General features: G+C 38.5%; 6 protein-coding genes and 1 long non-coding RNA gene across 14 annotated transcripts; 6 read left to right on the top strand and 1 right to left on the bottom strand.

Annotated features, from left to right (window-relative positions):
* Positions 1-35,075: 35,075 nt before the first annotated feature.
* Positions 35,076-120,968, top strand: LOC125245721 (gastrula zinc finger protein XlCGF57.1-like). 5 transcript variants are annotated; one of them, XM_048156437.1, is made up of 3 exons: positions 35,076-35,178; positions 35,870-36,062; positions 116,796-120,967. In XM_048156437.1, the coding sequence occupies exons 2-3, from the start codon at positions 35,942-35,944 to the stop codon at positions 118,400-118,402; spliced, it is 1,728 nt and encodes a 575-aa protein (XP_048012394.1). In that variant the 5' UTR covers positions 35,076-35,178; positions 35,870-35,941; the 3' UTR covers positions 118,403-120,967. The 5 variants fall into 5 exon arrangements, with proteins under 5 accessions (XP_048012394.1, XP_048012396.1, XP_048012398.1 ...); XM_048156439.1 differs by lacking the exon at positions 35,076-35,178 and adding an exon at positions 35,186-35,365; XM_048156441.1 differs by lacking the exons at positions 35,076-35,178; positions 35,870-36,062 and adding exons at positions 106,634-106,689; positions 107,405-107,537.
* Positions 44,757-50,050, top strand: LOC125245731 (gastrula zinc finger protein XlCGF8.2DB-like). 2 transcript variants are annotated; one of them, XM_048156454.1, is made up of 3 exons: positions 44,757-44,808; positions 45,480-45,611; positions 48,387-50,050. In XM_048156454.1, exons 2-3 carry the CDS (start codon positions 45,527-45,529, stop codon positions 49,292-49,294), a joined length of 993 nt encoding a protein of 330 aa, XP_048012411.1. In that variant the 5' UTR covers positions 44,757-44,808; positions 45,480-45,526; the 3' UTR covers positions 49,295-50,050. The 2 variants fall into 2 exon arrangements, with proteins under 2 accessions (XP_048012411.1, XP_048012410.1); XM_048156453.1 differs by lacking the exon at positions 44,757-44,808 and having other exon boundaries at positions 44,815-45,611.
* Positions 56,803-63,648, top strand: LOC125245728 (gastrula zinc finger protein XlCGF8.2DB). Its single transcript, XM_048156449.1, has 3 exons — positions 56,803-56,895; positions 57,469-57,586; positions 62,535-63,648. The coding sequence occupies exons 2-3, from the start codon at positions 57,508-57,510 to the stop codon at positions 63,533-63,535; spliced, it is 1,080 nt and encodes a 359-aa protein (XP_048012406.1). The 5' UTR covers positions 56,803-56,895; positions 57,469-57,507; the 3' UTR covers positions 63,536-63,648.
* On the top strand, positions 71,427-79,190 carry si:cabz01032454.3 (gastrula zinc finger protein XlCGF57.1). Of its 2 annotated transcripts, XM_048156435.1 has the most exons (3): positions 71,427-71,519; positions 72,133-72,285; positions 75,116-79,190. In XM_048156435.1, the coding sequence occupies exons 2-3, from the start codon at positions 72,165-72,167 to the stop codon at positions 76,732-76,734; spliced, it is 1,740 nt and encodes a 579-aa protein (XP_048012392.1). In that variant the 5' UTR covers positions 71,427-71,519; positions 72,133-72,164; the 3' UTR covers positions 76,735-79,190. The 2 variants fall into 2 exon arrangements, with proteins under 2 accessions (XP_048012392.1, XP_048012393.1); XM_048156436.1 differs by lacking the exon at positions 71,427-71,519 and having other exon boundaries at positions 71,526-72,285.
* Positions 80,709-92,408, top strand: LOC125245730 (gastrula zinc finger protein XlCGF8.2DB-like). Its single transcript, XM_048156452.1, has 3 exons — positions 80,709-80,817; positions 82,997-83,145; positions 89,506-92,408. Exons 2-3 carry the CDS (start codon positions 83,061-83,063, stop codon positions 90,432-90,434), a joined length of 1,014 nt encoding a protein of 337 aa, XP_048012409.1. The 5' UTR covers positions 80,709-80,817; positions 82,997-83,060; the 3' UTR covers positions 90,435-92,408.
* Positions 101,507-104,669, top strand: LOC125245737. 2 transcript variants are annotated; one of them, XM_048156459.1, is made up of 3 exons: positions 103,031-103,775; positions 103,952-104,152; positions 104,401-104,669. In XM_048156459.1, the coding sequence occupies exons 1-3, from the start codon at positions 103,707-103,709 to the stop codon at positions 104,404-104,406; spliced, it is 276 nt and encodes a 91-aa protein (XP_048012416.1). In that variant the 5' UTR covers positions 103,031-103,706; the 3' UTR covers positions 104,407-104,669. The 2 variants fall into 2 exon arrangements, 1 of the variants encoding a protein (XP_048012416.1); XR_007179593.1 differs by lacking the exon at positions 104,401-104,669 and having other exon boundaries at positions 101,507-103,775; positions 103,952-104,031.
* Positions 120,969-122,423: 1,455 nt separating the features above from the next.
* LOC125245746 lies at positions 122,424-123,514 on the bottom strand. The gene is made up of 3 exons (XR_007179606.1): positions 123,222-123,514; positions 123,049-123,132; positions 122,424-122,878 (listed from the first exon to the last, which is right to left on the bottom strand). It is a non-coding gene; the product is annotated as an uncharacterized LOC125245746 (long non-coding RNA).
* Between the last annotated feature and the right edge of the window lie 20,665 nt (positions 123,515-144,179).

The raw sequence follows: 144,179 nt of genomic DNA, 5'->3' as shown, positions 1-144,179 counted from the left end.
TTTTTTGTTTGTCTTGCCATCGTGATAATGCGTTGTCACCCATCGTTACTACACTTACCATAGTAAAACAATGCACTTCCTGTGTTTATCAGTCAAATTCATTTAAATGTAAATTTAACAGGTATGAAATATGATGAGTAAGAGAAAAACACTGCTAATGAGAAGACGAACACTTGACGGCGGAAGGTTAGTGGGGAAATATATTTATTTGTTATTCAGAATGCGCATTTGGAAGGGAAATATATTAATAAACATTTCAGCAGGTTGAAGATAATTAATGTTAATGCAGAGAATATGATTAATTGTTTAAAAAACATTTCGCAGCCCTAAAATGTAGTAATAATCTGCGTTTTCACAAGAAGCTCTCTGTATATAAGTGCGCTGAACGCTGACCGGAAACGCTCGAGCCGTAATAAGTAGAAAGCGGAAGTAGCTGTGCAAGTAGTCCATTAAAAGCAAATCTGCAAATGCATCCAATTGTTTGCCAGCGATGAAGACCTTTATTAGTTGAGCTGCGTATGCTGTCTGTGAACAATTCCACAGGTAGGCCTATCGATTTCATTTGATTTTACTTCATGATACAGCCAATAGCCGACATTTTACAACCAAACAGATTATTACGTCACTATAACAAAAGTATGTAGTATTTCTTTACTGTTTTTATGGGCATATATCTTAATTTATACATATAGGCTACTATTGCGCAATGGCGGCGCCAGCGACCTGTTCGTCTTGAAAATGAACGCTTTGCGTTGACACAGTTAAGCAGTTTACATGCGCCTGCTGAATATACATTTGATTACATTTTGGAGAACAGACCGAAGAAGATCCGTCAATGTGTATTTGATCATTGTTTGTGTCAAGTTCAGATATGAGCGCGAGCACATGTAAAGAGTTTTCTCTCTTCTTTAAAATGTAACGTTAGCTGTATACGTTATTAATATAGTAACGATACATTCGGGTTACAGATGCTAGAAATAATGCTTGTCTCTTCTATGTTTGTTTGTTGCAAAGATATCTAATTATGATAATAAATTAAATATCTATTTAAATAATAACATGCTATTGTGTGTGTATATATATATATATATATATATATATATATATATATATATATATATATATATATATAATAAAAGTAACTAGTAACGAGCTACTTGAGTAAGATTTTTATTGGATACTTTTTTACTCTTACTCAAGTAACTATTAGGATTATTACTTTCACTTTTACTTTGAGTAAATATTTCTATAAGTACTTGTACTTTTACTTGAGTACAGTTTTTGGAAACTCTACCCACCTCTGGTTAACAGATAAACAAATGCATGGATGATGATTTAACCATTTCATATCGTGTTTGGTGTCTATCTGTTCCCTACGATGCCTTTAATAATTTTGAAAGAGGTTTGGTAAAGAATATAATGCATGGGTAAAATGTTAAAGACACTATTTTAACACTGTACTTTATGCTATGCAAATGAGTTCCACACTAGGGTGGGCAACACCGGGGCTGCTTCAAGATAACAGTAGCCAATCACACTCCAGGATCGGCAAGGCGCCACATTTCAATCTCCTCCTCATCAGAAAGGGATAAATATGTCCCCCGGGTAGACACACCCTTGTTCTGCGTTTCCAGCTCGACGGGGAAGGAGACATTAACAGACACTCCACGTCCTGAGTTTCTGACCTGACGAGGAAAGAGACTACAAGACGGTTAAGGTGAAGCTTTTCGCGAGCAAAACCTTTTACATTGCTTTCAGCTGCACTCTAGCTGCAAAAAGGGCCCAGCATTGAGGGACTTCATCTGACCCTTACGGCTCCTACAGCAGCGCAGCCCAGTCCGCAAAGGACCTCTGCATCGGACAAACATTGCCTGTACCACACGGCTCCTCAGCGACGCAGCCAGCCTGCAAAGGAACCTGTGAAGATTCATCTGACCCAGCTGCCCAGTCCATCCTAAAGGACCCTTCTTGGCGCAACTGAAAGTTCAGCATCCTCCAGCCCAGGATCGCAACTCCGCGCCCTCCCACTGCACGCAGCCTGCATCATCAGTGGAAGACGTCTCTGCTACCGGATTGATCACCCGACTGTGTGGAATGTAAATATAAACTTACCAATCCTCTTTTCTAGAGACCTTGGCATTAGTTTATACATGCAGCATATGTTTTTCTAACCTGTTTAGATGACAGTTATTTGACGTCAGTTTGTTACAAATAATAGGGATATTATTTGTTGAATGATAAATAAGCAATTATTTATCACCATTTTACCAGAGCCATTAGGTGGCTCCCATAAGCATTCCCATACGATTCTCTTCCATCCTACATTCAGTTCAACAGCATTGCATTTATCCATTCTGTGTTCACTTCATTTATTTGTTTCTTTGATTTAATTCAGTATTCTCCTTTGATTATTATTTTACTATCTCTTAGAAGTGCATATTCATTATTTCATTATTAATCGTTGTGGTATTTACTCTTGCATGTTTATTGTTAATAAATTTCATTGATTTTATTATAACTGTGTCTTCCTTGTGTTGATGATCAAAGATTCTACTAGTTGACCAGACTCACAAATCCTTCAGATAAATCAGTTGACCGACTCCCTCCATTTTATATTAATTCTGAATTATTGAACAGCTCCTTTGGAGTGTTCTTAAATTGTTAAGATAGTATTCTTAACTGGTGCCCCGTATTACAAAAGGGGGAGGGGTCATCTGATACACTCATAACCACACCTTAAGTGACACATGATCAAAAATCACTACGTCACAGGTGAATGGAGTAAAAATCACTACACCTTGGAATTTTTATATATTTCTGCGTATTTGGCCTTTTAGGCGTTTTTCATGTTCCACTGCCCTTCCTGTCTGTAATGGATTCAGTTTCGCTTTCACGGCTTGAAATGTTTTGGGATAGTTGGCGAATTATGCTTTTGGGAAACACACCCCAGATGTACAGTATTTAATGAGAATGGTCAGTAAAATAATTCTGATAACTGATGTCTGTAGAATGTAAGCTGCCTGAATACGTTGTGTAAAAATGCGTGGGAGCGACAGCCTGACAGGAAGGTCACAGTACATTGTTCCCTGGAATGTGAACTGTAAAAACTGTCTGTGAACGAGGATACTTCATTATTTCACCACCAATAAATACCCAACAGATTATCCCCAGTATTTCGTCTTCTTTTTTGTCATAACAATAGTGTCTTAAGTCAAAATCAAAGGTCAAGAGCCCAACTAAAGCAAACTCTGAACACCATAATGGTGTAACAGTCTCATTATGTTTTGGTTTGGTTTTCATTCTGTTCCCTGTGTTTCTCTGCCATATTTTCATTGTCATTAGTTCCTATCGTTCTTAATTAGTTACACCTGCTTCAGTTTTAGTTAATAAGTTCCCTATTGTTAGGACTGGTGTTGCAGTATTCAAACACATGACGAAGGAGATATCTTCAAGGACATTTAATGGAGTACAATGAACAATGAACAAGGAACAAGGAAGTAACTCACAACCCCATATAGGATAATAAAAAAAAAAAAACGATACAAGGAACAGACTGAAATTAAGGGCATATATACACAGAAAACAGAGGACTAAACAAGACTAATTAACTAGACACACCTGAACTGAAGACACTAATTAATCAGTAACCAGGTACAAACAGACTGGCAAATGAGGAGAACTGAAACAATAAACAAACTCATACATGGACAGAAGAGGGAAAGAGATCAAAACCAACTCAAAACATACACAACCCTGACACTATGTGTATTTATATAGTTTCATCAGTTCATTGTTCTGTGTCATTTGCTTTATACGTAGTCCTGTGAGTTCCTGTTCCATTTGGATTTATTCATTAAGACTATTATTGATTGTCTGATTTAATTATTCATTAACTAATGATTTGAAAATGCATCATTATGTTATGACTTTACTTGTTGAGGCACATGACTAATAACTAATAATTGTTAAGTTATATGTCATTAATGGGTTTGGACAGTTGCACATGCAGTGAGTGTAATGACAGAGAATGTGTTTGAAGGATGGGTCAGTTGGGCTGCACACAAATAACAGCACACCAGAATCTGAACTATTGACCACTGTTACACTGTGTTTTAATTAGACGCGACCATTATCGAGTCATGTGACAGACCATTGCCAGTCCATTTGTCTTTCATAACAGAAGTGACGTTTTGTTGTGTTGTTGTGTCGTGCTGCATCCAGTGTAGCATCACTATCACTGATTATAATGGGCTCTATTCCCTTTGTCTGGTCTTGACAGTGTTACGAAATAGCAGTGCCCGGCGGTGTCTTCTCTGCTCCAGTCAGTCACCAGCCAACTACCTCTGCAAAGGAAAAGGACAGTATCACTCAGTTATCCATATTCACTCACCTGCACTCCTGTTTATCTCTGTTTGTTTACAATTTCCCAAGGCTAAGGGAGGCCTCGCAATTCCCAGCAATATTACTGGGCCTGCATTATTAAAGAATTAGTTCATTTTCAAATGAAAATTACCCCAAACTTTACTCACTCTCAAACCATCCTAGGTGTATATGACTTTCTTCTTTCTGATGAACACAGAGTTATATTAAAAATGTCCTGATTGCTCCAAGCTTTATAATGGCAGTGAACAGGACCAACAAGAATGAAGCTCAAGAAAGTGTCTCCATCCACATCTATCCATCATAAACATGTATACTACACACAGTTCCGGGGGGTTAATAAAGGCCTTCTGAAGCAAAGCGATGCATTTGTGTAAGAAAAATATCCATATTTAACAAGTAATGAAGAATATCTAGCTTCCCTCAGGCTTCCGTATTCAAATTACAAAGAAAGTGTAACACCTCTCGCAGTTCAAAAAGCTTACGCTATGTCCAATGCCTTCCCTATTCAACTTACGAAAAAAAGCTTAACTGACGTAGCATGTTCCACCACTTTAAAACGAATGGATTTGTTGTTTGTTGTGTTTTCATATTCAAAACATTATAAGCAAGATGCAGTTTTTTTGGGTTCGCATCAAATGCTCGACTTTTATACATAATTTTTTTTTTTATGAATAAAGATTGATCTGTTGAAAGCAGTTATTTTGAGTTAGATTTTCTCCTCCTATTTAAATTTGACATTGAGGGGGTACATACAACACATTTGCCCACCAGCAACTATAGTTGCCGCACATTCAAATACAATTTTCATGAAAAAAAAAAAAAAAAAAAAAAAAAAAACCTGGGGAAAATAAATGCAGAACATGTTCACATAGGACATTATTAACACAACTATATGCATGAAACAATTCAGAAAAAAAATGGGCACAAATGGGTTAAATAATTAAATAAATAATAGATCTGCCCCTGCCCAAGGGTTAAATGTTTCGAAATAGTTGGCTAACAATGCTTTTGGGAAACATACCCCAGGTGTACAGCATTTCATGAGAATGGGCAATAGCATATTTCTATTGAATTTCTGTCACAGTTCCAGTCATTCCCGGACTTCATTTCCCATCATCCTCCCTGGCAATCACCTGCACTCACTCCACCAATCACTAATCACCACACCCAGCTGCAGGACATTACCTGGACTATTTAAGCCACTTCCTCACACTCATTGCAAGGTCTTGTATACTCTGGTTGCAATTCTGAGCATTTGTCATTGTGTTAGTCTGCCTGTTACTGATCCTGTCTGTTTCCCAAGTACGATTCTCTGCTGCCTGTCCTTTGGATTATCTGCTCTGTCTTGGACTTATGATTGTCATCTGCCCGCCCTGACCTATTGCCTGTTCTCCGACTACGATTCTGCCTGCTCTCTGTAGTGATGGGCAAATGAAGCCTCATGAAGCACTGAGGCTTCGCAACCCATTGCTTCACCAAAAGGTTCATTACCCGAAGCTTCATTCAGCATTGCTCACTAGTGACACCTAGCTACTGTGCAAAGAAATAGCAGGCAAAATGAATCCTGAGCCTATGACCTGAACAGACATTTGTGCATTGCCTGGGTATAAAATAAAATATGTATCTTCTCTGTCTGACTTTACTTGTGCAGAGACAACTGGCTCAGACACACACACACACACACACACACACACACACAGATACATACACAGAGAGATAATTAATTATTCATAAATTATACAAACCTAATATAACCTAATATAATGTAATAATATAGCTCTAATAATACAATAACAACAATGACACAACCCTTTAACTCTGACTCTCCGACACTCTACTACTACTTCTGGTTCTACTACTCCTGAAACACCCACAAGGTGGCATGTGTTTCGAACCCCCTTTATCTGGAAGCGACACTCAAACCGAACCGATGACGTATTCCACACAAACCGAGGCCTCGTTTGTCATCGGTCACGTTATTTCTACATTCCCAACACAAGCCTCGAATCGACGCTTCATCTGGCATGCCCATTTATGCTCGACACAAGCTCCGAAGCCTTGGTTCAAATGTCCCATCACTAGCTCTCTGCCATACCTGTTTGCTGTTTCTTCTACCATTGCCTGTCTGACTAAGAACTCTGTTTAATAAAAGCTTGCACATGGATCCTACCCTGAGTCCCGCTTCTTTACAATTTTTGTGTGTCAAAGTCACTGTCTTGTCCCATTTGTTTTGGTTGTCATGTGCTGCTTTGTTCCTAGATCCTGCCACTCATCATTCACCATAGACACTAATCACTCTCACAGCTGTTTGTCATTTAGATTGTGTATTTAAGTTACTTCCTGTCTTCATTTAGTTGTCCGGTATTGATTATGTCAAGGTGTGTGTTTTGGATTACCTTCTTCTTTGTCTATTTGCCTGCAGCTACATGTGACACTGTGGAATATTTTCCCTTGGTTAAACATTACATAAATAATGGGAGTATAAATATAACCACAGAAACCCTGTGGGCTTCAGAAGAAAACATCTCTTTACATACCGAAGACGCACAGAAACTCCAGGTGAGTCAAGACTTTATCAACATGCAAATAGTCACCAAAAGATTGAGCTGTTTAGACCTCAACAACAATATTTCTGTGCAGATTCAAAAATCATTAGAATCAAATGCAAATACAGCATGGGCAGAGAAAAATAGACTCCTGTAAAAAAATAAATAAATAAGATAAAAAGAGAGAAATATCACTGAATTCGTTAAAGGAAAGATTTACTTTCTAATTACTAATTACTAATTTGGATCACTTTAAAGTAAAAAAAGCATGGTAACTCTAATGACCGAAGTCATTGCAAATTTTGAGGTTTTTGCAGGGTTTTGGATAGTATTGACTCATGTGTTCCTACATCCTTCTAAAGGAATTAGTAATTATTTGCACGCTAAGGTGTGAAATCTTACTCCAGCATTGCAAGTGTGGCGTTAATATTATATTGAGAATTGTGACATCCCTAGAAGGAACAGTAGGCTATTTTAGTGTGTTACCTTGGATATAAAAAAAAAAAAAAAAAAAAAATCATGTATACATAAGGGATTTAAAAAAAAAAAAAGTGAGAATAAAATGAATACAATTAAATGGTATCTTTAAAAAAAGAAAGTAAATTCATAGAAGTTCAAATTTTATGTGTACCTGCTAACCTGTTACCAGTTACCTGACTTTAAATTAAAAACTTGCCTTAAGAATTTTAAAATAATAAAGTTGACAATTTATAAATATAATTATTATTATTATTTTTTTTTTTACTCATTTCTTTATTTATTAGAGTCATGGAATCAGAGCCAATTGAAGTGGCAGCCCTAGGAAGACCTCTGTTTCCTGGTATGCTGTATGACTGCCGCAAGGATTCCTTCATTCCAGGTGCTGTATACTTTTATATTTAATGTTTTGTTCCCTTTTTTCACCCAATTGCTGTAACGGTTCTGGTGTGTTCTAGTTACCACATGAGGAATTGCAGATACAAAGTCTTTAATTAAACTCAGGAGATAACAGGAGAACCAAAGAAACATGAACACTCTAAATTAAGACAATACAGGACAAGGAACTCAAACTGAAGGCTTATATACACAGCAGACAAAGGGAGAAACTAACTAGACACACCTGATCTGAAGACACTAATTAATCAGTCACCAAGGAGACAAACAGGCAGGCACACAAGGAGAAATGAAACAATTAACAAACTAGAAAATTAACAAATGTAACAGAAATCTGAATGAAAACAGAACATACAATTGCTAAATTACAGTACTTAAGTGGCAGGATTAGAGGTGCACATTGCCAGAGCAATAGCCTGTGTTGATCCTGTTCCTCTCTCTTTCTGCCCTGTTGTTTCCGGTCTCACCAATATAAAGGCATAAAAATGTCAAAAATTCAGTTTTCTTTCTCGAGCAAATGCATCGAGTGCATCAAGTGCCATTATGAGGCTTGTTTTAAATATTACACATGGGTGCATCTTGCACAGATCTTCAAATAGTCCTCAAAGAGTAACGTGAGGGGTTAAAGGGATTGTTCACCCAAAAATGAAAACTCTGTCATTATTTGCTCACCCTCAAGTTAATCTAATCCTGTAAATAATACTACCAAAATAAAATAATAATACCAAAAACTCCTCAGAGTGATGTGACATGCTAACTTACCTAAAAACACGTTATTTTTGAGGGTTTTTTCTTTCCCAGAATTTGTAAGTAATAGCACTAAATAAGGTAGATCATTAGCTAATCAGTAATTACTATTTTTTTCCATACCTCCCAGAAAGCTACTAAGAACAACTACTTTATATACAGCCTCATAATTAATGTGAATAATGCATAATTTATAATTAATGTTTACGTGAAGATCATGGTTACCCACTTGAAATGACTGAAGTTATTCACACTGTAAAATCAAATTATTTTTTTCCTACCAAAATTAAAATGAAAAAACAAATAATAAATCAAATAATAAATCAAACTCTCAAAATGGTTGCTCAAATGAGAAATCAAATGCTCATATGCAATTTAATTTTCTTTCATTCAGGGAAGCATGAACTGTACAAAAAATAAAATTAAAAATAATTTATTTAATTTTCTTTATCAATTCAGTATAAACCTGTCATAATTAAAGCTATAATTAAATAGTCAAATGATAAATCAAATGCTCAAACCGACATTGCAAATGATAAATCAAATTCAAATGAGGCGTGTCAATCAAGTGGCATGTGGGTGGAATTTTGAGGCAGAAGAGGAGACATCTGTGCAGTTTTTGTACCTGCCACACTTCAGTAAAAAATATGATTCTGTACATCATAATTAGGTAGAGCATCGCTGGCTTTAGCCAATGTTGTCCAGACCAGAAGAAGTCCACCAGCATCTTTTGAATCTCTCTGATTAAAACCATCGGTGGGTCGAGGACCATGAACTTATGCCAGAGTGTTGAGGCGATCAAATTGTTGGCGATCAGAACTCTTCCCCTATACGAAAGCTGGGGTAGCAACCATTTCCATTTAGACAACTTAGCGCGGACCCTATCTACTAATCCCTCCCAATTTTTCTTTTCAAAGTCATCATTACCTAAAAATACCCCTAAATATTTAAAACCTATTTTATTCCATTTAACATTTTTTGGAAGTTTAGGTAAGTTAAAAATATCATTACTTTTGGATCCAAACCATAAGGCTTCTGTTTTTTCCCAGTTAAGTTTGGCAGAAGAAAGTTTGCCATACATTTCTAAGCTTTCTTCTAAACATTGCACATCTTCTGTATTTTTAATTACAACAGCAACATCATCAGCATAAGCAGAGAGAACAAAAGCTTCTTTTCTTAAACCTCCTGATATAACTATGCCCTTTAATTTTTTCCTTATCATGCAAAGTAAAGGTTCTATTGCTAAACTGTAAAGCTGTCCTGACATCGGACATCCCTGTCTAATGCCTTTCTCCATTTTTACAGGAACGCTTAACCCTCCTCCAACTTTTATCAAACATGAAGCGTCATGGTATAACACCTTTATCCAAGATAAAAACTTTTCACCAAAACCATAGCATTTTAGAACATAAAAGAGATAGTGGTGATCTACACGATCAAAAGCTTTCTCTTGATCAAGAGAAACAATCCCAAAGTCCACATTGTACAGTTTTGTATACCTTAAAATATCTCTCATTAAAAACAGGTTATCATAAATAGATTTCTTGGGAATACAATAAGCTTGGTCTTCAAAAATTAACTTGTCTAACACTTTTTTAAGTCTGTTAACAAAAGCACTTAGACAGTATTTTGTAATCTGTAGTGAGTACAGACACAGGCCTCCAATTTTTTAACATAAGCAAATCTCCTTTTTTGGGGATTAGAGAGAGAACGGCCCGCTGACAACTTTTAGGGAGCATATTCAGATTAAAACTTTCCTTTAAAACACAAACCAAATCTTGCCCAATAACTTCCCAAAAGGACTTATAAAACTCTGCCGGCAGACCATCAATGCCTGGAGCTTTCCCTTTATTAAGCTGATGAACTGCTTCCGTCACTTCTCCGAAACACAGGTCACTTTCAAGAGTTTGTGCAGTTTGTTCATCCAATACTGGCAGACCATTAAAAAAGTCACTTGATGGATAGAAGTCAGTCTCTTCTTTTGCATATAAATTAGTGTAAAAGTCCACAGCAAGCCTTCTCATCTCCTGAGGATCTGAGGTAACTGTCCCGTTTGCTTTTCGAATGCCATGCATAACATTGGATTGGGAGTATTTTTTCTCCAAGTTAAAGAAGAAGGTTGTTGGAGCATCCATATCCTGCACTGATATAAACCGTGCTCTGACCAAAGCTGCTTTAACCCTCTCCTGAAATATATCTCTTAATTCCTGTTTTTTTGTCTTTAAGCGTTCTTGTAAACAAGGATCATTTTGGTTCATCAGGCTATTTTGAATTTCACATATCTCTTTTTCTAAAACATATACAGTATATTTAAGCTTGTTTCTTGTATGTGATAAAAATTGCTGACTAAAAAGTTTAATCTGAGCTTTCCCCACTTCCCACCACTGCAGGAGATTGTTAAAATCACTTTTTTGAGTTACCCAATAACTCCAAAATTGTTTAAAATTTTCGCAGAAGTCGTGATCTAAAAGAAGTTTGGTGTCAAACCTCCAAAAATAAAAACGAGGGGTTGTATGTGACAATAACACATGTAAAGTGATCATATGGTGGTCTGAGATAACGTTTGGGATTATTTGTGTGTCCATTGCTCTATTATACATAGTTTTCTTCATATAAAATCTATCGAGACGAGCAGCACTAATTCTATTGTTAGTAACTCTAATCCAGGTGTACTGTTTCACTCCTTCATTCTTTCCTCTCCAAATATCAAAGAGTTCTGATTGTTTTATAACATTTTTTAGGGATAGAGCAGATGATGGATGAGGTTCTTCACCATTCCTGTCAGTGATAAAATCTACAGTACAGTTCCAATCCCCACCCATAATTAAAAAATCATCTTGATCTAAATCATAAAGAACTTTCTTAAGTTTCTGAAACAGTTGAATTCGATCACTTCCTACTGTGGGAGCATAAATATTAATAAAAACAAAAACCTTACTGTTTATTTCTACTTTTAAAACAAGGAGCCTTCCTTTTTCTACTTCCCGTTTTGATAAAATATTGATCTTTGTTTTCACTGAGAAAAGTATTGCCACCCCTGCACTTACATTAGTGCCATGGCTTAAAACACACTTACCATCCCACCTCAAACCCCAATCTGTTTCATTTGCTTCATCACTGTGTGTTTCTTGAAGAAACATCACATTAATCTCTTTAGGTCCAATACACTCTTTTAACAAAGCTAATTTATTTCCATCCCTGGCCCCATTTATGTTTCAAAGATCCTACTCTCAGGATATCCATAGAAATAAAAGAGGGAAGGAGATCAAATAAAATCAGAAAAGTAAAGAGAAACCCGAAAGAGTTGTAGACACCCATGTGATCCTTATTTTAATTTACTTCTCTTATTTCGAACTTTCTTTGAACTTTGCCTAATTGCCGTTATGTGTTTCTTTAACCTAAATCTCTTTTGTTGGGACAGAACTTCATTGCTGCACTCACTGCGAATTTTTATCACTGAATCAACAAACTTGCTTAAATCAGGGAAAAACTCTACAAGTTCAACACTTTTGCCTTTGGTTTCATCCAAGAAGTTGTTAATCTGTTCAATAGTATACAACTCTCCTTCATAAGCCTTATCCATATCCACATCAAAACAGGATTCATCATCTCTAATGCTTCCTTCAGTGACTGCAGACTGTCCATCCACCTCATCATCACTACTCTCCACACACCTCTTACTCAAAGCCTCTTCAGCTTTAGCACCATCAGAACTCTGCTGAACACTTACAGCACTGACACTAGGCATTTGACTATCATTAACAACATTAACCGCTTCACTTACCTCAGTGTTAATCACTTTGGCCGTCTCTGCCTGTACACTGCCTTCCGTCGTTACAATTTGTTGCTCATCTGTCCGCGGGCCCTGGTTCTCCTCGGCGCGTTGTTTATGTGGACAGACGAAGCGTTTGTGGCCGATATCTCCGCACTCAAAACAGCGTAAACTGTCTGTGCTCGCGTACAGCATGTATGAACTGTCTCCGTGAGACACACGGAAAGAGACATTGAGTGTTTTGTCCGGCGAAGTTAGAAACATATACAGTTGTCTCCTAAAAGACAACACGTGTTTTAGCTATGCGTTCTTGCATCCGAGCGGAATCATTTTCACCCATCCAGCAATTTTCCCGAATCTAGACAACTCCGTTACAATTGAATCACTAGAAATAAAAGGCGGTACATTTGAAACCGTGACTTTTGTAGCCGGGGCAGATAAGGGTGTGACGGGCACGTACGTTTCCTTAACCCAAATTCCGTTTTCAATCATAGTTTTTACTAAGTGTTCATTTTTTAGAAACACTACAACAGCTTTATTCATCCTAGAGGCCGAGTTTATGTTTTCGTGGCCGATTTGGTCCGCGACGGCGAGGAGAACATCTTCTATGGTTGCGCCTGATTCCAGCGCACACCTGAACCCATTCCTGAGAGAGAGAGGCGACGCTCCCCGCTCCGGGGCAGACGTCATTACAGCCTCACGCTCCCCACTCACTCAATCACACTGACTAACACAAAAACAAAAGGGAAAAAAAGGAAAAAAGAAAAATAATGCCCAAAGAATTGGGAGAAAAAAGGAAAAGAAAAAGACAAACAACGGTTAAATCAGAAAAAATCTTGAAAAACCGTGCGCTCCCCCACATGCAACCCAAACGCCACACTCTCGCTACCCAGCATGCAACACACCAGAGAGAGAGAGAGAGAGAGAGAGAGTCAGCGCTTGAACATTTGAACATCCAATGAATTCCTCTTTCGCATCCTCATGCGCTTAAACGGACACGTACACACAAAATTATGTCAAAATACCTGTCTCGGCAAGTATTCTCTCGGTTATGCCAAGTGAACAGTTGAGAAAGAAACAGGATGTGTGTCAGTTATTCAGTCTATGCTTTCCTTCTTAAAGTGACAGCAGCCTTTGTTGTTGTCTGTTTCCTTAATGTTAGTATAAAAATAAAAAATCATCATCTACCATGTTCGAGAGAAAAGAAGATAGTACCAAGCAACATCTCCAGGTGCTCCCTTGAGAACCAGATCATGAACGTTATGTGCATCCCTGCTCATAAACCATGTATACAAGAGCAAACACACCTAAATTGTTGTTTTGTGTTATAAATGTTGTAATCTTGTTTTCTTTTGTGCAGATGCACGTAATCTCACTCTGGATTTAAACACGGCACACGCTCGTCTCACACTATCTGAGGACAACAGAAAGGTGACACTTGTGACAGAAAATCATCCGTATCCTGATCATCCAGAGAGATTTGATGATATTCCTCAGATTCTGTGTAGAGAGAGTCTGTCTGGACGCTGTTACTGGGAGGCTGAATTGAGCGGGTTTGCAGCTAATATATCAGTTACATATAAAGGAATTAATAGGAAAGAGAAGAGTAAAGACTGTATGTTTGGATACAATGAAAAGTCCTGGAGTCTGAACTGTTTTGATAACAGTGTCAATGTTTGTCATGGTAATAAGATCAGAGTCATATCTGCCCAATTAAATCGCTCTAAGAGAGTAGGAGTGTATCTGGACTGGTCGGCTGGCACTCTGTCATTCTACAATGTCTCTGACATGCACAAACTCACACACTTACACACATTCAAAACCACATTTACTGACCCAGTCTATGCTGGATTTGGGGTTGATTGGGGTTCAACAGTGTCTCTGTGTGAGATTAACTGTTCATGACCGATGGGAGCACCGGTGCTCCTGTTTGCGTTGTCTCCGTTTAACCCTTTGACGCGTATGATCACACCGATGTGATCAGTCTTGGCTGGCCCCAGGAGCGTACGATCACACCGGTGTGATTAGAATGTTCAGCGCATCACGTGATCAACTGCCAAATTCATATGTGTGTGCGCGCTTTGGCTGGCGCTAAACCAGAGACGGATGTGCGCAGCGCTTTTCATATATCACGTATATGCCGTGTTTTCAACCAAATAATGTTTATTTTAGGTTTCAGACATTTAAATACACACGAGTACTAACAAATCAATATATTTAGGGTTTGTAAAATACACGGTCTATAGAAGCAGAAATAACAACCCTTTCCATTATAATTAGACGACACGATTTATTCATATCAGATACACATTGTGAAAGTAACTTTAAAGTTTACTCTATTCTTCCCCAGTTCACCGACTCACTTTAATGTATTTCGGGAGAAGGGGATGAATTCACGTGTTGTAAATCCAACAGATCCGATTCTCTGTGCGGCGCAAACGGCTCAACTAACGCGATTGACAATCGGAATATCAGATATTTCATGCTATAGTTAACAAATTTGTGAATATTTTGAATAAAAAAGGAAAAGGAAAAACAAAATAAAAGCAGATCATCAGTCATACAGCGCTGCGGTGTGTTACGTGACAAGCAATGACGTGTCACCATGGAAACAATAAAGTGATATGTTCTAAATCAGTGTTTCTCAACCAGGGGTCCATGGACCCCTAGTGGTCCTTGACATAATGCCAGGGGGTCCTTATAAAATATCTGAATATAAATTTTTGTATATTTTGACATTGACATGTTCCCACAAAAGAGGAAGATAATATATGTATAATCTACCTGACAATATGACTAAATATAGGACAAGTCAACAAACGTAGTAGTAGTAAATTATACTTGATTGCATTTGGTTGTCACAAAGACATTAATGATACCAACGAGACAATTTTATTCTGGGGTCCTTGAGGATGGTTCCAAATATGATGGGGGTCCATGACTCAAAAAAGGTTGAGATTCACTGTTCTAAATAATGGTCACCTTGAAAAACTCAAGCTGAGGGCTCAGTCAGAGTATTTTAAACTTGCGTGCAAAAGGGTTAAGAGTCAATAGAAACTGAAATCAAGTAGGTAGTACAATAGTTATTTTTGTATACAAAACCAGAGATTTTACACATTTAGATCATGCCTCCATCATGCTCCTGTTGCATTGTTTTCACCCTCTAATGAATGCACAAATTGAGTTTACAGCAAAACAGCAAACAGGCGCTAATTGAAAACAGGGTTTCTACAGGTTTCATCAAATCTAATTTAATGCTTTTTAATGCCAAGTTTTACATTTTTTAATGCCATATATATGCCGCTAAATGTTGATAGATGACGACATAGGGCAATTGGAAAATTCAACGTCATTGTTGTATTTGCATTCTGCCAAGTGTCAGCCCTTTACATTTGTTTGCTTCTCTGCTGCTACCCTTTTGCTCACATAATATATTTTAATACAGCCAAATTCCCAATAAAATTGTTTCATCTATATATTTTTTCTGTTTTTGTTGTCATTCAATATGAAATGGTGACTGAAACGTGGCCCATTAAGATTACATACAGGGCACAACATTAAGCCTTGTCATGTGTACATGCGTAAATCGGTCATTCACTTGTACGAGTAAAACAGTTGCTTGTCTGGAAACAAAGTTTTTTTTTTGTGGTGGTGGAAATATTAATTTGTTCTGAAGCAATATTCTTTCAGAATATTGCAGCTTATGTAAATTTGCACATTTTTTTTTTTGATTACAACTGCATTAAATAATGTTATGGGATTGTTTTAAATATTTTTTGAAAATACAAATATGAAATGTTGGGGGGGAAATGATACCTAAACTAAACCACCAGTAGGTGGCGGCAAGTAACCGTCTTGGTGAGTGGATCATTGATTGATTCATTCAAGTGATTAATTCAAATGGCCGATTCGTTTAAAACGCTGAATCATTCAGTAACGAAAACAAGGCTGAGTGTTGCTCCTTGGTTCTGCTGTGATCTTTGTTTGAAACTATTTTCGCTGATAAAATAGAACAAAAACAGTCAATGTTCCTTCTAAAATGTAAGTGGCTTAATATTAACTATTTGTTAATTGAATTGTATGAAATCAGTGTCACGTTTTTAATCGTGATGGTAGCCTGTTTAGGAAAACAGCATTCTTGGTCATGTAGTTTTGCTTACCAGTATGAAGTTATAAAAACTCCACATTTTGAATTTTTACCGCAGTATGTTTAACCAAGCTTCTTTTTGTGTGCGCTTCGCTCATGTTTCCATTTCTCCTCCAGATGCTGCGCGAGCCTCAACAGCGCAACCTTGTTATCGTCAGTAGCCTACATACAGCCTATTATTATCCACTATCGATCGCCACTAACACTAGATGTAATAAAATCAATCATACTCGTGTTTTGGTGATTCCCAAGTTGCTGTGTTTTTTTGTTGTTGTTGTTTTTTTGGTATTGACGTTTTATCAGGTCCTTGTCCGGTCAAGTAAAATTCAAGCCCTGACATGTTAAACCAGCACTAAAATCCTGATTAATAATAGAGATGTTGTCTGACAAAATCACTATACACATAAGATAGACATTTGCAGTGATTTTGGCTATATGCAGCAGGAAAGCAAGATCTCGCACTCGTGCGGCAGTACCGGTTGGTCTCGGAAGATAGATCAGGTTAACAAGTCAGTATATTTGCCACAACGCGGTTTCTTGGAAAAAAGTCGCAAAAGGGGTCTGAAAAGTCGCTAAGTTGGCAACACTGATGCAGCCTTCCATCTCCAGGTCCCAGCCCGCCGCTGTCCAAACCGGCGTTACGACAATTTTGCACCGGCCGGAGGCAATTACCAAACTGGTTCCGTGTGCGTATCACACCAATGTACATATTTTGCGACAGCAAATCAAAGTTATTAATTATTTAGGCTTTATTCAAAATAAACTTGGTAGTATTATTTTTCTTCAAAACTATCTAAAAAATGTAATGCCTATAGGAATAAAATTTAATGCTTTTTAATGCCATTCAAGGCCTTAATTATCGCAAAATCCATTTCATGACTTAATGCTCCGCGGATACCCTGGATATGTAGTTTTCACGTGGCACTTTTTGCTCACAATTTAATGAAAAATGTATAGATCATAGATCATCACATCATCATTTAAAGCAGATTTTTATGATTAGCCTAAAATGAGCCCAAAAACAACATAATCCATTGTGTCGATCATGATAAATTTCTCACGGAATCTCTTTTAAAATCATTTTAAAAATGCCCATTAGAGAGCGTCAAGGGCTAAACAAAAAGGCTTCCTTGGTTCCAAATGCTGTAACTTTTGATTACTTTATGCTATCCCCACAAAATGTGATCTAGATGCAGCTCACATGTAGGGGAGAATAGTTTTCCTCCTATCTTATTTCCTTCCTGAATTTTTGCATGTCAAATAAGAAAGATATATAAAATTATAATAAAAATTAGATGTACTTTTGTCTTTTATCAGCATGAGAATGTCCAAATGTAATGTAGTTTATATTTTGTAAAAAAATTAAAAAGTGTTCTATCAAATGATACCTAACTTTTGACTTGCTATAGATTTGTGTATGTTGTTGTGGAAAATATGCAATTGTCCTGTTACAAGTATACCTCTTCTATGTGTGAAAATTGTTTATTAAGAAAACAATATAACTGTTATTTACTGTTATTATTATTATTATTATTATTAACTTATGTGGTTTATAAGATATATTAATGAAATAATTGTTTATTAAGAAAAACTGTTTTTTTTGTAAAAGCATTTAATAAAATGTGGTTTATAAGATATGTGTTAAAATAATTGTTTAAAAAATATGACCGATGGACTGATGACAAGGTTCAGGCTTTATTAGGCTTATATATATGGAGGACAAAATCCAGCAGAAACTGGAAAGTCACGCACAGTCCTACATCACCGGACTTATCTGCACAGTACTTTAGACTGCTATGGAAATGCAAACAGCAACAGGTCTGGAGGAAAAAAAAAAGTTCTTGGGACAAATTGTTCCGGGTAATTTCGGTGGAAACGAGGCTATTGTTGAAAAATCTCTCGGCTTCCATAACCCGAATGAAGCGCATTGACGCTCGTCACCCAGAGCGAGAGCAAGAGCATCAACCCCCCCTCCCCCTTAAACTTTTTGATATTTATACTTTATTTAATACCTATTTAGAGTGTTTGTAGAATACATGTACTGCTTTCCAGCGCTGGAGAGAGCTAAGTGCGAAGGCATGAAAACAGATGTGGAGGCTGCTTTGATCCCGCTAATGTGAGTAACACTGGGTTTAGATTGTCTGGAGCTGCTGTGCTGTTGGCGACTAACAACGAACACTTTGTATTTACTCTTGTGTACTGTACGTTAATTTTTTTGTGCTTCCTTGTCGTTCGTTCATCAACTGTGCTTTATTTTTCGTAAAGCATTTTGCTGTGTGTCAGCTGTGATAGACAGTGGCCAGATAGTAAGAGTTTTGCAGTTAAACTACTGCACACTGACACCCTTTAGAGAATACTGTTTCACTGCACTTGTCTCGCCTGGCAGCAGCGATCAGGCTGGGGTTCGAGACCTACATGGAGCAGGGTGGTTAAGAATAGGATTGGAGAGTGAGTTTGAGGCGGAGCAATGAAGAGGGAGATGGGTTTGTTTGGGTTGATTTCAAATAACAATGTCCAACAGTGTTTTTGAAAATCTTTATCCCACCTTTAAAGCAGAGCTGCAAGATTAACTATTAAAAGACCACAATCTCAATTCAGCTACCCACACGATCTTAATCCTCCACTTCTACAATTCTACCAATGATATTTAATGAGATAACGCATCATCCCCTCACTCATGTTGGGCACAAATCTGTGAAAACCTTTAATAACGCTGTATTCTGCTGACTGAATATGTAATGTCCATGTGAATGATGTCGTTTTCACAGATTTGTGTTTTTATTGTTTACACGGAAACCGCTTTTAAAACCTTGCACTTTGAAACCGGTTTCAAAAGTTTGCGTTTTCAAGCACACAAAACTCTGTTGTCATGTAAATGAATGGCCAAAACGCATAAAAAGTTTTGTGTTTTAATTGAAAATGGTGCTGAGACACACAGACTCAGGTAAGTAGTTCACATATGATTATTCCAAGTCACAATGTTCTGCTGCTGCCATCTTGTGCTGTCTTTCAGATATGTACAATTTCAGGCTCTTCAAAAGCTGTCATAGTGAATCATTTTCGGTTGCTTTCCCGGGAAGATCTGAGGACAAAAAAAGAGGAGTCTTTGTTTCAGTATGACTTCAGGGACAGTATCAATGTAGTTCTTAGTGATATTAATTGCTATTATCAATTATATAAAATCCATATCCCCTACCTTTTCAAGTTTGAAGAAAGAGGCACCAGTGACATTTACTGCAAGAGAAAGCTGGAGGATCTCTGGCAGGTCACATGATGCACTTTGGCCAGTTCTTCAGATGTGATGCCTAAACAAACAGCAATAATTATGCTTTCTTTTCAAGTGTTACAAAAGGCAAAATGCTCCATTGTTTCAGAAAATTCATAATTCCCACTTCTGTAGTCGTGATTATGAGTTATTATCTTATTAACTTCAGTGTTACTTTAAAACTGATTATAAAGTTATAATCACTTATAATAATGTTAATTTAACACAACTTATTTGTAATTTTTTTCTTGCATATATATTTTTTTTCTTACTTTATGCTTACATTTTCAGAGGAAGCCAGAGGAGCTAGAAGTGCCACATTCTGTCAAGTTCCTTGTACATTTGAAGGACTCGGCTGTCTGCTCTGTGGGCCAGGATGTTGCAGTCCAGTCCCATATGTGTGACACGAGCAGCCTCTTGACGTTCTCTTTGAGCGCTCCTCTTCATGTCCTCGATGGTTTGTTGCTGCCAGAGGGGGACGAGAGTCGACACTTGATCAATGCCTTCTCTGTTGAACCTCTTCTTGGATGAATCCTCCAGAGAAGGAGTGAATCCATAGTGTCCCATCACAGGATGATTCACTGTCTTGATGGGCTCATCTCGTCTGAAGGGGGTGACCGTTGACACCTGAAAGATTGTATATTATTAATTGTGTTTAGTCAGATGTAACTTTATATCAGATACAATCAACTTTGATTATAAAGATGAAGGGTCCAAACAAATTGAACACAAAGACGGTGTTCCTGTATTTTATGTATTAGAAGAAATTCAATACATTGACAAACAATCCAGTGACTGCTCATACCCTAGTGTTGTGAGATGAGGAAGTCACCGGAGGAATCTGCGGGCCGCTCTGGTGTCCACCACAGTACTGAGGCTTGATTAATGTTGACCCAAAGTCATGTTTAAACTTATTCCTGGATGGACCCTCAGAAGCAGAATCGTCCACAGAGCATTCAGGTTTCTTCCTTACAGGACTTTTCTTGATTCTGTGCTCTTTTCCCTCCAGCAGTGCCTGACACTCATTTACAGCAGAACGAAGAGAAAAGTTCTGCTTCTCTGTCTTGAGGTCAGCTGCTTTCTGGTGTCCACCACTAGGGCTTCTGGGACGCTTCCTCTTGAGTCTCCTCTCACTGTCCAGGTCCCGTGGTCTTACAGGGACACTCGGTCCAGGGGCGTTCGCCCCAAGCTTGAAGCAGTCTTGGGTGGCGGCTGAGAGCCTCTGGCGCAGTAAAGCTCTTTGAGAGTTCTCATACGACTCGACGTGAGACTCTGCTCTTGATAGAGCATCGTTCTTCACAGTACTGAGAGCCATATTTTGAAACATCAGAGAGCCACTGAAAACAGCAGACACACTCAGGACTTTCTTCACAGCTCTGATTTATCCGGTACAGCAGTTGTTGATCTCTGTGATGTCATAGAGCTGCTGCTGCTCAGTGTTTGATGGACAGACGACCTCAACGCAAGAAATAACTAATACACTAATGAACTCCTCAAACCAGTGTCAAACCAAATCAGTGTGTTGTTGTCAACAATAATGTAGGAAGTCTTTGTCTAATCTTACATTGATTCAGTGATATTGACACTGTGTATAAATACTGAATCCTGTGAAGTCTGAAATAAAATCCCTCTTAAATAATTACATTTTGCAAATTCATAATATCATAAAAGATTATAATATCATGATCATTGATGGTTACAAATTACAATCCCCCCCAACAGCAGAAGTCGCCATGCTGTGTGCAGAACATCAAATTCATTCAGACCCTCAGTATCTCCAGCCCAAAAGAGCAATATTCAGACCAGCTACACTCACAGATTTTTCCGTTTGAGTGATCATTTGTCTGAAATGGTCCCAACAAAGCAGCAAAAGTGTGAGCTTTCATTAGCTGGTCTTGGTGAGCAGAGAATCACATTTCAAGGTAAATAAAACCTTAAAAATACACATACAAACATTTGTGTAAAGCTAAATGTAGACAGACTTTAGGCCTTGATATACTTTTAAAATTAAAGTAATAATAGTATACTGTTCACAGACGTTCAAACTTGCTGTCCTCTTAATAACTCAACAAATGACAGTAATGATAATGGAGTATTGAGATATGGATATGCACCAGATCTGCAATTTTGCAGTCCATTCAAGTCTTTATTGTTTCAAAGCAGCTACTGTGGAAAACAGCACAGGTGTACCCGAGTTCCCCAAATCTCAAGAATCTCTTTCTTTTTAAGTGTTACAAAAGGCAAAATGCTCCATTGTTTCAGAAAATTCATAATTCCCACTTATGCAGTGGTGATGATGAGTTATTATCTCATTAACGTCAAAACTGCATCACTGTTAATTTAACATTTGGCTTTTGCGGTGTATGTATTTTTTTCTTGCATTTTTTTTTTTTTTTTTTCATTTTTTTATTCTTCTTCTTAGGACAACTTTTTTGATGCACTTGACCACTGTATGGTGTGGTACATGTATTTGTCCCAAACCGTACGGTACGGACGTCATGGTTCAGTTCAGTTTAGATGACCATACAATCAGTCACAGGCAATCCACACTCCAGTCCAGAAGGGGGCGCTCGTGGTATTGCAACGCTGTTTGCTAACCGCAACAATGGGGAAAAGTGCAAAGAAATATCAATAAAACAGTTTGAGAATATCTCATTTATTCACAGCAGGGCTGGTTCTAGACATGTGAAGGCCCTAGGCAAAATTTATTTTGGAGGCCTTATCGCGCTTATGATTTTAGTTTGTTTTACTGCAGTGGCGCAAACACGACATTAAAGACTTTTTATATTCTGTTATATAGGAAAGGAACTACTTCTACAAATTAGTTCTGTAGTTTATTTGTGCATATGTTAAGGGAGTTAAGGCTCATACTGGTTATTCATCATGTGATAAATGTGTACAGTCTGGTGTCTACATACAAAAGCACATGACTTTCCCCAAGACCAATGCAGCCCTGAGAACGAAGGAAATGTTCAGAAGTATTTGTGATGAAGAACACCACAGAACTAGATCTCTACTTACTGAAATTGATATAAACAGTATCATGTTTCCCTCATGATTATATGCATTTAGTCTGTCTTGGTGAGATGCAGTTTATTAGATCTATGGACTCGTTTGCCATCACAGAAAGTTGGCAAATTATCTCAGAATCAAGAATTCGGCCCATCAGAATTTGCTTGTAAACCAAGGTCAATTGAAGAAGAAGAAGAAAACTATAGAAGAACAAAAAACAGGTGGAAGGCAACAGAACTTAGACTGATTTTTACTCTACACAGGATTACTTGTTCTTCATGATGTTGTAAACACTCCTGTATACGATAACTTCAATTATTACCCACTTTATGTTCTGTAATGTGTGAATATGCAAACACATTACTAGTGGCTTTTGTGGAACACTTTGTGAAGCTCTAAGGCAAGGAATATGTGGTCTATAATGTGCATGGTATGGTCCACTTATTTGATGATGTGAAATGCCATGGTCCACTTGACAACATTTCTGGATTTCCATTTGAGAATTATTTAGGACAGTTAAAAAGATTGGTCAGACGAACATGTCATCCTGTTACACAGATTATACGGAGGATTTCTGAAATATCTAGAGGTGGTTCTAAGATTGACATTTCCAAAAGTTATGTGTGAAAAGAGCATTGTGATGGTCCTATTTTGTCGTTTGTTAAAGGAGCAGTGAGACAGTATAAAGAAATATCAATCCCTGATTTTTGTCTAAAGGTTTCAAAAGGAGGTAGCTGTGTCAGAATCAGTAACAACATTGGGTCGGTACAAAACATCTATATTCAGAATAATGATGCACACATAATATGAGTTTGAGTCATCAATAGATTTTATGATTACCAAATTAAATCTTGTAGGCTTGTAAAGCTTTTTTTGTATCACATCTTTCTCAAGAATTTAATATAGTGAACACAAACCCTACAGCAGTATTAAAGGTGACCCATTATGCCCCATTTCACAAGATGTAATACAAGTCTCTGGCGTCCCCAGAATGTGCCTGTGATGTTTCAGCTCAAAATACCCCACAGAATCATTTATTAAAGCTTTTCAAATTTGCCCTGATTTGGGTGTGAGCAAAATCAAGCTGTTTTTGTGGGTGGGTTGATTTAAATGCAAATGAGCTGCTGCTCCGTGAATACAGTAAGAAACAATGGTAAACTTTAGCCACATTTAACTAAACACATTCAGGAAGACAATTTGCAAACATCACAAAATAAATATATATGAAATTGGATCAGATGGTATTGATCCATCTTTGAGAATCAACTTCTTTGCAAATCCTGTGTTTTACTGATGATTGTGTGAAGCATTCTAGTGTTAATGACTTACACAAACTACTATATGAATTTATCTGGACACATTTCCTTCATAAATAAAATTACACCACTGGGTCCTTAGTGTCTCAGATGCCAGGAGTTTATGGAGACTCATATGTTTGCTATTATAGACATTTGCAGATCAGTGATAATGTTTACATAGCTGAGACATATCACAAGCTCAAGGACGGTCGTTCCTGAGTGCTGCTGTCCTGCAGAGTTTTTCTCTGACACAACTCACCTTCCTTCACATAGCTTTAGTAATACTGAAGACATTCAAGTGTGTTTGATCAGAGTTGTAGCTAAACTGCGGGACAGCTGCTGGAACAGTGTTACTCGTCGCGTGAGAAAACAATGGGGGCGGTAATATTATAATAAAATCCCCTTCCTACATCACAAGGGGAGTGATATCAGAACAGCTCGATTTGTCTCACGCTTGCAGAGAAAGGTTCACCAATACAAAGTTACTGGGTTACTGTGTTGTCCTTTGTCCTTTTTTTTGTGCTGGTAGATGCACCAGAGATCCGGTTATAGCACTTAAACATGGGAAAAATCAGATTTTCATGATAAGACCCCTTTAATCAAATAGCAAGATTGAGATTAGCAAACGTAATTAATATAGCTTGCACTGTTTTATTTATATAACAATTGTGTTATATAAAACAGTTGTGTTTGTACTGGGAATATTGAAAATATGTTTATTTTCTTTTAAGGTTTTCCTCATTTATTTGTAATTTTTAAAGCTTGCTGGAGAGCAAGTTGGCCTTGCAGGCCCTTATCCTTAATAATCTCCCTGACAGGTAGAAAATAAGGTAACGCTTCAGTATGGGGAACAATTATCACTTGTAACTAGTTGCTTATTATCCTGCATAACCCAGGTGAAAAAAAAAAAAAAAAAAGTGCACTAAAATACACTTTTATTTCAGCACACTTCTATAATGTACTTAAAGTGCTCAATTTTCACACACTACTTTTGTACTTAATATACTAAAAGCTCTTCTTCAGTACTTCTTAAGACAATCTTAAGGACATCTAAGTGTACTCAACTGTGCTATTTTGAGACAGCATGAATTTGAACTAAAATGTCCTTTTAATATACTATCTCTGTATTTAAAAAAATAATAATTTACTTACCACTTGTATATTTGAACCCATTTTCCACATACTTTTAAATATACTCTGTAACGCCTGGATGGATCCGTTCAGAGTCAATAAACTTTGGAGTTTTCAGAACGCTTTTAACCTGGTGAACTTTGTTTATAAATCACTAAATCGGTGCCGGACGGCTGTGACTTTCGGCAGGTTTGTGGGCCTGCGATGCTAAACAGAAAAGTCCAACTTCCTGACTTTCGTGACTTCAAAGGAGCACCCCCCCCAGAGACTGACCAGATCCACATTCCAACACCCACACACACAGGGACACACAAAAACACACACACAGACACATACAGAAACTCACAAACATACATTTTTGACTGTATATGTGAACTACAAATTATGCCAACATATACCCATCCTGTATTTTGAAGCATATGCATGTTTCCTAGTGTTTAAAGGAGTGTATTTGTGCTAGTGTGCATGGTAATAGTGGAATTCTGTCTGTAAACCATAACTTCTTCCCTATGCCTTTCCGACCTATCGAGTTTGATCTCGTTTTAAAGCTCCGGACTTGAGCTATTCATTGAGACATGTCACAAAACGGACAAATGCATTTTTCTATGTGTTTAATGATCCTGTGAAGAACGTACTCCATCCCGAAATCCGATCGGATAATCATCAAGTATGCAAATTCAGCTAGGAGACCAAACAAAGCAACTTTGCCCGCCAAACAGTGCTGCGCATCTATTGGTCGCTACAATTCAGAAGGTGTGTTAGCTTGGGTTTCCATAAAGACAACGACACACACCTTCACTCGCGCTCTTCTTCTTCTCCTTGTCTCCCGACTGACTCACGAGCACCTCGTGCACGGACGCCTCAGGTGACCGCGCTTCCCAACCACGCGCGCAGTTCGGGAGGACCACTTCCTTAGACTCTCTCTCTCTTCGGCTAAGTTACTTAAGCTTAAACCTCTTTTGAAAACCCCGCCGGAGAAACCCTCTCTGAAAGGACCAACCCAGCCAGGCGCATTGAAACTGCTACACACGGACTTGAACCAATAAGCAAGTATTATCATTTATCTGAATTTGTCTAAACTGATTTCTGTGCTGGCTCTCTCTCAAAAAGGTTTAACAAAGAATTTGCCATCCTTTGATCATCTTTCTTTCCATGTCTTTTCTTCATTTTCACTCTTGTGTATATATATGTGTATACTTCTGTATATATTTTAGACGTATAATCTCTGTAGCCGTAGCTGCATATATTAAACACTTTAATTCATGCTCGATTGTTCTGTTCGTTCTTTCAACTGAAGACCAAGTCACTTTAACGTTTTTCGATCGCTTTATGCTTTAGTTATTTTCATGGCCAGAGAATAACTCTGTTTATAATATTCTGTGAGGGACTTAGTTTGCTGGACAAACGAACAGTTTCTCTAAATAATTATTAAACCAGAACTAATCATATATGTAATTGATTATAATTTGTTGTAATTGATTCACAATATATGTTTAATTCCCCGTTGGGTCGATATATGAATCATAATTTATTCATAACCTTATGAATTATTATATTCATATTTCATCCATAAATTTAGTAATAACCGCTACATTCGTTACAACTCAGACATAGAAAATAGACATGAATTAAAATATAATATATACAAAATATATTGTAACTATGTTAAAATTGTAACTATGTTAATATTCCCTAACTATAACATAGTTAAGTATATGTTAATAGTGTTTTACTTGTAATTAATACATTTCTACTGTATTTTTCATGAAAATCCATTAAAATAGAACTTAATGATAGTATATATAAAAATCCACTAAATTAAGTGTTTAAAGCACACTTTTAGGTAATTTATGAAACTTATGAAACACTTTTGTATTTGGTTTACCTTATCAGACTACACTTAAAATCAATTTAAGCAATAGTGGTATTTTGTATACTTTATGCACACTAAAGTACTACTGAATATACCTTTAATTAGAGTAATTATAGTGTACAAGTTATCACAAGTAGCTTTTCCACAAGCTGAAGTATATACTAAATGTAAAGAATGTGCAAAGAGTCATTCACGCAAACGCAAAACACCATCATGGTTACCCAATACTTAATGCAATAAACATTCATTAAACAACAGAAGATAAAACCCTAATGTACATAACTGGTAACAAAAACTATTAAGAAACATGATTTTTTTAAAAACAATATACTTTCAAATGTGGAGTGTCTCACAGGGAATTGTAGGAACATCAGCTTACAGATTTTGACTGTAAAGTATACATTGATTTTGTCTTTTTTACTTATAAAAATTGTAAAATTTACAGCATTTTACTGTAAAAATTGGTTAGAGTTTTTACAATTTTTCCCTGTATATAATACGGGACCTTGCCGTTAACCTTTTTTTACAATATTTTACCGTTAAAATCACATTCATTTTTTACAGTGTAACATTATATTATATTTAGCATCAAGAACAGGATTTCTTTTCTTTTCATACAACTCATCTCTACCTTCAACAGCAAACACACCTACTGCTATCAACCTGCTTTTATACTTCTGTATTTTATGGTGTTTATGCCACCTGGGCATTAGGCAATACATACGTTGAGATGGATTTCTTCCCTTTTTTCCACCTTCCACATTGTTATTTGCCTCCTCCTAAAGCCAAGGGCCCATACCTTGGCTTTAGTTGAACAAACTCAGGGTTACAGGATTAGTTTCAAGTTGACAAAACCAAACCAATTCAATCAGACTTTGTTGGTACCATAACACTGATCATCAAGCTTTGATCCTGAGTTCATGGAGCGCATGGACATGAAAGTGTGATATAGAGAACAGCCAATCATATGCCTTGAAACATAGAGAAACTGCAATTCAGTTCTTGCGAGAGAATCAGAGAGATCTTTTCCATTTGCCAAAGATTAAAAGATTGTGATTAAGTGTCCAATAATTATTACATATAATAATTTAGCAGATGCTTTTATCCAAATGAGATTAACAATAGAAGCAATTGCAACATAACTGCATTCATGAGACCAGCTACATGTAAAATACAATAATCTTTATTAGGTTCCTAATATAAATAAATCTCCTGTGAATGGATAATTGATAAACTTCAATGAGAGAAAAAATGACTGAGCACACCTTTAAAAATCTCTGCATGTGAGTGCATTAAATAACCACGTTTTGATATTTTTGTTATCAAATGCAATGACTTTCGGACCTTTTTAAGTGTGACTTTAATATCTAAATATTTAAGGCTGCTGTATAATTGATATATGAATGATGGAGCAGGACTCTCAGTGGGTTAATGTACCTGTACAGTGACTATGATGATCTTCAGCAGCTGAAGTAAGAGTTTGTGGCCTTTATCCAGGTATTTATCATAGGGGTTCATGAAGTACTGCTTTCTGATTATTATCAATAGTGAAAACAGCTGGGCTGCTTCATATTTTTGTAGAAACTGATTCATATTTTATATATTTATATTAATAGAAAGTTCAAAAGAACAACTATATTCGAAATAAAAATATTTGGAACAATATTTACTGTCACTTTTGATTAAAAGCATTCATTCATTCATACAAACATTCATTCATCTTGTTATACAATATAGAAAAATAACATGAACTCAATCATTCTATTCATTAGATTTTTTTTCATTTATTGAAATTTCTGTGTGTGAGCGCTCAAAATTCTTCAGATCGCATAATTTACTGGAAAAATAACAGAAATCATAATTTTCTGTACAGAAATGACGTACAGAATAAAATGCTGTCCTCACTTAAATGGCGATATTTTGGCTAAGATAACCGACACCGAGCAGAGAGAGGTACAAAATAAAATTTGCTACATCATGTGGCAACACAACAAATTTATATCATCACCTGAAACAGCACAGAGAAAAGTATGATGAATGTATAACAGCGAAAGCCAATACTAGTAAACAAAAGCACAATCTGTACATCGTTACAGATGTGTTTGTGAGTGTCATGCCACATGACAAGTCTTCACAGAGATATAAAGAAATCATCAACTCCATAACGCACTGCTTGGCAAGAGACATGATGCCCATATACACTGTTAGCAAAGTGAACAAGAGGTACCAGCTGCCCTCACGAAACTATTTCTCATCACGACTGGGGTTCAAACCCAGAGTGTGTTGTTGGTAGCCCAGAGCACTAACCACTACACTATGAACCCAAACTGCAGAGTATCACAAGAGGCAGAACTTGAGTAAAACAAACACTTTACTTAATGTCATTCTTGAACAAACACAAACATCAAAAGCAGGGCTGGAGAAGGTACAGATCCACAATGACTTGACGCAAGAAAAAATGTCCAATAACATAAAGCAAAGTTCTCAAACAAAGCAGGTCAAAAGATCTGGGTAAAAAGTCTCTCAAGGTAATTCAGTGCATACACAAAAGGTCTGCCTAAACAAAAGAACTTAAAGACTGCTCAAAAGGTCTTATATATACACACACACCCACAAACACCGTAACAAGCCAGGCACAGGTGAACTCACTGGGCTGATAATGAACAGGAAATCAGGAGGAAGCTGTGGACAGTGTTGCCAATTTAGGGATTTTGTCACTAGATTTAGTAACTTCCCCACCTCTTTTGAGACTTATTTCAAAAGTTTAGGTCCAAATCTAGCAACCTCTTGGACAAACCTTATCTAGATTCTTATTTTGCCCATTGAACTCTATTCATATTTATATAGATCAATGAATTTAACATCACGATTTCATCTAGTGACATTTAGTAGGGCTGGGTATAGACACAGTTTTCACAATTTGATTCGATTTCTATTCACACGCTTGCGATTCGGTTCGATTACGATTTCGACTCTATTAGATTCAATATGGATTATTTTAGATGTAGAATTTCAGTTACAGTACATGGCAAATTTTTCTAGAGGAAAAAAAATCAACTAATGCTGTAAACTATACATGGGAGTCAGTTGGTACTACTATAATAATATTGAAGGTTAAATTAACTTAATTATATACAAACACTTAAATTACACTCAATGGTGTTTTTTAAATAATAAATAAAGTTTAGAATTACATAATCATATTTCTATTTGTTTTTCTGAAATATAAACATTTAAATCACAGCTGTCATAACTGATTTATTCAAACGCATTAAATATTGAAGAAAATTATAATGAATACGTAATGGTGCATAGCTATATTAATCAGAATGCTGCTTTCTAGAGTTCACTTTTTCTAGCTGACTAATGAGTTTATGGTCACTGAATGTGTTTTTCTGAGGTAAATGTGACGCTACGTGACATTGTTTACAAGCTGTTTTATTTACGTTTTTCTGAGGTTGAAACACTGAGTTTTTACACAAGACATTATATGGATTTCGGTAAGTTGTAGTGTATATTTTAACATACCTTCAGATGTTTATTTTCTGTAACTGGTATTAAAGCAGAGGACAGGATGATCACATGCGCTTCTCTTTAACTGAGGCGCTAAAGCGTAAATCTGTCACGTCACATTAAACAGCGCCAAAACTGTATTTATTTTTTGAATCTCATAATAAGATGGACGTAATTTGAAATCTGAGACTTTGCTTCATATCCAAAGTAACAAAGCACAAAGATTATTGTGATTTATTGGATGGGATGCGCTACATATTCTGCTCATTCATCAACTGAAAACAGACTAGTCTAGACTAATCGATTCTTGGGATTTAAGAATCAATATCGGATTGTAAAAATGGGAACCGATTAAAATTGAGAAATCGATATTGTTTCCACAACCCTAACATTTAGCTACTAGTTTTAGCTACTTTCAATTGAAAGCAGTTGGAAGTACTAAATATAAACTGCGTAGGAGAATGACAGGAGAGAGAATAATTTGTTAAATAAAGTCGCTGTTGTTGCGCTCAAAAGGTATTCTCGTTGCTTCATAAAATTAAGGTTGAACCACTGTAGTCATGTTGACTATTTTAACAATGTCTTTACTACTTCTCTGGACCATGAATGATAGTAATTATGTTGCTTTCTATGGGAGATAAAAGAAAAACACTTCAAAAATATCTTAATTTGTGTTCTGAAGATGAACGAAGGACTTACGGGTGTGGAACAACATGAGTAATAAATGACAGAGATGCAAGATAAATATTTGTTTTTTATTGTTTTAAACAAAGGAGGTCAGGACAAAAAAAAAAAAAAAACGAAAACAGGAGAACTCCAAATTATACAGAGAAATTGAAAAAATTAAGATTTTGCTGAAAAAGAAAACAACCACTGTCTGAAAATACAATGTCTGAATCCCCTTCCCAGATAGGAAGAAAAAAAAACACAACAACTCTTGTTTCATAATAAATAATATGAGAGAATGTGAATGAAAAAAAATGAGAGAATACATCAGATTATAATCACAAATTATGTGAAGAAAGATTATAAAAACAACAGACCTCACTTGGTGTTTCAAGAAAGCAGTTCGGCAAGAGGAACCAAAGTGTACTGACTTTTCAAAGTAGAAAATATCAATCAACACAAAACAAGCTTCAAAAGAAGGTACAGGAATTATTTTTAAGAGACGACGTCAGCCACTTGACTGCAGGAGAAAACAAACCATCACAACAGAAAAAGTAAAAAAAGCAATCTCTAAATGAAACCATAAAAAGCTTCATTGCAAATTCCTTCTAGAGAATCCATCAAGTCAGCTGTCATATGCACTTTTCTGTTGTATGCACGATCCATATCTGACAGAGAAACCTGTCTCTGTAAAGTTCATAACAACTTTTCCTACCTTGTGTTGGTGCCAACAGCCTAGTGGTTAGTGCGTCGACATATGGCGCAAATGCGTTCACGGTGACCAGAGTTCGATTCCTGTCTCAAGGTCCTCTCTGCCCAATGCTTTCCTGTCTGCTCTCTACTGTCCTCTCCAAATAAAGGCACAAAAAGCCCATAAATATAACTTTTCCTACCTTATGCAGAAGCTTCATACACTCAAACTTCTTGGGACGACTGACTTGCAAATCATTGCAAGGGCTTCAAAAAAGGCACATGGAGCTTCTTTGAAGCAAGCCATGGAAAAGGTGCACCAGATGGATGATTTACATGCCCAGGGTGTGAAGGAGCAGCTATGGCATTTTATTTTCCATATCAGTAATGAATGAGACATATGCAGTTAATATATTTGATAGGATTTAATAGTTGATTTTACATTTAACATGGCTTCAACTGTTAGAGAGTCTGGCTGTCACATGTGGTTTTGGGTTTTGTTTCATGTTCATGTTCCCGTTCCTGTTCTATGTCTTTTGTTTTGACGTTAGTCATCAGGGTTCCCACTCTAAGCCAAATGTCAAATTCCCTGATTTTTCCCTGACTTTCACCAACTAAAAAGCTGAATTTCCATGACCTATAATGAACGGAAAAACAGGCCGCTGTTGTTGTTTCTCATCAAGTTCTTCATTCAGTCTTTTGATTTCTTCACATTTAGTTTTTGCAGACCGTCTTAGACTGTTTGACACTAGGCTATTTCTGTACAATGGTTATGATTATCAAGTCTGAACTAAATAAATAATAATTATTAAATAATTAAGTCCCATAATATTTTTCCTTCAGAAGTAATGTTGGTAGTTTATCCAATGTGCATTTATTAATTTATTCTACCATGGTGAATAAACAAATGGTAACGGCTATGCACAACCACTTTGAAAATTCTGTGCGACTTCCACTAGGGGGCGAAATGTGACAATCGTGCAGTGAAAAGGCGACTTACCGTGTCCTTTTTTATGTTTTATTTTTTATTTTTTTAAAAGCTTACCGTGTCCTAATCAGACTTGACAAAGCTACAATACGACAAAATAAATCATACATCACAGCCAATCATAACCGCGTGTGGGCGGGCTCTGTTCGCAGCTAAACATGAAAACAAACAAAATTTAACTAAACAAAATTAAACCATAAAACGTAATTCAAAATACATACTCAGTGACTCATACAGTCTTTATGAAATACACTTGTTTGAGCTTTGCTTAATATTAACAAGGTTTGAGCTTGAATATCATTTTGCATGACTTTAATAGCCACTATGACAGCAATAATGGATCATTTACCTCAGAGTTTGAAAATAAATAAAAGAAAACAACAACGTTCAAACTGTAAGTAATAAATACTTTTTTTGTGCATTTATGTCCTTGTTCCCCCTCTATGTCCTGAACTATTAGCTGCAAAATCCCAGAAATATAGAAACCTTTGTCGTGTCGCGGCTGGTTAAGATTGTCTTAAAGGGATAGTTCACCCAAAAATGAAATTTTGATGTTTATCTGCTTACCCCCAGCGCATCCAAGATGTAGGTGACTTTTTCTTCAGTAAAACACAAATGAGGATTTTTAAATCAAACCGCTGCTGTCTGTCAGCCAAATAATGGGAGTAGATGGGGACTTAGGCTATAAGAGTAAATAAAGCTTGTTTAGACAAATCCAAATTAAACCCTGCGGCTCGTGACGACACATTGATGCCCTAAGACACGAAACGATCGGTTTGTGAGAGAAACCGAACAGTATTTATATCATTTTTTACCTCTAATACACGACTATGTCCAATTTTGTCCAATTAAATTGACTTAAAAATGGACAAAAAATCTATAGAATTCCCTGTCTTTCAATGTCTGGAATAGACCTTTTAAAATTTCTTGATATTCCAGAAATTCCATGACCCGTGGGAACCCTGAGTCATAGCCATGGTTCCTGTTTGTCTTGAGATTCCCTTAACCCGTCATTTAATCTTGTCATGTGCTTCCCTTGATTCACGTTATATTAGGTGTGTTGGACTTGAAGCTGTGCTGTGCAGACCGATCGGTGTTTGACATCAAAATACCGCGAGAGCGTAGCCCTCATGTTACCATTGTATCTTGTCAAGCTTTGTTCCCCAAGTGTTATTTTTTCTGTTCATGTTTAAGTCAAGTCGCAAAGTCCTTGTTTATTTTAATCACATTTATTTGAATAAAGTTGCACATGGGTTCTCACTGCAACTCGCCTCAGTGGACTTTATTACAATGACAGAAAATATTGTAGTTTTTGTCTTTTAACTACGGGTGATCAACTCCGTTATTGATATTAATATCAACACAATCAAGGTCAGCTCTGTTGGTTTAAGGTTTTACTTTAAAAATGATCATTGTTTTAAGCATAACTAGTAAATTTTACTCAAAAAAGTCCATCTTATTAGGCTTGAAGTTGAATTAATGAATGAAGACACAAAAGTTCTCTTAGGGAACACAGGTTTTTAAATTGTTATATTTGTTAACTATATATTTGACTCAATTCTCCCAATATACTCCAAAATATTTGACCCAATTCTCATCTTCCACCAACAGCAAACAACAAATTAAAATCAATTCCTCATAGACAAAATCAAGCCCAAAATTGAAAATCTAAATCAATTAAAATTTGTTCTTGTTTCACTTGGACATACGTCACAATAGGGAAAAAACGCTTTGATGTTTGCTATTTAAACAACATGGCATAGGAAGTGAAAATGATAACTGCGTCAGGCTGAATCAAGCAAAAAACACTTGCGTCATGCTCCACTGCGCCGGGCCCAAAGAGTTAAAGTTTATATTCACAGATCTGAAATACTATTTCTGCAGTGTACATGTATGTTGAGCCAGTCTGTGGCCTTAATAAAGATTTATTTTTTATTTGACAACCCTTTATTATAAAATAATAATTTTTAAATTTGATAAAGCTCTTTCAAAAACATTGCATTAAACAAAAATTGGTTTGTTATTGAAAAGTTTATTTTTTTTAGCTATTTAGACAAATTCTCACATTAGATGTGGTTCAAACTCATTTTATTTTCAGCACATCATTGACCAACATGCATTTAAACATGTATTTCGACTCAGAATGGCGCTAACATATGTTAAATTTCTTGTATGTGAATTTCTGATTTAATCGTGTGAGTCGACTTTTATTTTGGAGTGACGATTTGACGTCATAAGGCTGCGCTCCTGCGTCTGTGATTCGGCTGGAGAAAGGTCTGTGTTAAAGTATTCAAAGTGTTTAATCACTGCAAACAGTTTAGGTAATTTTATAGTTTTAACAAGAACTGTTAAATGAATATTTTACTATTGGATGTAACATTGTAATGCTTTATAAAACATTCACGAACGTTATCAATCCTTGAGTCACACATCAGTTGGTCACACATGAGATAAAGAAAAGGTGCGTCTCATTTCTCTCCATACATAGTGAATCAGTGTATCGTTAAAACGAATTCGGTTCTGAGATTTTGAAAAGTCAACTGAATCAATTGCTACGTAAAATGATTCACTGATTCAGATCGTTCGAATCACCTGCTGGTCAAAACAGTGTAAATACAACAACCAAAAACAAACGTGTGTAATAACGTTTATTAATAATCAATAGTAACTGTTTTGATGAAAGTGTAATCTATTAAAACTAATCAAAAAATAATTTAGTATATATATAAATCACAACAATATGAAGTGTCTGTAATTTGTTCTTTTAATAATTTGAAGTGCTTGTTTTGATTTTTTTTTTTTTTTTTTTTTTTTGGCTTAATCAGTTACTTTAAGTCCATTAACTCTCACTTTGACTGACTCCCTTACCAGTGCACAGACTACTGTATTGGAGCTGATTGAGACACACCCAGAGATTTAGTTGTGATTTATTTTTCTTTCTGTTTATTATTCTCATCTTAAACAGGACAGATTATCTGAACACACAGAAAAGCTCTTGGTGAAACAACTGAGATCCATGTGACACACTGTTATAAAGATGGCGTTTATTAAAGAGGAAAGTGAAGACATAAAGATGGTGTTTATTAAAGATGAGAGTGAAGAAATGAAGATTGAAGAAACATTCATAGTGAAACAAGAAGATACTGAGACACAAACAGGTTAGTTTCATTCTCAAAGCTGAACTCAGTCATTTGATCCTTATTAAAATGTCCACTTCTATAGAAATGAACAATAATTTTGTAACATATTACTACTTTTTGGACCTACTAATACAATGTTATTGTTATTTATAATACTCCAGGAGGGTGTTTCCTGATCATGTACACATACACCTGTACTGTACCTTCAACTGCATGAAGAAAAAACTTTTCACAAGCAACATATTTTAGGTGTTCTAATGCTGCGTTCACACCAAACGCGAATAGAGCGTCAAATTCGCGTCTACCGCGTCTAGTTTGCCGCTTGAACATTTTGAATGCATTCGCGCGTCTAGAGCGAAATAGACGCGCGTAAAAAACAAGCGTTTGAAGCGAAATTGACGCGCGTCCGAGGCGAAATCCGCTTCTTGTGGGAGGGGCAAGTGCTAGGCGGTTGTCTGTTTGCAAGATGGCTGATGTTGATCGTGCGTTCATCGAGAGAGCTACCGCTTTGTATTTGCTCTGGAGAGCACAACAGCGGCGTAGAGGTCAGCGTCGCGGGAAGGCCGCGGGTCGATAAACGTGTACGTGACTCAAAAGTAAAACGTGTATTTACAACTTACCAGGTAGCCCAATCTCCTCACCGACACTCTTCCAAGCGAGGTCCTTTTTATTCCTGTCTGAAGTATGAACTTGTGTCATAAATCTCTGGGTGACTGCTCACTGATAATATCAGTCGTTCCTCCATTTTGAATGAGTGACTCCGGGCGGGCCTGCCGCCACAGCAGCAAGCAGGCTCCTGATTGGTTAACGCGGCGCGAATTTACGCCAAAGTTAAAATTTTTCAACTCGGGCGTCAGACGCGAATTCGCGTAAAACGCTAAATGCACAAAAAGCACCATTCGCGCGAACGAGGCGAATTCGCGTCTTCCGCGCCGCGCTAAACGCCTCATTCGCGCCGCAAGACCTCCAGACGCGTGTAAACGCGTCTTTACATTGACTTAACATTGAAATCATTCGCGCCAGACACTCTATTCGCGTTTGGTGTGAACACAGCATAATAAGATCAGGGCTGCCAACTCTCACGCATTCAGTGCGAGACTTAATTGACACTGTTCTCACACCACACATCCATTTTCTCATGCAGTGAAAAGTGAAGCAAAGATGACCCTGACACAAACAAAATACAAAACAGGTTACTTTTCAAGTCTCAGCTTTCAAATTTTCTCACGACATTCAAACAATAAATACCGTTTTGGAGCTCTTAAATGTGACGTGACGGATCGCTGTAGCGCCTCAGTTCAAGTGGCACATCAACTGATCATTACTTTCTCTTTACTACTAGTTAACAGTAAGTAAACACAAATGAACATCAGAAGGTATGTTGAAAGATACAGTACAACTTACCGAAAGCCTTTCAAATCATAGTGATTCCAACAGCCAACTGAGATTTTAGAGCTCTGGCTAACATAATGGCTTTAGTTAAGTGTACTTAAGTTTTCGAAATTGTGTTGTAAATTGTTTACCGCCTGTAAACTGTTAGTGTCTTATGGACTGTTCCACAGGTTCATGTGCAATAATTGTTTAAGGCTCACTGAACAAGCATGAAAAACATTGTGTAAACACTTTCCAATAAAGATCTGTAAAGCTTATTTGGACAGTATCCTGAAAAAGGGATGTTTCTTTTTCCTTTTTTCTCTTTTTTGAGTTTAGATTAATCAAACAAACAGTGCAATAAATTAATATATAGATAACCAATAATCATTTGACATTTCAATCTAAATTTGAAATCTTTAAAAATTTCAATAACATAATTGCAATTAAGGTAATTTTCAGTAACTTGAATGTTTTTAATTGTTTTAGAAAGAAAAGACAAAATTCGCAAGAAAACCTTCAGCTACACCATTGTATACCATCGTTGGGCCAGTGGGTGGCCCTTACAATACGATACCTAACAGTCAGTCAGCGTAGTAATGATAAAAGTAGCTGATGTCATATTTCTTTTGTCTAGTATGTACTTAAGTCACTACAATTTGAACCAACTAGAGCTTATTTACACTCACTGTTCTTGAGAACATTGGAAATGTGATAAAGTTCCACTTGCTATCAGCAAAACCTTGGTCACAACCAGTTCTTAACTGTAGAAAGTGATGTAACCATATCTCCACTGAGATCTAGCATCTTACGTGCAATAATTAATCCCTCTGTCTTATCAAAATTTAATAGAAGAAAATTACTTGTTATCCCATCCTTGATATCATTAATACACTGTGCTAACTTGAAGAGTTGTGCAATTTCTTCAGGTTGTTCAGAAATATAAATATGAGTATCATTGGCATGATATGTTGAAATCAGTGTTGCCAAGTCAATTGGACTACTTTTACACTGTTGCCGCGGGTTGTTCATGTCCGTGGGTTAAATCGACCCCAAATGACGTGATATTTAGCCCTTGAAATGCAAATTTTTACCAGGGAATCCCTGACAAAAACGCCAGATGCTACCCCCGGAACGCATTTTTTACCGTGGGACCCTCCTTGAAATGGCTAGTTTTTGGCTAGTTTTGAAGAGCAATTGGGCGGGTTTTGGTGAGAAAACCTGGCAACCCTGGTTGAAATCTAATTCGAAAGTCTCTAAAGGTGCGGTCACACTGCACTTTTCGTTCCGTTGATTGACTTCCATTCAAACGCATGCGAATGCGTCAGACTGGAAACGCAAGCTCGTGCAAAAAAAATTCGTATTTCACTGCGTTCCAAAGTTCAAGTTTGGTGAACTCTGGCCTTCAAATTCGCATCACGTGAAGACGTGCGACCAATAGAAGATCGATTCGTCAAGGCATGACAACTTGGCTGAATTAAAAGAATATTTTTGCAGTAAAGTCAAGTAGGTTCTATATTTTTACATTTCGAATGAATTACTTTAAGTATGTGTTGAATTCATATTTATAAAAAAGAGGCTGTAGACCGTGACGTCATATCACGACCGTTACAGCATCCGAAGAAATTTTGCACGTTCAAAGTCTAGTGTGACTGCGGCTTTAGAGGAAACATATACAAGGAGAAAAGTAAAGGACCTAATACTGAGCCCTGAGGCACTCCATACATATTGGTAGTGGTTGGCTAGATTGGACATAATCCATGTTAATGCTTGTACACAAATGCCAACATGACTCAGGCTATTTAAGAGAATATTTCGTCTATGTTGTCAAAAGATCTAATCGCACTAGAAGAGACATGCTTATTAAAGCATGTCATTTGTAGCTTTAATAAGCACAGGTTTTGTGCTAGGATGGAACTGAAATTCTTCACAAATTTCTATACTGTTTTTCCGTAAACATAAACATAGTTGAGAAGAAAATGTTTTTCTAATATTTTACACAAAATCGGGAGAATTGAGATTGTCTATAATTAACCAGTTCTCGGTAGGGGTTTTACAACTGCTAGCTTTAACGTTTTTGGGATGTGTCTTAAAGAAAGAGAAGAGATTACAATATTGAGAAGTTCTGAGATTTCAGGATACATATTTTTCCGTAGCTTAATGGGTATAGGATCTAGATTACATGCTGTTGGTTTTGATGCTTTATGTTTTGATGTCTGTTGCTTTGTGTCATTAAACTAGGGTTAACTTGTATTTGCCTTTTTTCCCCTTAGACCTGAAAGAAGAGAGTCAAAATTTGAATGAAAAGGAAGAGGAAGATCAGGATGAGAGTCATATTGATTTCATAATTGGAGAACAATCTTTTAGTTGCTCACAGACTGAAAAGACTTCCTCACAAAAAAGGGGCCAGAAGACGGCAACAAAAAGTTATTTCACCTGCTTTCAATGTGGAAAGGGTTTCAGTCAACATGGAAACCTGAAAGTCCACATGAGAACTCACACTGGAGAGAAGCCTTACACCTGTCAACACTGTGGAAAAAGTTTCAATGAAAAAGGAAACCTAAAAAAACACATGAGAATTCACACTGGAGAGAGCCCTTTCACCTGTCAACAATGCGGAAAAAGTTTCACTCAAAACGACAGCCTTAAAGCCCACATGAGAATTCACAATGGAGAAAAGCCTTTCACCTGCCAACAGTGTGGAAAAAGTTTTACTCAAAAAGACAGTCTTAAAGTCCACATGAAAGTTCACAATGGAGAGAACCTTTTCACCTGCCAACAGTGTGGAAAATTTTTCATTCGAAAAGGATGCCTTAAAAGCCACATGAGAGTTCACACTGGAGAGAAGCCTTTCACTTGTCCTCAATGTGGAAAGAGTTTTAAACATAGAGCAACAATTAATTCCCACATGAAAATTCACACTGGAGAAAAGCCGTTCGCATGTGATCAGTGTGGAAAGACTTTCAGACATAAAGTAAACCTTAATACCCACATGAGGACTCACTCAAGAGATAACACTTTTATGTGTCATCAGTGTGGAATGAGTTTCACAGACAGCGATCACCTTAAGAATCATGTAATAACTCACACTGGAGAGAAGCCTTTCATGTGCAATAACTGTGGAAAGACTTGTTCAAACAAAACTAACCTTAAAATTCACATGAGAGTTCACACTGGAGAGAAGCCTTTCACCTGCCCTCAGTGCGGAAAGAGTTTCACGCTTAAAGAAAGCCTTAAGACGCATATAAGATCTCACACTGGAGAGAAGCCTTTCACGTGTCTTCAGTGTGAAAAGAGTTTCGCATATCGAGTAGACCTGAAACGTCATTTGCAAACTCATTCTGGAAAGAAATTGCAGGAATTTGAAAAATTACCTACACAGACTATTTAATTGTGGTCTAATAGAAAAAATATTTTGCCATTACAGATACACCTGAAAAGTCAGATATGAGACGGATGTGAGACTCTCTTTGTTCTTTGTGTGGAAAGGCCAATTCACATCGCAATCCAATTTTATGAAAAATAACTCATGTTCACACTGCCCCAACAAACACTGATTGTACATGGTCAGTCAGGTGAAAACAAACTGTTTTCACCTGACTGACCCAGTGTTTGTTGGTGTTTGTCTGTGCAGTGTGAATTGGCCTTTAAATGGCAATTTAAAATGGCACCAGAAAAATATGTATGTATCTGTGTGAAATTCATTTTGATTGTATTGTGGCATCACTCATATTTGATTCATTCATTCAAAATAATAAATTTATGAACCCTATCTGGATTTCTGTTTAAAATGTGGTTTGATCTTTAATTTAACTCAATTACAGACACACCTGACTTGATTTAGTGAATACTTTGGGTCATTGTCTTGTTGCATCACTCAGCCTCTCTAAAGCTTGAAGCAAAGACTATAGAACAACACAAGATGCATCACTCCTATTGTTTTGAATGGGAGAAAGTGCAACGCGCAATATGGTGGAATAAGTCCCGCCTTTTACATTAAGAGCCAATCTCTGATTGGTAAAGTCATTGTGCCACTGCAGTGGCCGTTAGAAGCTCCGGTTCCTATAAAAACAGTCAGACGTGCGCTGCGTACTTAGGACTGCGCATGCGGATTAACTTCCTAGCATGAAAAATATGATCCAGCATGAAAAATATAAATTTTTTTTATCATGATTCGAGCATTTAGAAACCAAATTTATGAGACAGTTGTTAGATTTCATTGGTGATCTCAAATATGAAATTTAATCGAAAGCTTGGCAAACAGCTTTGGAGAATTTGATGTTTCCCCATTCAAAGAGATAGGAGCTGCACTTGGATGCCTGAGGCGTTTCAAAGATGGCCGCAGAGTGAAATGACTTGTCTTAAAGGAACTTTGCTTGAAGTCATGAACTGGTGTTCTGAAGTCTTGATACAGTTTTGAATTAATTGTTTCTTCATTGAAAGACCCTGAGGCAGCAAAGCAATTAACAAATGCTGCCTTCACATGCTATCGGAAATTTGATAATTCCCACTTTTGAAGTCATGATTACTAGAGTTAAAGTTAATGAGATAATTAAGCAATTAATAAGGCTATGACCGAAGTCAGTTGTAGTTCTTGTGTTTCTCTTTTCTTCAGTGATTCTGCTTGTTAACAGCAGGTGTTCATCACTAATGCACAGTCATCACTTAAATAATTGTTTAATTATCTCATTAACTTGAACTCTGTTTCAATGTTATTTTAACACTATTTAGAGAGGGACCATATGTACTCTGAGCAGAGTTGATTTAACTCTGGAGATTTTGCTGTGTACTGTTTAAAATAATGTTGGAGAAATAATGACTGGTGATTTATTATTTGGCTCCACAACATCCACAGCACTACTGTGGCAACAGTAGTATTCTTTCCTTAGAGGAAACAACCAACTCCTTTCCTCTTTTATCATTCAAGTTTTTCTGGAATTAACCGATTAGTTATAAGAAACAGAACTATTAGAAACATCTCTAATGTCAAATTAAGCAATGATATAATGACAACTTTTAAAACATTTTACTGTTAAATTCTTATTTGTAATGTTACAAATCCGAAGTAATGGTTAATTTTGGCTCAGCTACAGTAAATGTCACTGCCCAGACATTAACATTAAAAACCTGATTCAGTTATGTATGAAATAGCTAAATCTCTATCTGTAATCTGCCCAGGCTTATTTTGTTGGACTCTTGTTCACAGGAGAAGCCTCCATGACACCCTGAGCAATTAGGCCTTTTGAAATCTCTGTTGGCTTGACAGGAACTTGACCCGTCAGTCGAGGCCAAAGCAACCCTTCAAGGCTGTCGGACCTGGACAAACAGCAGTTGCTGCAACTGTTTCGGCTATCCGATCCATCACCACTCAACGTTGTACAAGCCTCTGCTGCTAAGGCTTAACGACTCTCTAAAGAAGCGCCTCTCTACATTGTCCTCAGAGAGGGACAAAGATGGTGATGGCGCCCAGTGAAGACTCCGTGGAAGCAGTTCTCCTGGATCTGACGCACCTAGAAGACGCATACGTTTTGCTATGGTTAGGCCTTTACACTATGCTGTCGTTGACTAACGCTGCAGACCCTGTTTATTTTGAAAATGGCAACATATTTAGGCAAAACCAAAAGTAGGGGACTGGAGAATGCCTGACTCCATTTTGTCTCTAAAACTGAGGTAAGAGTCATGCAGAGGCAACCACAATGTCACATCGCATGTGTTGTCTTCAGGGAAGATTCGCACGACATTGTCTTCAGGATGGAGAAATTGTATTGTACTTGTATTGTATATAATAGACAAAGGTCTGAGCTACTGTTTCTAAAATCTTCTTCACTGACCACACAATATCTCCTGCAATAATCAAACATAAAACCACAATTCAGTTGCAATATGGTAATTTCTGCAGACCCTTTTCACTTTTGTCCTGTGAGGAATTGCTTAAAATAACTATGCTTGCTTTCGAAGCACAAAGTCCACAATCAAATAAGAGGACCAAAATGGAGAATGCGATCTGGGTAGTGGACAAGCTAATGATGTTTAGCTTGCAGTGGTTTTCCTGGGAATAAAATGCTTCTAAGTTGGAGGTATTCCTTAATTAGAACCTTAGGAAATGCTACTTGGTTACTATGGATCTTGGGTGCACACATTAGATCAACAACCTCCCTCAGCTTGAGACACAACTGCCAGACATCAGCTTCAGCTGGAGTTTTGATCCTGTCCCCAAGCATTAAAGGAATGAGGCTCAAGAGGCACCTCCATGCCCTCCATGCTTTTCAGCGTCCAGCCGTTCCTCACATGGTTTGTTGTTAGCCTCACTTTGTATGGGAAGTTAATAAGATAAACATACACAGTTTGTTGTTTGTGCATCATTATAACAGACTTTCTACTCTATGTCACCAAAATCGCACTCTTCAGAAACAATCACAGAATATGGAATCAATAATTCACCAAAGTCCAATGTTAGTCTCTATTCTCTCTGATATAATTAGCCTAGTTGTCTTTACATTAGCGCTGTTTTGGACTGATTGTTTGAAAGTATTCAGTTACTGGATCACTGAAAACTTTCCTGGAGTTTAACGGCTTAAAATGGTTTGATCACAAACAGAGAAGCAAAATTGGTTTAGAGTTGAAATTTACGCCTACCAGGGTTTCAGGTGTTTGTGCTATTGTATATGCTACGTGATAAACTCCCTACTTCTAATGCTGTCTTCACGTGTTCTCTGAATTGTCGTAAATATGAGTTTCCTAGGTAAAAATTGCACATGAACGCCCTCCTACAACTTCAGAAGTAGGAATTATTAAATTTTCGATAGCATGTGAAGGCAACATGAGAACATAAAGTATGTTTATGACGCAGCTTCATGTACTTATGTAATTTATTTGCGTTAATTGCATTCAATTATTTTAACACGTTAAGGGTTTTGGAATTAATTGCATGTGTTAACACATTAGCGCTGACAACATTGATATATTAATATACTAAGATTTACACATTTTAATATTATAAAAATATAAATGTCTTTGTCCATAGTTATTTACTCTGTATTGAAAAATGTTAAGTAGCCTAAAAATTGATTAGCTATAGTATGCCTATAGTGTAATATGTTTTTACTTTTTAGACAAATCTAATTTTTTCATTAGCTTTTGTTATCTTTTTCTTTAGAAGTTGTAATATTTTCGACTCATCATTGGACAACATTAATGTAGATATGTATTTCACCAAAAATTAAGCTCTGAATTACTCTGACACATTTTTAATTATTTGTACATTGTATGTAAATTTCTATGCACTTGTGTGATGTTAGACACAACAGAGTGTGAACAGGACTTTTATTTTGGCGACGTGACGTCATAAGTCTGCGCCGCGCTCCTGCATCTTTTGTGATTCTGCTGAAAAAAGGTTTGTGTTCTTAAACATTTAGTGTTTAAATCAATGCAACCCATTTAGGCAACTTAGATTTTAGAAAGATGTAAAATGGCTGCATTATTGTTTAATGTAACATAATATTTAGTTTAACATCAATTTTTAATTTTAATAACAACCTTATTTTTGTGACTAAAGCGAATCCACACACGAATAACAGAAAATGTGCTTCTCGTTTAGCTCTCTATATCAGTTTATGGTAAACACGAATTATCTCACTAGCAAGTAGTGATGGAGAAACGGAGCCTTTTGAACCGAGTCAATTGAACCAAATGCTTCGCAAAATGATTCACTGTTTCGAAGCGCTCGAATCGCCGATCGCTGAAGTCACATGCTGGTCAAAACAGTAAAAATGAACGAGAACAGCAAACAAGCGTGTGTAATGACAACTGTAATTACTAAAGTAGTTTAATCTATTATAATATCAAATACAAAAAACAAACAAGTGTACGTGCAATTTTTATTCTTTTAATAATATTTAGTGCAAGTTTTAAGCTTATTTTTTTTATTCTAATCAGTTCATTTACCATCAAGTCCATTCACTTCCTTGCCAGTGAACTGACTACTGAAATAGAGCTGAATGAGATGCACCCAGAGATTTTCTTTCTGTTAATTATCATCTTTAACAAGACGGTGTCCAAACACAGAAAAACTCCTGAAGCAACTGAGATTCCTGTGACACACTATTACAAAGATGGCATTTATTAAAGAGGAGAGTGAAGATATGAAGATTGAAGAAGCATTCAGAGTGAAACAAGAAGATACTGAGGAACAAACAGGTTGGTTTTATTTTGTACATCTATTTTGAATGTTCCATTTGTTGTATAAGGGATTTTTTCTTTCTCATCCTCAAATACACTTACTGTAACAGTCTGATAGCACTCTCTTTTAAACCTTATAAAATAGAGAGGGTGAGAAACATTATTCAAACAAATTATTATATTAACATACCTGAACATAAATAATGTAAATATCAGTTAATATTCATCGAATCAAGCAATAAATATGTCATACGTCAAAAACACAGCCTACAAACAAAATTTCTACCAGAAAATGACTTTAGTAGAAGTCACTGTTTAGAATATTACTTGTGTAAAAGTTTTAAAGTATGTGATATTTTTTGTACTTAAGTATGAAAAGTTATATATATATATATATATATATATATATATATATATATATTAAACATACTTAAGTACTGAAAGTAAAAGTACATGTAAAATGCAAAAGGAGCAAAAAAATTAAAACATTTTCTATACACAGTTTGAGCAGCAAGATTGTGTTCAGTTTTAACTCCTTTACATTTTGTTTTCTTTGAATTAAAAAAATGGCTAAATGTTTATTGTAATTTTTAAATATAAAAAATAGTAGGCTAATATTTTAATTGTACATTGATCGTTCATGTTAATTCATAGTGCATTATCACTAATGTAAGAGACAACTTTAAAATTTTAAAATGTAAATGTTGAAATTAAAGATGAACAATACTTCTATTAACCTTATTTAATGTTACAAATGGACTCTTGTTGTAAAGTGTTATCATTTCATATAAATCCAAACAGTCATGCTTAAAAATTGCCAGCTTTACACACAAAGGCATAGCATAGGTCTATTATATGTATACTTTCACACATGATTTGCCTCTATTTTAGAAAACTTGATTATTTAATCAATTTGTGTTACAGTGCCGATAAAAAAAGAACTGAAATCAAATAAATTTCTGATTTATGTTTCTGTCGCTGCATAATGTGAATACAGTTTAAATATGCAACTTCGCCGGATAACGAATGCATAACAGCGAACAAATGGATATAAACTAATGCAAAAGAATGGTAACACTCGTGACATTAAACAGTTGGCGTTTTTGTCACATTGTTTTAACTGCTTGAGGTACTAATGTTAGCATACTCTCAGCCTCGACGGCAAACATACTACTGTTCTCTACTAACGCAGCATCTAGTCAACAAACTAATTACTTTATAAGGATATGAAAACATGTACTGTAGTGTACACTGTATAACATACCGTTTTGTAGTCTGTTTTAAATCCATTTTTGAAGTGTCCCGCTCTGTGCAGCGAGCAGCCTCACGTCACGTGTCAAAACAAACTCCACGAGGCAACAGTGATAGTTTTTATTTCACCTCTAGAGGCCGCTCGTGTACTGTATAATGCACTCTTCTCAGCCGCGCCAGCAACAGACATAACCCGGAAAATAAAATCATCCACGGTTGTGCGAACATTGTTTGCACATGCTTCCTTGCAGTCTGTGTTCTTCCAACTTTATTTTGTAGTAAGTACCGAAAATGCTTTGTGAAAGTGTATCGGAGTAAAAGTATACATTTTATTTAGGAAATGTAGTGGAGTAAAAGCAAAAGTTGACAGAAATAAAAACACTCAAGTACAGTAACAAAGTATTATTAAATTGTTACATTACACCACTGATATACAGAAAAGAGAAAAGAGGATCCAGTACCGAGCCCTGAGGCACTCCACACTTGTTTTGATGGGAAGCCTTCATTTACACAAAGTAGCAGATAAGACCCAAATCATGCTAATGCTTGCCCATTAATGCCAACATAATTCTCAAGCTAAGCTATCCAAGTGAATGTTGTGGTCTATAGCCCTATTTGGATGTGACTAGTTTTCATTGAGGACATTATAGAAATTTGTGTTTCACAGGTGCACTTTGTGATTTTAAGTCTTTCTGAATCTGCTATGTCTGTTTTTCTCACATGACCTCAGTAAAAATTGTATGGCAAATTACCTACTATTTTTCGGCAAACAGCGGTCCAGAGAAATCTGACCCTGTCTGAATGCAAATGTCTGTGATTGCTGATATTCTCCAACTAGTGTTATATTATACAATATTGCTTATATTTATATTGCTTCTCCTCATGTTTTTTTGACCTACCTGAGTTATTGTTTGCACACCAATCTTTTGCATACTTTCCTGTTAGTAATTTACCTGTAGTCTTCCCGATCCACCATTGTCATTACTCACCTGAGCATTAGGGGGCGCTTTGTGCAAGGATTGCATGAGTTCACCTATTTAAGGGAACAAAGGAGTAAAGGTAGGAAGTTATACTGCCTTCACGTGCTATCGGAAATTTGATAATTCCCACTTCGGAAGTTGTGATTACGAGCTCATTGCATTCAAGTTTTGAAATGGGAGGGCGTTCATTTGCAATTTTTACCTAGGAAACTCGTATGATAATTCTGAGAGCAGGTGAAGGCAGCATTAATCATCTACTTTAATGGAGAAGCTTACCTTATGGTGGTTTAGGTCTTTTGACCCTGTTTACAGGAACTTTATAGTTCTAAGCTCAACCAGGGTTTGTGTTCTGTGCATATATTGATTACTTGGTGGCTTAAACAACTGTGAAGACTGGAACAAAGAGAGTGGATTTCCATCTACTGCAGTACTGCTTAACTGTTACTTGTTGATAAGCAACACTACTTTTGTTGGCTTTGATGCTTTAATACAGTATTATAATGTCTGTTGCTTTGTGCTATTAAACTGGTGTTAATTTGCATTTATCTTTACTCCACTTTAGAGCTGATGGCACTGAAAGAAGAAAGTCAAGAATTGAATGAAGAGGAAAAGAAAGATCAGTATGAGCAACATCATGATTTCATGACTGGAGAAAAATCCACAAAACCTGAAATCACTTCCTTACAAAAAAGAGAAGCTCAGAAAACCATATCTAACGATTATTTCATCTGCCACCAATGTGGAAAGAGATTTACTCAAAAACAAAACCTTAAAGCCCACATGAGAACTCACACAGGAGAGAAGCCTTTCACCTGCCAACAGTGTGGACTGAGTTTTGCACGTAAAGAAAACCTTAATTCCCACATGAGAATTCACACCGGAGAGAGACCTTTCACCTGCCAACAGTGTGGACTGAGTTTTGCACGTAAAGGTAACCTAAATTCCCACATGAGAACTCACACTGGAGAGAAACCTTTCACCTGCAAACTGTGTGGGACGAGCTACTCACGAAAAGAATGCCTTAAGACTCACATGAGAGTTCACATTGGAGAGAAGCCATTCACATGTGATCAGTGTGGAAAGAGTTTCAGACGTAAGGTGAACCTTAATCAGCACATGAAGACTCACTTGAGAGTAAACAGTTTTACTTGTCATCAGTGTGGAATGAGTTTCACAGACAGCAATCGCCTTAAGAATCATGTAATAAGGCACAATGGAGAGAAGCGTTTCATGTGCCTTCATTGTGGAAAGAGTTGCATAACCAAATCAATCCTTGAGGTTCACATGAGAGTTCACACTGGAGAGAAGCCTTTCACCTGCCCTCAATGTGGAAAGAGTTTCATACATAAAGGAAACCTTAACATTCACATGAGGCTTCACACTGGAGAGAAACCTTACATGTGTCTTCATTGTGAGAAGAGTTTCACATATCATAGAGACCTGAAACGTCATTTGAAAATTCATTCTTGAAAGCAAAATACAGCAGTTTCAGAAATCACTTGCATATTCACTCTGGACGATGAATAAAAATCATAAAACTTACTGATTTTGTCATCACACCTGAAATGTTATGCAGATGTGAGACCCTTGAATTTACTACATTTTTGATGATTTTCGAATACCGTAACCGGTATAACGTTTTTTATCAAACATTTCTGTTGTTGCAAATAATGAAGGGATTTCATTACTTTTACAATAATACCAACATCATGTAGTGTGAAAATTTAATTGTAATAGACATATTGCACAAGCTTTCAGAAACAATGAATCTGTGGCTGATCATTTACATCTGGCATAGAAGTCACAACTTAACATGGGCATCAGTTAAACTGTAACACCAGCACAACTTTTATCCCCGGAAGTTCGACTCAAAACCAGTGGTGTAGCCAGAGAGGTGACCAGGGTGGCAATGGACACCCCTGACATCTGATTGTGCCACCCCAATTTCATTTGAGAGAAGAATTTATATCAAAGTGCCACGGCAGTGTGGCACATTGTTAATGTATATTAGAGTTGGTGGTGAGGTACAGAATTAGAATAAAGAGGGTAACAAACTGTACAAGTGTACTGATGTTAAAAATCATGCCGTGCCACTCAAATAGTTTAGAATTATATTTGTCTGAAATCATTGTTAATGCACATGACATAAAGGTGCCATAGAATTGAAAATTGAATTGACCTTGGCATAGTTGAATAACAAGAGTTCAGTACATGGAAATGACATACAGTGAGTCTCAAACACCATTGTTTCCTCCTTCTTATGTAAATCTCATTTGTTTAAAAGACCTCTGAAGAACAGGCGAATCTCAACATAAAAACAACTGTTACGTAACAGTCAGGATCATTAATATGTATGACCCAAATATTTGCATATGCCAGCTCATGTTCAAGGCGTTACACAAGCCAGTATTAACGTCTGGATCTGTGCACAGCTGAATCATCAGACTAGGTAAGCAAACAAAGACAATAGCAAAAAATGGCAGATGGAGCAATAATATCTGACATGATCCATGATTACATGATATTTTAGTGATATTTGTAAATTGTCTTTCTAAATGCTTCGTTAGCATGTTGCTAATGTACTGTTAAATGTGGTTAAAGTTACCATCGTTTATTACTGTATTCACGGAGACAAGAGCCGTCGCTATTTTCATTTTTAAACACTTGCAGTCTGTATAATGCATAAACACAACTGCATTCTTTATAAATCTCTCCAAGTGTGTAATGTTAGCTTTAGCCGTTAGCCACAGAGCACCATCAAACTCATTCAGAATCAAATGTAAACATCCAAATAAATACTATACTTACATGATCTGATGCATGCATGCAGCATGTATGACGAACACTTTGTAAAGATCCATTTTGAGGGTTATATTAGCTGTGTGAACTTTGTTTATGCAATGTATATAGAGTTGAGAGCTCGGGGCGGGGAGCATGAGCAATTAAATGTGCAGCAGCCTGAATCGGCGCATTTCTAATGATGCCCCAAAATAGGCAGTTAAAAAAATTAATTTAAAAAAAATCTATGGGGTATTTTGAGCTGAAACTTCACAGACACATTCAGGGGACACCTTAGACTTATATTACATCTTGTAAAAAAAAATTCTAGGGCACCTTTAACCATAAGCTGGAACAGAGGTCTTCAACCCTGCTCCTGGGGACCCACTATCCTGGAGAGTTTAGCTCCAACCCTAATCAAACACACCTGACGCTCTTCAGGGTGGCTTGAAACTACACATGCAGGTGTGCTGAAGCAGGTTGGAAATAAACTTTCCAGGACAGTGGGTCCCCAGGAGCAGGGTTGAAGACCTCTGAGCTGAAATATTGTGACATTTTTAATGATATATTTGTCTTTTTGTCAATTGAATAAAGTTTATTCTTCATATAGAAGGATGTATTCATATTGATCACTCTTTCTGTTTGTGCTGTTTTTACAGCTAAATTTGTTCTTATAGTGTCTAAACTTTTTAACTAACATTAATATAAATGGATAGATATGACACCTGGAACCTCGAAGAGCATTTTTGACCATCCTCCAAGTATGTGACAGTCTGTAATTAAAGACAAGTTGCTCAGCAGATAGGATGTGGTTTGGATATGGTTTCATGAGGTACTCCTTTAAGGGAAATGCCTCATCTGCCACAATGCAATAAGGAGCCAACTGGTCAGAAGCAGGAAGTGATGCAGGGATGTTGGATGTCCACTTCTCCACAGCATCCTGCAGTAAGCATCCACTAAACATTCCACCATCTGAAATTCACCCATTGCAACCAACATCTGTAACTCCTGTCAACCAGTGCCATTAAAACCATGGATAATGTATGTTTGTAGTTGTAGAATGTTAATCCAGTTCCTGGTGGGGGATGAATGTTGATGTGTTTTCCATCTAGAGTAGGGGTGCCCAACCTACAAAGTTTAGCTCCAATCCTGATAAAACAGGAGCAGTTGATAATTACAGACAGGTGTGTTAAGCAGGGCTGGAGCTGAATTCTGCAGGAAGATAGATCTCCAGGACCAGGGTTGGGCACCCCTGATCTAGAGCACCCAGGCAGTTTGGTAAGTTCCACTGAGACTGCAATCCATTTTATATCAGTGAAATTAGTATGTCAGACCCTTGATAACTTGTAATCATGTGGCCATACAATGTAGCATAATCATTAGACATTTGAATCCCGATAGATAGAATCCTGGTATTTTGTGTTTTGCCTCTGGATGATTGGACTTTCTTCAACATGTGAAACTGAACAGGAGACAGGGAAAATGTGAGTTAAATGTTTAAAATCAGTTTCAGTTAATGCAAGGATCTTGACAGGTTCAAGAAAGCGCCTTGAGCCTGTTACTGCAGTATCCAAGATTTTACCCATTTAGAGCAGTTTCCCCTTATTGCCGCCTCCAATTCTTCCTTTGTTCCTGCTGACAATGGCAGTGCCATTTGCAACTTCCATTTGAAAATGCAAATCCATCTGGTGTGTGCAAAAAGAGTGTAAAAATGGCAGCGCACAGTCCTAGTTCTGGTTTCTCTTTTAGGAATATTGACTACTGTCACCTTGTAGCCTATGGAAAATCAAGTTTCTCTCTTGCAGAACATACATTCTACAGTAGTCAACATTTGAAGTGGATCAAAACCTTTTATGAAAGTTGCCTTAAAACCTTCTTCTTTGGACAACTTAGTTCTTAGGACAACTTTGGTGAACTTTTTTGATCCATTTCAAATGTTGACTACTGTAGTTGGCTGTAGTCTTTGCAGTGTGTTCATGCATGCAACTTTCTGACTCAGACACAGTCGACACAGGGTGTTGCCACTGTCAGCTTTCATCGCTACTAGTTCTCTGGCTTCAGCTTGGTGTGCCCGGCAGTGGTTGTTTTAGACTTCTTCATTGTCTGTCATTTTGATGGCCACGGCCATAAAATTTATTTCATAGTCTGTTATTACCTGTTATAAAGGAGTGCTTGAGACAAAAAATATTCATTTTAAAGAACCGTTAACTTAAAAAAAAAAAGATTTTCCTTTTTTAACTGAACTTGTCAATGCAATGCCCAAAACTTGTGCAGTGGTTACCCGATCTCAAACCAAAGGTCTACAACCTTCCTAATGCCCATGCAGAAGGTCAGCAGAAAACCTATGAATGAATAAGTCAACAATTGTATCAGGATGTACAAGAATATTGTAAGACCTGTTCTGAGTGCCAGAGGGTAGGTCCTGTCTGTAAAGCAGACAGAAGTTATCTGCAGCTTTTGCCATTGGTACTCCTTTTGATTGGATAGTTCTAGATATAATTGCCCCTTTAGTGAAGAGTAGTTCAGGTAACCAATTTGCTCTGGTAATTTGTGATTATGGAATTAGATATCCTGAAGTGTACCCTTTGCGTTCCATCCAGGTTAAACATATTGTGAAATCCTTAATGAAATGCTTGACTTGATCTGAAAGGTTTGAGTGCCTTCTGAAATAATCATGGATCAAGGAACTAATTTCATGGCTAATGTGATAAAGTCACTGTACAAGCAATTTGGCATTAAGGGTATCTGAACAACACCAGTTCACCCACCCAGCCTGAGGTAAAAGAGCCAACGCACATGTCTGTTCAGTGTTCTTGAGCTGGCACAGTCAAAAAAAGAAAGAAGGGCTACGATGCAAGTTTCTATAGAGGAATAAAACATCATCAGCATGGGCTACTGGTACACAAAACACCATGTTGAATCACATTTCGACAGTTTTTATGTGTGCTAAAAAAAGCGGCGAAAGAACAAGGGAAAAGAGCTTGAGGTAAACAGTTTTAAGTTTTAGCTCCATGTTACTTTGATTTTGTGTCGTATTTTTATTGGCTGGTCAGTAGACGTAGGTCGTAGCAGCAAATACACTGTGTTGATCATGCTGAATTTCTGACACTGTCAGAAAATGATCATAGTCTATCTTTGGTCGCAAGACCGGGAAAATAGCCGTCTTTGAATCTCTCTCACTGTACGACACAGGACCACCGATTAAGAGCCACGATCACAGAAATCGCCACGATTGTTTCATGATGGCAATCTTTCGTCTGGGACAGGCAAAAATCCTGCAGTGCATCCAGGGCTTAAAACATGCAATCACCTGATCAATACTGAGATTGTAGATGGCTTTTCACTCCTTATTAACGTTTTCTCACAGAATGTTTCTGGAAATCGCTCCGTGCAGCTGTCTCGTGTCTCTCTCTCATCGGCTCATGCTGGGAGCGGCAGCAGCCCCGGTGACACGACGCACCTCTTTAAAGGCAGGAAGACACCAAGCCGACGCCGATGAACTAGCGGTGATGAAAGCAGACCGCGGGGTTGGCTCACATCGGCAGAGCCTGGGTCCAAAGTTGCCCTGACAGACCAAACCGAGTAGCCAAGTAGCACGGCCGTTCTTAAGCATACACTGAGTCCATATCATATTCCCATGTTTATTTATATCTCTGATGAGGATTGATGCTTCTGTTGACAATAGCAAACATTAGTGTAACAAAGTTTGTAGATAAGGAAGAAGGAGGCGTGAACCGGCGAACGTTCAACACAACTTTAATTCCAAAATAAACAAATACAAAACAAAAGTAATGCCGGCAGACCCTTGCGGACGTCTGCCGGCCACACAAACACTGTCGTCGCTCCTCCTTTTATGCTCTGGAGCTCCTCCGTGAGAGACTCAAGGCCGGTGCGCCTCACAGGCGGAGCTCGTTATCTCTTGCGTCACCGGCCTCGCGCCGTTCCCTCATGGCTCTCACCCACCCTGCTCACCACATACCCCCATCGCCCCTTGCAGGCCGGGGGGTACTCCCGAGACTGCGCTCTACTTCCCCCCAGGGCCTGTCTTGGCGGCCGCAGCACCTGGGGGTAAGGACAGACGAGACGAGAGAAAGGAGACGGAAGCACAGGGAAGCGACAGAATGAGAGGGAAGAGAGGAAAAAGAGAGAAAAAAAATTCTTGGTCCGGTTCCCAGACACACTGCCACTCGGTCCTCAGCCAACTGAAAGGCTCTTCCTCGCGGTGCCATGCGATGGTACTGGACGCTCAGTGGACGGCCCGATCCTCGTCCACCCCCTGGCGGCCAGCGATGGCTCCCCCGGATTAGGGCAGCCGGCAGCGAGTCCACCGTCCCCTGCTCCTCCCCTTCATGGCGGACGGTAGCAGTCTCCAGCCCACGGCGGACGGTAGCAGTCTCTGGCCCACGGCGAACGGCGGCGACTCCTCCGCTCCCTCCTGGATAGCAGCCACCCCACCTCGTCCCAGGAGCACGGCATCGAGCTCTCCGTCCCACCTGGCTCCAGCACCACCGCCTCGGGCAGCCTCTCGCGGTCTTCACTCCCGCACTGCCTGACCTCCGCAGCACCGCGATCCCCCTCAGCAGCGAGGGCTCTTCGACAGCATGTCCCTCCTTCCTTCTGGGTTTCGGCACCAATGTAACAAAGTTCGTAGATAAGGAAGAAGGAGGCGGGAACCAGCGAACGTTCAACACAACTTTAATTCCAAAATAAACAATACAAAACGAAAGTAATGCCGGCAGACCCTCGCGGACGTCTGCCGGCCACACAAACATAATAAAACATAAAATAATATCCAGGCCTGGTCCTCTCTCGTCCTTCACTGATTCGCATCTCGTTGAATTACCACACAGAGGTAACGTTACACAATAATATAACAAGGATGTTTTCTTTCGTCTCTAATAGACCACCATCTTCTCTTAAATAAAAAAAAAGACTATTATATCTAGCCAAGTGTGATATTTAAATTTCTTGTTGCACCAAATGCAAGCGTCGCTAAGACCAGAAGGGCACGAGCAGAAGTAACCATGCTCACCGTCGCATTGCCGCAGCTCGCCTTAAGGGCTTTCATCTTGTGCACCTAGTCCACAGTCAAAAATGATGTTTAATGATGTTTAGCTTGCAGTGGTTTTCCTGGGAATAAAGTGCTTCTCAGTCACTCAGTTATAACCTTAGGAAATGTTACTTGGTTAGTACGGATCTTGGGTCCACATATTAGATCAACAACTACAGCTTGAGATGCATCTGCCAAACATCATCTTCAAATGGAGTTTTGATCCCACTTACTATTTATCCTTCCATGAAGGCTAAATCACAATAACAGTGCAAAGTGTAAATTTTAGGAGGATCTATTGACATAAATGCAATATAATATATATAACCGCGGATCTCCATAAATGTTAAGTTGATATTTTGCGCCGACATGTCTCTACAGTAGCCCTAAATGGACAAACTGCTCTACAGAGCTTGTTTGCTTGACTGGCTATTCTCTCTCAGACGACATCTTTGTCCTGTGTTGGCCACTGCAGCTTCTCTATATTGCAATTTACAACCACTAGATGCTGCTAAAATTTACACACTGCCTTTTAGGGCTGTCAAACGATTAATCACGATTAATCGCATAAAAAATAAAAGTTTGAGTTGGTCTAATATATGTGGGTGTACTGTGTGTAATTATTATGTATATATAAATACAAACACATCCATGTATATATTTTTATATAATTTATATTCTATATATATAAATACATTTTTTTGTACATAAATAACATATTTCTCTTGTGTGTATTTATATATACATATTATTTACACACATTACTCACAAATATATAATGCAAACTCAAACTTTTATTTTGTATGCGAGTAATCGTGATCGTGCAGCCCTACTGCCTTTAAACAGTCCAGTTGCAGGTCTACTTAGATTTAAAAATTTTAATATTATAAAATTACAAAAATGTCTTTAAATCCATAGATATAATAATAATAATTTTCAGAATAGAATAACTTATTATTAAAAAATGATAAGCAACAGTATGCCTACAGTGTAATCTTTTTACTTTTTGAGACAAATCACATTTTTTCATTATTTTTTTTTTTATCTTTTTCATTAGAAGTTATTTTAATATTTTCAATACATCATTGGACAATTCATTTAGACATTTTTAATTATTTGTACATTATGTAAATTTCTATGCACGTGTGATGTTAGACACAACAGGACTTTTATTTTGGCGATATGACGTCATAAGTCTGCGCCGTCAGCGCTCCTGCATCTTTTGTGATTCGGCTGAAGAAAGGTTTGTGTTCTTAAACATTTAAAGTGTAATTTGATGTAAAATGGCTTCAATATTGTTTAATGTAACATTATAAGATTTAGTTTAACATTAATGGACCTTATTTTTACAGTAAATGTGTAACAGTAAATGTGCTTCTGGTTTAGCTCTCTATATCAGTTTATGGTAGACACGAATTATCTCACTAGCAAGTAGTGATGGAGAAACTGAGCCTTTTGAACCAAATGCTTCGCAAAATGATTCACTGTTTCGAAGCGCTCGAGTCACTAACGTCAAATAATGAACGAGAAGCATAAGTGTTTAATGACACTGTAATTACTAAAGTAGTTTAGTCCATTAAAATACCAAATATAAACCCCTAAAACAAGTGTCTGCGCAATTTTTATTCTTTTATTAATATTTAGTGCAAGTTTTAAGCTTATTTGTCTAATCAGTTAATTTACCAGTAAGTCCATTCACTCTGACTGACTCCCTTGCCAGTGCACTGACTACTGAACTAGGGAGCTGATTGAGACGCACCCAGAGATTTAGTTTGGATGTATTTTATTTCTGTTAATTATCATTGTCCAACCACAGAAAAACTGAAGCAACTGAGATTCATGTGACACACTAAAGATGTCGTCTATTAAAGAGGAGATTGAAGAAGTGAGGATCGAAGAAGCATTCAGACATGAAGACACTGAAGAACAAACAGGTTGGTTTTCTATGTACATCTATTTTAAATGTTAGTGATAAACTTTACATTTTGTTGTGTATAGGATTTTTTTTTCTTCTCATCCTAATTCTCACTTTATTAAACCAGTCTTGGAGCAATGTCTTTTAAACCTCATAATATAGAGAGGGTCAAAAACATTTCAAACAAAATATTATCATATTAACATACCTGAAGATAATGTAAATATTTATTGAATTAAGCACTAAATAATAATAAAACATTCGATACAGTTACATATATTTATATTTAATATAGCATTTATTACTTTAAGGGCTTTAGTTAGCAAATAAAATGGCCAGTAACTGCAACAATAGATTAAATCAAACTGTCTGTTGTGAGTGTTTGCACTGTTGCCAACTATTTTCAAAGGAAAGTAGCTAAAGCCTGCCCAAAAAGTCGCTAAATGTCGCTAGATGACATCAAGCGTAATTAGCATATTTGTGACGTCATCACGTCAGTTGCAAATCTTCCTGCCTAAAGTGTTTTCTCTCCTAATCCGTGCTCTCATACTGTATTTTAATACAATATAATATAATATAGCCGAATGTCAAATAAAGCTGTTCTCATTTCATCTATATATATATATATATATATAATTTATATATAGCCTATATACATTTTTATTTTTTTGTCCGGCAACATAACGAGTATGATGTAATGAATGACATTTTTATATATTTGTAAATTACAAGAATTCACAGAGTTCGGATGAACTAAAGCTCTGTGATAGTGAGTAATATAAGTGATAAGCACACAAGAAAAATGGAAATCAAAACGGTCAAACTAAATTCTTTAAATATAAAAAAAGGAGAATCAGAAACAGTGTTTGGTACATGGCAACACTGTGCTCGTTTGTAGCTCACTCATTCACGTCTGTCAGATGCCGTGAACTCGTGCTGCTGCTTCTCTCAGCCACTTAATGAACAGAGTAGACGCTGAGAGAGGTGTGACGGCAGCGGGAAAGCAAGACCTCGTGCTCACAGGACAGTGCTGGTGACACTTGAAAAGTTACTGAGGTTTGTCCAAAAAGTCGCTAGGTGCTTTTTTGAAAAATAGTCGCTAAGTTGGCAACACTGAGTGTTTGTGAGTGACAAAAAGTTGAAATCAAAGTCATTATATAAAACACAAACGATGAACAACCTACACGATATATTGCTCTTATAACTTAAAGCTTTAACTGAAAGTATACACAAGTTTAACAGTTTATTCTGATAAGTTTCAACATAGCATTGGAAAACTTTTATGAAAACTTTTAACATTTATGTTAGGCACTAATTTATAGGCTTGTTTAGAAACTTTTAATCCAGTACTAAACATACCAAACGGGAGATAATCTAAGAGAATGTACAACCACAAATCCCATAGAACTTGAACAATGCAGTACAAGGACCAAGCTGGAAATGAGGGTTTATATACACAGAGCAAACAAAGGAAGAAACTAACTCTACACACCTGATGAGGACTCTAATGAATATGTAACCATAGAAAAAAATAGGCAGGAGAACTGAACCAATTAACAAACTACAAGCAAAGGACAAAATAGAACAAACCAGGAGAGCTGAACAAAACAGAACAAACATGTGACACTGTCATTGTTGTCGCATAACATAAGTCAAAATAAACACTCCACAAACAGGGTAGCCTAACTTGAAGACTTTTTGTAGAACATTGATTATAATATCAACACCTTAAAGGTGCAATATGTAAGAATTTTGCAGTAAAATATCCAAAAACCACTAGGCCAGTGTTATATATTTTATTCACTTGAGTACTAACAACATCCCAAATGTTTCCAACTATTTGTAAATCGTGAGAAAACTGCAGTTTTAACCAAGGCTCCGGGACGTGTGAAGAGTCGCCTGTCAATTGCGTCATACCCGCATTACCCTCGGTTTCCGGTTTTATTTTGTAGAAACCATGGAAACACCAAAGACGCTTTAATATTTACATGCTTTAATAGACAAGGGAACAACTGTTTTGATATATTTATAGACAGAAAACTAATTATTGTTATACAGTTCAACACGTTTAGTCTTATTGTTTAAATCTATTTTTCTTGATTTTTTTTTTTTTTTGTGAGTACCATGCTTTACCATGCCTCAGAGAAAAACACTTTTGTCAAGTAGATAACATAGCATAATCAGATGCAGCTTTATTTTTTAGTAACAGTAATACAGCATTTTCTCCATCATACAATACATTTTAAAATTAATTGCATGCCATTTATCAACACAAGCCATCCAGCATTTAATATGATATTCTAAAATCGATCTAGCTTACTGAAGTGTGCAATAAGTGTCTAACAGCAGCCGCCGAGCAAACGCACAGGGTAACGTTATAACATTTTCAACACACTCAAATGTATCTAATATGATAAACAGAGCTGCGTTACCTCATACTCATGACTGGAAAAGTGGAAGCGGCACCGGCGACTGTGGCATAATAAAAGGTCTGCTGCTCGCAATCGCTCCAGCGGCCTCGTTCAGCTCCACAACACTCGGTCCTGCTCTGCTTCATACAGTAACATTAATAATTGCATCCATGAACATGATTTCTTCCCGACTCCAATCCCTATTCTTTTGCACCGGCTGTGAGGTGAAGACCACATTGGCGTCACAACTTGGCGTCATCAAGCTACGCCTTTATTTTGAATAGGCCTCTAACGACCTCTAGTGGACAGAAAATATTTAAACTAAAGCTTTCCAGTTTCAAACTTTATAATATAGCCTCAAAGATGTGTGGTTCAAACTAGAAATTTCTTGTTGTCACTCATGGAAAGTGTATACAAGGAGAAAAGATGAGGACCCAATACCCCTGTGGCACTTTTATTTGTTGGGAAGCCTTCATTTACACAAAGTAGCAGATAAGACCTAAATCATGCTAATGGTTGCCCATAAATGCCAACATAATTCTCAAGCTATCCAAGAGAATGTTGTGGTCTATAGTCCTATTTGGACGTGACTAGATTTCATTGAGGATATTATAGAAATTTGTGTTTCATGGGTGTGTGTGTTTTTCTCATACAACCTCAGTTAATATTGTATGGCAAATTACCTCCAGTTTTTCGACAAACAACGGTTCAGAGAAATCTGATCCTATCCAAAAGCAAATGTCTGCGATAGCTGATACTGTCTAACTGGTATTGTATTATACAAATGTTTCTCCTTGTATGTTTTTTGACCTACCTCAGCTATCGTTTGCTTTCATTTTAATTTCAATATGGATAGTTTCAGATGAAAAAATATTATAAAATCAATAAATATCAGTGTTAGGATATGATATTTGTCTCTCCTCACTTCTGTGGGTTTATTATAAACAGCCACTTCTATAGTTTTAATAATAAAGTTATATCAGTAATTAAGTCATTTGAAAACATGTAATTTGTGATGCAAGCACAGCAGATGGCCTTCTGTAATGCTCACGTCGTTTTCCAGTTACTAAGGGTGCGTTCACACCACTTTGTAATTCCTTTAGTTACAAGATTCAAGCTTGTAAAAAGTGTTCACGTTCTCGTAGAGCTCGTAATTACAGCTTGTAAGCTGGGAGTTATCTGGAAGCTTCCAGGTGTACCACGTGCCGTGGCTGCTATACCACCTGACCACTGTAGATTCATTTAGGCATTGATAGTGGTGCCATATAACAACTCAGAATATAATGTCACGTGTTATCATCTCAAGATTCCGGTATATACAAGGTGGTGTGAACGCAGCATAGTCTTTCCAATCCAGCATTGTCATTACTCACCTGAGCATTAGGGGGCACTCTGTTCAAGAAATGCATGAGTTCACCTACACTATATTGACAAAGGTATTGGGACACCCCTCCAAATCATTGAATTCAGGTGTTCCAATCACTTCCATGGCATGCAGACTGCTTCTACAAACATTTGTGAAAGAATTGGTCGCTCTCAGGAGCTCAGTGAATTCAAGCGTGGTCCTGTGATTGCACAGGTTTCCACCTGTGCAATAAGTCCATTCAAGAAATTTCCTCACTACTAAATATTCCACGGTCAACTGTTAGTGGTATCATAACAAAGTGGAAGCAATTGGGAACAACAGCAACTCCAGTGAAAAGAACTCTTAATGCTTCAGCATACCAAGACATTTTGGACAATTTCTTGCTCTCAATTTTGTGGGAACAGTTTCAACCTTCCTGTTCCAACATGACTGTGCACCATTACACAAAGCAAGGTCCATAAAGACATGGATGAGTGATTTTGGTATGGAGGAACTTGACTGGCCTGCACAGAGTCCTGACCTCAACCTGATAGAACACCTTTGGGATGAATTAGAGCAGAGACTGTGAGCCAGGCCTTCTCGCCAACATCACTGCCTGACCTCACAAATGCGCTTCTAGAAGAATGGTCAAAAATTCCCATAAACGCTCTCCTAAACCTTGTGGAAAGCCTTCCCAGAAGAGTTGAGGCTGTTATAGCTGCAAAGTGTGGGCCAACTCCATATTAAACCCTACGGATTAAGAAAGGGATATCATTAAAGTTCATGTGCACGTAAAAGCAAGAGTCCCAAAACTTTTGGCATTATAGTGTATTTAAGGGAACAAAGGAGTAAAAGTATTAAGTTGATCCTTTACCTTCATGGAGAAGCTTATCTCATGGTGGTTTAGGTCTTTTGACCCTGTTTAGAGGGACTAAGCTCAACCAGGGTTTGTGTTCTGTGCATATATTGATTACTTGGTGGCTTAAACAACTGTGAAGACTGGAAAAAATAGTGGATTTCCATCTACTGCTTAACTGTTACTTGTTGATAAGCAACGCTCTACTTCAAACACTGATGTAACTCCACTTTCAGTAACTATTGGGTATATGATCTAGCATACATGTTGGCTTTGATGCTTTAACACAGTATTTTGATGTCTGTTGCTTTGTGTTATTAAACTGGTGTTAATTTGCTTTTTTTTTCCACTATAGACCTGATGGCACTGAAAGAAGAAAGTGAAGTTGAGTCATTGAATGAAAAGGAAAAAAATCAGTATGAGCAACATCTTGATTTCATGACTGGAGAAAAATCCACACAACCTGAAATCACTTTGTCAGAAAAAGGAGAAGCTCAAAAAATCATATCTAATGATTATTTCATCTGTTTAACTCAAAAACAAAACCTTAAAGCCCACATGAAAACTCACACCAAAGAGAAGCGCTTCACCTGCCAACAGTGTGGAAAGTCTTTCTATGGAAAAGGAAACCTGACAGACCACATGAGAATTCACACTGGAGAGAAACCTTTCACTTGCCAACAGTGTGGACAGAGTTTTACTCAAAAACAAAACCTTACTTCACACATGAGATCTCACAGCGGAGAGAGACCTTACACATGCCAACAGTGTGGACAGGGTTTTACACGTAAAGAAACCCTTAATTTCCACATGAGAACTCACACTGGAGAAAGACCTTACACCTGCCAACAGTGTGGACAGAGTTTTGCTCGTAAAGAAACCCTTAATTTCCACATGAAAATTCACACTGGAGAGAGACCTTTCACCTGCAAACTGTGTGGGACAAGCTTCTCAAGAAAAGAAAGTCTTAAGATTCACATGAGAGTTCACACTGGAGAGAAGCCTTTCATATGTGGTCAGTGTGGAAAGACTTTCCGATATAAATTAAACCTTAATCAGCACATGAATACTCATTTAACAGACCACGTAATAACTCACACTAGAGAGAAGCCTTACGTGTGCCATCATTGTGAAAAGACTTTTATAACCAAATCACACCTTGAGATTCACATAAGGGTTCACACTGGAGAGAAGCCTTTCACCTGCCCTCAGTGTGGAAAGAGTTTCATACATAAAGGAAACCTTGAGGTTCACATGAGAATTCACACTGGAGAGAAACCGTACACATGTCCTCATTGTGAGAAGAGTTTCACATATCATAGAGACCTGAAACGTCATTTGGAAACTCATTCTTGAAAGCAATTGTAGTGTTCTGTATATAGTAAGAGGTTTCAGAAATCACTTGCATATTTACTCTGGACGATGAGCATTTCATTTTGATTTGTGTAATAAAAATCATCAAACTTACAGATTACAGATTTTGTCATCACACCTAAAATGTCATGCAGATGTGAGAACCTTGAATTTACTACATTTTGATGATATTCGAATGCCGTAACCGGTATAACTTTATACGTGGTTTTTGTTAAACATATTTCTGTTGTTGCTGATAATGAAATCCTTTCATTATTTTTACAATAATACCAACATCATGTAATGCAAAAGTTTAATTGTAATAGACATATTGCACAAGCTTTCAGAAACAATGAATCTGTGGCTGATTATTTACATCTGGCATTGAGTTCACAACTTAACATGGGCATCAGTTAAACTGTAAAGGCAGGAACACACCAAGCCGACGGTCGGCCGTCTGGCAGTTTTTGTTCGTCGACAGACTAAGTTTTCTCAGTGTGTTCTGCACCATCGGCTGAAATTGGTCCTCGTCGCCTTTTTGTCAGCCGATTCGAAATGTTGAATCGGCAGCGGAGCTCGTCGGTCCGTCTGATCATTCTGATTGGCTGTTCAGATACTGCCATCTGCTGGTTCAGAAAGGCATTTCATCTCACGCAGGCGCAGAACTGACGTGCTACTTGGCCGTCGGCTGTCTAGCTTTGTTTTGGTGTGTCAGGCCAACTTTGGACACCGACGTGAGCCAACCCCGCAGTCTGCTTTCGTCGCCACTAGTTCGTCGGCGTCGGCTTGGTGTGTTCCGGCCTTAACAGCAGCACATCTTTTACCCCAGGAAGTTTGACTCACAACCAGTGGTGGAGCCAGAGAGGTGTCCAGGGTGGCAATGGACACCCCTGACATCTGATTGACATCTCATTTCACCTCTTGTTGAGAGAAGCATTTATATCAAAGTGCCACGGCAGCATGGCACATTATTAACGTTGAATATTAAGAGTATATTAATGTATATTAACATTGGTTGTGACATACAGAAGTATAAAAATAAAGGGGGTTGGACGCTGTACAAGAAATGCAGTGATGTTCAAAATCATGCCACGCCACTCACATAGTTTAGAATTATTTTATATATTTGTCTGAAATCATTGTTAATGCACATAAACTGGAATATTGTGACTTTTTTAATGATACATTTGTCTTTTTGTTGATTGAATAAAGTTTATGCTTCATATAGAAGGATATATTCATATTGATCACTCTCTGTGTTGTTTTTACAGTTAAATTCCTCAACACAACTCTGTTCATAACTTTTGATGGTACAGTGATTAGATTCACTTTTTTGGACTGGTGTCTTAAACTTGAGAATGCAGTGTGTCTGGTGTGGCATGGCGGTTCTTGTCCGGTGAGCATGATATATGCATCATAGCCTATTTGAAGTAAGTTTAGGTTTCCAATTGGATTTAGGTTTCCTGAACAGCTTTTAATGAAAAGCTGATTAACAGACCTCCATTAACAGATTCCTTACATGAATTAGAAAGTTCCTAAAATACATTTTGTTTACATCTGTACTAATAATATATACAGTGCAGTCACAGTGTTGTAAGTTACAGAATGTTTAGCTAACATTGGGTAAAGTAATGCTTTTGGACCACATGATCTGCCAACTGTTTAAAGGTAGAGAAAGAATTTTTCAAAAACACTTTGAAAGTTAGTCGGCCCGACACCAACAACAAATGTGTAACCAATCAGTATTAGGGGGTGTATGATAGTCCAGTAGAAAGAACGAAAAGAGAGATGAGACAATACAAAATGCTCAAAAGAATATCACTAGAATTAAGGTGTATGACTGGGCAAGCACTTTAGGACCGGCGTTAACATTAGTTTTCCAGCGCTGGAGAGAGCTAAGTGTGAAGGCCTAAAAACAGGCTGCTTTGATTCCACTTCACATGTGAGTAACACTGGGTTTAAGAATATTGTAATACTTGTTCTGAGTGCCAGAGGGTAGCTCCTGTCCATAAAACAGAGATAGGTAAAAGCTGCAGATAACTTATCATTGGTACTCCTTTTGATTGGATAGTTGTAGACATAAATGGCCCTTTTGTGAAGAGTAGTTCAGGTAACCAATTTGCTCTGGTAATTTGTGATTACGGAACTAGATATCCTGAAGTGTACCTTTTGCGTTCTATCCAGGTATATTGCGAAATGCTTAATGAATTGCTTGAGGGTTGGAGTACCTTCTGAAATTATCATGGATCAAGGAACTAATTTCATGGCTAATGTGATGAAGTCACTGTACAAGCAATTGGGCATTAAGGGTATCTTAACAACACCATTTCACCCCCAAACTGATGGTTATTTGATTGTTTTAATGGCACACTGAAAAACATGCTCACGTTGTGTCAATCACGTTTACACACTGCGTCAAACTTTAGTCTGTAATAAAAATTCAGATTGGGTTCAATTTTCTGCATTTTTCGCATCCATAGCAAGCATTTTGAGAGGTGTTTTGACTATTCAGAGCCACCATGAAAGCAAACTCCAGAATCCAGAATGGCGTCTGTCAAGTTGATCCACTTCGTCTCGCAGCACAAAGCACTATATGACGAACAAAGTGCAGAATACAAAGACAGATTGTGGTAGATGGTTGTGGAACAGCCTGGAAAACAGAATGGTAGGTGCCGATTTTAAAACAAAGGGTGTATGAAAGATTTTTCAGTTTTGTGCTCAGTTTAGCTAAACAATAGCTTATTACCAATGTAATTAATCCATTCCTAGTGAATAGTGCTAATATTAGTCCCAACCAGGGTTTATTAATTCAGTTGCTAGCATTCTTGGGATTTTAATAGAATGCATGAAACCCTGGTGACCTAAATGACTGCTTGCATGTAATTTGCCTGGTTTTGTATGATGTAAAAAAAAATGCGGTGTAACCTGCAGAACACGTACGTCCACTACAGGAAAGAGGGACAGGGCAGAAGTGGACAGGGGGCCCACAAAAAGAACTAGATCCATATGGATGCAGTGTCCTTCTTGCTAAATTTCTTGGCAAGGAGAAGGTAATGTTAGCCTATCCAGAAATGCACCACAGAAAGACAACGCTTGCGGAGTGCATTGTAGCCTATCATTTCAAAACTCATATAGCTTACTTTAAACAGGTCAGATGAAAATATCCAGGTGGATGATGAGGAGGAGAATAGAATAGGGGAAGATGAGAGAACGCAGACAGAGAAGGAGGGAGACAGAAAGTGAGGGCAGCACAATTCCTTCAGGTAGCCGCGGTGCCAAACACAAGGAGCCGCAAACAGAGAGAGAGGACAACTTGGCAAGGTACTGTCAGTGGAGATAAACTAGAGATGAAAGGAGAGAGAAGCAAAGCGCCAGCAGAGTCAGGCCTGGCAGGACCTGCAAACTGATGAAGTGTCCACCTTTCTCTACAGCTTAGGCCCCTGCATGAGGAGACTTGCCCCAGATAAACTGTCCAACCTAAAAATCAAAATGCAGGAATTGATTCATGATGTTACCTTTCTGTTTTCTGTGACACACACAAAGGTGGCAAAAAATAAGTTTATATAATCTATAATAACATTATTCACAACTCCGCTTAAATTCGATTGATTTTCTTACCAATCTTGTTCTGTGTCCCTGATGGCGCTTGTTCATTCCAGCCATCTAACGGTCGATGTCTGCAATAGCTGAAAACGTATGTTGTCTTATTTTATATCTAGCTTTACGAGCTTTCTGAATACACTTTAGTATCAGTGCTCATCTTTTTTCTGCCATTTTGTTAATTATCTCTTAGTAAACCAATACATTGCAAGCAAAAGCAGCACAGTTTGAATCTCCTCCATACTGCTTGTTGTGTCACACAAAAAATTATTACCGTCCGTTGCTGACAGGGAGGAGCAGTAACGCGCAGTCCTATGTCATTGGACAAATTTGCCTAATCTTCATGGTACTTTAGACGGTGGTGAAAATGCAGGAAAAAAAGGGAAAAAATTTCCTGGTACAAACTGTTCCAGGTAATTTCAGTGGAAATGCCGCTTTAGAGAAGGAAATTCTGCCGTTTGTAAGCTGCAGAAGCTCTGGTCACCAAACACCCATGTCTGAGAGACCTGGGTTCAGACACCAGATGGTATGGATGGAAAAATAGCATCAAATTTAAACTGTGAAACTACAGAAATAAGCTGAGGAGAGCACGATGTATGGAGGTTGCAGTCAACGCTGGAAAACAAAGCCAAAGCAGTCCAGATAATGAGCCATCACACTCCATGGACCATGGAAACACCAAAAACACTTTAATATTTACATGTTTTAATAGACAAGGGAACAACTGTTTTGATATATTTATAGACAGAAAACAAATTGTTGTTATATAGCTCAACACGTTTAGTTTTATTGTTTAAATCTAATTTTCTTGATTTTTTGCGAGTACCATGCTTTACCATGCCTCAGAGAAAAACTTTTGTCAAGTAGCTAACATGGCATAATCAGATGCAGCTTTATTTTTAGTAACAGTAATACAGAATATTCTCCATCATACAATACATTTTAAAATTAATTGCATGCCATTTATCAACACAAGCCATCCAGCATTTAATTTGATATTCTAAAATCGATCTATCTTACTGCAGTGTGCAACAGTGTCTCACAGCAGCCACCAAGCTAACACACAGAGTAACGTTATAACATTTTCAACACTCTCAAATGTATCTAATATGATAAACAGAGCTGTGTTACCTCATACTCACAACCGGAAAAGCAGAAGCGGCGCCGGCAACTGTGGCATAATAAAAGTCCCGCTGCTCGTGAGGTGTGTGTTGCGCAATCGCTCCAGCGGCCTCGTTCAGCTCCCACAACACTCGGTCCTGCTCTGCTTCATACTAAATTAAAGGTGATAGAGAGGATTTTTTCGTCGACTGAGAATCCAAAGACTGTTACTGAGTTTTTTAAATGAGCGCATGCATAAGAACAACCCCCCTCCTTCACAGCTCATTTCAAAGGAACGCCTCCCAAAACTCATGCACGAGTATTGGAATACGAGTGTTTACCACCGGCATTCGCTGTGTTGTGTTTTTTGGATTCATTATGTCGGACTCACCGCAGGTAACTCATAATCTGCAGTTGTTATTCCTGTCTCCTGACAAAAACATTGCATGCAGTGCCTGTGGAGTGTGGAAAGTTACTGGAGCGCGCAGCCGCGCACGTCTCTCACAAGGAACGTCATGGCAGTGATTCATTGCCCACAGCTGATAATGAACAGATCCCAGCTATAACTGTAAAACAAGCTCAAACAAACCTCATTCATCATCAGCTGGAAATGGTTTCCCATGCTACTGACCATATTACAAATTTGAAGATAAAGTTTCAAGTATGTTGTGCAGAAGTTGCTAATGTTTTGGTGTTACGGACTGGAGTGGAGTAAACTCCATTATCATCTTAAGATTGATTCCTGAGTCATTTGCTCATTTATTCCATTCTGTGTCTGTGTAAATTGTCTCTGTGTATGTACATGTTTGTGTTCCGGTTGGGCGGTTCCTCATGGAAAATTGCTGGAGGCTCTCCTTCTGCAAAACATATGCAGAGAAAGGGGCAAAAGGAGGCATTTCCCCCTCAGACTTCATTTGTCCCCCCTCCACCCGCGAAACCAGGTTGATTTTAACCCTTTGGTGAGTACAATCACACCAATGTGAATAGAACTTCACTGCTAAATTCAAACATGCTTTGGCACTGAGCTGGAGACAGACACGCTCAGCGCTTGTCATATATCACTATTCAGTGTTTTCAACCACATAAGGTTTATTTTATTTAGACATTTTAATGAAGTACTAGGCTTCTCCCAGTTCACCGGCCACTATGTATTTTGGAGAAATTTTGTAAAGCCAACAGCTCTGAAATGTGGTGGAAACCGCGTGACAAAACACATTCACTTCCACATATTTTACAATCGGAATATATCATAATCATAATATAGTTAACAAGATTGTGAATATTTTGAATAAAAAAAAAATAAATAAAAAAAAATATACACGATGCCTAAATACGTACATGTCAGCTGCATGACGGGTCTCCAAAGAATTAACACGTTCTAAAATAATGTTGTAAAATAATGGTCGCTTTAAACTCATGAGAGCTCCCATAATATAGATAAACTAGAATATAGATGTAGTTTGCAATTTGGTAACTACATTGATTTTCATAAGATCCCATGAGTTCCGATAAATGCAATTTTAACTTCTAAAGTGCTTCTTTTATAAAGACCACTGCTTTCTCATATAACGCAGTGAAGCAGCCCCTATATAGAGTGAATTATCGATTCTCAAGTCATTGAAATCAACCAATTCAGCGCCATCGACAGCACCTGGTAAGGTTTCACTTAAGAGAATATACCTTAAGCAACCTCCTAAGGTATAGTTCGGGGAACACACCTAGAAAAGGTATGACTTTACTCAAGGTATACCTTTAGAGTCTTTGTAGCATGCTAAGACAACTTTATACAAAAATCCAGCCTTGATCTGGTTTTCTGTAACCCTTCTGTTGCTGCCTTGTGGGGAGAAGTTCACATTAAAAAGACTGCAGAGGTCCATTGCCATTGGCCTCTTCCTCACTGACAAACATCATAAAACAGTGTAGAATTTTTCTGCATCTCTTCCAGTAAACCCAGAGTTTTGCAACCCTTCTACAAGTATACAAGCCTGTATAACAAGCATAGCATTCAGTGTAAGTTTCCAGGTGATGATAGATGTTATATGTTGTCGGGAAGGAATGGCTACATTACTTACTGGTCTAAGATGGCTTACAGCCTTCCATTCACAAAGAACTCAGCAGCCGACTGGATGAGAGTTCTTTTCTCACAGGCTTGAGATATATATCTCAAGGCACCTATGATACTTAAACAGGTGACTGTGAAAGAGGTGACTGTGTCCAAGTAATTTATTTTAGAAATGTACATATACAAATCACACAGTTAGCTAATAATGTATTAATTTATGGCAGAAATAATGAGTCCATTAAAGAAATGATTATAAGTTTTGAACAACGATTACAATATATGGAAAAATTTAGCATTGATGTATGCTAAAAAAAAAATCTTGCAATTGCAGAGGAAAGGAGGAGAGCAGGTGGAGTTATTGATTCATGCGGTACAGGTGCGCAGCAACACATTGTTGAATTGTGTATGTGTGACAGGTTTAAACTGATGTCTGTTTGGAAAGCATTTTGTAACCAATGTTTGATAAGAGATGGAGTATTATTGTCGTTGACGAAGAGGGGATCAGCAGAAAATTCAAATTTGGATCTTTTGTGGGCTAAAAACATGGAAACGGACTGGTTAGGTTGAAGGGGTATGGGTAAATTAAAGAAATTTGAATGGCTGCTCATTAACTAAACCGTTTTGTTATGGTTGATATTAGAGCAGATGGTGTCGCTGTATAATACTTTTGATTGGAGAAAGACAAATGGCTCTGCGCAGTAGATCAATTAGAATTGCAAGTAGATTCAGAGATTCACTTTCTTAAAATGAGAAAAACACTAACTTTTATGTGTTTCAATAGTGACACAAGTATGAACTCTGCTTTATGAATTTGTACACTAATTTTAACTTTATATATATATATATATATATATATATATATATATATATATATATATACACACACATTTATTGCATTTTAAATCTAATTTATATCTGGTATAAAATGGTTTCTTCACCCAAACATTAGTTTTTCCTCTCTCATTCTATAGTTTCCTAATATTTTCAGCACATCTTTGGACAACTTACATTTAAACATGTTTTTCGCCAATATATTAAACTCTGAATTTGTCATCTCTTTTATTATTTGTATATACTGTCCTATGTACATTTTCTATGCAACTTTGCGATTTTAGACAGTGGCGTGTAAAAAAAAAAAAAAAAAGGACTTTTATTTTGGTTTGTGACATGACGTCATAAAGCCTCGACGATCTCCTGCATTTGTTGTGATCTGACTGCAGACAGGTTTGTGTTTAAGCGTTTAAACCGATGGAAGACAATCAACTTTAATGGTTTACAAGCGATGCAGAATTAATAGTATATTTGGGAATGTGACATTGTAATGCTTAATCTAACATTAATGAACGTTATTTCTCGCGAGTAAATCAACACGCTTAACACAAAAGGCGCGTCTCATTTCTCTCCCTCGTGAATTAGTTTATACACGAACTCGTTATGTAGTGATGGAGAAACTGAGCTTTTTAAAGGGTTTAATTCAACCAAATGCTTCTCAAAATGATTCATGGTTTCTAAGCGAGACGTGCTGCTCAAAACAATGTCAACGAAGGAGAACAACAAACATAATGACAACTTTTACAAACGAACTGCAAATGTTTTCATGACAATATTTTATTTTATTTATTATTAATTTGTAGTGCTAGTTTGTGCTAGTGTTTTTTTTTGTTTGTTTGTTTTTTTTTTTTTTTTTTTGCTAATCAGTTACTTTAAGACCATTAACTCTCACTCTGACTGTCACCCTTACCAGTGCACTCACTACTGAACTAGGGAGCTGATTGAGACACACTCAGAAATTTAGTTTGGATTTATTCTTTTTGTTAATTATTCTCATCTTAAACAGGACTGAGATCCACGTGACACACTATTATAAAGATGGCATTTATTAAAGAGGAGAGTGAAGACATAAATGTGGTGATTATTAAAGAGGAGAGTGAAGAAATGAAGATTGAAGAAACATTCAAAGTGAAACAAGAAGATACTGAGGAACAAACAGGTTGGTTTCTTTCTCAAAGCTAAACACCTCAACAGAAATTAATATTTTTGGAAGAATGTCATATGAGTGTCATGATTAAAGCTGTTTTATTTGACATGGAGTGTGTTGTCTCATGTGGACAGACATGTTGAGATCACATGACCAGACAAATATTAATGCTGCCTTCAAGTGAACCTGAGAAGATCCTATTTTCACGTTATTACGATTCATTATTATTATGACGTCATGTTAAATTAAGAGTAATACAAAAGTAGCCACAAACTAATTGTGTAACAGTAAACCTAATATCTACTTCTAAATTGAAAACAATAATCATTACTTTGTCAATAAATTATGCAATCTTATGTATCTAACGAGAATATTTATTTTTCATAAGGCAAACCTTGAAATGTGAGTGATCAGCTTTACATTTGGTAGAGTTCCTGTGTCTACATTTGGTCTTCATTTAAAGGGTTTTGATGAATAAATGAAACAACCAGTGGGCACTAATTTTTATAACGAACTGCAACTTAATAGACTTAAAGGGTTAGTTCACCCAAAATTGAAAATAATGTAATTTATTACTCACCCTCATGCCGTTTCACACCCGTAAGACCTTCGTTCATCTTCAGAACATAAATTAAGATATTTGAAATCTGATGGCTCAGTGAGGCCTCCATAGCCAGCAATGACATTTCCTCTCTCATGATCCATTAATGTACCAAAAACATATTTAAATCGGTTCATGTGAGTACAGTGGTTCAATATTAATATTATAAAGCAAAATAACTACTTGTATAGTGATGGACGATTTCCAAACACTGCTTCAGGAAGCTTTGGAGAGTTATGAATCTTTTGTGTCGCATCAGCGGTTCGGAGCACTAAAGTCACGTGATTTCAGCAGTTTGACACGCGATCCGAATCATGATTCGACACGCTGATTCATAATGCTGGTGTGGTGGTGTTTTTCAGGGGTTAGTTCCAGTGAAAGGAACTCTTAATGCTTCAGCATACCAAGACATTTTAGACAATTTCATGCTCCCAACTTTGTGGGAACAGTTTGGGGATGGCCCCTTCCTGTTCCAACATGACTGTGCACCAGTGCACAAAGCAAGGTCCATAAAGACATGGATGAGCGAGTTTGGTGTGGAGGAACTTGACTGGCCTTCACAGAGTCCTGACCTCAACCCGATAGAACAGCTTTGGAATGAATTAGAGTGGAGACTGCGAGCCAGCATCAGTGTCTGACCTCTCAAATGTGCTTCTAGAAGAATGGTCAAAAATTCCCATAAACACACTCCTAAACCTTGTGGAAAGCCTTCCCAGAAGAGTTGAAGCTGTTATAGCTGCAAAGGGTGGGCCAACTCCATATTAAACCCTATGGATTAAGAATGGGGTGTCATTAAAGTTCATGTGCATGTAAAGGCAGGCGTCCCAAAACTTTTGGCAATATAGTGTATGTTTGTAATACAGGTGCGTGGCTTGTCAAAACTACATTGCTCCTGTGGTGCGGGCCTTGTTTTTAAACAGCCAGATGACAGTTTTGCAATATATCACTTATACTTTATTTTAATTTTTTTATTTTTCACATTTTAAAAATATAACAACTTATTCAGTTGTTCCCTCATTTTAGTTAAAGCATGGCCACATTGTACAAATTTGTTGCTTAAAGGATTATTTACTCACCCCCATGTCATTCAAGATGTCCATGTCCTTCTTTCTTCAGTCAAGGAATAAGGGTCTTATCTAGCTAAATGATCGGTCATTTTCTATATAATAAATATGTATGCTTTATAAACATAAATGATTGCCTTGCAAGTGCTTCCACCAGACCGGCTTCCGTATTCTTCAAAAAGCTTATGCTGTATGTCCTACAAACCTTCCTTATTCAACTTACGGTGTGAACATGGTGCCAGTACTGTTTTTTCTGTAAGTTGGAATAGGGAAGGTGTAGGACATACAGCATAAGCTTTTTGAAGAATACGGAAGATGGTGAGTAAATTATCAGAAAATTTTTATTTGAAAGTGAACTAGTCTTTTAACGAGAAAAAAATCAACGTATCGTGGGTCATGGCCAAGAAATAAGTTATATTTTATGCCTATTTTTCAACATGTCACATGTGGGGCCGTGACACACCCCAAAAGGAACACACCAAGCCGACGGTCGGCCGACTAATTTTTCTCAGTGTGTTCTGCACCGTCGGCTGAAGTTGGTCCTCATCGGCTTTTTTTCGGCTAATTCAACATTATGAATCGCTGTCGGAGCTTGTTGGTCCGATCATTCTGATTGGCTGTTCAGCTATTGCCACCTGCTGGTACGGAAAGGCATTTCATCTTGCGCAAGCGCAGAATACACATGCTTTGGTGTCGGTTTGGTGTGTCAGGGCAACTTTTGACCCAGACGCTGTCGACTTGAGCCAACCCCGCAGTCTACTTTTGTCACCACTAGTTCATCGACATCGACTTGGTGTGTTCCGACCTTAAGAGTTACTAATATTGTGAAGAGCAGTGGTTCTCAACTCTGGCCCTCAAGGCTAACATTTCCTGCAAAGATTGGCTCCAACATTGATCAAACTCACCTGCCTTTAGCTTTCTAGTAATACAGATGATCTTGATTAGCTTGCTCAGATGTGATTGATTAGCGTTGGAGCTAAATTCTGCTGGAAACAGGGTTTTAAGAGACAACTTCTGGCAGGTGTAATGGGGAAAGTTCCCACAGGTTTGGACACCTTTGGTATATGACCTGGCATACATGTTGTTGGTTTTTATGCATTACATATCTGAATGTTTTGATGTGTGTTTTATTGTGCCACAACTGAGGCTAACTTATTTGTTTTTATTTTCACTTTAGACTTGATGGCATTGAAAGAGGAGAGGGAAGAACTCAATGAAACTGAAGAGAAAGATCAATATGAGAATCATAATGATTTCATAAATGGAGAAAAATCTTTTTGTTCTGAAAAGACTTTAACACGAAAAAAAGGTATAAAGACAGGAACTAGAAGCTATTTCACTTGCTTTCGATTTGGAAAGGGCTTCAATCAACGAGGAAACCTTAAAGTACACATGAGAATTCACAATGAAAAGAAGACTTACACCTGTCAACAGTGTGGAAAATGTTTCGCTCTAAAAGGAAACTTTAACAGGCACATGAGAGTTCACACTGGAGAGAAGTCTTACAAATGTCAACAGTGTGGAGAGTGTTTTGCTCAATATGGAAACCTTAACGTTCACATGAGAATTCATACTGAAAAGAAGCCTTTCGCCTGTCAACAGTGTGGAAAATGTTTTGCTCTAAGAGGAAACTTTAACAGGCACATGAGAATTCACACTGGAGAAAAGCCTTACAAATGCCAACAGTGTGGAGATTGTTTTGTTGAACATGGAAACCTTAAAGTTCACATGAGAATTCACACTGGAGAGAACCCTTACACATGCACTCAGTGTGGAAAGAGATTTGCTCAACATGGAAACCTTAAAGTCCACATGCGAATTCACACTGGAGAGAACCCTTTCATTTGCCAACAGTGTGGAAAAAGTTTCACTCGTAAAATAAGTCTGGACAGGCACATGAGAATTCACACTGGAGAAAAGCCTTACACATGCCCTCAGTGTGGAATAAGTTTCACTCTAAAAGGAAACTTTAACAGGCACGTTAGAATTCACACTGGAGAGAAGCCTTACACCTGCCATCAGTGTGGAGAGAGCTTTACTCAGCATGAAAACCTTAATGTTCACATGAGAATTCACACTGGAGAGACCCCTTACATATGTCCTCAGTGTGGAAAGAGATTTGCTCAACGTGGAAACCTTAAATCCCACATGAAAACTCACACTGGGGAGAGCCCTTTCAACTGCCAACAGTGTGGAAAATGTTTCACTCGAAAAATAAGTCTTGACAGGCACATGAGAATTCACACTGGAGAAAAGCCTTACACCTGCCTTCATTGTGGAAAAAGTTTCCATCAACAAGGAAACCTTACAGTCCACATGAGAATTCACACTGGAAAGTGTCCCTTCACTTGCCAACAGTGTGGACAATGTTTCAATCATAAAGGAAGCCTCAACAGGCACATGAGAATTCACACTGGAGAGAAGCCCTATACATGCCAACAGTGTGGAGAAAGTTTTGCTCAATATGGAAACCTTAAAATCCACTCAAGAATTCACACGGGTGAGAACCCTTACAAATGTTCTCAGTGTGGAAGGAGTTTCGATCAACATGGAAAGCTTAATGCCCACATGAGAGTTCACACTGGAAAGAGGCCTTACATATGCCAACAGTGTGGAAATAGTTTCGTTCATAAGGGAAGCCTTAGCTGGCACATGAGAATTCACAGTGGAGAAAAGCCTTATACATGCCAACAAAGTGTGGAAGAAGTGTCACTTGAAAAGGAATTCACACCAGATAAAAGCCTTTCACCTGCCAACAGTGTTGAGAGTTTTGTTTCTTCCATGCAGTCCACATGAGAATTCACACCAGAGGGAACCCTTACACTGTGTGGACTAAGTTTCAGGTGAAAAGGAAACCAGTAACACATGGCAATTCATTCAAGAGGGAACCATTTTAAATATCATCAGTGGCTATGTTTACATGCTCAACTTTTGTTTTAATCGGGATTTATTCATACTGATTTGATGAATCCGAACATAGTGTTTCCATGAACGCTAAATAAAGTGATGGGGTTGATGTGCACGTTTATGCCTATTGATTGGATTAGATAAGGAACAAAGCACCCGTTCCAATCCAATCGAAATTTCATTCGGATCGAGCTCAATCGGATCGATTATGGTGTTTACATGAAGGCTTTTCAGTCCTAATGAATCATCAATCAGATTACTAACGGATTTTTTTTTAGTTGCAAGTAAACGTAGCCAGTGTGGAATGAGTTTTACAAATAAGTAGAGCTGTTTTACAGCTGAATCGCAATTTGCAACATCGACAGTAGTATTGAACTGAACTGTATCAACATTAAAATGATTAAATGAGTAACTATGGCTTTTTTAAATATATATATTTTTTTATTTAAAGACATGTTATAACAAGACAAACACATTCAAATTCAAATAATCAACAGTAAAGAAGAAAAAATCTTAAAACCCTTAAATTAAATTAATACAAGATGCACCCAATAATATGTCTCTTCTTACAATAAGAAAACAATGGGATATTAGAAGATATGTAAGACAATCCAAGCATCTTCAAAAACCTTATATCTGTCTTTAATGAAATCTGTTATTTTCTCCAATTACCTTTTCATAGTTCCTAGAACTATTGGCTGAAGTACCCAGATTTTTGGCAAGTTTGTACCGCAGGAAATAGGAACGATTTTGGTTCTAGTAACTCCTTTTGGGGGAACTAAGCTCCTACTTCAGAGTAGGGTCTAAACCAGCACTATAGAAACTATCAATGACGTTGGTCAAACGCTGGTGCCCGGCATTGTTAAAAAGCCGTGTAAACATATTAACTTCACGAACATGGAAAACAGTGATAACAGCATGTACCTGTTGTCTGCAGGGTTGTTCTTTTCTCTGCCTTGATGATATTTAAAGCTCGAAACACACCAAGCTGATGGACGGCCGTCTGGCTTTTTTCCGGCCGATTCGACATGTTGAATCTGTGTCAGAGCTTGTCGTCAGTTGGGCCATCTGATCATTCTGATTGGCTGTTCAGCTACTGCCACCTGCTGGTTCGGAAAGGCATTTCTTCTTACGCAGGCGCAGAACGGATGTGCTGCTTGGCCATCGAATTTGGTGTGTCAGGGCAACTTTGGGCCCAGACGCTGCCTCGGCTTGGTGTGTTCCTGGCTTAATACTAAAAGTTGTCATATGAGATTTTGTCTCTTAGACCCACTTTTTGCTCTTTCAGTGTCATAAATTATGCATTTACATTCCAGCGCCATTATCACAAAACCCAAGACACACCACAAACACAGCTCCGATCATGGCATCATCCATCCACCGGTTTTAAGTGTTTGTTAATGGTGCGCTTAAAGACGCCGCTGCCGGCTGATTCACAGTTCATACTGCTAGTGCAAATGCAACCAGGAACACGGCCTGGGGGAGAAATTAGTTCCCGGGGAACTATCCTAGTGGCTAGTTCCTGTAACTGAGTTCCTAGAACTATTCGGTGTAAAAGTCCCTATTCATTGCCATCTTCTAAAACTTGGTGCCTCCAACTTTTTCCAGTGAAGCGCTATAAGACGCATAGCTTGTAGAATACACATGTAGACAAATATGTTCTCTTCTTCTCAACTTAAAGGGTTAGTTCACTCAAAAATGAAAATTCTTTCATTAATTTATTACTCACTCTCATGTTGTTCCACACTCGTAAGAGCTTCATTCATCATAAATATTAGGACCAATGGGCATATTTTGAATATGCTAGAAACAAACACACAAAAATACTCAGGTGTTCAAAATGTTCAGTGATCAGTTAACCCTTATGTATTGTTTTGGGTCAATTTGACCCGTTTTGATTTTTGAGTTGTTGGAAACATCAGTTATGTTTATGTTTTGTTATGTTGGTTTTTAACTACCCTAGTGAAGGTAAAAGGAGTTTTCCTTCACCTATTTTAATACTGAAAAATATTTTGTCAGCCACACATTTTTTTTTCTTCTTTTTTTTTTTTTCAATCTATCTGAAATACTATCTAACATTTAGGGTTATGAACATGCATGCAAAGTTTCAACACTTGCATTGTGAATTGTGCATACAGAAATTTTATACGATCTTGCTCTTCGTGGGTCAATTTGAAAAGCAACTGTAATTCAAAAAGCATTCAAAAGCAACTGTACAGACCCAAAACACTTATTTGTTGTATGTCAGAACTCTTCCACTCTAGTACTGAAGTGCCAGTGTCTTCCTGAGTTTAACAAAAAAAAATTTTCAAAGTCTGTGAAAATAAAATTTTTTACCTGTTTAATTTTCTGTCCCATGTTTTGAGCATGAAAATGACTTTTCCAACTTAAATTGTAAAAGATCTTGAATTCTTCATAGCACATCCTTAGCTTTGGTATGTTTTTAAAGGCAACACTTCACATATTATTATAGAAGTATTTTTTTTTTTTTTTTTTGTAAAAGTAAAATTCAAAAAGTTATAGAAGTTTGTTATAATTTAAAATAAATATAATATGCTTTTTATATTTTATATAAAATATATATTCAAGTTCTGTTGATAGATTTGATATATCATATTGCATATTGCCCTTACTTAAATATGATTTTCTATAGGCATAGTTCTCAAAATATTAAAGGAACACTCTACTTTTTTTGAAAATAGGCTCATTTTCCAACTCTCCTAGAGTTAAACAGTTGAGTTTTACCGTTTTCAAATCCATTCAGCCGATCTCCGGGTCTGGGGGTACCACTTTTAGCATAGCTTAGCATAGTTGATTGAATCTGATTAGACCGTTAGCATCTCGCTCAAAAATGACCAAAGAGTTTAAATATTTTTCCTATTTAAAACTTGACTCTTCGTGTACTAAGACCGACGGAAAATGAAAAGTTGCGATTTTCTAGGCCGATATGGCTAGGAACTATACTCTCATTCCAGCATAATAATCAAGGAACTTTGCTGCCATACCATGGGTGCAGCAGGCGCAATGATATTACGCAGCGCCTCTCACAAATGTCTCCATGGTTACAAAAATCCTAGTTATGCTAAAAGTGGTACCGCCAGACCCGGAGATCAGCTAACTCTAGCAGCGTTGAAAAAAAAATGAGCCTATTTTCAAAAAAAGTGGAGTGTTCCTTTAACTTCACTAATATCATAACATTTATGTATACTTTTTTGTGCCTGTGATATTATGGGGAGTAAAATTATTTTAATAAAAATATTATTTTCCTTTTTATTTCCAATAAAGGAGTACCTTTTTGTGAATCTGAGATCTAAAGATATGTTTAGTCACATTTTAGAACAAATTCCATTTTTATTACAGATAATTCAGGGAAATGTAAACCAGAATGTTTAGAAGAAATAATGTTAACAATTTTTAATTTAAATGTTACATTCAGACAGTAAAAATATTTTTTTAAACACACCATCAATGTAATATCCTTTACAGTCATGGCCCTTTTAATATAATGCGTTTTAAGAAAATAAAGTTGATATTTGATAGACTTATTGCGCTTATATTCTGGGGTGAAGCTGAAATGGAATAAGATTGTGGTATGGATTCCATTTTAGTTAATAATAGTTCTCTGAAACCACAAAATTCCTAAGGAGTTTGAAATATTCAAAAGTTATTTCTAATCCTTTGTAATATAAAGATCAAGATACTCGACTTATCCTTTATTGAGAATATCACAAATGCTTTACAGTTAGTTATTATAATTGCGAGCAATTCAAACTTGCTTACGTTTAGATAAGCCAGAAGCCTTTGGGGGGAAAAAAGCTCAGTGGGGGATTCAGTCCTTAAATAAACCTGTAATTTGAATGTATGTGAATTTCACTGATTTTTAGCACGTGAACAAGACTTTTATTTTGGTATGACGACATGATGTCATAAGGCCCCGCCTCACTCATGCTTCAGTGATTCGGCTGGAGAAAGGTTTGTGTTTTTAATCATTAAATGTATTTATATAGAACTGTAATGTAACACTACAATGTATCTTATAACACAACGAAAGGTTTTAATCTGCACATGAGAACATTAAAGGTGCGGCTCAATTCACTCCATATATTGTAAAGCTGTTCATCATGAACACACAGTTCGGTCACTGGATAGCAGTGATTGAGAAACGGAGCTTTTCGAAACCAATTCCGATTTACATACTACAAATCGCGGTTTCTTAGCGCTCGAATCGCCGCACGCTGAGGTTACATGCTTGTCAAAACTGTAAATACAAGAACACAAAAGAAACGCGTGTGAAGATAATTTCAAACCCACTGCACGTTTTCATGCATGAATTGTTGAATCATAAAGAAATATTTTTTAATGTTTGTTTTTACATTTGAACAAGTGAAAAATCATGCTTTTCTTTTCAATATGTTTTATTTTGAGGGCGTTACATATGCATCACTGGTATAAAAAGTGATTCAGATTTTTTTTAGGAGCAAATTGTATGAATACACATAAGAACATCAAATTATTAATAATGTTATTAATATTTAAACTTAATAAACCATGTATGCATTAAAAAACTACACTTTTTATATTACCTAAACCTAATAAATAACTGTAAGCATTAAAATAAACTATAAAATCTGAAGACTTTTATAATTTATTTAATATTGCTGTTTTATATCATTAATTTAACTAAAACGTACAACATAAGGCACAATCTGAATAGCCCAATAGGCACAATATAATACCCTTGCATGACGTATTTTGTCAAAGAAAAAAAAAAATGTACAAGAAAAAATATTTTTAAAATTTGGAGTGTTTTTAAAAGGTTATTTCACCCAAAAATGAAAATTCTGTCATTTATTGCTCACCCTCATGCCGTTCCACACCCGTAAGACCTTTGTTAATCTTTGGAACACAAATTAAGATATTTTTGATGAAATCCGATAGCTCTGTGAGGCCTGTATAGCCAACAATGACATTTCCTCTCTCAAGATCCATAAAGGTACTAAAAACATATTTAAATCGGTTCATGTGAGTGCAGTGGTTCAATATTAATATTATAAAGTGACGAGAATATTTTTGGTATGCCAAAAAACAAAACAAAATAATGACTTATTTAATGATGGCCGATTTCAAAACACTGCTTCAGGAAGCATCGGAGCATAAATGAATCGGTGTGCCAAATCTGCTGACCGCCAAAGTCACGTGATTTCAGCCGTTTGGCAGTTTGACACGCGATCCGAATCATGATTGGATACACTGATTCATTTGTGCTCCGATGCTACCTGAAGCAGTGTTTTGAAATCGACCATCACTATATAAGTCAATATTTTGTTTTTTTTGGCGCACCAAAAAATTCTCGTCGCTTTATAATATTAACGTTGAACCACTGTACTCACATGAACCGATTTAAATATGTTTTTAGTACCTTTATGGATCTTGAGAGAGGAAATGTCATTGCTCCCTATGAAGGCCTCACGGAGCCATCGGATTTCAACTAAAATATCTTAATTTGTGTTCCGAAGATTAACGAAGGTCTTACGGGTGTGGAACGGCATGAGGGTGAGTAATAAATGACAGAATTTTCATTTTTGGGTGAAATAACCCTTTAACCTCCTATTTAGCTGGGGAAAATTTTTTACCTGTCTGGTTTTCTCAGAATAAAAGTTAACACTTATTTTTAAAGTTTATATTTCAAAACAACAAACTGATACAAAGACACTAATTAAAGGTGCTAAAGAGGATGTTTTGTGTTATACATTTTTGCAATATTACTTGAAACTGTCTTTACTAACTGATAAAAGACTATTTATTAGGTCACTGAAAGGAATAATATTAATATACATCATCTGTGCACGAGGTAGGGCCTTAAAAACATCAGCCAATCGTTTACGCGATCATCGCGTAAACGATTGGCCCTCTGGCTTGTCAATCACTGCCATTATGCCATGCATGTAAGTGTTAAATATTATCTACAAACCAATGCATATCTCACATAAACCATAAATGCTTGAATATGAATATTTGTGTGATTTTTGTTCTTTTAGTGCTAATTTTGAGTGTTTTATAAGACAATTTAAGTCCATTAACTCTTGCTTTGACTACTGAGGTAGAGCTGATTGATTTATTTTTCTTTGTTAATTATTCTCATTTTAAACAGGACAGATTGTCCAAACACACAGAAAAACTCCTGGTGAAGTGATCCATCTGACACTATTATAAAGATGGAGTTTTTTATAGAGGAGAGTGAAGTCATGATGCATGAAGAAGCATTTGGAGTGACATATGAAGATATTGAGGAACAAACAGGTCAGTGTCATTCTCAAAGCTGAACTCGGTCATTTGATCCTTATTAAAATGTCCATCTCTACAGAAATGAATGATATTTTATGCATTAAATCAGGAAAAATAATACAGACGTTGCTGGAACAACAGTTGTTATCTGGAACATTAAACTCAACATCTACTTTTGAATTGAATACAAAGAAAGTCAAGTCACCTTTATTTATATAGCGCTTTTTACAATTCAGATTGTGTCAAAGCAGCTTTACAGTGATAGTGGGAACATAATTTCAGCTGCACAGCAGCTCTAGAAGAAAATGCTGTCGTTGTCCAGCTTAAGTAAGTTCAGTATTGATTCATTGTTGTAAAAATCATTAGTTATTAAGTTAGTTCATTTATCTATAGAGCAGCTCTGAAGAACAGTGATACCATCGTCCAGTTCAGTTTGCATACAGTGGTGTCAATGCAAAAAAAAAAAAAAAAAAAAAAAAAAAAAAAAACCATCAAGTGTCCCCAACTAAGCAAGCCAAAAGGCGACAGCGGCAAGGAACCCAAACTCCAACAGGTGACAAAAATGGTGAAAAAAAAAAAAAACCTTGGGAGAAACCAGGCTCAGTCGGGGGGCCAGTTCTCCTCTGGCCAACAGCGCTTTATTATGATTCAGGCAGTGTTACAGGTCAGAAGTCAGATTGGGTTTGGAACAGTCAAAATATTTAATCCAGTTCAATCCAGTTGAGGATCGTATTCATCACGGTGGTATGGACGGTTTGTTGAGGAACTGTGCCACTGGTTGTCGTGTTGATGAGGCCTTCACAATGGATGATCTATTGTTGACTCAATCACTGCTGACACTTCCAAGGCTGCATTGTCATCGTGTCAAGGCTCAGGTCCTCAATCTCAACTGACTATGGTAAACCTCGGGACAAACAGAGAAACTAATATTAGCATAGATGCCATTCTTCTTCTGATGTAACGAGTACATCTGGTGTTGTAGATAGTGTTCCCCGTTCCGGCTGACCTAATTTATGCAGCCTACCAATCCTTTAACGGATTTGAAAATCTAAATTTATAATGTGTTATGTGTATGCCATGTTAAAGAGATGTGTTTTTAGTCTAGATTTAAACTGACAGAGTGTGTCTGCTTCCCGAACAACGCTAGGAAGATTGTTCTAAAGTTTAGGGGGCCAAATAGGAAAAGGATCTACCGCCTGCAGATGATTTTGATATTCTAGTTATCAACTGGCCAAAGCTCGCACAAGTACTGGGAAGCTAAACCATTTAGTCCTTGTAAGTAATTAGCAAGACTTTAAAATGTATATGATGTTTAATAGGGATCCAATGCAGTGTTGACTGAAAAAAATCATTCATTCCTATCACTTAGGGTGCGTTCACACTTGTCATGTTTGGTTCGATTAAAACGAACCCTGGTGCGATTGCTCGGTTAGTGCGGTTCATTTGAACATTTGTGAACGCTGCCATCCGAACCCTGGTGCGCACCAAAGAAGCGGACCGAGACCACTGAAAAGATGGGTCTCGGTCCGCTTCCAAACGAACTCTGGTGCGGTTCGAATGATATATGAACGCAACACGGACCAAAGACATGTAAACGAACCAAAAACAGGAAGACGAGACCCTAAAAAGGACAGAATCCTCACGCATGTCGTTTTTTCTTGTCATAGTCGCGAGTTTGCCCATCACAGGCATCAGACGCGCGTCTCCACACAGCAGATCGTTTGTGTGTGACGGATGGATTCCTGCCACTGTTTTGACTACTTTACACATTTTATAAGCTCTTCACGAGTTTCTAGCTGGCCAAAATACAATCACACAACAAGTGCATTTATCTCAGCACACAGCATTGTTTTGGATGTTCGGTAAGTTCCGTCTCAAAATAGGCAATACGTCATAAAATCCGACCAATCACGTTGTGAATGTATCCCTGTGCCTTAAGGTTTGTTATCTTTTGGTTTGGTGATAAAATTGCCAATCTGAACGCTAATCGGACCAGGACTAAATGTTTTTTTTTCTTCTTTGGTCCGGACCAAATGAACCAAACGAACCGAACTACAAGTATGAACGCACCCTTAATTATGCAACAGTATCTAACAAGCACATTTATTTTGCATAAAGCAAACTGTCAAATGTGAATGATCAACTATACATTTGTTGTCTAAAATTTGATTTGGTCATCCTCAAAAGTAAGGGTGCTTCTGATCAGGATTTTTGGGGCTGATTAGTTATTATTAACAAAGTATGTTAAGAATGAAAGATTTAGAGATGATAAAGTATCATGAATTGACAAATCTTTATTTACTGGCAAAAAAACATGTTCAACATTATCCATTCCCTTTCTCAGAGGTGATTGGGAACAGCTTACAGCTTAACATATAGCATTCCTGTGAAATTAATAATGACAACAACAACAACAAATAAATAGTATATAATAATAAACAACAAAGTCTTTATCGACAGAAATTAATCAAATGTAAAACAACACTGCATAGTCTGTATAAATTAAATGTAGATTAATTCTAATCTACTAAAGAGCAGTGTGTAATTTTCTCTTGTCTTTTATCGCCTGATTAACTAATGACAGACTACACCAGGAATATTAAGCTGTATGGGTGTAACGGTACACAAACATGACGGTTTGGTACAAACCTCGGTATTGAAGTCACGGTTCAGTACAGCAGGGGGGAGAAAACTAAACATAAAATTACTTATCTTTTCTTTATAAATTAAACAGTGGTTGAATTGAACAAATTGTGTCTCACTCTTTAAATAAATTCAGTTATAATTAACATTAAGGATAAAAAACAAATAGCTAATGCTGTAAACCAGAGGTCTCCAAACTCAGTCCCAGAGGGCCACTGTCCTGCAAAGTTTAGCTCAAACCCCAGTTAAACACACCCAAACCAGCTAATCAAGGTCTCACTTTCAAGCTTTCAAGCCCTTTCTTGCACATTACTATAATGTTAAAGGTTACAATTAACAACAGAACCCAAACTATTAAATTCAGTTGCTAATTATTCTTAGATATAAACAAAAAAAGCTCCCCTCTAGAGTTCATTTCTCTATTGAACTAACATGCTGTGGACACTAAATGACTTGCCTGAGGTTAATGTAATGCTACTAGATTACTTGTAAATATATCTATGCATAGATCAGTTCTTCTGTGCTTTTTCCTGTTGTGGCGGTTAGCAAACAGCGTTGCATGACCGCGCTCCCCCTTCTTAATTTGAGTGGGGATTTCCTGTGACTGACTCTATTCGTCTGACTGCAAGCACAGAACCGTGACGCCTGTACCATGATGGTTCAGGGCGAATTCATGGACCATTACACCACTATTAGGCTGCTGTCATTTGAAGACAAAATGCATGTATCCAATATACTGTTTCGCATGCAGTTTATTTCCCAAAGAGCTCAGAATGCAGCTGCACGAATGCTAACTCACCCTGAAATTAGAAATTACATTACTCCATCACTCATATCCTTTGACTGGCTGTATATATCTTTCAGAATTGAATTCAAGATCCATTGAGTTTTTAAAGTTTTTAAACACCATTGTTTCCTCCTTATGTAAATCTCATTTGTTTAAAAGACCTCCGAAGAACAGGCGAATCTCAACATAACACCGACTGTTACGCAACAGTCGGGATCATTAATATGTACGCCCCCAATATTTGCATATGCCAGCCCATGTTCAAGGCATTAGACAAGGGCAGCCAGTATTAATGTCTGGATCTGTGCACAGCCAAATCATCAGACTTTATGCAGGAAAGCAAACAAGAACAACAGCGAAAAATGGCAGATGGAGCAATAATAACTGACATGATCCATGATATCATGATATTTTTAGTGATATTTGTAAATTGTCTTTCTAAATGTTTCGTTAGCATGTTGCTAATGTACTGTTAAATGTGGTTAAAGTTACCATAGTTTATTACTGTATTCACGGAGACAAGAGCCGTCGCTATTTTCATTTTTTAAACACTTGCAGTCTGTATAATTCATAAACACAACTTCATTCTTTATAAATCTCTCCAACAGTGTGTAATGTTAGCTTTAGCCACGGAGCACAGCCTCAAACTCATTCAGAATCAAATGTAATATATCCAAATAAATACCATACTTCCATGATCTGATATGCTGCATGACACTTTGTAAAGATCCATTTTGAGGGTTATATTAGCTGTGTGAACTTTATGCATTGTATTATAGAGTCGAGAGCTGGGGGGGCAGGGAGCGCGAGCATTTAAAGGGAAGCAGCCTGAATCGGCGCTTATTTAATGATGCCCCAAAATAGGCAGTTACAAAAATTAATTTTAAAAAAATCAATGGGGTATTTTGAGCTGAAACTTCACAGACACATTCAGTGGACACCTTAGACTTATATTACATCTTGTGAAAAAGCATTCTAGGGCACCTTTAAAAAGTATCTCAAAACATGTTTGTCAGATATCCTTTGTTTTGTATAGTAAAAACCCACTTTAATCTTTTCTGAACTTCATTTGTTGACTCCATCCATCTTGTTAAATACCGGGACATGCAGTATATTTTTTGACTTCCTATTCCCAACCACAACAAAGGTAAAAACCGCCTGCTACATGAGATTTTTATTGGGACACACCGAATACCAATCACAATGCAGCCCTCTGGGTTTTGATAAGGGTCTGTTTGAGAGTATTTGCGACATGTCCTAATGAAGTAGAGTTAACAATTAGTTAAAAGAAACACTCAATTAGTCAAGACCAGTGATGGGAATAACGGCGTTATAAATAAACGGCATTACTAACGCCGTTACTTTTTTCAGTAACGAGTAATCAAACAAATTACTTTTTCTCCCGTTACAACGCCGTTACCGTTACTGACAAAAAAAAATGCTGCGTTACTATAATTGAGCTCACTGAAGCGGTTTTCATCCGAGTAAGCTCTCTCTCAGCCATAGGACCTGCAAAGTTTTTTTCTCTGGTGTGTGCTGCGGTAAGTCATACACAAATATAATTTTAAACTGATAATAATGTATGATGCGCTGTGTGTGTGTCAGAGCATGCACGCGAAGCGCGAGCTCAAACCAGAATACCCTTTTTGATGCTTGATCGAAAATATGTGAAATGAGGTTTTTTTCTAGTCGACTAGTAGTTGTTCATTTAAGCTATTAGTTGACTAATCACATTTATATTAATTTAATTTCTTAAATACTGGAGAGAATAAACCATAATAAGGAGCGTTTACATAATAAAGGCTATATAGCACTCAATGGCACGCATAATTGCCATAAAGAACCGGCAAAAGTAATGATTATGAGTGTGACAAAAACAGTAAGGAGACATTTTAATTGTTTATTAATAAAGTAATGTTTTCTGAATCAGTGTCGGCTGCAAAGATGAAGTTGACATTGCTGATTCTCATTGCTGATCATCTGCTCATATGGACGCGCCTAGAGAGATAACGCACATTTCATTCGGATTAGGCTACATAATCAGAGTCGCCTCTTTCTTTTCGTTTTTAATTACTTCATTTTCGTTAAAGTAGATATTTTAAGCATTCTATAGATATATTTCTCATGTCTGCGAGGCAAGCAGCCTCTGAGTTTCGGTTCATTTAGCCTATGAGACGCGCTTCAGTTCACGCGCCAGTGATCGCGCTCGCGCCTCCATGTCATGATTTTATTGTCTGCTATATTTGCTTGTTATATATTAAATCAAAGCAATTGGTAGATGAAACATTGATTAAAATTAAGATACAATTTTTACAAAACGAAATTCACTTTAAAGAAAGGCTTTCTACAAAACAAAACTTAATGAAGTGTTTAAAATCATGTCTGACCCACTCCATGTCTCCCGATATATTTGCGCATCATATGATGCATCTTACTCATGCTGTTCACTAACTTTTCATAATCGAATAAATGGATTTAAAACATAACATAGGAAGATTTAAACATAAATATGAAACTACGTTCTCTTTAATGGCTACCAACACAGTACAGAGAAATTTCATGTCGTGAGCAAGAGCGGATCATGAGTCAGGAGTCGCATCAAGAATAATTTATTCTTAGACTTATATGTAATATTGGGGGCATTCAATTTATTTGGCATATTTTTATTTTTATTTTATTTTTTTAAAGTAACGCAATAGTTACTTTCCCTGGTAATTAGTTACTTTTATAATGATGTAACTCAGTTACTAACTCTGTTACTATTTGTGAGAAGTAACTAGTAACTATAACTAATTACTTTTTTAAAGCAACGTGACCAACACTGGTCAAGACCTGTTTCAGTACCCACTAATATTGGATCCAGCATACATGTTGTTGGATCTGATGCTTTACAAGCCTAAAAGTTTTCATGTCTGTTAACTAGTTTTTGTTTCTTTTCACCCTAGACCTGTTTTTGCTGACTGTGGAGAGGGAAGATCTGAATGAAATAGAAAAGAATTGTGAGGATTTAATGACTGAAGAAAAATCTCTTACTTGCTCACAGACTCAAATAACAGGAAGTAAAAATCTTGAAGTCCACATGAGTGTTCACACTGGAGATAGCCCTTTCACCTGCCAGCACTGTGGAAAAAGTTTCAATAGAAAAAGAAACCTTAACATCCACTTAAATATTCATTCTGAAAAGGATCCGTTCATATGCCCTCAGTGTGAAAAGACATTTACACAGAAAAAATACCTTACTGCCCACCTAAGAATCCACAATGGAGAGACCCCATATACCTGCAAACTGTGTGAGAAGAGTTTCTCACTAAAAGGAAATCTTAAGACTCACATGAGAATTCACACTGGAGAGAAGCCATTCATATGTGCTCAGTGTGGAAAGAGTTTTAAACAGAAAAGAGACCTTAATGTCCACATGAGAACTCACACTGGAGAGAAGCCTTACGTCTGCGAACAATGTGGGAAGAGCTTCACACACCAAGAAAGTTTTAAGATTCACATGAGAATTCACACCGGAGAGAAGCCTTTCACATGTGATCAGTGTGGAAAGAGTTTCAGATATAGAGACAAGCTTAATAATCACATAAGGATTCACTCAAGGGAGAACTGTTTCAGATGTCCTCACTGTGAACAGAGTTTCACAGAAAGGAATAATCTTATGAGTCATGTAAAAACTCACACTGGAAAGAAGATTTTCGTGTGTCATTACTGTGAAAAGATTTGCTCAAAGAAAACAAACCTTGAGAATCACATAAGGGTTCACACTGGAGAGAAGCCTTTTACTTGTCTTCAGTGTGGAAAGAGTTTCAGACTTAAAGGAAACCTAAATGCTCACATGAGAATTCACACTAGAGATGCCTTACAAGAGTCTTAGTGTGAAGAGATTTTCACATATCTCTCAGACCTGAAACAAACTCATTCTTTAAAAAATTGCAGTGTTCCTCAGTGCGACTAAAGGTTTAGAAAATGGAGCAATTTCAACATCTGCACGTTCACTCTGGAGCAAGGCAGTTCAAAATATCAAACGTAGAGATATGCATGTCATGTAAATGTGAGAAAATGTATATCTGTCTAAAATCAAGGCTACTTTCACATCACAGCTGAATGTGGGTCATATCGGATTCATTACCACTTATTTTAAGGGTATTAACTTACATTTAAATTCTTGACCTCTTTATATTATACCTTGTGGCTTTTTATTTTCTTGTAATGGCTGAGACAAATCAAACACAAATATTCGTTATATTTAACAAATAATATTTAAAACCCAACACCAAGATGTCTGCGACCACCCCCAAAGTATAGGAACTAGACCCCTGGCTGCCATGGTTTTATGACTTTAAAGAATGCAGAACTCTGCTCCAAACTCACTCGAATCAGGCCAAAGTGAAGACACAAAGCCTGTAAAAACAGACTCTTCTACTTAGACAAACTGTTCTATAAATTAACATGCATCCCAGGACATTGTGTGTATGATTATTACTGTCATGTGTAGTGCCTTTTGTATGGTGTTTTGTTTTATGAATATGTTATGATAAACCAACGGTTATTGTAACCTCGCCTATACCAAGTTTGGGGTCTACGAGTTTGTATTTTGAAGATATAAATGATTGTGTATATGATATGTTGATACCTGTGCAACATATTAGTATTACATCAATCCAGTTACATATGCATATGCATAGAAGGACAAAGGATCGTAAAACTCCGCACAGAGAAATTTCCACCTATCTCATTGGTCAGGTCAACCCTAAAGGCCAGAACACACCAAGCCGACGGCGACAAACTATTGGTGACGAAAGCAGACTGTGGGGTTGGCTCACATCGGCAGAGTCTGGGTCCAAAGTTGGTCTGAGAAACCAAACCGACGCTCGACAGCCAACGGCCAAGTAGCATGTCAGTTCTGTACCTGCGTAAGATAAAATGCCTTTCCGAACCAGCAGGTGGCAGTAGCTGAACAGCCAATCAGAATGATCAGACCGACGAGCTCCAACTCTTTCCCAACTACAATAGTCAAAATAACCATGAAAGTTCGTTGTCATTTCTTCATTCAACGCAGGAGAAATCGATTGCAACTTCAACACCATCGATTCACGGAATCACCAAAAACCTGTTCAGAACAACAGACTGCTTCTACTGCAAAGGATATGCAAGTAAAGAATATTTTAAGTAAAGAGAGATTTATGATAAGCAGTAAAATCCTCAGAATAAACTGATGGTTCTTTTCTTAGTTTAATGACTCTTCCATAGCTTCATTCCCTGTTCCCCTTTCCAGCTTCATTCTGTCAAGTTCCATCTTACTCATGTACGTGTGTTTGTGTTTGTTAGATTAGTTGTGTTTGTGATTTAGTTGATATAATTTGTGCACAATACATATTTGGTTCCGAGTCCCTGCCTGCAGATAAATGATCTATCTTGTTGCACGCTCTAAGCGCTGTAAATGCTAAGCTATAATTATTTTTCTGTGGCCATGAAAAATATCCTTTTCTTCAAATTAATTATAATCAATATTAAGTGTTCACAGGATGAACTGTTAACTGATAATAATGTTAATATAGCTACATTAAGTTAATCTGATCCAAATATTCATATTTAATCATGTTATGGAGTAATCATGTTAGGGAGTGCCCTCTAATGTCAATGCATGTCATATGATGGCTCTGATTAAAATAATAAGTAAACTTCTATCTTGTTGTGAATGCCAAATTGTAACTGAAAGATTATAAATAAAAGGACATAAACTTAATGAAATGAACATTGCACTGTGTTACTTGCTCATTCTAGGTGTTTCTAGCTTTAGTTGTCAATTTAATTTTTATAACATTTGGTAGAGTTAGGGTACTCAGACTCGAGTCCAATTTTGTCTCGGATTTGTCATGCACTCAGGTGAATTTGTTGACATGGACTTGGATATTTTGGACTCTGTACACTAATAGCACAACAAATATGATGACCACACTGACTGGCAGGACCAGTGACATACTCTGGTGAGGCGGAGGAATGCAGCGGGTTCATGTTACAATGCTCTCTCTTCTTTGAAATGCAGCCGCAGCTGTTCCCCAATGACCTTGCGAAGGTCGTATACATAATCTCGCTGCTGACAGAAGGTGCACTGCATGTGGGATGCCAACTAGCGATGTAAAATGATATTTTTTCTTGTTTTCTGGGCAAAAAATAACAATAAAAATTGAATTTTTGCTTAAAACAAGCAAAATTATCTACCAGTGGGGTAAGAAAAATAATCTTGTTTTTGTTTGGGAGAAAAACAAGATTTCAAATAGAAACAAGATTATTTTTCTTACCCCATTGGCAGAAATTTTTGCTTTTGAAGTACTCAGGATTACTATTTAACAACTAAATAATTTCAAGTGTGTATTCCAAACTACACATTTATTTAAGTTGAGCTAAGATGTCATTTTCTGTTTGCAACTTGGAATTTCTCAGTTGTATTTACTTGAACAGCAATCCAATTTACTTGTTAAAACCATGCAAACCCGTTGCCTTAAAAAGACTAAGTGTTACTCCAATAACTTAAGTTTAATTTTATACTACAACAAATAAACACATGGATGGTCTACACAAGTTTGCGTTTGCTCATATAATTAAATTTCTAAAAGTCACTTTAATTTGACAGTTTTAAAATTTGATTATACAACGCACAAGAACAAACCTCTTCCGGAAGCTTAAACTTGCTGCATAACCAATGAGGTTCATTCTCAGTAACACATGAGCTTCAGGAAGAGGTTTGTTCTCGTGCGGCATTCTGGTTCTGTTGCATTTCTGCTAATGTTCGCTGATCAATGTTTATATGTAAACAAATAAATTGGTTCATCATAAAAAGCAATTGAGATTCTTGAGAAAACTTGGACTAAATTATCTTACGGTAAAAAGAGCTGGCCACTGCTCCTTTAATGTTTTCACTGGAGTTTCTGCATCCACAATCTTATGTCTCCTCACTGAGAAGGTTGATGGAGTATTTTATCCATCCTATAGAAAACAATTGTAGAATTTGTTTGCTTACTATAAAAGCTAGAAGTGTTGTGAGGCCCTTTCGGCCTATGTAACTCTAAGGGTCAAACAAGTTTACTTGGCCACTGAGCATACTTCGTTGGTAATTTTCCACCAGACAACAGGTGGCTGTGAAATGAACAAGACTATCATTAAAGGGTGTCACGTGAAGGCCTCTTGCCTCTGGGGTGTATTGACTGTTTTGATACAATGTTTAATTTGGCCAATGGGAAAAGAGTTGACCATCAATTGGCAGAAGGCCATGAGAAATGAATTCAAAAGATGTACAGTAGCTGGAAGCTGGTCACCCTTACTAAGAAAATTCTCTTACATAAGAAACACCTGCAATGACTATGGCAGAAAGGTCGGGGAGTACATAGGAAGGAGGTGTGGAAGAAGAGCCCCCGTAGATGATATCATGGAAAATAACTGTAAGAGCGAATATTACCAGCCAATGACAGGCCCGGATTGGCTAATCGGGAGCACCGGGAGAATTCCCGGTGGGCCGGTCAGTTTATTTGGCCGCGAGAGCCGGTGTTGTCATGGCACTGGGTTGAAATTTGGATGCTCTAGAAACTGTTGACGTGGCCAAATGTACTAAGCTGAGTAGCCAAACTTTTTCCTCAAAACCAGTCAGTAATGTATTTAGGACTGGACGACATGGGCAACGGCCCAGGGCGGCATCTTGCTGGTGGCAGCACGGGGTATCTGCGCAAGAAAAAAATACAAACGAATGCGCAATCGGTTTTTATCGCTCATTAACTTCAGTGATATCATGTCACTCTGGGGGTAAATTAACCTGGTCGGGAGGGACTCGGAGTGTGCGCCTGGAGAAGACAACTTACTCAAGAGTATACGAGAAGAAGGGATGAGGTGACGTCTGTAGGGACAGCGGGACAAGTTCTAAATCAACACTAAATTATGGTAAGACAGAAGGTCTAAGCCACCGGAGGCCGATTTAGGTAGCCTAAATAAATATAAAGGAAGAGGGGAAACATGCAAAGATAAAGGCATGCAGCTATTTCTCATATCGTAATAATAGTAATATTAATTTTTCTGTCCAACTAGCTTACATAACCAGACAGTAAAATATGATTTTTGTAACATAATGTAACTTTTTTTAAACAAACATACTACTTTAATATTTTACTGTAAATTTGTGCAAGTTTGGGGGATTTATGGTATTTTGTGTTATTTATTTGCCTCAATTTGTAATAATTTAAAGGGATAGTTCACCCAAAAATGAAAATTTGATGTTTATCTGCTTACCCCAGGGCATCTAAGATGTAGGTGACTTTTTTCTTCAGTCGAACGCAAATTATGATTTTTAACTGCAACCGCTGCCCTCTGTCAGTCAAATAATAGCAGTGGATAGGAACTTCAACTATAACAGTAAATAAAACTTGCTTAGACAAATCCAAATTAAACCCTGCGGCTCGTGACGACACATTAATGTCTTAAGACACGAAACGATCGGTTTGTGTGAGAAACCGAACAGTATTTATATCATTTTTTACCTTTAATACACCACTATGTCCAACTCCGTTCAGCTTCCGGTGTGTGAGGTCTGATCGCGCTCTGACAACGGAAGTGTTGTCTCGCGCTCATTGAAGTATATGGGCGAGACATCACTTCCGTCGTCAGAACGCGTTTTTTGACCTCACTAACAGGAAGCTGAACGGAGTTGGACATAGTGGTGTTTTAGAGGTAAAAAATGATATAAATACTGTTCGGTTTCTCACACAAACCGATCGTTTCGTGTCTTAAGACATCAATGTGTCGTCACGAGCCGCAGGGTTTAATTTGGATTTGTCTAAGCAAGTTTTATTTACTGTTATAGTTGAAGTTCCCATCCACTGCTATTATTTGACTGACAGACGGCAGCGGTTGCAGTTAAAAATCATAATTTGCGTTCGACTGAAGAAACAAATTCACCTACATCTTGGATGCACTGGGGGTAAGCAGATAAACATCAAATTTTCATTTTTGGGTGAACTATCCCTTTAAGTATTTACATTTATATAAAATAGCAAAATTTTATGTTAGATGCGCTTTAATAAAGATCTACTTTTCTCAATTTCATTCATAGTGATAGACATGAAAAATGTGCCTGGGTTTAGTGGACGATTGCTGCCACCTACTGGAAAGCAAACACTTCATTAAATTAAAATTAAAATAACATGAATTCACATGAACTACAGCCACTAGATGGCTAGAGAATTAATCAGTGGTTCACATTAATCATTATTATAACAATAAAAATGACTCTATCAAATTTTAGCATTTTTTGTACTATAATTTTTAACTAAAAAAAAAATAATTACAAGGCTGTAGAGAACAGTGCACTATTGCAGACTTATATACTGAGGTTTTAATTACATTATTTTAATAGTCAGTCATGAATTAAAGTGGGCAGGTCTAAGGCATGAAACCCCAGGGCTGAAAATGAGTCCCAATCCAGCCCTGGCCAATGATATTAATTTGGTGTGTTTTTTAAGTTTTAAAAGTAGCTGTCAGTCACTGTGGCTGGTTTAATGTAAAGTCAATTTGGCTCCTTCCACTGTCTTTCCTCTTGCTCTCTGTTTTGGTGTGTCAAAGCCTACAAATCTTTATTTATTGACAGATGTAGTGCATGACCTCAGGGACATTTCACTGAATGGATTAGAGACTGACAGGAATCATTTACGATCTGTGCTGTATCAGTTATGATGAACCTGCAAAAGCACTTGTTAAAGGCACAAAGCCATATTCAAGTTATTTCTGTTGTGATAAGTGCACACAGACAGACATCTGGGATGGCAGGCAGGTTATATACCCAAGTAATCAAGCCATGTATAAAATGTTGATACCGCATTCATTAGAAGGTTTTGGAAGAGCCACACACTGTTGCCCTTGGTTGGACCAGGAAGGTCCTAGGAAAGACAGAGATTGAGAACTTTTTCTTCCTCTGACAGCTCCCTGTCTAGGCATAACTGAAAAACCAAACAAACAGATCAACAGTTTAATAAATTAATCTAATAGCACTTGTCTCAGTTCAGGGCAGTCTTCTAAGCACAGCAAAGAGGATATTTCCTCTTGTGAATCCCCAGTAAGGAAACAAATAAAAGCATGCTTAGTGTAGGACCTCCATGAAGATAGGAATGCCCTAGGAAAGATAGGAATGCCCTATAGGAATGAAAAAAAAAAAAAAAAATCTCCACCAGAATTGTGGAGGCTAATGGGACCAAATGATCTGCCTCACCATCAAAATGTTTGGTCACAGTGGCATTTCCTTTTGTCAAATATTCATCAAAGAATCCTGGTTTCCACAAAATCTGAAGCAGCACAACTGTTTTCAATGTTGATAATAATCAGTAATGTTTATTGAGCCATGCATAAAAATTTCTGAAAATTTTCTTCAAAAATCTGTATGTCCACGCCTTCCCTATACTTACGGAAAAATGGAACTGGCGCTGCGTTCGCGCCGTAAGTTGAATAGGGAAGGCGTAGGACATACAGCGTAAGCTTTTTGGAGAATACGAAAGTGCGGTTTTGGTGGAACCACTTGGAAGGCGAACATATGTTTATATAAAGCATATACATTTACATTTTTTTTCCAAAAATGACCAATGGTTTCTCTAGATGACATCCTTATTCCTCGTCTGGTATCGTTTAAAGCCCTTTGAAGCTGCACTGAAACTGTAATTTTGACCTTCAACCGTTAGGAGACTATTGAAGTCCACTATAAGGAGAATAATCCTGGAATGTTTTCATCAAAAACCTTCATTTATTTTCAACTGAAGAAAGAAGGACATGAACATCTTGGATGACATGGGGGTGCAGTGTTGTAGTTGAGACCAGCTCATTTGAGTCCGAATCAAGACCGAGTCCAGAGAGGGTCGAGTCCAAGTCGAGACCAAGACCAGAGAAGGTTGAGTCTGAGTCGAGACCGAGTTCACATAAGGTTGGGTCTGAGACAAGACCTATAGAAATCTAAAGACCTAAAAGAATATGTAAATGTTTGGTGGAAACAATAAAATTAGCACCATTCTCATCAAATATACCATGGCATGTACATTGTATTTTATTTACTTAGAGTGATATTGGTTTAAAAAAATATTATCAGGGTAAAAAGGCCACATAGTAGCATTCAGTGAAAGAACCATATATGGCTCAAGAGAAGTTTCGAACAGACTGTGGAAAATCAGTCAGTCGCACACACGCAACCCATAGCAACGCGTTATGGCAACGCCTCACACTGACGAATTTTCCGACTTTTGAGCGATTCGTTACTATTGTACACATTGTCATGTTAATTATAATTCAAATGCATTTTGTTTTATTGACCACAATATTATCATTGCTCTTTGCCCCCAAACATTAAAGGTGCCCTCGAATGAAAAATTTAATTTATCTTGGCATTGTTAAATAACAAGAGTTCAGTACATGGAAATGACATACAGTGAGTCTCAAACTCCATTGTTTCCTCCTCCTTATATAAATCTCATTTGTTTAAAAGACCTCTGAAGAACAGGCGAATCTCAACATAACACCGACTGTTACGTAACAGTCGGGGTGTACGCCCCCAATATTTGCATATGCCAGCCCACGTTTCCAACATTATAAAAGGCATTAGACAAGGGCAGCCAGTATTAACGTCTGGATGTGCACAGGTGAATCATCAGACTAGGTAAGCAAGCAAGAACATATTATTGGCAGATGGAGCAATAATAACTGACATGATCCATGATATCATGATATTTTTAGTGATATTTGTAAACTGTCTTTCTAAATGTTTCGTTAGCATGTTGCTAATGTACTGTTAAATGTGGTTAAAGTTACCATCGTTTCTTACTGTAGTCACGGAGACAAGAGCCGTCGCTATTTTCATTTTTAAACACTTGCAGTCTATATAATGCATAAACACAACTTCATTCTTTATAAATCTCTCCAACAGTGTAGCATTAGCCGTTAGCCACGGAGCACAGCCTCAAACTCATACAGAATCAGAAGTAAACAATATAACAGTATACAATACTCACATAATCCGACGCATGCATGCCACATACATGACGAACACTTTGTAAAGATCCATTTTGAGGGTTATATTAGCTGTGTAAACTTTGTTAAGGCACTGTTCAAGGCAAGCGCGAGCTCTGTGGGCATGGACCACGGGATTTAAAGGGGCCGCAGCATAAAATCGGCGCGTTTATAATGATGCCCCAAAATAGGCAGTTAAAAAAATTCATTAAAAAAATCTATGGGGTATTTTGATCTGAAACTTCACAGACACATTCAGGGGACACCTTAGACTTATATTACATCTTTTAAAAAACATAATCTAGGGCACCTTTAACATACAGTAATAGTCATGAATTATTTTGAATGGGACTCGAGTGGTCTGGTCTTGGGAATGAGTCCGAGTCCTAATATGCTCGAGTACGAGTCAATATGCACACGAGTCCATGACAAGACCGAGACCGTTACAATATGGTCTCGAGACGAGTCCAAGTCTCGAGTACTACAACACTGTGGGGGTGAGTAAATTATCAGGAAATTTTTACTTAAAAGTGAACTAATCCTTTAATATGTGTTGTGGGGAAGGGGTTATTACATTACTATAAAATACATTCAGAAGTACAATAATATAAACAAACAAACAAAAAAACATTCAGCCAGGAGGTTGGCTAACAGTTACAGAAATAATTTGAAGGACTTGCTTTCTTGTTACCTGAATGGTTTTCTTAAAAGGCTATATATTTCTTGTTCAAGAATAAAAAAACATGTTTGGTTTTACTCTATATTTGCATTTATGTACATGATTAAGTGTTTAGACTTCAGTTTCTCACTAAGTCAGAAAACATCTTGACAAATGAATGCATTGGAAGATTCAACTTGAAAGCATCTGGACCATTTCGCATCTTTGCAGGTAATGTGTGTGGATCTCTCGTGCTCACGTGTTGAAGGTTTTGATGCTGTTTTCACTCCATATAATCCTAAACAGCTTGATTACATTGTTCAGATGTGTTTGATTACAACATGTGTAGGACAGTTGAGTATTTCTCGCTTAGAAACTACACTGTCCGTGAAACCGGACCAGTATGCAATGCTTTGGCAAAAGCTTAGTCTTACAGGTAGACATGCTTTAAAAATGTTGACTCTGAAATAACGTTATGTGTTGGACAGGCGCTCTAGGGCTGTTCAATTCCAGATTTTTTGAAATCGATTCCGATTCCAATTCCTGTTTCTGGAATCGATTCCAAGAATCGATTTTTTATTTTTTTTTATAAATGCCAACACCGTGTCTAACATTGTCGCGTCTTACCGTGCCACACAGCAAGTAACTCTCTACACCGGGCATGCAAAGCGAACGTTGCAAATCCATTTGTCCTTCCTATTAGACATATTGCGACTGCTGCTTGGTCATAATTAGAACGAGGCATTTACTTCGGGGATTTGTCACGTTGTGCTTCCTGCGTCAGGTGTAGACAGTAGACACAGTGTAAAGAGTAGGAATATGTTCACCATATACATATAGGTAGATTCTATTTACATACATACAGGGTGATATTTGTGAAAAAAAAAGAAAGAAAAAAAGAAGGGGGATGTTTTGAAAAGTTTACTATTTTTTTTTTATTTATTAAAAACCACAGTGGAGCTATATACTATTTTTGGCAGCTGTTATAGAAACATTTTTAAAAAATGATTTAACCTTGAGATTTGAAGTATTAGATAGCTTAGTGTCGTTGTAGTGTTGCAAATATCTAAGCTATCTAATAAATTAATATAATTCTTAATGACTTTCTGATAGAAATGCAATATCAATCGGTATTATTAATAGAATAACGATACACAAACCTTTACATTCAATCGCGTTTGGTCCCATTTATTTGTGATCACACTGCATACACAAACTTTTAGTCCAAAAGTGTGCACATTTGGAGAAATGCACGTTTACCTCATATTTCATTAGATATAAGCTGGCTAGGGTTTCATAATTACCGAGGACAGAAAATGTAGTTTGCCAGGGGGGTACGGGGGCATGCTCCCCCGAAAATTTCCCTGGTGTACATATATGAATGCTTAAGATGTTTTAAGGCCAACAAATTGGATAACAATCAAGTCAACAAACAGGCCTACATGCATGCACAGTTTTGAGGCAGCTTTAATCGCATGTTTGGTAATTTCATGACTTAACTTACAACAGAACAACGACGGTCATTGCTAGTAGTTTCTTTTGCGCTTTATTTAAGCTGTAATAAAGTAATTATGCAGCGCGCGCAAGCGCATTGGCGCATGCAGTTCTTTAGTGCGCGCCACGAGCACAGTATAACGGCTGATTGGACAGTCGTGTTAATTTTTCTGAGTTACCGACATAGCCTGACAACATCTCATCATATTTAGCGGCTCTGATCTGACCACAGTTCACTGTTGTTCAACTGAAGCTCCCTCATCGTCACATTTTCCGCGCTCGTTTGACTTGCGCCTGGCGCTGAGGCGAAGCCAGATATTTTATTTATTCCCACCGGGATAAAGGGGATAAAAATAATTCAGCAGAGGCAGGGATACATAGACCAGAAGGGGGAAAATCCTAGGCCTTTACACATATAAACTTTTTTAGGGCCTTTACACATTCTTTGCGTGAGTGTGATTGATTGTTGTCGATTGATTTATTCTTCTTGTCCTAAACTACAACGAGTAAGATCAAACCCGGCCCAGCAACCGATTCTAAAGATTTCATTGGGTCAGTCATTGCGCGTGATTGCCTACACAATGCTGAAATAATCATCCTACCCTAAACCATACACTAGGTGTTTCTCAATGTCAAGGATACTTCCTTGGCAGGACTGATCCTTCCAAGTCACTTCCTTCAGAGGCTAGGCGAGGCTCCTCTTTAGCATTCGGAGAACACGTAAAACTAGTGTGGTAGATTTTTCCCTACGCACCTGACTTAGTTAAACCTGGGTGTCCCTGACACCATCAACCAATAAACCTGGGTGTCCCTGACACCATAAAACCAATAAATTTATACTCTACTGAGCGTACTTCAGTACCTGTTCGAGTCGGCCGACGTCTCGGCCTGTTTTGGGGGCCTATCACCTGATAATAAGCTCTTTAGTGCTCCTCACCTCCACTAAACACTATCACTATAGTATAGAAAAAGATCTCTAGTGCTTAGGTTTGCTGCAGCCTAAAAACCAAACAGACTCCAGTCTATGCCTCAGAATATGCTTTAATCACGGCCGGGAGAGTTCTCATCATTCCAGAGAATCTCTCTCCGAACAAAGGAATACAACAGGTTTTATAGGATTTCAGGTACACTTCACAGTCAGCATGGCATGATCTATTACTCATTATCATCAGTCTCAATATGATTAGTTTAGATTTAAGAAAAACATCTCAGTTCCTCTGTCCCGCTTACTGCCGGAGTAAATTTAGATTAGAACAACTGAATCACAAGATCATCAAAAAATGTCTCAGGGTTAATAGTTCAGATTACTCAATAGGTTAAAACAACCTCTCAAAGACTATTTTTTATCCCCAGAAGGATGCTGTCTAGCCAGCACAGCAGAATGTTTCTGAATCACAACACTCCTAGTGACTGTTTCTCTATTTCTAAGTTAGATTATTATTATTAGGCCTGTAGAAGAAAAGAAATGTTAGTTCATTAATTAGTTCAAAAATTCCATCACACTAGCAAGTGCACGTCATTGCGTGATTACATCAGTGAAAAGGTCCGCTTTCGGCGCTGAAAAATGGAAGTGCAAACGTTACTGGTTTGATTGCTGTACAGCATTTTTTCCGATATGGAAATGGAGATGGTGAGGCAGCATTGGCGTCAGGCTCGCAGGAGGAGAATTTCAATTTGTCGCCACCTCTGCCGTTAAAGACGTGGGATGGTAAGTAACGTTACCGCTCTTATCATTCATTTAAAAATAATTACATCCATTATGTTATGGGTCAAATTGACCCGCACTGTTTAAACACACTTGAATCAATATGATTAAAATGAGTTTATTGATTTAAAAACGATTATATTGCCTGAATGAACAGAACTGCGGCCATAGCAACACTCTGTTTTTAATGGCAATGGTGTGTTATACTTGCAGTGGTCTGTTATCTAGAAATAACAGACCGGAATTCAACCAAGCCATGTAATAATATTTAATATTTAAAAATATATATAATTTAAGAACTATTTGTTAAAGACATGTCCTATCTCACAAACAAGATTTTTTTCTATTTCCCCAACTAGGCTTTTTTTTTACCCTATTGAGCAAAATGATCCCTTCAGTCTTTCTCTCCACATTTTGAACATAATTTATGTGTGTGCTATCGCATATGTATTTATATGCATTTATATTTATTAACTGAAATTATACTTAAACCTTCCTCTCTCCTACATCTTGTACAGGCTCGGCAATACCGTGCCATCAATGCCACAGTGCCAGTACTGCAGCGGTACTATGGAGGGGAGGACACTCGGCCAGACTTCAGGCCATGCAGCAGCTGATGGTGGCCCTGAAGACTGACAGGCAGCATGGATGGGGCCAGACCCTGGAGACACTCGTGTTCCTGTTCTGGCTGGAAACCGGTTCAGCCTACAGAGTTGTCTCCAGGGTCTTTAGCATGCCTCTTCCCACAGTGCACAGAGTTGTCCACAAGATGGTGGATGAGGTGGTGGCTGTGCTCCCCCAATTTGTGCACTTCCCTCGCACACAGGAGGAGCTCCAAGTGGTTGGGGATGGTTTTGCTCGCTTGGCTAATCACCAAGCATTTGGCAAGGCAGCAGGGGCAGTAGACGGCCGCCACATAAGAATAAAATGTCCCGGCGGCCCTGATGGTCACAATTACAACAGAAAGCTCTTCCCTTCAGTGGTGCTCCAGGCAGTCTGTGACCATCAGGGTCGCTTTATTGACATCTTTGTGGGTTACCCAGGAATTGTGCATGATGCACGCATCCTCAAGAACAGCCCCATCTACACTAGGGGGACTTACCCTCCGCCTGGGTATTTTCTCCTAGCTGACGGTGGCTACCCATGTCTACAGGAACCCCTGGCCCTTATCACACCATATAAGAGGCCAGTGAGAGGCATGGCAGAGCAAAGGTTCAACTACCATCATTCCAAAGGTCACAATCATTGAGCGTGCATTTGGAATGATGAAAACCCGCTTCAGGTGCATCTTTTTAGAAGCACTTGGAGTACATACACTGTTTGTCCCTAAGGTAATAAATCATTGCAATACTTCTGTAGTGGATTTCTTAATCAAATCATAGTATCCTACTCAAAATAACAGTTAATGCTTAACAACTACTAAAGTCACACTATCTTCTGTGTTCATGTTTTTTCACATCTCAACAGTCTTGTATCCTTTTGGTCTTTTGGTCTGCTTTGTGCACAGGTGGTGACGGCGTGTGTAATTTTGCACAACATTTGTGTTGGTGTCGGGGATGTGCTGGAAGAGGTTGTGGAGGAGGACAACCAGCCACCTGGGGAGCTTGATGGTGGGGAGAGCCGGAGTGGAGCTGCTTGGTGGGCTGCGCTGACCAACGAGGTGTCTGCACTCCACGAGGCACCTCTTGACCATGACTATTTTTGCCAGGTGAATAATTAAGTGTGGACTATGACCTGCTGTGCTTACATCCAAGTACATACAACACCACCATTGGAAAACACCCATACAGTCAAGAAGGTAAATGAAATATACCATAAAAGTACATTAAGTATATTTTATTTACCTTCAGTGATACAATATTAAATATACTGCAACTGTTGTAGAATCAATTATCAACTTACATGACAGATTGGATTACCACTGGACTAACCTAAACTTTCTTCTTCTGTCTGCAGCCTTGAAGCAACAACAGCAGCACCGGTGGTGCTGTAGGCAGTGTGGCTGATGGCCACTTATGTTCTTCTCGTTTGTTGTATATAGTTGTAAATGTTTAAGTTGTTGTATATAGTTGTAGATATGAGAATGTTGTTTAAATGAATTTGCTGATTCATGTATATAGTTGTCAATGTATAAATGTTTAAATAATTTTTTTTTTATGTAACAAAGATGAAACTAATGCTTTTTGTAGAGCTTGGAATACCAAATCACAAAACGTTGTAAATAAGGGTGAAGATATTGTTCAATACATTGTTTTGTTTTTCTATTGCGGTCTAAAGAACAAGGTTTTTAAAAAATGGATATACAGTTTATATTAAATAAGAGGCAAAGACAAAACCAGTTCAATTTAATTGACTTTATTTTTCCGCCAACCTCTCCAACAGCAAAAAAAAGCGGTTTGCCCTCTCTCTGGCCTCTGCTTCCCTTCTCTCATCTGCCTCCCTCTGGTATTTAATATCCTCCTTTAGAAGCTGTAGGATTGGATCCTCTCGCTCCCTTCTCCTCTTCTCTCCTCTGTGCCCTGCTCTCTCTTTGCTCCTGTCTCTCACTGTCTCCTCCTCATCCTCCTCGCCTCTCCCTTCATCTACCTCTTGTGCAGTGCTTGGCCCTGGTTTTTCCTCTTGGATCGAGGCAATAAGGCAAGGGGGCGAGACTGCTGCAGACTGCCCTAATGCCTCGTCCATGAGGGCAAACCAGGGCCAATTTGCTGCGGTCGCCTTGCCATCCTCTGTCCCTTGACCTGTGGCAGGACACTTACATTCCTAAACAGTGAAGATCAAAAAGTTGTGATGATGTACACTACTGTTCAAAAGTTTGGGGTCAGTACGATTTTAAATGCTTTTAAAAGAATTCTCTTCAGCTAACCATGGCTGCGCTTATTTGATTAAAAATACTACAAAATCAGTTAGTATTAAATATTATTACAGTGTAAATCAGCTGTTTTCTATGTGAATATACAATAAAGTGTAATTTATTCCTGTGATCAAAGCTGAATTTTCAGCATCACCAGTCTTCAGTGTCACATGATACATAATAATTACACACAGTACACCCACATATATTAGGCAAACTCAAACTTTTATTTTGTATCCGATTAATCGTGATTAATCGTTTGACAGCCCTAGTATATATACAAAATGGTCGACAGTAAGCAGTAGAGCATGAATGATGTGTGATTTCGAATCTCAAACCACCACATTTCAAATGAATGTATTTTTAGGTCTAATAAAGAATGAATTTTAGGTCTTGGTCTATTAAAGAGCAGAGCTGCATTTAAAACATACTGTTTGTGGAACAGGGTTAGGAAAGCAATAATCATTTGTCTTTTCCTAAAATTCACTTAAACTTACAATCGTTCTGGGTTTGTGCCAGTTCTGCTCATTTTTAGTACAGGTGTGAACTGGAGGAACACTATATATATATATATATATATATAAGCTACAGAAGCTTTGTATTTCAGATAAATGCTGTTCTTTTGAACTTTCTATTCATCAAGGACTCCTGAGCATATTAGAATGATTTCTGAAGGATCATGTGACACTGAAGACTGGAGTAATGATGCTGAAAATTCAGCTTTGCATCACTGGAATAAATTACTTTGTCAAATATATTTAAATAGTACACAGTTATTTTAAATTGTAATAATATTTCACAATATTACTGTTTTTTACTGTATTTTTAATTAAATAAATGTAGCCTTGGTGAGCAGACGAAACTTATTTTAAAAACATTAAAAATCTTAGTGGTTCCAAACTTTTGGATTGTACTGTATATATATATATATATATATATATATATATATATATGTACTAAACGTAATTTGCCAGATGTTTTATTACTTCACAGGATAATCAAAAATGTATGAAATCATTTTAAATAAGTGTGAAATAAATTAATGTAAGGTTTTCTTTGATTTACAGCTGTACAAATAATTAGCAGTGTAGTTTACACTTCAATTTTAAACATAGAAAAATACATTTCTACTAAATAAAAAGGTTATTTACCAAATGTTTTATTTCCATACAGGGTAATCAACAGTGAATTAAACCAATGTTAAACAATATAATGCAATGGTTTCTGGTTTCTTAATAAAGGGTCAAACATGACTTTTTTTTAAGACAGAATCTGACCTATTGCTCGTTTATTGATATTGTTCATTATATTCACCACTTTTATTTTGATCTGACATCGTGACGCCACAGCGCTGCGCCGCGCTCCAGTGTTTGTTGTGATTCGGCTGAAGAAAGGTTTGTGTTTTTAAGCATTTAAATCGATACAACACGTTCAGGAAATTCTTGTGGTTTTTAAAATTAATTCAACGTTATTGAAGGTAAAATTGCAATGCTTCATCTAACATTTATGAACGTTATTTTGTGTGAGGAAAGTGTATCCAGACACGAGTAACAGAAAAGGTGCGTCTCAATTCGCTCCCTATATACTCAATCAGTTTATCATAAACACGAGTTTGGTCTCGTAGTGAAGAGAGAAGTGGAGCTTTTGGAAAATCGAAATCAAATACTTTACTACTTATTATGCGAAAAACAGTACGTCAAAAGAGTATGTCCGAATTGCATTAATACTTCGCGAAGTAAATTCAAATGAATCACGGAGACCTGCTGGTAAAAACAGACAGTGTAAATGAAACTAGAACACAATTGTGTAAAACTTTTACAAACCAAATGTTAATGTTTTCATGAAAGTGCAATTTATTAAATATAATCTACAAATTATTGAATACTAAAGAGGCATAATAAATGCATAAATACTAAGTGTCTGTATATAATATGTTGTTAATTTGTAGTTTACTTTTGAGTGTTTTTTGCTAATCGGGTAATTTAAGGCCATTAACTCTCACTCTGACTGAACTAGAGCTGATTGAGACTCACGCAGAGATTTAGTGTGGATTTATTGTTCTTTCTGTTAATTATTCTCATCTTAAACATAAATTGTCCAAACACACAGAAAAACTCCTGGTGAAGCGACTGAGATCCACGTGACACTATTATAAAGATGGCATTAATTAAAGAGGAGAGTGAAGACATGAAGATTGAAGAAACATTCAGAGTGAAACAAGAAGATACTGAGACACAAACAGGTTGGTTTCATGCACAAAGCTAAATTGAATCATTTGACCCTCATAAAAATGTTCAACATATTAAATTGATATTTTTGAAATACTAATGCTGCCTTCAAGTGCATTCACTATTACAACATTTCACACAAATTTAGAAAAAATAATATGGAAGTAGCCTATACAACATTACATTTAAAGGTGCCATCGAATGGAAAATTGAATTCACCTTGGCATAGTTGAATAACAAGAGAAAAGATGTGCAACTTGCATTAATAATACTATTCCTTCATGTTTAAGCCTAGGTAAACTACACAGTATTCAAGTAAATCTAAAAAAATATAAAAGTGCAACTTGAGGACTTCTTTACCAACTGAACCTTCATAAAGGCAACTTGCATTAATATGGACTTTGAGGTATACACACATTCAAACAAATATAGTAAAACAAAAGTATGCTTGCATTAGTAGTGAATAGTATCACTTCAAATTAAATCAAGGTGCACTGATGCAGTGCACAGTATTTCAATACTGAAAAAATATTTAAGCAAATATAAAGTGCAACTTGGCTTTCAGAATTATCCTGTAGCATAGAAACAGACAGTAGTCACACATTTCAACATTATGTAGAAGCTACATAAAGGCATTTCAGGCATTACAACTTTTGAGCCAGGAAAACCAGACAATCCACAACAATTGGATTGAGTGCGGCCCTGTGACATGTTACAATGTTGCCACCAGTGCTGAATGCCCTTTCAGATGGAGCACTGGTGGCAGGGATACATAAATACTGAAATTTGCCTGATGGCATCTCCACCAGTTCAAAGGGTCTGCATCACTGTCAACCTCTGTGGTCTGCAAGTAGGTTCTCAGCTCCATTTTGATGGTTTCCTCCTCTGAGAGTGAGTGTCTCTACTGCAGCCCATGCTGCTGGTGCTCTGCTTTTTGAAAAAGCTGGACAAACTAGCTTTTTTTCCTCAGGAGGAAGAACAGGCCCTGTTGCAGCAACCCCTATGGGAGTGTCTTCCTTTTGATCCTTTAGTGCCTTTATTTCTTTGACTGCTCTGGATGTAATCTGCTCCACCATTGCTTTCTTTATGTAGGTGGTTCTGAATCGTGGATCAAGAAAAGACGCAATATCGAGCAGGTCATCTGTGACTGCATCTGAACATTTTTCGTTCAAGTAGGCTAGAATGTTTCTCTTCACATCCTTGGTCAGCTGAGTATCGTCCTCTTCCTCAGCCAGAATGGATGTGTTGAAGAGATGGAGTACTGGCTTGAGGTAGGAGATACTGACATATTGCTCTCCAGACAAGGCATCTGTGAAGTCTTGGAGTGGGCTCAACACCTTGTTTACAGCCTCCAGGACATCCACATATTGCCAACTGAGGACCAAGTGCCTTGATTTCCTATCAGCTGTTAGAACCTGACTTATGGCCCTCTCCTGCTCAAGTACTCTTTGTATCGTCGTGTGACGTGATCCCCACCTGGTAGGCATCTCAGTTGTGAGCACATGCTTTGGAAGAACCAGTTCATCCTGAGCAATGGCCAGGTCCCTCCTTTTCTTCCAAGAGTATGAGAAGGCAGACACAATTTTTTTGCAGACACCTACTGCGCGTTGTATGCGGTCATCTTTTACACCTCTCTCTGTAAAAACAACAAAGAATGATATTAGTTTGCTTATCCTAATGTTAATTACAACAGATTCATTAATCTATAGCCCTGAAATACTCTCAATTACAACCCAATAAACCCACATCACATGAAACAAGTTATAATCTCATATCATGACAAGTTAAGCATTGATGATGATAATAATAATAATAATAATAATAATTAATAAAGATAAAACAAATACATGTGTTATTAATGAAGTGTTTCACACAGACTGATTGATCTAAAATGCAAATTAATTCTCTGCCAGTAGGAGGTGCTTTAGGAGCGGCAGAAATAGAGGTTTCCCCGGCAACGGCTGTACACAAAGTAGTGCAGCGCTCATAAACGCTACTTTATCAGGAAAGATAAATAAAAAATTAAATGAAAATGACATTGAAACTTTTCTAAAGACAGTAAGTTCCCTTCAAAGATATATTCATATAAAATCAAGTTTTAACTTTGAAACGTGCAGTGCAGAGAGTGTTGATATTGTGAACCAATGTATGGGAAACACTGTAATATAATTTGACAGCTATCAATTAAAGTTTAATATTAATATAATAAGCAATTGCTTACCTATGGCTAGGTGAAGCCGGTGACCAAAGCACTGGAGTCTTGTCCAATTATTCAGCTCGATAGCTTTCTTGATGTTGGCTCCACTGTCTGTTGTTATGGCTACTAGCTTCTCCTCTGACAGCACCCAGAAATCAAGTGACTCTTGCAAGCCTGCTGCGAGTAATTCGCCGGTGTGATCATCAGGAAAGTAGCTTGTTTGCAGACAATGACTTCGCAACACCCAGTCGTCATTTATAAAATGTACCGTCAGGCTTAGGTATGGCTCCATGGTGCGACTAGACCAGATATCGGTCGTTGCTGAGAAGTGGGGGACGGTCACCAGGTCTAATTGTAGCTTGGCTCTGTGCTGTTGGTACAAGTTGGGGATTGCAGTTTGGCTGAAGTATTTTTGACCCGGTAAAACATATCTGGGATCCAGTGTCTTTATCATCGTCCTGAAGCCTTCTTTCTCGACAGTATTAAGCGGGACCATGTCTTTGGCTAGGTGAATAGTGATAGAGTTTGTAATCTTGATCCACCATTTGCTTTTCTTGTCATAGACAGTACCTCTAGAAAACACGTCTTCAAGTGACATCTGACCCGACTTTTCTTTTGCTTTTGCAGTGTTACCTGCTGATGTGGAGGATGTTGACCGTAGTTTCATGCATTCTTGATATTCCAAGGCAGGTTTGCGGCTAAGGTGGTGGAGCATATTGCTCTGGCGACAACTTTAACCCAACAACATTTGCAGAAAACCGTTGTTTGGTTGACGTCGGATTTTTTATAACCCAAGAACCTCCAAACAACAGATACGGCTCCTCTTTTTCATCATGTTCTACTAATTTTACAGCTTCAGTTTCGGTACTTTCAACGTCTGTTGTATTCATCTTCACCATCACGCTTAGTAACACATAAAGCTGTGAACAGTGCAACAGTTAAAAGCAACCCCTCTCAAACCCCTGTCGTGCCGTGCGTGTTCCGAGCGTTGTTTAAGCGAAATATACCGGTATTGTGGTATATTAAAAATTCACATGATATAAAAAATAAAAACCGGTATTCAGTACGAACCGGTATACCGCCCAGCACCATCTCAAACACCATTGTTTCCTCCTCCTTATATAAATCTCATTTGTTTAAAAGACCTCAGAAGAACAGGCGAATCTCAACATAACACCGACTGTTACGTAACAGTTGGGATCATTAATATGTACGCCTGTTCAAGGCATTACACAAGGGCAGCCAGTATTAACGTCTGGATGTGCACAGCTGAATCATCAGACTAGGTAAGCAAGCAAGAACAATAGCGAAAAATGGCAGATGGAGCAATAATAACTGACATGATCCATGATATCGTGATATTTTTAGTGATATTTTTAAATTGTCTTTCTAAATGTTTCGTTAGCATGTTGCTAATGTACTGTTAAATGTGGTTAAACTTACCATCGTTTATTACTGTATTCACAGAGACAAGAGCCGTCGCTATTTTCATTTTTAAACACTTGCAGTCTGTATAATTCATAAACACAACTTCATTCTTTATAAATCTCTCCAACAGTGTGTAATGTTAGCTTTAGCCACGGAGCACAGCCTCAAACTCATTCAGAATCAAATGTAAACATCCAAATAAATACTATACTTATGCGATTAGACATGTTGCATGACGAACAGCTGTGTGAACTTTATGCTGTTTAAGGCAGTCGCAAGCTCGGGGCGGGGAGTGCGATGATTTAAAGGGGAAGCAGCCTGAATCGGCACATATTTAATGATGTCCCAAAATAAGCAGTTAAAAAAATGAATTAAAAAAATCTATGGGGTATTTTGAGCTGAAACTTCACAGACACATTCAGGGGACACCTTAGACTTATATTAAATCTTTTGAAAAGACGTTCTACGGCACCTTTAACACATTTACTTTGATCTAAATTCAAAAGCAGATATTGAGTTTAATTTTATATGTCAACCATTCATTTATAACACTTACTGTTGCAAAATAAACAAAAACATTTATTTTTCATAAAGCAAATCTTGAGAGGTGAGTGATCAACCTTATTAGGACTGCCCTAAATATTCGACTAATCGTTAGTCGACTAGAAAAGCCACAGTCGACCAAAAGTTTTATTAGTCAGTTTGTCACAGAAAAAAAAAACATCTGGCAAAGTCAAGCAGCCTGTGAGGGACAGATCGTTAAGAGTGGGTCCTTGTAGTAATTACAGTATGTCGGGCAGGAAACATTCGCCTATCATCCATTGACCTCAAATATGGCTTATCACATATGTGTGTTAAGCACATCAGTCTACACACATTGTGTTAAATGCTGTAGGTAAATTCCCAAGTTGTTAATTTTTAAATTACACATTTTTATTTAATATTGATGATAAATTGTGTAAATTAGTGTTACGCATAATTTTTCTAGACATTCCTTCTAAGAGTATAGGTTGAACTAAGTATCATTTGCATCAGTGAAATAAAATGATAATGTCCCCTGGGGAAACTTATACAAGGAGAAAAGCAAAGGACATGATACTGAGCCCTGTGGCACTCCATACTTGGGTTTTTAGCAGTCAAAGTTGTAGCAGTCAGTTAGATAGGACTTAACCTATGCTAATGCTTGTCCACAAATGCCAGTATATATAATTCTTTAAATATCCAAGAAAATGGTTTGGCCTATGTTGTTGAAAGATTTAATAACACTTGGGGGGGAAAAATGGAGCTATGATCAGATGCCAAAAGCAGTTAATTTGCAACTTTAAGTACAGGTTTTGTGCTCAAATCCGGACAGATTTTTTTCTGCAAACTGAACATAGTTTAAAGAACACTTTTTCTAATATTATAGACACATAACACCTCTTTCAGTAGAAGGACTGCACAATTAATAGAATTTCTAATTGCGATTATGATTACTTACAATTTCGTAATCGTTAAAATGTGTGTGCGATTACACAAAAAAATCACTTTCTAATTATTCTGCATGCTTAATGGGACGTTCACACCAGACGTGACTTGTGCGCTATTTGCACGTAGTTGGACGCTTGAACATTTTGAATTTACTTGCGCATGAAATTCGCGTCATGGGAGGGGCTCTCCTTTAAATATGTGTACCTCAGACTCTTCCACTTCTTTCTGCACACTTCCTCTGAATAAACACAACTCATCAGCAGGAAAGTAGTTGTAAAATACGGCCAATAAGCTCAATTTGCCGGCTTTAGCTAGCTTGTAGTCTCAATATGTATATATGTATGTATGTATGTATGTATATATATATATATATATATATATATATATATATATATATATATATATATATATATAATCTCAAATTGAGTAAAGAGCTTACCAGATTGTCTGACCTCCTCACTCACTTTCTTCCAAGGAAGATCCTTTTTATTCCTGTTTCTGTAAAAGTACGAAGATGTATCATACAGCTCCAGGTATCCACATACAGCGACGATGATTTTGTCCTCCATTGTTGTTTCAGATTTCTGCCTCCTCTCGCTACGTCGTAATCACATCACTACTAGAGCAAGCTCCTCATTCGTTAATGCGACGCAAATATTCGCCAAAGTTTAGCTCAATTCGCACCACAGGATGTCTATCACGTCTTTGCATTGACTTAACATGTAAATCATTCGCGTCTGGTGTGAACGCACCATAAGAGGAGTGTTTAGAGCATGTTACGCCTGCCATTTTTAAAAAGCTGTGTACACAGCCTATATATTTACTTCACGAATTAACTCTACAAACGTGATAGATGGGCCTCAATATGCTGAGAAAATCTTTGAGCGGACAAAGCGAAACATGATTATGTATTTCTGATCAGCCAGCCACACTGAACATCAACCACACGGCAAAAGATGATACTTTTTCAAATACTGTCTACTTTTGTTGTTGTACAGTTCTAGCTAATAATGCATTAGACAGGACTGTTAAACTAATGAAAACGGAGAATGTGAGCGCTGTGTGCTCAGGCTTTGGACAAGCTGTTCTCAGTGCTGTCAAAATGTCTACCAAAATAAAAGTCACAACAAGCGCAGCTTACGTCACTTCAGAGTTCCTACTAGTGGTGCGAATGCAACTAGGAAAATGGCCCTAGGTGAACAATAGTTCTCGGGTAACCACCCTGGTGTCTAATTCCTAGAGTAACCCGGTGTGAATGCCCCTATTATTATACCTACCATGCATATGTTTGGTTTGTTTTTTTGTTTAAATAATAATAAAAAAAAAATGTATAGTTGACATTGTTTTCAGCTTGTTTTTTTTATTTTTATATAAAATTATGACAGTTACTTCAAAAATGGTATATGGTATTAACTTTATGGTATAAAGCTATTCAAAACACAATTCAATGTACATTGTGATTACCGTAATTAATAATTGCGGTAACACTTTACTTGAAGGGGTGTGCATAAGACTGACATGACACCTTCATAATCATGACATGACATGTCATGAATATGACGGAGGGTTTATGCATGTTTATGACAACTGTCATTAAGTGTCATTTGCTCAATTATGTCATTTTTAATGCAAAGATGACATTGTTTGAGATGTCTTTGTTACGACAACTTGACATAAACCAACACATCATAACCTGTCAGTGTCTTTGTCATGACAACTTATACATCATAACCTGTCAGTGTCTTTGTCATGACAACTTGACATTAGCAAAACATTATGGAGTCAAATTAATGCCTTAAAGTTTTGCACAAAAATAAAGTTTTGCAAAACACAAAAAAGAATTGAGCAATAAAAAAATGTTTTGCAAACAAAAATAAAGAATAGCAAAGGAAAAATAAAGTATTGAGCGGAAAAAAATAAGTTTTGCAAACAAAAATAATAAATTGCAAAATAAAATAAAGTAGTGCAAAAATAAAAATATAATCAATTACAAAAATCAATGACAGCTGTAATCCTATTTTATCTTTGCCACATATTTTTCATGCTCAAAACTACTAAATCATTTGCAACGCTCATTTTATTCTGCGTTTCAGTCAAGCGTGCGCTCACGATACCGCTTTTCTTTTGCGCTGCAAGTTTCTGCGCGGTTCTCTTTATGGCACTGCTTTGACGTGGGGGTGGAGTCAAGAAACGGGGGCACGCCCCCGCGAAACACGTCATCGGCAGGAGACGCAGATCGGAACAGAACAGATCAAGCATAGAGACAGAGCGCATTTATTATAATCTGAAATCCACCGGGGAAAAACAATCCAACCGTCTCCAGGCTGCCTTCTTGTCTTTTCTGACTCATTACAAAAACAGAACAATGCCTAAAAGCTGCTGTGTGACAAGGTGTACAGCTAACAAGCTAAAAAACCCAGAAATAAGTTTTTATAAGCTGTCGACCCCAAAAAACGAATGTTTAAGGACACAAAAGTGGATACAGGCAGTGAGACAGAGAGCAACGGGTCATATTACTATAAGAAATGCATTGGAGGGGTCGTAATCGGCGACAACATATGCTAAACAAACCAACAAAAACAAACCATTCATTATTTTTAACCATGTCAAAGAATTATTTCACCTGTCGCCGATACGCTTTCCTCCAATGCATTTCGCGGGGGCGTGCCCCCGTTTCTTGACTCCACCCCCACGTCAAAGCAGTGCCATAAAGAGAACCGCGCAGAAACTTGCAGCGCAAAAGAAAAGCGGTATCGTGAGCGCACGCTTGACTGAAACGCAGAATAAAATGAGCGTTGCAAATGATTTAGTAGTTTTGAGCATGAAAAATATGTGGCAAAGATAAAATAGGATTACAGCTGTCATTGATTTTTGTGATTGATTATATTTTTATTTTTGCACTACTTTATTTTATTTTGCAATTTATTATTTTTGTTTGCAAAACTTATTTTTTTCCGCTCAATACTTTATTTTTCCTTTGCTATTCTTTATTTTTGTTTGCAAAACATTTTTTTATTGCTCAATTCTTTTTTGTGTTTTGCAAAACTTTATTTTTGTGCAAAACTTTAAGGCATTAATTTGACTCCATAAAACATCATAACCTGTCATAAACATGACATAGCAGATTTATTATCAAACTTAAAAAACTATTTAGCTTTATGGGTTAACATTACATTACATTATTTTGGTAACACTTCAGTATAGGGAACACATATAAAAATGATTAACTATGACTTTTCCCTCAATAAACTCTTAATTTACTGCTTATTATAGTTAATTGTTAGGTTTAGGTATTGGGTAGGATTAAGAATGTAGAATAAGATCATGCAGAATAAGGCATTAATATGTGCTTTATAAGTACTAATAAATAGCCAATGTTTTGGCCATATAAATGCTAATAGTAATAAGCAACTAGTTAAAAGACTCTAAAATAAAGTGTTACCATTATTTTATAACAGTGTCATCTTTTTTACGAAATTTGAAATTCTCTATTATCTGAACTTCTGTTGGTGGAAACTTAAAAAAACAAAAACAAAAAAAAACATGAAATGAAAAATAGTCATGATGCTGTTATAAAATTATTTGTCAGAGTATTGTCACTTAATGACATTTTAATGACAAGTTCAATTTGTACCACTGTACTTGAGCTCAAGATACATATTTATGACACTTATAATGGCCTCATGACAGCCGATGTCAAAACCAACCACATGACAGTTTAATGTAATGTTAACACATAAAGCTAAATAATGTCAAGTTGTCATGACAAAGACACTGACAGGTTATGATGTATTGGTTTATGTCAAGTTGTCATAACTCGGACATCTCAAACAATGTCATCTTTGCATTAAAAATGACATAACTGAGCGAATGACACTTAATGACAGTTGTCATAAACATTCATAAAACCTCCTTCCTATTCATGACATGTGTCATGTCATGATTATGAAGGAGTCATGTCAGTCTTATGCACACCCCTTCAAGTAAAGTGTTACCATAATTGCAATTTCAGTTTCAAGGGAATAATCAAAAATTACGATTATTTTGTCATAATCATGCAGCCCTATTCAGTAGCTTAGTGCATATAGAATCTAGCATACATGTTGTTGGTTTTGATGCTTTGTTGATTTATGCCATTAAACTGGGGTTAACTTGTATTTTTCTCTTTTTACCCTAGATCCGATGGCACTGAAAGATGAGAGTGAAGTACTAGATGAAATGGAAAAGAAAGATCAGTATGAAAAACATGACTTCATAAGTGGAAAAAGATCAAGATCACAGACTGAGAATACTTCCTCTCAAAAAGGATCTCCAAAGACTGGAAATACACGTTATTTTACCTGCCAACAGTGTGGAAAGAGTTTCAATCAACACGGAAGTCTTACTGTCCACATAAGAATTCACACTGGAGAGAAGCCTTTCACATGCAAACACTGTGGAAGCGGTTTCAATCAACGTCGAAACCTTATAGTCCACATGAGAGTTCACAATGGAGAGAAGCCTTACACCTGCCAACAGTGTGGAAGGAGTTTCAGTCAGCTTGGAAACTTTAAAGTCCACATGAGAGTTCACAATGGAGAGAAGCCTTACACATGTCAACAGTGTGGAAAGAATTTCACTCAAAAAGGAAGCCTTAAAAAGCACATGAGCATTCACACCGGAGAAAAGCCGTACAATTGCCAGCAGTGTGGAAAGAGTTTTACTCAACAAGGAAGCTTTAACAGGCACATGAGAGTTCACACTGGAGAAAAACCTTACACATGCCCTCAGTGTGGAAAGAGTTTCAGTCAAAAAGGACATCTTAAAGACCACATAAGCATTCACATTGATACAAGCTCCTTCACCTGCCAACAGTGTGGAAAATGTTTTAACAGAAAAAACAACCTTGAAGTCCACATGAGCATTCACACTGAAAATAGCTCTTTCACCTGCCAACAGTGTGGAAAAAGTTTTAACAGAAAAAAATACCTTAATTCCCACGTGAAAATTCACTCCGGAGAGAAGCCTTACTTGTGCCCTCAATGTGGAATAAGCTTCAACCAAGTAGGAAACCTTAACAGGCACATGAGAATTCATACTGGGGAGAGCCCTTTCACTTGCAAACAGTGTGGAAAATGTTTCACTGGAAAAGGAAGCCTTGATAGGCACATAAGAATTCATACTGGAGAGAAGCCTTACACGTGCCCTCAATGTGGAAAGAGTTTTACACTTAAACCAACTCTTAATGTCCACATGAGAATTCACACCGGAGAGAAGCCTCACACCTGCAATCTGTGTGGAAAGAGTTTCACTGATAAAGGAAACCTCAAACTGCACATGAGAATTCACACTGGAGAGAGCTGTTTCACCTGCCAAAAATGTGGACAGAGTTTCACTCAAAAAGGAAACCTTAAAAAACACATGAGGATTCACACCAAAGAGAAGCCTTACACATGCAAACTGTGTGGAAAGAGCTTCACAGCAGCACTAAACCTAAAACGACATTTGCAAACTCATTCTGGAAAGAAACTGCAGAGTTCTGAATGTAGTAAGAGGTTTAGAAAAAGGAGAAATTTCAAAAATCACTCATCTATTCACTCTGGAGGCAGGCCATTTAATTGTGATCAGTGTAATAAAAGATTTCTTTTGCCTTTACACTTACAGATACACTTAAAAAGTCATGCAGATGTGAAACCACATTCTTGTTCTTTGTGTGGAAAGAGTTTCAAATGGCTCAGCAATTTAAAATGGCACCAGAAAATACTCATCTGTGTAAAATCGAGGCTGCATTCACACCGCAACTGAATTTGGACCAAATATGAACGTTCCTATTAAAGTGTGAGGATTAATTTGTGCTAGACAACAGAAGCACAAAGTTCTGACAAACTATTTACATTCACTGATAACTCAACACATTGCAGTCACATTGTGTGATTAAAGGATTAGTTCACTTTGAAATGAAAATTACCCCAAGCTTTACTCACCCTCAAGCAATCCTAGATGTATATGACTTTCTTCTTTCTGATGAACACAATCTGAGTTATATTAATAAATATCCTGATGCATCTGAACTTGATAATGGCAGTAATGCACTACCAAAAAAGTCTAAGCTGAAGAAAGTGTCTCCATCCATCATAAACGTGTACTTCACACAACTCCGGGGGGTTAATAAAGGCCTTCTGAAGTGAAGCAATGCGTTTGTATAAAAAAATATCCATATTTAACAAGTTATGAAGTAAAATATCTAGCTTCCACTAGACCACATTCTGCAAATTACGAAGAAAGTGTAAAACTCCAGCAAGTTAGAAAGCTTAGGCTACGTCCTACGCCTTCCCTATTCAACTTACGGAATTGACACAACGCCAGTTCGTTTTTTTCCGTAATTTTAATACGGAAGGCAGTCTGGCGGAAACTAGATATTTTGCATCATAACTTGTTAAATATGGATATTTTTTTTTTACTCAAACGCAATGCTTCATTTCAATGTATTTCTGTATTCAGATAAGCACTTTCATGAGTCCAGTTCTCAAAAGTGTTTATCTGAATACAGAAATAAAAAGTATCTTTGTCAGTATCGCATTTTTTCTTTCACTCTCACTCTTTGTGATGATGTAAAAGGTTTCCTGTGTTATAGTTTATTGACTAGTTATCTGTTGATTATTTGCAACAATATAATTGGAAACTGAACAAAAACATTTTTGTGCATTTATTGTTGGTGTAAAGAGAAAAATATTGTAACCGGTGGGTTTTAGCTATCTGGGGTTTATTGAATTTTGACCAGTGTTCATGCCCGAACATTTTGATTTAGGTCAAGTTTGTTTAATTTGTTTTAATTCTTATTTCTGGGTGTTGCCACCGTTGCACTATAAAGGCATGATAAAATGCATAAATGCAGCATGACCATCTGAGCAACTCCAAAGAGCCTGAACCTCTGAAGGAAATACATTTTTTGTTTGGTATGTTATAACAATAGGTTATAATGGGGCTGGATGATTAACCGAAATTCAGAATCTCTAACTGACATAATTTTCCCATGTCGGTCATTTTGGGTTTTTAATATTGTTAATACTTTCCGCTTAAAAACTCTACCCCCTGTTCAGTCAGCGGCATGGAAGCAACAGAGAGGCGAACTCAAACGGCAAGTCAAAACAGAGACGATTCAAAGTGCGATCACTTTCGCTTGCGTCCTTACGAAAGTTTAACAATTGTGTGTTTGAAGGCTTGCCAATTTGAATGTGATTTTAGATCATAATATGTGCTGATTTATCTGTTGTTATCTGATTTATCTTACAACGAGCAGAAATCTGTAAGAAATCTGTACGAACCATATCTAAAATAACTGCTGAAAGTGAGCTGTTATGTCGGAGCACTCTTTCATTAGGAGAAAATATCCCACCTTTAATAGTCAAGCATATTTACAATACAAACAAAACAATCATTCATAAATCGTAATGTTTAGTTAAGGTTTTGATTTTAGGTCTTATGGTCCAGCCATAGGTTCTAATCAATAAGCCCAAATACTTGAAGGGGCTGTATGTAAGAATGACAGCTAATGGTTGAAATGGGTACTGCAGTTCAAATTCAAAATATTGTTTGCCCTGCCCCCTCCTCCTCAGGATCGACGCTCTCTTGGGTTGCCAGTTTGAAGACACGCGACGGGAGTGACATTGGAAGGCGAAGTGACTTTCACACTGTAAAATAATTAGTTGATTTATTGATTTATGATGAGTTGATATCGCGTTTTAATATGCTTCCGTTTATAGAGATTTTGTAGATAGATGCTGAGGCTTTTTAGGTCAGGTAGAATCTGCAAGCTCTGACCCAGTTTGTTCACTGGCTTCCATGGCTGCAATTCGCTGCGTGTGTTTTTCCAATAGAATCTGTCTGCAAACTGCAAGAGGGGGGCGTAACTTGTTGAGGGGCGTAACTTGAAGTTGTCCAAATCACACAGAACCACACGAGATGTCACAATGAAATGTCGGCAAGATAAATCGCTACAGAATCGTACTACTTATAAATGGTTTAACATTATTTGTCTTACCGTGCCGTGGTCAGTATTGTCATATGTCGGCATGACATATTGCGATCTTCAAGCAGGAGATGGATGAAATATTCTGAAATGTGATGCCACCTGTTTCCTCCATAATTTATGCACTTTAGTTATTGACTGTGAAAAACACCGATCTTAAGCTGAACGATGACACTATTGTCTTTTTAATGCTGCATTAAAGGAGAATTGAATTTTGTTTGCATCGTTTAATAATTTAATATGGTCACTTGACTATAAAATCCAACACAATTATGTATTCAACCTGCCATTTTTCAATAATACACTGCGTTCCAAATTATTATGCAAGACACAAATCAGTTAGATTTCTGTACAATAAACGTTCAGATTTTAGTTTTTCTAAGAAAATGTTTGTTTGTTTATTTATCCATGTCTTTTTAGATAACTGGGATCAATCTCAGACAAAATAATTTGCCAGGTCTATGGAAACCCTACTTAGAGGTTGTTCCACATTATTAAGCAAGTCACAGTTCTCATGCAATATGGGGAGGAAGAAAGATCTTTCTGAAGATGAAAAGCATGAAATGGTGCAATGTTGTGCAAAAGGCATGAAAACAACTAATATTGTGTAAAACTGAATGGAGATTATCGAATTATCATAAGATTTGTGAGTGATTTAGAGCACAGCAGAACTCGGTCAGATAAAGGCTTATTGAGGAAAGTTCCTGTCAAAAAAAATGAATTGTATTAAAAGGGCAGCTATAAAAAAAGTCAGTGTTGAGCAGCAAACAGGTATTTGAAGCTGCTGGTGTCTCTGGAGTCTCGAGAAGCTCTCCATGCAGGCTGGCAGTTGTGCTTAAAGATGCATTTTAGACACCACTAACCAAACCTCACAAAGAGAAACATTTACAGTGGGTGTAGAAATACATGAAGACTCATTTTTAAATAGTTTTATTCACTGACTAATGCCGTACTACAATGGATGGTCTAAATGGATGGATTTCTGGATGGTTGGTGAATGGCCACCACATTCCAACAAGACTGAGGTCAGCAGGGAGCTGGTGGGTGATGATTTGGGCTGGAATACTGGGAAGTGAGATGGAGGGTATTAAAATGAATTTTGCAAGATATGTGGAGTTCATAACTGGCCATTTTCAGCTATGGTATAAAAAGGAGGATAGTGCATAGTACAATGCACTATTGTACAATGCACTATGCACTATCCCATGCTGCAAAAAAACACCACAGCAATAAAACTGAAAATGTATTTCTACACCCACTGTAAATGTTTCTCTTTGTGAGGTTTGGTTTGGAGTGGCTGAAATGCATCTTTAAGCACAACTGCCAGCCTGCATGGAGAGCTTCTTGAGACTCCAGAGACACCAGCAGCTTCAAATACCTGTTTGCTGTTCAACACTGGCTTTTTTTTATAGCTGCCCTTTTAATACAGTACATTTTTTTGATAGGAACTTTCCTTAATAAGCCTTTATCTGACCGAGTTCTGCCGTGCTCTAAATCACTCACAAATCTTATGATAATTCGATAATCTCCCTTCAGTTTCACACAATATTAGTTGTTTTCATGCCTTTTGCACAACATTGCACCATTTCATGCTTTTCATCTTCAGAAAGATCTTTCTTCCTCCCCATATTGCATGAGAACTGTGACTTGCTTAATAATGTGGAACAACCTCTAAGTAGGGTTTCCATAGATCTGGCAAATTATTTTGTCTGAGATTGACACCAGTTATCTAAAAAGACATGGATAAATAAACAAACAAACATTTTCTTAGAAAAACTAAAATCTGAATGTTTATTGTACTGAAATCTTACTGATATGTCAAGTGCATAATAATTTGGAACGCAGTGTATATATGAACGTCTATTAAGAAACTTTTATTCCTTATATAAAAAAAGGACATCTGAATCAATAACTTATTTCTTAAACTAAGCTTAAATGAACTGACATTAAGCTACTTTTGAGAAAGTATTTATGAATTTATTTGTCAACACAGATGCACACACATTCACGTTGGTCGCCGGTCTCTCTCCCTCAAAAAAAAAATAAAAAAATCCATTCCAAAAAGTTACAGCATTAGGTGTCATGAATTAACAATGAATATTAATGTTTTACCATAAAAAAGCACATAAAACATCAACCCAAATGTTTAAGACCAAATGTTTAAGTTAATTTCATTTTGACTTAATAATGAACAAATCACAGGCACAATGAGGTCTTCTTGTTGTCTTCTTGTTTAAGCCGTTTACTTCAACCTTAAAAACAAGAAACAACAACAAACAAACAAAACACTTTACAATAAGTTACAGCATTAGGTGTCAGGAGATCTTTCTTCTGACCGTTTACCTTATGTAAAAGATAAGGTCAAATTTGAATTTGAAATGTTTTTGTATAATGATTTATCTTATAGAACTAAAACACTTACTGGAAGACTACACAAAGGGTCACAGCACAAAGGCTGGAGCCATGTTGGAGGGATGTGGAGATCAATTATAAAAACATATTTTCCCTGTAGAAAGTAAAAAATTACACATTTTTAGTAAAATACTAAAAATTACACATTTTTCTTGGGGGAAAAAACATGTCAAACATACATACCTGCTTCTGTATCATTGCCTTGACAAGTCTCAAGCAAGCATTTCCCACCTATAATTATGCATAGATAGATTTGTCTCCAAAAATATCTTAACACAACACAAATAGGGTACTTAATACTCACCATAGAATCCATGTAGTTTATTTTTCCCAAGGAAATGAGATTCTCTTGTCAAGCATGTCTGACCATCTTTCACTATGATTTCATCCTTTGGTCTTCGATCATCCAGAACATAGTTTACCTACAGATCACATTTTTTAAACATGAAATCAAACTAATGAAATTAAAAAAGGTGCAATATGTAATATTTTACCGTAAAATATCCAAAAACCACTAGGCCATTGTTATATATTTTGTTCACTTGAGTACTTACAATATCCCAAATGTTTCTAACTATTTGTAAATCATGAGAAAATTGCAATTTAAACCAAGGCTCCGGGACGTGTGAGTCGCTGTCAATTGCATCATACCCGTGTTACCCTCGGTTTCCGGTTTTATTTTGTAGAAACCATGGAAACACTGCATTCCATTGCATTTAAAGGGATAAACTATTTATTTTACAGCTTAATTTGACCAAATACATTTTTATATATATAAATGCTAAACCAGGCTGAAGCTCAAATTATTTTAAAGTATTTATTTGAATTAACCCTTTAAGACCTGAAGGTTTTTTTAGAGTTTTTTTTTTTTTTTTTTCTGAGCGACAAACAGAAAAGTAAAGACTCATAACTCCAAAACTGTAGCAAGGAGAGTCAAAAGGTAGGTATCATTTGATAGAAAACATTTTAAATTTTAAGAAAATATAAATTACATTACATTTGGACATTTTCTTGCTGAGAAACAGCTGATAAATACAAAAAATATATATTTTTTTATTTTTTTGACATGGAATAACTCAGGAACACAATAAGATCGCTAAAAAAATATTTTTTGATGATACTCTCCTATATGTAAGCTGCATCTGGTTCAAATTTCGTGGTGATAGCATAAAGAATAGTTTGAAAAATTGTTGTTCATTTTTCCGCAGCCAGGTGGCGCCAACGGGCGGTAAACTCCGGTTTAGAGGTGCTTCTCAGCACTCGTTAGGAGTTTTTGAAAATGGTTAGATGCATTAAAAAGATGAGATTCTAAGCTTTAAAATGATGTCTATTTTGTGTGATTCAACGTTGGAAAACGAACATGGATGGGTCCGGGATCATTGGATACACGCTGCATCCCGGAGAGATGAGAGACATGTTTTTAGCCAAGTATGTTAAATCATTCCGTGAGTAATATCTTGTGATCAACGCAATATATTATATTGATTTTGGATTCATTTTAATCTTGGGAATCTGCTTTAAATATTGATGTGCCATTTTTTATGATCTGTGCATTGATGAAGTTATGAGCACGTGAAATATACATACTTGTATTCAGTTAGCGGCTGTGCTATTTTTGTTGTAAACGCATATTACTCAGACTCATTAGAGGGTGAAAACAACGCAACAGAAGCATGTTGGAGGCTTTATGTGAAAGTTTAAAGTCTCTGGTTTTGTATGCAAAAAGAATTTTTGTGCTACCTATATGGATTCAATTTTTATTGGCTTTTAAAGAGAGACACGCAAATGGGAGCGCCGACGAGAGGAGTTGAGAAGTTAATTTCCAGCGAATTTAGTAAAACCATGTCAGATTTAATAGCCATTTAAATACCTTTACTCAATTATCTGGACTACGAAACTTTGGGAGATTATTTTTGAAAGTCTGTTCTTTGAAATTAGCTTTAAAAAAAAAAACGATTTTTTTCATTGTTTTTCCACATTATCGGCCCATATCTTAAAATAGAACGTTGCGACTTCCGACTCATTTCGCCAGAGCGGGTCACATATGATATTCTAAAATCGATCTATCTTACTGCAGTGTGTCTCAAACAAGTGTCTCACAGCAGCCACCAAGCGAACACACAGAGTAACGTTATAACATAATTTTCAACACACTCAAATGTATCTAATATGATAAACAGAGCTGCGTTACCTCATACTCATGACCGGAAAAGCGGAAGTGGCACTGGTGACTGTCATAAAAGTTCCTCTGCTCGTGAGGCATGTGTTGCTCAATCGCTCCAGCGTCCTCGTTCAGCTCCCACAACACTACAGTAATGTTAATAATCGCATCCATGAACATGATTTCTTCCCAAGTCCTATCCCTATTCTTTTGCACCGTCCTTTGAGATGGAGACCACATGTCCCAAGATTCCGCTCTCAAACTGCGTCATCAAGCTACACCTTTGTTTTGAATAGGCCTCTAGCGACCTCTAGCGGACAAACTTATTACATACTGTACCTTTAACCTGTGAAAAAAATTACACATCATTGCTTAAAACATGGCTTAAAAGACCACACTGTGACAAATAAGTTACACAAATACATACCAACTGGTCTTGAAGGGGATGATCATGTTTGAGTTTCCATGAGGTTCGACAGGATCTGAGGTTAAATATCATTGTTAGAACTTCACAATGTTCACCACACTGGTATGTAGCAACAGTCACATCAACCGGCGACACTACATCCAAAGGCGGCACCGGCGGCACGGCATCCACAGAGGCCACTGGCGACACCGCACAATAAAAAGTTTTAATGTTTTTTTTGGATTATGTAGGCAAACATTTAAACAATGTTATCATTCTATCATTGTTTGTTGAACAGTAGCCTAGATGCACATTTTATTTATCTTTGTTACTTAAAGTATTTAAACTTAAATAGATTTTGTAAATGCAAATGTATTAAAATTAGGAAATGGCAGTCTCACTGGTTCCCGTAGGTTGGTATGACTTACTAACCCGCGTGCAAAATCATAGACGACAACGTTTGGGAAATGTTGGAATGACAGCAACATATCTGCATAATCGCGTGGGCTTTCAGCTCTTATGTTGAATTTGACCGAGTTCACAATGCTACAAGGACACATGATCACTGCCCAACCACCTTGAAATGGAAATACACACATTTACCATAACCATTGACCCAGCTGTCTTAAGGTACACGTACAGAGTCATAGTGACAGGTTTACAACAATTAAACATATTCTTATATCATTAAATAAATGATTACCATAATTTTCCTTGCTTTTTGGTATTTAGTTAATAGCCAAATCTAGAAACTGTTTCAAAAACATCCAGAAGAGTAGACATCCAGTACAACAATGTACTGAATGTCTATAAATAAGTAATTTAAAGTTCTTGTGCATTGCTCTCACATTTACATAAAATGTTCAAATTTACCATTAAATTCATTAGTTCACTTGACAGCCGTTCTTCTGTAATGTCAATGTCTACCTGTTCTACAAAAGACTTTGTTTTGAGTTTGGCATACTCTGTGTTAAGCACTTTTTTGCTGGCTCTTGTGAGAGGCCCAATCCATGGTGCCCATTTCTCATAAGAAGGAGAAAATTTGTATGGATTCTCACGGTTATCTTTGTAACACAAAAACAAAAGCCATCATAGAACCACTCATATCTAGGGGTGTCCTCGACTACGGATTTACATAGTCGATTCCGATTCGAATCAGATTGCCTATATTCGACTATCAGTCGTACAGAGTCATAGTTCACTAGGGGGGTTCACTAGAAAAACAGCAGTCCGCTAGAGAGTTCGCACAGACTTTGAAAGGTTTGTGCGCGCTGAACTGTGCACGAGATAGAGCGGGACACGGAAAATGAAGTAAGGCCTGGCTATAGTCTACCCGCGGCTTAAGACAACTTTTATTTTCTTTCACACACAGCACAGAGAAACATCTTTCTAATAAACCGACCGAACTGCCTGTCAAGTGATAGACGAAACTGACAATGATTTTATCTTTTTTAAACAAATTAAAGGCAATGTGGATAAACATTCACAGCCACGATTAGTCGAGTCCCAAAATAGATAAATAGCCCTGAATAAGATGCAGTAGGCATTTTTGAGGAAAAGTACTTCAAGTGTTGTTTCTATATGATTTTTAGGTGCTGAATCCATTTCTGCCGTATAACAAGTAGTAAACATCACTGTTTTGGCATAAACAATAAAAACAAAATGGCTGCCAAAAAAACACATTTTAATGCATTTATTGCAGTTTAAACATTAAACATTAGAACTAAACTGCATTCTCAGAATATTTAAACAAGTAAACAATGAAAAAAACAACATTAACATGAAAGGGATAGTTTTTAATGTTTAAATGGCTGCTGTAACTGAAATTTCAACAAAATCAAGCAACAATACTGTGATCACAAATATTCCAAAAGTTATTTGTTCATACAAGTATCATTGGACTTTCTGCATTTGCAAGATGCAGTGCATGGATTAGGCTTGCAGCCGCATTGGGCTGTCTTGCACCCAGTGGTGCAGGAACAGGTGATTAACTCCTCACAGGCATCTGGAACTGGGGGTAGTGACATGAGTTGAGGAATAAAGGAATTCCCCTCTGTCTTCCATCCCATGGTTTCAGGGGGTGGCAGAACTGGCTGCTGCAAGTGGGCCTGCCGCCAGACCAAAGCCTGGAAGTGAGAGCTCTGAATGTGGAAGTAGAGAGCGTCTCTGGTTGGGGGCAGTCTTTCTATTGTCATGCCCTTGACAAACATGCTTGCTCGAACTTCATTGATGTTATCAGGATCCTTTACGCCATAGAGTTTGCAGAAAAACTGTTCTGCATTCTGAATGGTGTAGTTACTCAGTTCAGGACCTTCGCCAAGCCCCGTTAGTAGATGTGAACACTCTATGAAAACTTCCCAGCATGTCTTCTTTGAATGTCCTGCAATGTATGAAGTTGAGTCACTCCCAGTGAGAGCATGGAAACCAGGAAGTAGCTCGAGGACCTGTGGCTCCATCTGCATTTGTTCCACTACAGCATGAACTGGGACGTACTTTCTCTCCTTTGCTGTACCTGTCTTCATCCAGATCTTTTGGCATGGCATCGTGTGGAAGTGGGCAATCAGCAGTACCAAGATGTCGGTGTCTCTTGCAGAGACAACAATTTTTGATGCCTTACTTCTGATGCAGTAAAGGATAATTCTTGTGTCTGCTTCTTCATGTTTAGCTTCCAAGCTGTCAGTGTTAAGGGTTGTATTAGATGCTTCAACCCTCTCTTCATCGCTGAAGCCACCTGCAGCAACTATAATTTTGGTGTCTGGTGCTCTCACAATCAGCTGTTGTGATAGAAAGCGAGCAAGGTCTGCCTTGTTGTCCTCGTGCGCGATAAAGTTCTCCCATTTTGTGGGAAGAGGTAAATCTCTGCCCTCAACTGGTCTTCTGATTGCCACCAAGCCTCTTCCATGCCTTTTACGTGTTCCACTCTCTTCTCCCCTCAGATGGCAACAGCCTCTCCTCTACAAATGTATCCAGTTGACTTTGCCCTTTCTGTGTAGCTGTCAACAGCTCATCTTCAATATCCTGGGTGGCAAAGTCTTTGTTTGCAATGTTTTGCAGTGTCTGGGGCAGGTTAGCCGAAAAGAAACCAAATCTCTGCAATACTGCAAGCAAAGCATCTTCATTTATTGAGTCCCGTTTCATTATGCCTTTTATGGTTTCAATGTAGATGTAGTCATCATCTGTATCCAGACCATCTTGCCCAAGTGTCATGGTTGAAAGACAGAGCCCATCTGCCAAGAGCTGAAGATGACTTTCTGATACCAACAATTCCTCCTCCCTTTTTTCCAATACAGCCTAGCCACTCCTGACTATGATCGGGATCCACTTGGTTGAAGCGATGTAAAGAGCGCTTGACTACAAAGTTTCCAGCCGCAAACTCCTTCTTCACAGACTGTGGAAGTTGGTGCATCTCGTTCAGGTAGATGGTCCCCCACCGAGCATAGTTGATGTGGTTATACCGCATGAAATAGGGCAACATTTTCTGGAATGCACAAAGGTGCAGGTCCCAGATTCCGTCCCTCTGTGTGCGAATGAAAAATAGAAGAATGTGAACCATCTTCATGTAGCCCCAAGACATGAAGTTTGGGTTGTTGTTGGCTTTAATGTAGGCCTCTGTGACTGCTTGAAATTCTTCAGAAGCAAGTAATGTCACAAGATCTTCTACAGGGCTGTTCTTTGTCTTATCCAGTAGTTCGTTAAGGTCACGATTCCTGTCTTCCAGAAAGCTAAGCAGCTGAGGCAACAGAATCCTCCACATGGCCTGCAGAGTGAATTTGTGGGCTCTAATTCCTTTGTTGTAAGACTTCCCTGCCATAACTTGCTCTGCAGTTTTGGGGCCTAGTAGGTTGCCTTCAACCCATGCTTCCAACAATCCAGATGATTGGACATGCTTGCAGATGACTTCCATGAAATCTGCTTTTTCCTTTGTAATCTTTCAGTGAGAGTCTTGCTTGTGAATAATGAGAAACATGACTTGTGCCACAACAGTGGATTAACATCATGTAAAGATATTTCCTTGATTTGATTGATTGCATGCTTGCTGTCTATATCACACAGTTTCTCTCTTGTTTGGGAAGCACATTTTAATGTCTCAAAGCCCTTTTCTCCAGCCTTTCCCTTTTCCTTTCTTGACAGATGAGACATTCTTTTAAATTTGGGGACTGGTAAATCCGCTTGAGACTGCAAACAGCTTCCATGATCAGGCGAATCAGAAATGCAAACTGGAAGAAATTATATGTCTTATTTATAATGTTAAAGAGACTTCACTGACATATCCAAATGCTGTTGTCCCTGTTTTGGTGGCACTGCATCAAATTTGTTACAAAAAGGGCTAGACATTTGATCCCTGCATAATGCTCATAGCACTATTTAACTTGAAGTACAACCAAAACCAGCACCGGAATCCTGTTCTAATCCATGGTGATGGTAGGATGTAGTTGGGGTGACATATGGTGTGGGTGATGGGTCTGGACATTGTGGCAGGAGGTAGTGGGGTGGATTGGCTGAAATCCTGGTGTTTGGGTATGTGACAACACAGGGCCAGCTTGACTGGCTTGATGTTGTTGATTTTCATCCTCTAACTCCAAATTCGAAAGGTAATTGAGGATATGGATCTGTGCCCTATTTTGGTTCCTCGGATGAAGCCTGCTTAGTTTAGGCACTAAACTGAGTGCAAAGTAGTACATCTCATCCTCCTGTCTTGGTACATGTGGTGGAGCAGTAGTTGTTGGTTGAGTGATAATATCTAGAAGTTGTTGTTCATTTGGACTGGGTGAATCAACTCTTCTCCTTTTTTGTCTCTGTCAACCTTCATTCCTTATTGACTGCACTCTGGGATGTAGGGCGGGTGTGTCAGGTACTTGTGTTGATAGTGGAGGAGTACACGTGCCTTGGGGTGGTGTGGGGGCTGGAGATATTTGACTTTCCAGTGCAGGTGTTGCTGGCCTTTGCATAGTAGTAAAGGGACTTTGTGATCTGCTTAGCTGGCAGATCTCTGCATCAACATCCTCCTCAGCCACACTCATATCCACTGGTTCATCCTCCAGTTGCAAAGTGGTTTTTTAACTGAAATAATAACGGGTATTATTAATTGTACATGTACAATGTAATATAGCTATGCATTTTGAAAACATTTAATCATTAATAAAAAAAGGTACTTCAGAAATGTTACAAGTATTGTTTCCAATACGTTGTTGAGTTATAATGTCAACATCTGACATATACTAACCTTCTGACCTGCATATGGGGCAACAGGAAAGACATCACTCGTTCATACTTCCACTCCTTGACAGTGCCATCAGCAGAACCACTAGGCATTTTCTTTTGTTTTTTACTTCTTACAAATGCATCTCTTAACAGCCTGCATCGTCGCTTGCATTCAGTAACTGAAATAGAAAGTACATTTATAATTTAATACATTGTTGTTTCTTTTGTTCAGAGATTCCTTGGCACAGGGGAAAGTTTCAGCAGTCGAGCATTTCAATATAGGCTCGGGATAAGCACCGTGGCTCAATCTGTGCACATGACATGCAGAGCAATTGAGCGGAAAATGATGGCCTCACAGTTTCCTAAACCAACAGAGGAAATGTGGCAAAATATTGCTTCAAAGTTTTGGGAGAAATGGAATTTTCCAAATTGCATGGGTGCAATTGACGGAAAACACATCACCTTAGTGTCACCAGCACATTCAGGGAGCTTGTATTTTAATTACAAGGGAACATTCTCTATCGTCCTCCTCGCACTGGCTGATGCTGAGTACCGATTCACTTTTCTACAAGTGGGTGACTTTGGAAGAACAAGCGATGGAGGAGTGTATAGTGGTTCAGCACTTGGACGAGCAATGGAGGCCAAAACGTTGTCTGTGCCTGCTGACTGCCATTTGCCAGGGTCTGGGGCGCAAGGGCCAATGCCATACACCATGGTGCGAGATGCGGCATTTCCTCTCAAGACATATTTGATGAGGCCATTTCCTGGGAGACAAATTCTACAATGGCGACGCATTTTTAACTACAGATTGTCTCAGGCACGGATGGTTATTGAGTGTGCATTTGGCATTTTTGCATCCAGATGGAGGGTACTCCATACAAAGATGAATGTGAAGCCATCGAATGCTGATTCTGTGGTCACTGCAGCCTGCATTCTCCACAATTTCCTCCTGAATCCTTCCGAGAACTAAAGGTGGCTGGATGAGGCAGAAGAAAGAGGGGAAGTGCTACCATGTGTGAGAAATATGGGTGGCAATAGGGGATGTAGGGAAGCCTATGATGTACGCGAGAAGCTTTGCACATTTTTCAACTCCCCAGAAGGCTGTTTCCTGGCAAGAACAGATGATCTAGACTTGTATTATCCTTATCAAAGAATTTGAAAATAGTCCTGCGTTGAACGTACAGGACATGTTGACTTGTAAATAGTTTTATTTTTGTGTGTGGTGGTGGAAAAAAAACTACGGAAAATTGTTGAAAGGAAAAAAAGTAAAAAAATAAAATACTTTAAACAGTTCTTGTCTCATTTTGTGTAAGGACACACGTTTAGTGTTTCATAACATGAAATATTGAATATACATATTTAAAAAAAATAAAGGAAATATTTTTATACAATCTAAATACATTAATGTTAATATATAACTGTTCATATATTTGTCTGCCTGAGTAAATCTGAATATTTATAATTATAAATATATACATGTCAATTGGAGGTTCAGTGCCTTGCTCAAGGGCACCTCAGTCGTGGTATTGCCAGCCCGAGACTCGAACCCACAACCCTAGGGTTAGGAGTCAAACTCTCTAACAATTAGGCCACAAGTTCCCCATTGACATTGATAATATGCAATTATTATTTTTATTATATAAAGTACATAGACATTTAAACTAAAATTTGCATTTCTATATTCAAAATGTAGAAATGTATATTTACTAAAATGAAAATTCATCAAAATTGTAACGTGTACTCCAGATTTATATTTATACATTATGTACACTTTCAACATACTTATTTAGATGTACACTGATACATTAAGACGTTTTATAACTATTTCACGGTCTGCCCTATATAAATGACATGTAGCATACTAATTAGACAAATGTATGTACAACGAGCTATTTAATGCGTAAACTATACACCTACATGCTAATGACATTTAGCTTCAGTAGTGACCGACGAATTGGGATATCGCTTAGAGAGCCCTATCAGCTTCGTGTAAACTAAAACAAGCCAATGGAATTGGCGTGCGATATTTGCATAATGCGCACCGCCCCCGACAGGTGTATATAAATAGGAAGCAGATGCAATCGCACTCTGTCTTTCGCTTCGGAGCCATTCAGTGGTGTCCTGTTTAAGAAGACTGTTTGTGTGAACTAAACTGCCTCGAAGAGGATTCACAGCAAGCCGTGTGTGCCGGTGTAACGGTGCTACAGCGAGGTCGCGAGCTCCCGAGGATCCGAGCTATAGCTCTCAACTGCTGTTTTCACAGCACACGCCTAGAGCGGTAGCGTGGCCCGAGTCGGATCCCGAGCTCACGGCTGTGCTCTCCCGGGCCGCCTTGTGCGTCGGGCTTGAGTGGAACCCTCCACCCTGTCCCGGCCCATCTCGGTTGGACGATTGGTACTTGGGGGGGGGTCGCGCTGGTCAAATCCAGCGTCCCGCCCCAATGCCTTTCTTCCCGGAAGTACACGATGAGGTGACCAGGTCTTGGCAAGCTCCGTATGGGGCTCGTACAGGGCCTGGTCCCTCGTCCGCCTTCACCTCCCTGGACGGCGGGGAAGCCAGGGGATACGCGAAGATCCCGCCAGTCGAGCGGTCTGTTGCGATGCAGTTGTGTCCAACGGCCGCTGGCTGGCGCGGTGAGCCGCGTCTCCCGTCCCAGGCCTGTGAATTCTCAGCCGGTCTGACTGAGAAAGCTTACAGTGCCTGTGGGCAGGCTGCCTCTGCCCTGCACGCGATGGCCCTTTTGCAGGTCTATCAGGCAAAAGCGCTGTCGCAGATGCCCCAGGAAGGTCCTGACCAACAGCTGCTTGGGGAGCTGCGCGCTGCCACTGACCTTGCCCTCCGGGCAACGAAGGTGACAGCGCGTTCTGTTGGCCAGGCGATGTCTACTCTGGTAGTCCAGCAACGCCACCTCTGGCTGACCTTGGCAGACATGAGGGAGACCGACAAACATCGGTTCCTGGATTCCCCCGTGTCTCCGGTCGGCCTTTTCGGCGACGCGGTGGAGAGCTGTGCCCAACAGTTCTCCGCTGCACAGAAGCAGGCTGAGGCTTTCAGACATGTCATGCCACGGCGGTCCGCTGCTGCCTCCACCCAGCCGCCCGTGGCTCAGCCTCAGCCCGCTCGTCGCCGAGGGCGCCCGCCTGCGTCTTCCTCCGCCCCTGCTAAGTCGGCAAAGCAGCAGCCTACACCAGCCAAACAGCAGGGTGCCGGTCGCGGACGTGGTGCCCAGCCCGTCTCTGCCAAGCCAGGTGGCAAGCGGTCGGGGAAAACTCGGCCCTGAGACGGGCGACCTGGAGCGGAAGGTTCCTGCCCTTCGGGAGAGTATTCCATCTGCTCTCCCACCCCCGGAGGAGGGCCGGGGGGATTTTGTGGCGTCTGTCCATCTACCGCCGCTGGCTCTCCGGAGTCCAGCGGTACCCACTTTGCCACAAAAAGAGCAGTTTCCTCAAACTCCAGGTCACAAGAGGGCGCGTTTGCCAGTGTGCCAGGCCCCGCCTCGCCACTCGCAACCCCCTCCCATTCCGCCAGTAGGCGACAGTGTGGTGGCGCAGACCGCGTTCCGTGCGCCGTCTCCCATTCGCACTGCTGCCTCGCAGAGTCCGACCTCACTCCGGGCCGCTTCCATGCCGTCCGAGTCGGGTCCCTCTCTGCCTTGCTGCCCCACCCCCGGTGCGTCTGTGGTGCCTTTGGTCCCGCTGGCTCGGAGTCTGGAGGCGTGGAGCACGCTTCCCAGCCCGTCCCGCTGGCTCATTCGCACTATCAGACTCGGCTATGCGATTCAGTTCGCCCGGCGTCCCCCGGTTTTCAGGGGTGTCCACTTCACTCAGGTGTCGTTGGACAGTGCACCTGTTCTCCGGGCGGAGATTGCTGTCCTCCTGGCGAAGGATGCAATCGAGCCGGTCCCTCCAGCCGATATGAAGTCGGGGTTCTACAGCCCCTACTTCATTGTACCAAAGAAGGGTGGTGGGCTACGGCCAATCCTGGATCTGCGCATCCTGAACCGGTATCTTCACAAGATGCCGCTCAAGATGCTCACGCAGAAACGCATTTTCGAATGCGTCCGTCCCCGGGATTGGTTTGCAGCAATAGACCTGAAGGACGCGTACTTTCATGTCTCGATTCTGCCTCGACACAGACCCTTCCTCCGGTTTGCGTTCGAGGGTCGGGCATATCAGTACAAAGTCCTACCCTTCGGGCTGGCCCTGTCACCCCGCGTCTTCACGAAGGTTGCGGAGGCGGCCATTGTTCCCCTCAAGGAACAGGGCGTTCGTATTCTCAACTATCTCGACGACTGGCTGATCCTGGCCAGCTCGCGAGAGCAGTTGTGCGAACACAGGGACATGGTTTTAGCTCACCTCAGCCGGTTGGGTCTTCGGGTCAACTGGGACAAGAGCAAACTCGCCCCCGGGCAGAGGATCTCTTATCTCGGTCTCGAGCTAGACTCGGTTGCACGGACTGCGCGTCTCACCGAGGCGCGCGTCCAGTCGGTGTTGAACTGCCTGAGTTCGCTCAAGCGCAGGACAGCGGTTCCACTGAAAGATTTTCAGAGGCTCCTGGGGCATATGGCATCTGCAGCCGCGGTCACGCCGCTCGGATTGCTTCATATGAGACCGCTTCAACACTGGCTCCGCGGCCGGGTCCCGAGATGGGCGTGGCAGTGCGGCACGCTCCGTGTCCCCGTGACACCGAGCTGCCGTCGCACCCTTGTCCGGTGGTCGGACCCTTCGTTCCTGCGGGCCGGAGTACCCCTCGAACAAGTGTCCAGGCACGCTGTGGTCTCCACAGATGCCTCCGCCACGGGATGGGGGGCCACGTACAACGGGCATGCAGTGGCAGGTCTTTGGACGGGGCCTCAGCTGCATTGGCATATCAATTGCCTCGAGTTGCTAGCGGTACGTCTTGCGCTGGTCCGCTTCAAGAAGTTGTTGTCAGGCAAGCACGTTCTAGTCCGCTCAGACAGCACTGCGGCCGTTGCGTACATCAACCGTCAAGGTGGTCTACGCTCCCGTCGCATGTCGCAACTCGCCCGCCATCTCTTGTTGTGGAGTCAGAAGTATCTGAGGTCCCTTCGGGCCACTCATGTCCCAGGTGTGCTCAACCGTGCAGCCGACGAGCTGTCACGGCAGCCTCCACTTGCGGGCGAGTGGCGGCTCCACCCCCAGGCGGTCCAGCCGATTTGGCAGCGTTTCGGCGAGGCCCAGGTAGACCTGTTTGCCTCCCCGGAAACTGCCCACTGCCAGTGGTTTTATTCCCTGACCGGCGGCACGCTCGGCATGGATGCCCTGGCACACAGCTGGCCCCCGGGTCTGCGCAAATATGCGTTTCCCCCAGTGAGCCTTCTCGCACAACTCCTGTGCAAGGTCAGGGAGGACGGGGAGCAGGTTCTGTTAGTGGCTCCGTATTGGCCCACTCGGACCTGGTTCTCAGACCTCATTCTCCTCGCGACAGCCCCTCCCTGGCCGATTCCTCTGAGGAAGGACCTCCTGACTCAGAGACGGGGCACCCTGTGGCACCCGCGTCCCGACCTATGGAACCTCCACGTGTGGTCCCTGGACGGGATGCGGAGGTTCTGAGTGATCTCCCGCAAGCGGTTGTAGACACCATCACTTCCGCTAGAGCTCCTTCCACTAGGAGTCTCTATGCGTTGAAGTGGAACCTGTTCGTCGAATGGTGCGCCTCTCGCCGAGAGGACCCCCGATCATGTTCGGTCGGATCCGTGCTTTCCTTCCTGCAAGAAGGGTTGGAGCGAAGGCTGTCTCCCTCCACCCTGAAGGTGTATGTTGCCGCTATCGCCGCACATCACCACGCAGTTGAGGGTAAGTCCCTGGGGAAACACGATCTGATCGTCAGATTCCTGAGGGGAGCGAGGAGATTAAATCCTCCTCGCCCTTCCTCCGTACCCTCTTGGGATTTGACCCTGGTTCTCACAGCTCTCCGGGGTCATCCCTTTGAGCCTTTGCAATCAGTCGACCTGAAACTATTGTCTCTTAAGACGGTTCTTCTGGTTGCATTGGCTTCCCTGAAGAGGGTAGGGGATCTGCATGCATTTTCGGTCGACGAAACGTGCCTAGAATTCGGGCCCGGTGATTCTCACGTTATTCTGAGACCCCGGCCTGGATACGTGCCCAAGGTTCCTACCACTCCCTTCAGAGATCAGGTAGTGAACCTGCAAGCGCTGCCCTCGGAGGAGGCAGACCCAGCCCTAGCTTTGCTCTGTCCCGTCCACGCTCTGCGCGTTTACGTGGATAGAACGCGAAGCTTCAGGACCTCAGATCAGCTCTTCATCTGTTACGGAGGCCAGCAGAGGGGAAAGGCTGTCTCCAAGCAGAGGATGGCCCACTGGATAGTGGATGCCATCGCCTTGGCGTATGAATCCCAGGGCGTGCCTTGCCCGCTCGGGTTGAGAGCCCACTCCACCAGAGGGGTGGCCTCTTCCTGGGCGCTGGCTCATGGCGCCTCGCTGACAGATATTTGTAGAGCTGCGGGCTGGGCGACACCTAACACGTTTGCTAGGTTTTATAGCCTACGTGTAGAGCCAGTATCTTCACGTGTACTCGCATCCACTAGTCGGTAGACGTGTTGTACCTGCTCTAAGTGTCGGCTTGCAATGCCATTCCCGCCACTGGCCGGATACGTGCATACTTCACTCCAGTCGAGTTCCCCGCTTGGCGAACCCTGTCGAGTTCCTCCGCCTCCCCCTTCGGCTCGGACATTGCGGAGTGTCTGATGCCAGGCCTACATCCGTCGCTGACGCTGTCTGTTGGCTGGGGCCCATATGTCGTGACCCCTCTACGTGAGCGGTCCCATATGTGTAATTTTCCACGGTTTAAAACTCCCTACGGCGAGTCCGTGTCTTTCCCTTAGCAGAGCCAGCTCTGCTGTCACCTGTCAGATGAGTCTCCCCCTAACCAGGTGGAGCCATCCCAGGGACTCCATATGCGTACTGCCCCCGGGCCAGTCCATATGTGTATTCCCACGTAAACTCCTCCCCCATTGGGTAGGTAGTGGTCTCCGCAGCGTCCCTTTCGGGTTCGCTTCCCCAGTGTAGTCTAGTTACTTAGTGGGTAGTGGTTAGACAGCAGTAGACTCTCTCGGTGTAAGCTCGCCCCCTTCACCGTCAGCCGGTGCTATGGGCGGCTGAGCTTGCGCTGGGCACTGGAAGGGGTTTCGTAACTGTGGCGCTTTAGTTGGGATCCCAATTCGTCGGTCACTACTGACGTACGTCGAACGTGACCGACTGAAAGGGAACGTCTCGGTTACGTATGTAACCCTCGTTCCCTGAAGGAGGGAACGGAGACGTACGTCCCGTCGCCACAGTTTCTGTACCCTCGCTGTAGCGCGGACACCAGTTGTCTCCTCAGCGAAAAACAGAGTGCGATTGCATCTGCTTCCTATTTATATACACCTGTCGGGGGCGGTGCGCATTATGCAAATATCGCACGCCAATTCCATTGGCTTGTTTTAGTTTACACGAAGCTGATAGGGCTCTCTAAGCGATATCCCAATTCGTCGGTCACTACTGACGTACGTCTCCGTTCCCTCCTTCAGGGAACGAGGGTTACATACGTAACCGAGACGTTTTTCAACCTCAACGATGAGACGAGTGTCATACATGTCACCTTGTTTTTGAATAGGTTGGTTTAGGTCCGCCTGTCACGTCATTGCCTGCTGGGATGCGAGTTTCGCTCCAACAATGGGGAAAAACATATCTGATCGCATTATGCAAGTAAACACTGTTCATTTTTTTAAAATAAAATAATTGTTTTGAAATGATACAACTGAACTGTGAAATTGAAATGTTTCCTTTTGGCATGAATATAGCTTGTTGCTGGCATGGCGTTAAATCATTAAAAAAAAAAAAATCTTTATGTAATGTACTAAATGTACAAAGTAGTTTAAATGTGCATAATTTCTTTTCTTTTTTTTTTTACAATTTCAGGTCAATCCATGTTCATTTTGCCCACACACAATCTGCTGCACTTGCAGCACAGCAAAAATAGACTCGTACGTAAACGATCGCTGCACTGCTGCAGACGCACCGCTCCTGGAACGCAATGACGGGCCGCAACCGCGTGCAGTGTGAACGCTCTAATCCGTTAACATGGGTGCGTAAAAAAATACGCACTGCAGACGGATTATGTGTGAAACAGGCGTTAAGTGTGATGTCTGGTTCAGATAAAATAGGACAGTATGATAATGACTTCACATGGATGCACTGAAACCCCATTAAGCCACTTCTTATTGAAATTTCAGAAGCCTGTTTACATTGTTCAAGCTCACAGCTTACTTGATGGTGGTTCCCCCCCAGGTGCACTTCTGTACATGAATGGGGTTTCCAAAACCTGAAAAAGTTCTTCCAACAGCAAATATGCCCTTTTTACGGTCAATGCACTCAGATGGAAGATGATGATTTGCCGTAATATCTTTATTTTCTGATGCATGACGTCTTTGAATGTGTATTTTTATGTTTGTTTTTTTGTTCACAACCAAATTACAAAAAGTGCATGTTGTTCTTTTTGGCCTCAGCTTAAGAATTTTTGCATTACTGATAAAATTCATTTAGCCTAGACTTGATGAGGCAGGTGTGTAGTGACTGATGGATAGCGGGGTGTCAAGCACTGGACATTTGAAGGTGCACAGACACTGGAGGATGCACAAACGCTGGTGGTGGAGGCTGCACAGACACTGGAGGGTGTACTGGAGGGTGCACAGGCACTAGAGAGTGTACTGGATAGTGCACAGGCGCTGGAGGGTGTACTGGAGGGTGCACAGGCGCTGGTGGGTGTACTGGAGAGTGCACTGGATAGTGCATAGGCGCTGGAGGGTGTACTGGAGGGTGCACAGGTGCTGGAGGGTGTACTGGAGGGTGTACTGGAGGGTGCACAGGCGCTGGAGGGTGTACTGGAGGGTGCACAGGCGCTGGTGGGTGTACTGGAGGGTGCACTGGATAGTGCATAGGCGCTGGAGGGTGTACTGGAGGGTGCACTGGATAGTGCACAGGTGCTGGAGGGTGTACTGGAGGGTGTACTGGAGGGTGCACTGGATAGTGCACAGGTGCTGGAGAGTGTGCTGGAGGGTATACTGGAGGGTATACTGGAGGGTGTACTGGAGGGTGCACAGACGCTGGAGGGTGTACAGACGCTAGAGGGTGTACTGGAGGGTGCACAGGCGCTGGATGGTGTACTGGAGGGTGCACTGGATAGTGCACAGGCGCTGGAGGGTGTACTGGAGGGTGCACTGGATAGTGCACAGGCGCTGGAGGGTGTACTGGAGGGTGCACTGGATAGTGCACAGGCGCTGGAGGGTGTACTGGAGGATGCACTGGATAGTGCACAGGCGCTGGATGGTGTACTGGAGGGTGCACAGGTGCTGGAGGGTGTGCTGGAGGGTGCACTGGATAGTGCACAGACACTGAAGGGTGTACTGGAGGGTGCACAGGCGCTGGAGGGTGTACTAGAGGGTGCACAGGTGCTGGAGGGTGTACTGGAGGGTGTACTGGAGGGTGCATTGGATAGTGCACAGGCGCTGGATGGTGTACTGGAGGGTGCACAGGTGCTGGAGGGTGCACTGGATAGTGCACAGACGCTGAAGGGTGTACTGGAGGGTGCACAGGCGCTGGAGGGTGCACAGGCGCTGGAGGGTGTACTGGAGGGTGCACTGGATAGTGCACAGGCGCTGGAGGCTGCACAGATGCTGGTGTTTGCAGAGACACAGGGACCTGTTGAGGCGTCAGCCAACCCACATTTCTGCACATGGTTCAAAAATAAATTTTGCTGAGTTATAATCCTTGCACAATAGCAGCAGTGATAATGATGGCTTTTTAAACATCCACCATGGCATCTGTACATTTTATACCCTAAAAACAAAGATAAATTCAGTTTTACAATTTACTCATACATACCTACTTTATTCTTATGGTAATGTTCAAAATTAAACGTGTACACAAATTAACATTGGGATAAAAAGCTTATCATTACTAGTGGACAATTTGTAAATTTTACAAGATCTGGAACTTTTATTGAAACATAAATACCTCCGTGTTTAACAGCTGTCTTCTCGTAGGTTTGCATATGTGCCACAACATATGCATACTCTCCCATTTTGCTGCAGAACTGGCATTTGTAGTATGGGCCTTCAGAAATTGGATTTTTTAATATACCTTCCCTACAAACTGTTGGATGAAGCTGGAAGCAAATAAATTAAGAATTTTTTAATACATTTTATTTTTTCCCCAAACATTAAAAAAAACCTATAATAATAATAACATTTTCCAAAAGAGTCATGTTCTCTAAAGGAAAAAATAACATTACAAATAGAATGTTACAGATAGGGCTTACCCTAATTTTAATTAATACAGCACATTGTAAACCTCAGTTCAACCAACCACTAATATTATTTAATTAACGTACAGCTAATGCTAAACTAATTTAATCTACAAGCAATGTTACGATTTTCAGCGGGCTAGCTAGCTTATTTATGCCCGCCAATAGTTGTTAACCCGCCAGAACCTAAAATAAAATGCTTACTTAACAACAATAAGAGAGAAAGGTTAAACTTTGATAGATATTCAACTTCAGAAACAATACCAATATGCCTTACTACTGTATTAAAATGATTTATACACTTCAATTTCAAAAAGTTACCTTGGGAAAATATTCTTACCGTTGTCTCATTACGAGCAGCCATCTTGCCGTTTTGACATCTCGCGTGGTTCTGTGTGATTTAGACAACTTCAAGTTACGCCCCCTCAACAAGTTACGCCCCTTTCTTGTTACGCCCCCCTTTTGCAGTCTGCAGACAGACCCATCTCTGTTTTTCGCCAACTGGCAACCTGGGGTGGTGAAATACTATTGGGTAAATTAGCAACGTGCAGTCTTTGCACAGAAATTTCAAAGTAAAATAACTGGCTGTAGCAATGGTTTTCAGAGAAACGAGTATGTGAATTGAGCATGTTTAATAAGTATCTGCAAACATATTATGGTATTTTTATGCTTTAGTAAAGTCAAAAACTTACATAGAGCACCTTTAATAAAACGTATAATGAGCTTGTTGTCTTGAACAATACACATTAAAGAAAGTACAGTAGTCAACATTTGGATTAAAAACTTTCATCAAAGTTGTCCTAACTTTTAACTTTTTTTGATCCACTTTAAATGTTGACTACTGTATTTAAAGCTGCAGTCCGTGTTTTTTCCTCTTTGTCGCCATCTCTGTTTGAAACCTGCAATTGCAGTCATATTCGGAACAGTTATCTGTATGTGCGTTGTACCTCGGCACAGCTCGTCAGTGCGGATGAATCTAATGCTTGCTGTCAGTCACCGCACCGGTGTGGATCCTGAACTTCAGAATCACAGATTCTACGTCTTGAAAGTATGACCAATATAAGAATTTTCACTGGAAAATATCATTTGAACAAGTAAGTAACATGTTTGCCACTTTTGTTCTGACCAATTGAGGAAAAAGGCCTACAATAAATCACGCTGCCAATGATGATTAAATCTAACAATCGCTTAGCTCGGATCACGCCAAACCGTGCAAATTATTATTACTGTTATATTGTTCTCAAATTGTTATTGTTAACAACATCAGCATTGCGTGACTGTGTATTTAGTGTGTATTAGCGTTACCTGTAGATTTCAATTTCTGTATCCACTCCACAGTCCAAAGTCTTTTGCTTTTTGAAAATGGGTGAATCTCTAGTTGTCATTGATGATTGTCATTTATATCTTTCTGGATTACAATCAAAATGATAAGTTTAATTATTGCAGCTGCTGTGAGAAAAGACTATAAATGTGCTGCTATAGCTGCGTCCTCACGTGATAAAACCGACTAGCCTGGACTCCTTCCTTTCTGTTTACGGACGTGACATGATGACTCACAGATGAACTGCTGCATGCCCGAATTTCCCGCGGAAATCCACCATGTCGCTCTTATTATAAAACATTATTACAAGCTTACCGTTGTGAATTGAGACAAGATAATGAGATAGTTCTGAACACTGGCTGGTTATGTACTTGCTCAAAAATTTATTTTGGATAATTTTTAACCAAAAAAAGTTACGAACTGCAGCTTTAAAATCCTTAAAAAACATTCATTCATTAATTCTCCTGTTTGATCATATTAAGGTCACAAGGATGCTGGAGCCTATTAGAGTGCACACACATAAAGCTTCTCAGTGCTAAATTGAGTTCTTTTTCACTGCTAATTGCACTTAAATAGTCTAATACACAGCCTTGGGTTTTGTACACATGACAACGGAGCGCTAAAAACAGAAAATAGTTTTTCCTTTTTGTTTTTTGTGTACAGATGACAACATTGTCAAAACGATCCAGTTCACATGGATCCACAAAAATGACTAAAAGTGCTGTATTGTCATGCCTGGCCAGTAATTGGCAATTTCACTTTGTAAAGAAACACTGCACCTAAACATATAATGCACATGCGCATGAAATCACTGTTTTCACAAATTCACATTTTTGTTTATGCTGAACGTATAGTGGTGTCAATTTCAAAAATTTTTAAGGTTTCAGGCCCCGAAATCGCCATTGTCTTTTAAAACGCATAAAAAGTTGTGTAAAATGCCTCTAAGAATAAGGAAAACATGGCTGTTTAGTGTGTGCACTATTTTTGTTTTGCTTTGCTTTTCCATTTCAAAAGTGTACATCTACAAATCTCTGGAAAGAAGAAAAGTGCTTCAACTTGGCCATTAGCACCTCCCGTAGTAGACGTGAGGTGACCCAGTCTGGGCTTGCCAAAGGTCTACTGCATCACACAGAGGTCATGCAGAAAGTCAAGTCGATGAACAATCTCCTGGATGTTGACATTAAATTGGCAACAAAATACATGGACTGCTCAATTGTCAACCTTGGGTATGTCACCTACAGAATCCTAAAGGAATTTATGGCAAGGCAAAGTCTTTCCTGAACTACATCTTGGTGAATATCTGGGCTTCTTAGAACCTGTGAAGATGGCAGATGAAAGAAAAACAAACCAGCTGAAGGACATGCTAAGAAGAACCCTTACCTATATGGTAGATCAAGAGGGGGTCAGTGAGCAGGACTGTGACGAAATTATTCGGCAGTTCTAATGATGATGATTTGTAGAAGAACTATTTTGCAGTTGCTGACTTCAATCCACTTTTCGACCATGTAGACACTCTTCTGCATAGCTATATGTCCAAAGAAAAGGAATTCTAGAAAATGTGCCATCAGTAGAGAGGGTGTTCTCTGTTAACCGAAAGATTGGAGTAGAGAACCTTTTAGAGGACATACAGAGACATAATCATCTTTGGGTTGAAGGAAAAATTGAAAATGTGGCAGTTGACACTGTCAATCCAAATCAAATTATTTCTGTATCTGATTGGAATCAGATC

This window comes from Megalobrama amblycephala, linkage group LG14 (assembly GCF_018812025.1).
Source record: "Megalobrama amblycephala isolate DHTTF-2021 linkage group LG14, ASM1881202v1, whole genome shotgun sequence".
Taxonomy (NCBI): domain Eukaryota; kingdom Metazoa; phylum Chordata; class Actinopteri; order Cypriniformes; family Xenocyprididae; genus Megalobrama; species Megalobrama amblycephala.
The sequence above is the reverse complement of the archived record's forward strand: the minus strand, read 5'-3'. Positions and strand labels throughout refer to the sequence as shown.

Coding starts and splice junctions, on each gene's coding strand:
- LOC125245721 (XM_048156437.1), top strand. CDS start 35,942: ATGGCGTTTATTAAAGAGGAAAGTGAAGACATAAAGATGGTGTTTATT. Junction 36,063..116,795: donor AGATACTGAGACACAAACAG/GTTAGTTTCATT, acceptor TTTTTACCCTAG/ATCCGATGGCACTGAAAGAT.
- LOC125245731 (XM_048156454.1), top strand. CDS start 45,527: ATGGCATTTATTAAAGAGGAGAGTGAAGATATGAAGATTGAAGAAGCA. Junction 45,612..48,386: donor AGATACTGAGGAACAAACAG/GTTGGTTTTATT, acceptor ACTCCACTTTAG/AGCTGATGGCACTGAAAGAA.
- si:cabz01032454.3 (XM_048156435.1), top strand. CDS start 72,165: ATGGCATTTATTAAAGAGGAGAGTGAAGACATAAATGTGGTGATTATT. Junction 72,286..75,115: donor AGATACTGAGGAACAAACAG/GTTGGTTTCTTT, acceptor TTTTCACTTTAG/ACTTGATGGCATTGAAAGAG.
- LOC125245730 (XM_048156452.1), top strand. CDS start 83,061: ATGGAGTTTTTTATAGAGGAGAGTGAAGTCATGATGCATGAAGAAGCA. Junction 83,146..89,505: donor AGATATTGAGGAACAAACAG/GTCAGTGTCATT, acceptor TTTTCACCCTAG/ACCTGTTTTTGCTGACTGTG.
- LOC125245737 (XM_048156459.1), top strand. CDS start 103,707: ATGATGAAAACCCGCTTCAGGTGCATCTTTTTAGAAGCACTTGGAGTA. Junction 103,776..103,951: donor ATACACTGTTTGTCCCTAAG/GTAATAAATCAT, acceptor CTTTGTGCACAG/GTGGTGACGGCGTGTGTAAT.
- LOC125245728 (XM_048156449.1), top strand. CDS start 57,508: ATGTCGTCTATTAAAGAGGAGATTGAAGAAGTGAGGATCGAAGAAGCA. Junction 57,587..62,534: donor AGACACTGAAGAACAAACAG/GTTGGTTTTCTA, acceptor TTTCCACTATAG/ACCTGATGGCACTGAAAGAA.